This window comes from Pleurodeles waltl, chromosome 3_1 (assembly GCF_031143425.1).
Source record: "Pleurodeles waltl isolate 20211129_DDA chromosome 3_1, aPleWal1.hap1.20221129, whole genome shotgun sequence".
Classification (NCBI taxonomy): Eukaryota; Metazoa; Chordata; class Amphibia; order Caudata; family Salamandridae; genus Pleurodeles; species Pleurodeles waltl.
The window spans coordinates 892102850-892247028 of record NC_090440.1 but is presented as its reverse complement, the minus strand read 5'-3'; positions in this window follow the sequence as shown (position 1 = coordinate 892247028).

Sequence of the window (144179 nt, the reverse complement as noted above, 5' to 3'; positions counted from 1 at the left end):
TAATAGCCACACACGGTGCCTCTGGAGTTGCCCCATCACATAAGGGATGCTGCTATTCCTCAAAATGTAAGTGTCATGCACTGAGCCAGGAAACTTGGCATTCACATGGGAGATGTACTGGTCGGCCAAACACACCATCTGCGCATTCATTGAATGGTAACTCTTCTGGTTTCTGTACACCTGTTCACTCCTGCGGGGGGACCAAGGCCACATGTGTCCCATCAATGGCATCTATGATGTTGGGGATGTGTCCCAGGGCATAGAAGTCACCTTTCACTGTAGGCAAATCCTCCACCTGAGGGAAAACGATGTAGCTGCGCATGTGTTTCAGCAGGGCAGACAACACTCTGGACAACACGTTGGAAAAAATAGGCTGGGATATCCCTGATGCTATGGCCACTGTTGTTTGAAAAGACCCACTTGCCAGGAAATGGAGTACTGACAGCACCTTCACTAGAGGTGGGATTCCTGTGGGATGGCGGATTGCTGACATAGGTCTGGCTCCAACTGGGCACACAGCTCCAGGATTGTGGCACGATCAAGTCTTTAGGTGACAATTACATGTCGCTCTTCCATTGTCGACAGGTCCACCAGCGGTCTGTACACCGGAGGATGCCGCCACCTCCTCATCTGCCCCAGCGGACGTGCTCTATGGAGGAGAACAGTGAGCAGAGAGTCAACCAACACTGAGGTACATTAACACAACTTTATTCCTCAATTTTTTTAAACCGCTATGTGCCTGTACTAGTGTGTATGCAAGGCCTAGATACGTGTGACGCATTTAAAATTAATGCCATGTGGTCCCCTGAAATGGCTTTTGCCTGACTTGTAATGTGGGACAAGGGGATATGAAGTAACTGCACTGGCTTTGTACACCGTCGCAGTAGGCGGTAGAAGACCGCGGCGCAATCCTGCATTGGTTAACCTTGGACTATATGGGTCTGAGGAGCCAATGACGATGTACGCCGGCGGTGACGGTACGCACCGCCGCGGACGTGACCGCCATTTTCTCTCTCTTCAATCACTTGATACCTGATCTTCGACAGGAGAGGACCTACACTGCAAGTGCTGCTGTGACCTCAGTCTGGAAGAGACAATGGCTTATGCGTCTGGGGAAAGGGCCCCTGCCTTCAGCACGGAGGAGTTGGAGAAACTAGTGGATGGGGTCCTCCCCCAGTACACGCTACTCTACGGTCCTCCAGACAAACAGGTAAGTACACTGTGAGCATGCTGAATGGGCAAATCCTGTGTGGAGTGGTGTGGATGGAAGATAGGGTGGGGAGAATGAGGCGTGCATGAAACGACGGTGAGTGCATGTGCGTCATGGCAAGGGTAGGGATGCAGGCCAATGACTGTGACGGTGCAGACGGTTATATCTTCTCCTTTTCCCCTGTACTATTCCTGTAGGTCAGTGCCCACCAGAAGAAGGATATTTGGCATGCCATCGCCAAGGAAGTCCGGGCCCTGGGGGTCCACCACAGACGGAGCACCCACTGCCGTAAAAGATGGGAGGACATTCGCCGCTGGAGCAAGAAGACGGCGGAGGCCCAGCTGGGGATGGCCTCCAAATGTGGAAGGGCTGCCCGTCGCACCATGACCCCCTGATGTTTCAGATACTGGCGGTGGCGTATCTGGAGTTGGATGGGAGCTTGAGGGCATCACAGCAGCCACAAGGGGGTGAGTACACTCTCATTCAGCTGATTCTGCGTGCAGTGGAGGTGTCTGGGTGGGGGAGGTGGGCTGTGAGTTCCCCTAGACAAGGGCAGGTTTAGTAGGCAAGGTCCCGTTGTAAGGCAGGCCATGTGACACCCAACCCCACCTGTGTTCAGAGCCAACTACACCTAGTCAGGCTCCTGTGACTTCCATGTGTGCAGCAATCGGGCATAGGCCTTGTAACCCATGTCCCTGTGATTAATTAGGGAACTCAAAGTGAACGGCGTAGTGCAGGGGGCTTCTGTGTCTGTAGTGTCTGCCAACGGTAGCGGTATTGCATGCACTCAACATGTCTTTCTTCTGTCTCCACCCCCCCTTTTTGTGGACTCCCAGTTCTTGTGTGCATTAGCATCATCAGGGGGAGGAGCAGTGGCACCGGAGCAGGAGGGAGCTGCATCCCACATGGCGCTGGAGGGCGAGACAACGGAGTCTGAAGCCACCAGTGGGACGGAGGACGAGAGGAGCTCCACGGCAGGGAAAGAAGCTGAGACCAGCGACACGGACACCTCCTCTGATGGGAGCTCCCTTGCGGTGGCGGGCCCCTCTGTGCCCACCCCATCTACAGGTACAGCCGCCACCCCCCTGCCAGCACCGCCCTCCCAGCAGCCCCTAAGCGTGTGCCCCGTGGCTGCTCACCCAGGAGGGTGGGCATCTTCATCACCCCAGGCACCTCAGCCCCTGCCCCAGTCAGCCCTGCTGCCCTCAGTGAGGAGGCCATTGACCTCCTCAGGACCCTCACTGTTGGGCAGTCTACCATTTTGAATGCCATCCAGGGTGTAGAGAGGCAGTTGCAACAGACCAATGCATACCTGGAGGGCATTCATTCTGGTCAGGCAGCCCAACAGCGAGCTTTTCAGACTCTCGCCTCAGCACCGATGGCAGCCATTGTCCCTGTGTCCAGCCTCCCCCTCCAATTCCTCTACCCAGACCCAAACCCCTGTACCTCAGCCTATCCCAAGCACATCATCAGACCAGCATTCACACACCTCAACACACAAGGGAAGCTCTGGCAAACATAAGCACCACACATCCCACAGGCACTCACACAAGCATCATACCCATGCACACATACCAACATCCACTGCCTCCACTGTGTCCCCCTCCTCCACATCTCCCTCCTTCCTCCCTGTCTTGTCTCCACTCACACCTGCATGCACTACATCTTCATCCACTACGTCCATCACCAGCACACCCATCACCACGCCCAGCTCACTTGCACTCACCACCCCCACTACCATTCACTCATCCTCTGTGTCCTCTCCCAGTGTGTCTGTGAGCCCACCTCCCACGGTACACAAACGCAGCCACACACCCACCCAACAGCCATCCACCTCACAACAGCCTCCAGCCCATGCACCTCCACCCAAAGTCAGCAAACGTACACCTCCTACAACCACTACCTCTTCCTCCACTCCCAAACCCCCTCCATCTATCCATCCCAGTGTGTCCAAAAATCTTTTCCTGTCCAATCTTGACCTCTTCCCCTCACCTCCCCCGCCCCTTCAATCCCCTAGGGCCCGCCTTACTAGGTCCCAACCCAGCACCTCAGCCACCACATCGCTGGGCACAGTGGTGCCAGCAGTAACCGGCTTCTGGAGTGCGCCAAGCAGCAGGACAGCCAGTGTGCCAAGGAGCCAGACCACGGACAGTCCCCCACCTCAAAAGCATAAAACGTTGGCCAGTGCCCAGCTGGAGAAAGGCAAAACATCTACCACCAAGGCCTCTCCAAGAAGTACAGTTGGGAGTGGGAAGACAGCTGCTCCACCATCCAAGGAGGGGAAGGGGCACAGAAAGACAGGCAAGTGGCCGAAAACCTGCACGGCGGACAAGACCGCCACCAGCACCACTGCCAAGGACACCGCCGCCACAAGCACCGCTGCCAAGGAAACCGCCGCCACAAGCACCGCTACCAAGGACACAGCAGCCACCAGCACCACTTCACAGGTGTGCCGCCACAAGCACCGCTGCCAAGGACACCCACGCCACCAGCACCACTTCACAGGACACCGCTGCAACAAGCACCGCTGCCAAGGACACCGCCGCCACCAGCACCACTTCACAGGACACCGCCGCCACCAGCACCGCAGGCCAATGAGTGCCAAAAGCTCCGACGCTACTGAGGCCGCCACAAGCAGGATGAAGCAATGTGGGCACCAAGCCCCCTCCAGAACCAGTGGAGAAAGGCATCCACTACCTCAGTCCTTGGCAGGATGAACCACTCTGGGCACAAGGCCCCCTCCAGAACCAGTGGAGAAAGGCATCCACTACCTCAGTCCTTGGCAGGATGAAGCACTCTGGGCACCAAGCCCCCTCCAGAACCAGAGGAGAAAGGCATCCACTACCTCGGTCCTTGGCAGGATGAACCACTCTGGGCACAAAGCCCCCTCCAGAACCAGTGGAGAAAGGCATCCACTACGTCAGTTATTGGCAGGATGAAGCACTCTGGGCACAAAGCCCCCTCCAGAACCAGTGGAGAAAGACATCCACTACCTCGGTCCTTACTAGGATGAAGCACTCTGGGCACCAAGCCCCCTTTAGAACCAGTGGAGAAAGGCATCCACTACCTCAGTCCTTGGCAGGATGAAGCACTCTGGGCACAAAGCCCCCTCCAGAACCAGTGGAGAAAGAAATCCACTACCTCAGTCCTTGGCAGGATGAAGTACTCTGGGCACCAAGCCCCCTCCAGAACCAGTGGAGAAAGGCATCCACTACCTCAGTCCTTGGCAGGATGAAGCACTCTGGGCACAAAGCCCCCTCCAGAACCAGTGGAGACTGTTATCCACTTGAGAGACTGAGGCTTTGCACTCCCCAGGATAAAGCAGTGGGCAAACCACCCACTTGAGAGACTTGAGAGACTGTGGCTTTGCAATCCCCAGGATAAAGCAGTTGGCAAACCACCCACTGGAGAGACTTGTGAGAGTGTGGCTTTGCACTCCCCAGGATAAAGCAGTGGGCAAACCACCCACTTGAGAGACTTGAGAGACTGCGGCTTTGCACTCCCCAGGGTAAAGCAGTGGGCAAACCACCCACTTGAGAGACTTGTGAGACTGTGGTTTTGCACTCCCCAGGATAAAGCAGTGGACAAACCACCCACTTGAGAGACTTGTGAGACTGTGGCTTTGCACTCCCCAGGATACATCAATGGGCATGGAGCCCCCTCGTGGATCTGGCATCGTGCACTCATCCGGCTGAGGTGCACCCCCTTCCCTTCCCCCTGAGGTGCCTGTTGTATTTTTACTGATGCCCCAGCAGTGTTCTCTCCGTTTTGATTGGTATCTTGTGTGGGCCTCGCCCATGCATTTTGGGCCTAGTGGTCCACGGACTTTAATCGTGGAATACCTTGGACTTGTATTCTTGGTGTATATATTTGTTAATAGTGTATATATATTTTTTGAGTACTGAATTTTAATAGATTACAATTGTTCACCTCATTTCCTTTTGTCTTTGCATTCTTCCAGGGGGATTGGGGAGGTGTATCTGTAATGTATCATGATGTATTAGTGTGTGTGTGTTGTCGTGGGAGGGGGTGGGGGTGTTGCATGTTGCGTGTGTGTGTCACTCTCTTTTCCCTCTCCCCCTCCCCTGTGTCATAGGTGCAGTACTCACCATAGACTTCGCCGCCGGCGTTCGTGCTCCTGGTAGAGGAGCAGGGAGACAAAGGCAGGGAGTATCTGGAGTTCCGGTTCCATGGGGTCCTGGCTCCTCGTGGGGTGTGTAGAGGTGAGCGTTTTCCCTTCCAAGTCCTGCTTCCGCTGTGCTTTTGTTCGCGGTGAATCCGTACCGGAAAAGGTGACGGATTGGACTGTTGTAATACTGTGGGCGGTACATTGTGTTCCACCTGTCTGTTGGCGGTTACCGCTGCAGTGTTTGTTTGTACCGCTGTGGCGGTCGGAGTGTTAAAGTTGCTGTCTATATTGGCGGTTTCCACCACGGTCGTGATTCCATTTTTTTTACCGCCGGCCTGTTGGCGGTTCTACCGCCGCTTTATCACCGACCGCCAGGGTTGTAATGACCACCTTAGTTATTTATTGTCACCATGTCCCTGCAGTTGTAACCCCTCAAACACTATTTTCATAGTGGAAGGCCTTGTTCCTGCCCAACAGGAAAACAAGGGTACAGATCAAAATATTCATTCTTTATTTCAGATTTGTGATCAACTAGATAACTACTTTATCCACCTTAAAAGCCCTATTAAATAGTGATGGTGGATTTTTAATGAATATTTAGGAAAGGTAAATTTCTGAAATGTACCTTTCTCATTCTGGAGTCTATTTTACAAAAGCTGTAAATCACATACTTGGCTTTAATGAGGTGTGAAACTGTTCTCAAAGCAGGAATAACGACATGGAAGACAATTTAGAGTAGGTCAAGAATTTATTTAACTTTAAAGGGGATTGCTCTGTCACAATAGTCAGGCTGACACCAAACCTAGTGAGAGATAAGCTATCCTCAGATTGTTTGCAGAAGGCCAGGCAGGGATTTCTTGAAAGGCAGTAACGGTAACCTTTTCACCATTGGTTAGGAAAAGGCCAGGAGTTACCCCCACCCATTAGCTGGTGTCAAGCATAAATGTGGCACTCCAAGGCACCATCCTCAGAACACACCTGGGCCTGTAGAAGAGCAGAAGAAAGTGTGCACTTGCTATTTTAGACCTGTGAAGATACCTTAAGTGCTAGACCTGGTCTCACATGTTCCCAGGATAAAGAGGTGGACCCCAAGGGTCTGTTGGCTGACCTCCTGTGTGGCTACAGGTACACAACAAGCTTCAAGAGACCTCTTTTTTCCTGAAGTTCCCAGATCACCTGTGGCTACTCGACCTGCACTGGACTTTTCTGTTGGCCTAAGCCCGGCATCCGAGAGTCTCTAAGTTCTTTCTTCTGAGGTTCTGGGGTTACATAAGTGTACTCCTGTATTGTTCAGAGCACCAGATAAAAGTTAGGAAACTTTAACTCCATTTTCTACACATTCTGTGTGACCTGCTGGGGAAAGTATCTAACTGGCAATTTCAATGCGTCAGATTGAATTTAATATTCCTTCCATATGAAGCTCTCTGCATCTCCAAAAAAAGAGAAAACATCTGATTCCACATTGGGGCTTATAACATTTTTAGCAAGAAATCTCCAAAACGCTAGAGTGTTAGTGGGACCAACCTGCTTCAAATAGTCTTCCTTGAGTCCCATATCACTGACTATAATTTCAGCAACAGCCCACAAGGAGAGGATTTTTATTCTCAGAAAGTGAATTGGGACATAGAGGACATTTTTAAAAAAAGGGACAAAGTCTCTCTCTGAAGTCAGACTTAAACATTTTAAAAATCTTTTTGTCCTTCATACTTTCACCGGGATCAATCCACTTGGGGTATCTGGCCTGGGCTCCCTCATGACTGGAATGAAATTGTACGTTGGTCCCAGTTTGCCACAGCTGTGACTTACATTTGGTACTTTATTTTTCTGGATGCTTTTGTTCACATAAATATTCATATCTGTAGTTCCCCTTATTGATTTTGAGTTGTTTTGTGTCCTTTTGCTTATTAAATGTGTAACTATTTTTTATAAGTTGGAGTGGGATTTTTAATGCATTGTGTGTTTGACTTGTAAACATATTGTTACTTATAAATGCTTTATACATTTTCTTTAAGCTAAGCCTGTCATATATGTGCCATAGTTAGCAGGGGATGATCTCAGGTTTAAATTCCTGAAACAATTGACTAGTCCTACAAGGTTAATGACTTCATTAATTGTGGTCAGCTACTATGTACCCCAATTAATAATTCACTTTCTTACAACTCAAAGGCACATATCTTTTCCATATAAAATATGACGGTTTCTGCTTGTTATCTTCAACCAAAAGTAGATTGCAGCAACATGTTGGGACTTTCTTTCATCTAGGTGACATGTTTTGTACTTCTGCATCTATTTGGCATATCTCTATCTGGGCCCAATCTTATGACTCACTCCATTTTGCCAATTGATAATATTTCTATCTTGATAAAGTGTTTCTTGCCTTCTCTTACAAACGATCCCAAGATTGCTGTTTTACTATTTCTATCAAAGAACCCCAGTTATTAATAACCGCCTCTCTAAGCAGACAATTTGACCTAGCCCTCAAGCATTTAAGTGTGACTGAGAATGCTGAAAAGAGGCTAGCTACTTAAAATACGGGATGTTCAATGTAATCCTAATAACATACCAAAGTGTATCTGCTGCTTCAAATACCCTTAATTATACCTTTTTGAAAACATTTGGTGTACAAAACTTATACAAAAATATCCCTCCCACTAAGCACCCAAGGGATCTTTAATCATTGATTGAAGATATGTCTATTTGATGGCTGTTCTGGGTTAGATATTAACAGTAAGGAGTTTGATTAATTTAACTCAGCCCACCAGTACAATTGTAATCTGGTGCACTTAAACCACATTTGACTAATTTATTTCGTAATGTTTTCCAAGAGATTCTGATTCCTTTAAATGTCCATATGAAACTATTAATTCTCCTTGTAACTTAGCTTAGCTTATACTTTCTTATTAATGATAAAATCAATGTTATCATATAAGAAGGTGAACTTAGCTAGAACACACTTCTTAACCAAATGTACTTTCCAATAGAGTGTTAATGGAAGTCTATACCATATCTTCATCAGCATTAGTGGCTTTGTTAAGTGTCGATAAGTTTTATTTTTAGCACCTTTTAAAGGTTGTGTACTACTTTGTTTCCTAGTTATCCTATTTCCTCCTTTAGTGTTATTCTTTTCCAAGTCAAATTCCAAGTCATGATTTCCATCTAGGAGCCATTGACCAGAAATACTTATAACTGACTGAAGTTATGCATTGCTTTTTCTGGGTGCAGGAGAGACTTTTCTACTTGTATTGTATGTATAATCAATCTGTCTGCATACCAGGCTATTTTCCTTTCAAAACAATTACAAACAAATGGTACAAATGTACTTTTCTGTCTGAGATATTGGGCTAATGGGTCAATATACAGACCGAATAGCTATGGGGGAAAGAGGACATCTTGTCTAGTCCCTCAGTGTATACTAATGTGTGCAGTCAACCTCCTGTTTATTAACAATTTTTCTTTGGGAAACCTATATATCAACTATTGTGTTTTCCGAAAGCCTTCCCTAGCTCTTAGTGGGTTAACACCTCCATTAAATGTTTCCAGTTAACTGTCATGCACTTTTCTCCCTTTTATGAGAATTGCTAAAGTTGTGCTATGGGCTGCTGACAAACAAATCAAGCCTGTAAGAGTATGCTTTAGCTTGTGTAAGACATTTTTCTGCTCTTCGTGTGTCAGGCTACTTGCTACGTTGATTCATCTACTCTGTAAAATACTGGAGAATACTTCAGAATCACAATTTAGCAAGGAAATAGGCTGGGCTGTTTCACAATTGGTTTGTGATATATTTGTTTTTAAAATCACACTAATAGTAGCCTCATTCCAGGAAGGAGGCAACTAAACTCTAATTATTAAAATAGAAATGAATAACATGTTCCATTTTAGGATGATAGCTTCATTTAATGGCAAGTAAATCTCATTCAGTATACCATCAGATCCCGAGGCCTCAATGTTTCACATTGCTCCACCTATTTCTTATTTTTTTATCTCTTGACCTAGCACTATCTAATCTATCTGATGGTCTAAATTCAATCTCAGAAGCTGTCCCTTTCTTAGCCACCTATTCATATCAGCTACATTAGATGTATTATCTTCCACATATTATCTCTGAAGAAATCTGCTTTGCCTTTCCAGGCTAGTAGCTTACCACACTTCTCACCATAACCAAATTGCTCAATTCTACGGGTCTCCCATTTCTTCCACATTTGTTCCGCCAAACTGACTTTAAGGTGTCCTTGAAAGTCTTGTAATGCTTGGGTTAATATGTACTCCTCTTTATCTTCGGGACCCTGCCTTTTCAATTTGCTTTCAATACTAGCCCTTTTTTTAAAGGTGTTAATTTCTTTCTTCTGTGCTCCTCTACCAAATTATGCTACCAGTGTTATCTTTCAGAAATACTTTATATGAATCCAATACCACATTGAAGAGTGTCAATCATGTATTCAGCTAAAAAAGTCTCTCATACTTTTTTGTAGGCCTTGTATTACCTCTCTCTATCAAATAATCCTTCTATCTACTGCCCACCTCTGCTGACCTTTTTCTTTAGGCAAACTCAGCTCAATGAGTACTGCAAAATGCATAGAAATATGTGCTACTTATATAACTGTATCTTTTTCTTTTCTGTCTAGTAAAGGTAATAATGTATCCTAGAGTCATGTTTTTTTATTATCAAATGCATAGTCTCTGAAAGGGCTGGCACTCATACACTGAACACTGCACAGTCATATATCTTTTACACATGATCTCAGATATGGACATGTTTTAGATGAGTTTATATTTGTTTGTTGTGATGTTCTATCCAGTTTATTATCTAACAGGATGATGAAATCATCCCCTCATATAACAGAGGGGGGAGGATTGTACCCCAGTAGATTAGGCCCTCGGTTTACTAAAGGTTCTGGATTGTTGATATTCAGACCACATAAACCCACACATGTAAATATACTCGGATGAACCTTAAATCTTGCAATTAAGCACTGTCCTGCACAATCTGCTTCATACTTAAGTTCCTCCACCCTGGAATTTGTTCTGACCAGAAAAGCCACTTCATTTCCATAGCACAATTGATCTTTGCAACTAATTTGCTGAATCCATTTCTATCTTTTCATAAGTACTCGGCATTCATTTCTGAGTAAGTTTGCTATACGGTTAGCACTTATGCACTAATACCTTGTAAATGTGCTTCCTTGTAAATATGCTTCCTTATTACTCTTAGCACATTCCTATTCCAAGAAATGACCAAGAATGTCTGATCTTTAGAAGTGTTCAATACACTCATACTGGACTGCGGTAGTTTATTGTATTAATCACCATATGCCCAGTGATTTGCCGTATGATAAGAGGACTTATCTTTATTTTACTTTTTCTCCCAACCGCTTTTGAACCCCAACTCATATCTTCCACCCACCCTTGCCTAGCCCTCCCCTTTCATCCTCTAAGCATGATTCTAATGCCTTTTTCGGCTTCTCATCCAAGGTCCACCCTGTGTGTGCTCTACTCAATTGTTTGCTTCTATATAGAATCAGATTTTTTCTGTCTAACCAGATCTTCCACCTCATCAGGTTCAGTCAAGGTGTGAAGTTTATCACTCAACATCACCCTGAGCATTTTAGTAAGTTTTACCTGAATATTTGCTCATCCATAAGTTTTCCTAATTCCCAATTTCCATTGCTGCCTTGTGTGGAGCAAAATATAAATGACCTGATGCTAAAAAAGGGATCTTGTATTTATAAGGTTTTCATTCTAAAGGATGTGGTGAATATTTGTTACTGTGCAGGTGTATTTTACTAAAGTGTTCCATGGCTTCTTTTGGGTGGGATTTATTGTCAAAATGTGTCAATAAACTATCTAGATTTCTGACATAAGACGTATCGCGGTGTCAAGTACTAGTATTGCATATTTCAGAAAGTCAACCACAAAGAGCTTTAAATCTTACCATTCGATCCTTCTGCAATATCTAACTTTCTTATATTGCAACATCTTGCATTATTTACTGGTCTTTCCATCCTGTCATGTAAGCTCTCATTGTTCTAAATGAGACTACTGGATTTTAAGCAGAAGAATAGCCTGCGTTGTGGGAGACTGAGTCTAACCCACTGCAGGTGACACCTGTCGCTCCAAATCCGGATTTTGTTCCAGCCATCTAGCAGTGCCTCATCTCTACCAAAAGAAAGTGATGATTGGGCAGCCGAGCGCATGACATACTAGGCTTCTCAGGGAAGTTGTGGTCACTCAGGTCACATCCGGTTCTCTCATTTACAATTTAGTCTCATATATAAATGACAAACAGAGCAGTATATGTTTCAATAATGAGTTTAATAAAACAACTGCATCTTAGATAGCAAAGCGTGAGCTGCAATAACCAGGACAACACAACATGACAGTATTAAAATGGTGACAAGAAGAGTGAAGCATAGAAACAACGCTATCATATTGTCACTATAATTGATAGACTATTTCCTATCTAGGTTGTAATTTGAGCACAGCATGTTAAGCTCTAATTCTGCCCTTCAGGTTCCCCTGGGAAGACATCAACCCCCATACCTGAGCAAAGGCCTGTGGTCTGCATTTAGTGTCTGTAGTAAAGCATTCAGCAATCAGCATACAGTTGTGGTTCACTGGCTGGAATCTAACTCTAACTTGTTAGGGACAAGGAAGTGTTTATATAATAACACAGCTGATGTTCTGAGAAAATGTCCCTACGTAAGGACATGTATTTTCTACGAATGGTGGAGACAAAGCTTCTACCACGTTCACCGGCAATGTACTGAGCTGCAGCCTTGAATGAAGCACAGAGTGATCAAGAATGTCTTGTTTGAGAACAGAGTGCTGGCCTAGACAAAAACAGTTAGATAGAAGAAAATAAAACAAGACCGTAAAAATGGTTATTGTAATAATAATAAAGAAGCTGAATAAAATATATCTAGGTTAGAGTGCACAGCGGCCTAGTGTGTTAAAATAACGTGCATGGAGCTATAACTGAAATGTCTACACAGCACCCTCCCCTTGTCGGTTGAAAGTGGTTCAAAGCCAAAGCTAAAATGTTATCGCTAAAACAGCTCAACCTAAGATATATATAAAAGCAAAGTCAATTCGGACAAGTTGAAGGGACACACAAGCATCTTATATGACAATTTAAAAAATGAGCATGTGGCGTAAAACCAAATTTGAAGGGCAAGTCAGTTTGAAAAGTTCCAATCTATGTACGAGTCATGGATAATAGGAGATCTTCCACTTCGGCCGATGTTAAAATCGGAAAGTCCTCGCCAAGAAGGATCAAGGAGCAAGTGTGTTCCGTAGCCCAAGTGTCAACCAAGGCGGCATCCCGTGGTGTGCCCAGAGATGAGTCGTAAACAACTTCCTCCAGGAAGGGTAACTCATAAGTAGCTTCACGTAGCAAACGCAACCTCAATGCCCATGTCCGGTAATGAACCCTCAGTGAGAACATCAACAGATCAGTGTCCACTGCAGGCAAGTGCCGCTACAAAAGACAAATTTCTACTGCATGTTCGATAGAGCACCAGACGCACTGAAACACGGGCTGCACACAATGCAAAACCGGTCTAAATGACAAAGACCAGCCACACTCCAATTGCTCCAGGAGTGTTGCTCCAAAATACTGCATCATACGTTCAAGACACAGCTGCGCTGATGGGAGCGCCGTCACTTCTCCTCATTGTGGCGGGACAGCCATTGCGCATAAAAACCAGGAACAGCAGAACGCCAGTTAATAAAGCCAAAGTTATCGGAAACCCCCTGAAAATGCTAGAGAAAATCAAGTGGATAGCTGAAGGTATCAAACCGAATACGGAGGAGAAGGTGTGAATGAAACCAGAACCAACAGCCTTGAAAAAAAGTGCAATTCCAGTTGTACTGATGCATTAAATATTCGTTCCACAAGGTTACCAAAGTGTCTTGGAAAGTTTGTATTTAACAGGGACTGTATTTCTGCCGATGACCTTGCCACTTGAAGTGCGTAGGTCTCGCGCGCAGATGTAAGGGCCACAAGCTTTTGAAACAGTAAAGCCTTGATTCTGTTCAACTTGTCAAAATTCACGTTTGAAGTAGCAATGTGAGGCCAACTATCAGCTACCTCCTTAATTTTAGTGAAGAGTATGTTCCCACAGCATGTAATGACCTTAGAGACCAAAACAACGTAAATTATTCCGGCCCGCATGCCACAACAGTCCTCACCATTGAGGAGGACATAGCTGCTATTTGAAAGCACCTGGAACATAGGTCTAATCAGGAGAACTGGAACTCCCTTCAGATAACAAGCCAAGTTTGCAGCAGACGCGTTACACGCCCCATGCAAGGACAGCTGTTTACAAACCATTGAATGGCTGACTGAAGTCTCGCATTCTCTACCACTAAGAAAGACTTCTTTCATGCCATTGAAGCATTTGTATGAGAAGAGAAGCTCCCACACCTCATGGATGTAACTATCTCCCAGCTTTTCAAATCTGCCTACCGGAATGTGTTTTAAACAGGAGGTGAATTGAAATGTTGAAATAGGCAGATTAATGACCCCATGTATTAACCATTCAGCAGATGGTATTTCGGCCACAGTAAAAGGCAACTTTTCTCATTTATCGATGTTAAGCATGACATAAGTCGCTTCCTTCTTAGCCATTAGTTGTTGTTGTCATGTTAAATTAAAGGGAAAAAATATTTCCTTTGCACTGACATACTGCCAGGGAGCATGACCCACCTTCAATGTTTGAAGCATCCAGCCTAACTGCATAATGGATCTGATCTGACTCTGTCCATGATGTGAAGAAGACATATCTTATTTTATAATATCTACAGCAGAAGAGACGATATTATTTATGGTATATATCCGGTCGGACAAGGTGTTAATCCCATTATCTAAAACAGCTAATGCCTTTTTTAGATTTTGCTGATCTATTTGCAGCAGCATCCTGTTGGGAAAGCTTCCTAATGTCATTATATACTGCATATAAGAAACGCTTCCTACATAGTGTTCTGGGGCCTAATAGGAAGTCCTGTAAGTCAGTAGTGGTAGACAGGAGACTGAGGTGTTCTCTAACTGCATCTAGTGAGGATGATCTTAACCATTGTATGAGCAATTAATGGAGGTGTTAACACTATGGTGGTCATTATGAACACGGCGGTAACAACCGCTGTGTTCATGCTGGCGGTCGAAACACTGACTGCCAGCGACCCCGGAACACCGCCGACCAAATAAAGAACCTTTCTGTGGGCCGGCATGTGGAAACATTGTTTACGCCCACTGGCTCACAGAAAGGCCAGGCCGGGACATTGACGTGGAGTTGCCGTCAATGCCTCTGTGTGGCGGGTGCAGCTGCACCCATCGCGCAGATCACTGCCCGAAACTTTGGCAGTGACCTGCGCGATAGGGCACTGCACCGGGGCCCCTGCACTGCCCATGCAAAGTACATGGGCAGTGCAGGGGCACCCCCTCCGCCAGCCTTTCCCTGGCGGGATAACCCATCAGGGAAAGGTTGGCGGATATGGAAACATTATCCAAAGGGTAGCGCAGCTAACCTGTCGGATGGTGTTTCCGCTCACCGCCAGGCTGCCTGACGGTAGAAGCCTTGCGGTGAGTGGATTCGGGAGCTACTGGATGTTCCTCTTGGTCGGCTGTGCAGTATCGGCCACATGGTGTAGTTTGACATTGTCGATGGAGACAAAACAATTTTCTTTGGCACCTGCCAATGGTGGTAGAATTACAGTTCTGGTACCGTGTATCCCTAGTACTGGGACTGGTGCGCGATAAGAAGGGCCAAATTCCTTTTTCACAGCAACTTTCTCATGTACAAGATCCCCAACTTTGGGAATCCAGCTGGTAGATGTAACAGACACATCCTTGATTCCTGTGGAGGCGGCACTGTTAAAAGAATTATCATCATAGAACTGTTGCAATTCCTGTAAGACAGTGACACGTTCATTTCTGTCAAAGGGTGTTTCTGCTGCCTCCACGCCAGGACCATCAAGATCCAGAACATACAGTCGAGTTCCAAACAGGCACTCATATGAATTATGACCCCCCCAGGGACCTTCTAGGCAGATTATTTAGTGCTCTCTGAACTCCATTTAGGTGAATAAGCCAACTATGACCCGTACCTAAGACTCTGGCTGTTAAGGATTGCTTTAAATCATGGTTTAATTGCTCCACAACACTATTTCCCTCGGGATGAAATCAAGACGAGTACTGGAGTTGGACCCCCAATTAAGCCATGGTGTCCATGAATGCCATTGAGACGAAAGCAGGGCCCTGGTCCGAATGGAAAGCCGCAACTGCATATGTACCGACAAAGACTCTCAAATCTTTAATAACAGTCCGAGCGTCAGCCGAGCGTTTTGGCCACACCCATAAAAATCTGGAGCATGAATCAACAGCTACCAAAATATATTTGTATGCACTATCAAGTGTTAAGGGACCACAGTGATCCAAGTACACACACTGTAATGGCTTGTTAGAGATTCAAAGGGGTGTCTGCGGCGGGCGCTTGGCAGTGGAAACTTTAATTTGCTGACAGATGTCACAACAAAGGACATACTGCTTGGTCTCTTTGTAAAAACCTGGCCACCAATAACGGGCCTGCAGGATCGAAATTGTTGAAAAACCGGGACGTATTAGATCATATAACGGTTTTATGCGTGTAGCATAATCTGGAATGTAAGTTCTGCCAAAATTTAGGAAACCCAATAAAGATTGTAGTTTTTTAATCGTATTTGGTGGTTGTAATTGTGTGCATTTCTCTAAGAATTGTGGCGCAAGGCTCTTTCCTTCACTCGACAGCTCATAACCCAGGAACAGGACGCTGAGAAAGGCAATTTTAGTTTTTTTGAAGTTGAATTTATAACCAAATTCAGCAAATCCGATGACAATGCGGTCTACCTGTCTTAAATGTTGTAGCAATTCATCATCCGTAAGATAAATATCATCTCAAATGACAATTCTGTCAGCATCTACTGGACACTACTTTTATTTTCTAAGACATTTCCTTCTCTTTGAATATCAGCCTTGATATCTGATATTTGCTTAACATTGCTTTACTTTAAATTCCCTGTTAAGAGGTTTTTGATACAGTTCTCTGTTTTAGCCACAGTGGGGAAAAATATAATTTCTATTCCGTCTCTCCTCACAATATCTCCTTTGATTAATCTTTTCTTTGTATAACCAGGTTATCTTGGGATCTCTGTTAAGCTTTCCATTCCTCCTTGCAGTTGTGATGCTGTGCTCCTGAATTCTATTATTTGCAACCTTTATTCTTGTGTCCAACCTTATTACTAGTTTTTTCTCACTCTGCCATCCTACCTTGTTTGAGGTTTTTAATGACAAAGAGGTTAATTTAGAGTTTGGCACAGATTGTACTTTGTTCCAATTGTGACAGAGTGCCCTTCTCACCAAGCTGATGGTCCACTTGCCTGATTTACAGACGAGAGAAAGTTAAGTGTGTCAGTGATTGAGATTACTCTCTTTCTCTAATAGTCCTGTGGCAGCCCGAAAGAGTAAGGGCTGTCAGAGGTGTGGCTGTTTCACTGCCCTCCCAATTTAGAGTGGGCAGTTGAATGGCCAGTTGTTACTCTCCCTTACTGCAGCAAACAACATGTGGTAAGGAATGGTAAAAACATTTAAATGATCCCTACATCATCGAGAAACTCCCATGTTTTAGGGGCCATTGGGTATTGTTTTCTCAAAAACAAAACTTAACTTTGTGGTTTTGTTTTTGAAAATAAAAGAATATGCTAAAAAAGGATGGAAAGTACTGTCACTTGAAGAGTAGTGTCCATCAAATTTTTAAAACATTAACAGGAAGCACGGTGATGGTGGTTCCTGCCAATATTTGAAGTAAAGTGAACAGTATATTTAAACGTTTTGTTTTATATTTTTGTCTATTTTAGACTTCAATCCCAAACTGCCACTCAGGTGGGCTTTATTAGTTCTGCGGCTACCTCTATTATTTACAATAGAACTACTGCCTTCTGTTTAATATACTAATATTTTAGGAGATCTCAAGATGTATTGACACTTTTCTGACAATTTCAAAGCACATAGATTTTCTTCAAAGAATTCACTACTGAAGCTCCTCTTTTAACTATACATGTCTTCCCACTTGCTGGTTCGTTTGTCAACACTCCGCCCACTGCCATAAAGTGGTTTGTCTGTTATATTTCTAATATGATCCTCTTTCATCACCCATTGACATCTGCTCATATTTGCCCTCACCTCAATGCTCCGGCGGAGTGGAGAGGAATAGGCGTCTTCCTCCTCATGCAAGCAGCATCTTGTGCTAACTGCAGCCCAGAGGGTTATACGTTCAGCCACTTGCCGATCTCGTCTCATCCAGTACTGCCATGACCAGCTTTCCACAGCATACACTGAGATAATGAGGGTTTATTTATTTGTTTACATTTTTTTATCCTTTAAAATAATGTTCTGTATATTATTCCTGTGCCAAAAGATATCTCTTAGTGCATGAAGTAAGTGGGAAAATCGTGTTTTAATACCCTCTGGTGGCAAGCTCCCGATCGCCTATCATAAGTAGCTGCCAGGTTCCTGCCCTCCCTTCACACTTAGCCTTTGTTAGGGTATCAATATTGCAGATTTGCAAATATAAAAGTGTAATTATCTTTTGTCAATTAGGAGTGAACGAAATTGCTAAATGCTGTCCTTGTTTAATAATGTCTCTACATTTTGCAACCTTTATGCATATTACAAGAAATAAACTTCATCAGATGGCTTGAAAATTGTACACAAGCATATATCTCCCATACAAAACTCAACCGAGATATTGACGGGAGACGGTTCGGAGCAGAAAATGTCTTACCCCCTTCTGTACGCATCAATTTCAATGTTTTGTAGCCATGGTACATATCAGTTTCACAGCCGTTTCAATGTCTTGCAGCTGTGACATACATCAGTTTCACAATTCCGGCAATATATTTTCTGCTCAACCCAGTCTCTATGGGTAAAATGTATAAGAACAACCTTAACAAGAAGGAAAGCAAAATGTATGTGAAATATGTGAAAGCCAAGAATCAGGATGAAAGCCAAGAATCAGGAATTGTTTAATATTTCGCATGGTTGAAAAAACTATCTCCTGCCTTCTTGTACTCGTGTAGCCTTTAGAAATATATGCCACTTTGCAAACTTACCATGTCACCCATCGCGCAGATCACTGCCCGAAACTTGGGCAGTGACCTGCGCGATAGGGCACTGCACCGGGGCCCCTGCACTGCCCATGCAAAGTACATGGGCAGTGCAGGGGCACCCCCTCCGCCAGCCTTTCCCTGGCGGGATAACCCATCAGGGAAAGGTTGGCGGATATGGAAACATTATCCAAAGGGTAGCGCAGCTAACCTGTCGGATGGTGTTTCCACTCACCGCCAGGCTGCCTGACGGTAGAAGCCTTGCGGTGAGTGGATTCGGGAGCTACTGGATGTTCCTCTTGGTCGGCTGTGCAGTATCGGCCACATGGTGTAGTTTGACATTGTCGATGGAGACAAAACAATTTTCTTTGGCACCTGCCAATGGTGGTAGAATTACAGTTCTGGTACCGTGTATCCCTAGTACTGGGACTGGTGCGCGATAAGAAGGGCCAAATTCCTTTTTCACAGCAACTTTCTCATGTACAAGATCCCCAACTTTGGGAATCCAGCTGGTAGATGTAACAGACACATCCTTGATTCCTGTGGAGGCGGCACTGTTAAAAGAATTATCATCATAGAACTGTTGCAATTCCTGTAAGACAGTGACACGTTCATTTCTGTCAAAGGGTGTTTCTGCTGCCTCCACGCCAGGACCATCAAGATCCAGAACATACAGTCGAGTTCCAAACAGGCACTCATATGAATTATGACCCCCCCAGGGACCTTCTAGGCAGATTATTTAGTGCTCTCTGAACTCCATTTAGGTGAATAAGCCAACTATGACCCGTACCTAAGACTCTGGCTGTTAAGGTTTGCTTTAAATCATGGTTTAATTGCTCCACAACACTATTTCCCTCGGGATGAAATCAAGACGAGTACTGGAGTTGGACCCCCAATTAAGCCATGGTGTCCATGAATGCCATTGAGACGAAAGCAGGGCCCTGGTCCGAATGGAAAGCCGCAACTGCATATGTACCGACAAAGACTCTCAAATCTTTAATAACAGTCCGAGCGTCAGCCGAGCGTTTTGGCCACACCCATAAAAATCTGGAGCATGAATCAACAGCTACCAAAATATATTTGTATGCACTATCAAGTGTTAAGGGACCACAGTGATCCAAGTACACACACTGTAATGGCTTGTTAGAGATTCAAAGGGGTGTCTGCGGCGGGCGCTTGGCAGTGGAAACTTTAATTTGCTGACAGATGTCACAACAAAGGACATACTGCTTGGTCTCTTTGTAAAAACCTGGCCACCAATAACGGGCCTGCAGGATCGAAATTGTTGAAAAACCGGGACGTATTAGATCATATAACGGTTTTATGCGTGTAGCATAATCTGGAATGTAAGTTCTGCCAAAATTTAGGAAACCCAATAAAGATTGTAGTTTTTTAATCGTATTTGGTGGTTGTAATTGTGTGCATTTCTCTAAGAATTGTGGCGCAAGGCTCTTTCCTTCACTCGACAGCTCATAACCCAGGAACAGGACGCTGAGAAAGGCAATTTTAGTTTTTTTGAAGTTGAATTTATAACCAAATTCAGCAAATCCGATGACAATGCGGTCTACCTGTCTTAAATGTTGTAGCAATTCATCATCCGTAAGATAAATATCATCTCAAATGACAATTCTGTCAGCATCTACTGGACACTAATTTTATTTTCTAAGACATTTCCTTCTCTTTGAATATCAGCCTTGATATCTGATATTTGCTTAACATTGCTTTACTTTAAATTCCCTGTTAAGAGGTTTGTGATACAGTTCTCTGTTTTAGCCACAGTGGGGAAAAATATAATTTCTATTCCGTCTCTCCTCACAATATCTCCTTTGATTAATCTTTTCTTTGTATAACCAGGTTATCTTGGGATCTCTGTTAAGCTTTCCATTCCTCCTTGCAGTTGTGATGCTGTGCTCCTGAATTCTATTATTTGCAACCTTTATTCTTGTGTCCAACCTTATTACTAGTTTTTTCTCACTCTGCCATCCTACCTTGTTTGAGGTTTTTAATGACAAAGAGGTTAATTTAGAGTTTGGCACAGATTGTACTTTGTTCCAATTGTGACAGAGTGCCCTTCTCACCAAGCTGATGGTCCACTTGCCTGATTTACAGACGAGAGAAAGTTAAGTGTGTCAGTGATTGAGATTACTCTCTTTCTCTAATAGTCCTGTGGCAGCCCGAAAGAGTAAGGGCTGTCAGAGGTGTGGCTGTTTCACTGCCCTCCCAATTTAGAGTGGGCAGTTGAATGGCCAGTTGTTACTCTCCCTTACTGCAGCAAACAACATGTGGTAAGGAATGGTAAAAACATTTAAATGATCCCTACATCATCGAGAAACTCCCATGTTGTAGGGGCCATTGGGTATTGTTTTCTCAAAAACAAAACTTAACTTTGTGGTTTTGTTTTTGAAAATAAAAGAATATGTTAAAAAAGGATGGAAAGTACTGTCACTTGAAGAGTACTGTCCATCAAATTTTTAAAACATTAACAGGAAGCACGGTGATGGTGGTTCCTGCCAATATTTGAAGTAAAGTGAACAGTATATTTAAACGTTTTGTTTTATATTTTTGTCTATTTTAGACTTCAATCCCAAACTGCCACTCAGGTGGGCTTTATTAGTTCTGCGGCTACCTCTATTATTTACAATAGAACTACTGCCTTCTGTTTAATATACTAATATTTTAGGAGATCTCAAGATGTATTGACACTTTTCTGACAATTTCAAAGCACATAGATTTTCTTCAAAGAATTCACTACTGAAGCTCCTCTTTTAACTATACATGTCTTCCCACTTGCTGGTTCGTTTGTCAACACTCCGCCCACTGCCATAAAGTGGTTTGTCTGTTATATTTCTAATATGATCCTCTTTCATCACCCATTGACATCTGCTCATATTTGCCCTCACCTCAATGCTCCGGCGGAGTGGAGAGGAATAGGCGTCTTCCTCCTCATGCAAGCAGCATCTTGTGCTAACTGCAGCCCAGAGGGTTATACGTTCAGCCACTTGCCGATCTCGTCTCATCCAGTACTGCCATGACCAGCTTTCCACAGCATACACTGAGATAATGAGGGTTTATTTATTTGTTTACATTTTTTTATCCTTTAAAATAATGTTCTGTATATTATTCCTGTGCCAAAAGATATCTCTTAGTGCATGAAGTAAGTGGGAAAATCGTGTTTTAATACCCTCTGCTGGCAAGCTCCCGATCGCCTATCATAAGTAGCTGCCAGGTTCCTGCCCTCCCTTCACACTTAGCCTTTGTTAGGGTATCAATATTGCAGATTTGCAAATATAAAAGTGTAATTATCTTTTGTCAATTAGGAGTGAACGAAATTGCTAAATGCTGTCCTTGTTTAATAATGTCTCTACATTTTGCAACCTTTATGCATATTACAAGAAATAAACTTCATCAGATGGCTTGAAAATTGTACACAAGCATATATCTCCCATACAAAACTCAACCGAGATATTGACGGGAGACGGTTCGGAGCAGAAAATGTCTTACCCCCTTCTGTACGCATCAATTTCAATGTTTTGTAGCCATGGTACATATCAGTTTCACAGCCGTTTCAATGTCTTGCAGCTGTGACATACATCAGTTTCACAATTCCGGCAATATATTTTCTGCTCAACCCAGTCTCTATGGGTAAAATGTATAAGAACAACCTTAACAAGAAGGAAAGCAAAATGTATGTGAAATATGTGAAAGCCAAGAATCAGGATGAAAGCCAAGAATCAGGAATTGTTTAATATTTCGCATGGTTGAAAAAACTATCTCCTGCCTTCTTGTACTCGTGTAGCCTTTAGAAATATATGCCACTTTGCAAACTTACCATGTCACCCATCGCGCAGATCACTGCCCGAAACTTGGGCAGTGACCTGCGCGATAGGGCACTGCACCGGGGCCCCTGCACTGCCCATGCAAAGTACATGGGCAGTGCAGGGGCACCCCCTCTGCCAGCCTTTCCCTGGCGGGATAACCCATCAGGGAAAGGTTGGCGGATATGGAAACATTATCCAAAGGGTAGCGCAGCTAACCTGTCGGATGGTGTTTCCACTCACCGCCAGGCTGCCTGACGGTAGAAGCCTTGCGGTGAGTGGATTCGGGAGCTACTGGATGTTCCTCTTGGTCGGCTGTGCAGTATCGGCCACATGGTGTAGTTTGACATTGTCGATGGAGACAAAACAATTTTCTTTGGCACCTGCCAATGGTGGTAGAATTACAGTTCTGGTACCGTGTATCCCTAGTACTGGGACTGGTGCGCGATAAGAAGGGCCAAATTCCTTTTTCACAGCAACTTTCTCATGTACAAGATCCCCAACTTTGGGAATCCAGCTGGTAGATGTAACAGACACATCCTTGATTCCTGTGGAGGCGGCACTGTTAAAAGAATTATCATCATAGAACTGTTGCAATTCCTGTAAGACAGTGACACGTTCATTTCTGTCAAAGGGTGTTTCTGCTGCCTCCACGCCAGGACCATCAAGATCCAGAACATACAGTCGAGTTCCAAACAGGCACTCATATGAATTATGACCCCCCCAGGGACCTTCTAGGCAGATTATTTAGTGCTCTCTGAACTCCATTTAGGTGAATAAGCCAACTATGACCCGTACCTAAGACTCTGGCTGTTAAGGTTTGCTTTAAATCATGGTTTAATTGCTCCACAACACTATTTCCCTCGGGATGAAATCAAGACGAGTACTGGAGTTGGACCCCCAATTAAGCCATGGTGTCCATGAATGCCATTGAGACGAAAGCAGGGCCCTGGTCCGAATGGAAAGCCGCAACTGCATATGTACCGACAAAGACTCTCAAATCTTTAATAACAGTCCGAGCGTCAGCCGAGCGTTTTGGCCACACCCATAAAAATCTGGAGCATGAATCAACAGCTACCAAAATATATTTGTATGCACTATCAAGTGTTAAGGGACCACAGTGATCCAAGTACACACACTGTAATGGCTTGTTAGAGATTCAAAGGGGTGTCTGCGGCGGGCGCTTGGCAGTGGAAACTTTAATTTGCTGACAGATGTCACAACAAAGGACATACTGCTTGGTCTCTTTGTAAAAACCTGGCCACCAATAACGGGCCTGCAGGATCGAAATTGTTGAAAAACCGGGACGTATTAGATCATATAACGGTTTTATGCGTGTAGCATAATCTGGAATGTAAGTTCTGCCAAAATTTAGGAAACCCAATAAAGATTGTAGTTTTTTAATCGTATTTGGTGGTTGTAATTGTGTGCATTTCTCTAAGAATTGTGGCGCAAGGCTCTTTCCTTCACTCGACAGCTCATAACCCAGGAACAGGACGCTGAGAAAGGCAATTTTAGTTTTTTTGAAGTTGAATTTATAACCAAATTCAGCAAATCCGATGACAATGCGGTCTACCTGTCTTAAATGTTGTAGCAATTCATCATCCGTAAGATAAATATCATCTACATAGGACAATGCTTCAGGGTCAATCTCGTGCAAAATTGCAGTGACACGAACTGCGAACAGTCCTGGGCTGTTCTTATACCCCTGAGGTAAATGACAGAATTTTTTCTGGAAGCCTACTGCACTGAAACTTGTTAAGTGTCTTCTCTCAGGTGCTATATTCTGGCAGAAAAACCCATTGGAAATGTCCAGTGTTGATTTGTATTTTTTACGCACTATATTGTTCATTAGTGCTGTGTTATGTGAGTTTTGGATAGCATAAGTGCGTGTATGACTGTTTAAATGTCTGTAATCCAAGACTATTCTATATGAATGGTCTGGCTTAGCTACTGGGAATAATGGATTATTCATTGGTGAGACACAGGGTTCGATTACGCCCTGGTACTCTAACTGCGTGAGTATTTCTCTCACCTGTGCTTTTGCTTCATGTTTTATAGGATACTGCGGTTGCGGTTGAGGTTCACTTTTAATTGGAATTACACGGTAGGGGGATTCTTTATCCCATCCTACATGATTTCGGTACTATGCAGGTGCTTGTGCCAAAGCCCATTCTATGGAATAGGATTTGGCGAGTTCCTCCGGCACCAGGGGCGAGAAAGAAGGCTTAAGGTACGGACAAATTCAGGTAGCCAATCTTGTTCGGCCAACAAAACATCATATATGTTTACTACGCGATCCCAAAAGATTGCATCTATTATGCGTTAAATTTCTCCTTCTAACTGTAGCGTTACTTTATACACCCTATCAGGTGTGGAGACACGCATGTCCGCAGTTTCTACTTATATAAAGTCATCAGTTGCTTTCACCTCCAGATGCTCTAGAAGATTCTGGCGAACTATTGTGACCTCTGCCGCGGTGTCTAGCAGTGCTAGAGCCCATTTGTTGTTCTTCAGGAGGACCCTCTTCCTGAGTGGCATGTCAGACTGTGACTGCTGCCACTATTTTCTTTTTGAATTGTGGTTTTTGTTAGGAGGGTTTCTCTTCCTTTTAACAGAAACCTCAGAAGAGCGTTGTGATTCCTTTCTCGGTTTCACGTACTCTGTCCTTCACTCTGATCACCCACCTCTCTCATTACATTTTTCCGATGAGTCCTGAAAGGAACGATATTGGCATGTATCAGTATATTGATATCTATCAGGCGTTTTTATATTATCTCTGTTTCTGAGATTATATCTATTCTGCGGGGTCTCCGTACGTGGAAATTCTCCCCTCTCTTTTTTAGGAGTTTGTTGCTTTTTATCCCAGCATTTCTAATTACCCTCAGGTGCTTTCTTTAGGGGAATCTTTACTCGATTTACCCTGACAATTGTGGTTTAGATGGTCTGGCCCCTAAACTGTCTCTACTGATACTAGAATATGTTTCTGTGATAATTTTGGGCAGCTCTCGTTCCTGATCCTGTTGTGGAATGTCACGGAGCCGCATGCGCACTGCAAGCGCTACAGCTTCCCCTTTAAGATTACTTGAAATGATTGAGGATACCGTGGCAAAATTGCCCATCAATTGCATTCCCAAATCTAGGGCCGGGGCAGCCCTGTATTCATCTTGAATTTGTTTCAACACCTCCAGTAAATTGGCAAGTGTCGGTGTACTGTGTGCAGTTGTATAGAGGGCAGCAAATACCGTGCCCCAGGTATTACAGTTATCTACTGTAGGGACCATCCCAAAGGGCAAGCACATTGTTAATATTCTATGTTTATCCTGAGGTCCCGTATGGGGAAATACTTCCTCCAGCGCATTAATCTTTTGTGGTAACCAAAACGGAGTTTCCTCGCGTTTGGCGGGTACTTTACCCATAATCGAATGTACAGTTGCAGGATTTATACCTGGCGTTGCTGCGTGTGGATGTGCTGGAGCAGCAGGTGCTGGCTTTGTATTTAACGTTTGCATTACAAATTGTACTAATCGCCTATGTATCGCTATTAGTTCAGTATATAAACGGCGAACCTCAGCTACCGCTAAATTTGCAACCGCAGGATGTGGTGTATAAGTGGCCAATAAAGGACAGCTAGGACCATCATTACTTAGAGGACCTAACTTTACTGGTAATATTGTGTGGGGTAAGGCGCCATCAAGCCAATTATTATGTTCTTGATAAGATATAGGTATTTCTAAATATGCGTATGCTCTGTATTGTCCTGGCACGTTTGCAGGTGTATATTGGTGGAATATATTTGTGTTCCCATCAACTGCTGAAAATGTGACCCAAGAATAAAAAAGTTCTGTTCTATAAGCTGCATAGGCATCCACCACAAATGTGACTGGACACCCATGGGCCGTTAAGCCATTCGCTAATAAATGTGCAGTTAGAGGTTGTCTCATATTAACTTCTATTTGTACCTGCTGTGGATTCACCATTGTAGTGACACTATAAGTTCAGAGAAGGCACACCAAATAGGGCTTTCCTTTTAAAGTTCAAGCTTGAACATCCGTCAGCTGCAAATAGGATTGCCTACGCAGCTGGGGTGGAAATCCTCAGTACCATGGACGTATCCGTATACGGTATTGAGGTGTCATTCTATATAATGAGACAGATATACTCTGGAGGACCCGAAAATTAGAGCCTGACCAAACGTTGGTGGCACCATGTCACGTAGGCTCTCACTATTCTAAATGAGACTACTGGATTTGGAGCAGCAGAATTGCCTGCGGTGTGGGAGACTGAGTCTAACCCACTGCAGTTGACACCTGTCGCTCCAAATCGGGGTTTTGCTCCGGCCAACTAGCAGTGCCTCATCTCTACCAAAGGATAGCAATGATTGGGCAGCTGAGTGCATGACATACTAGGCTTCTCAGGGAAGTCGTGGCCACTTAGGTCGCATTCACGTTCTCTCATTTACAATTTAGGCTCATATATAAATGACAAACAGAAGCAGTATATGTTTCAATAATGAGTTTATTAAAACGACTGCATCTTAGATAGCAAAGCGTGAGCTGCAATAACCAGGATGACACAACATTACAGTATTAAAATTGTGACGAGAAGAGTGAAGCATAGAAACAACGCTATCATATTGTCACTATAATCGATAGATTATTTCCTATCTAGGTTGTAATTTGAGCACAGCATGTTAAGCTCTAATTCTGCCCTTCAGGTTCCCCTGGGAAGACATTGAGAGAGCATAGCTTATATAATCTATATTAATTTGAAATGTTTATGAACTAATGTGTGATAATGCCACTTAGAAATTGTATTAATGTATTTTGCTTAAACGTGCACCTGAAATGTGACCACGGGGAGTGGCCGCCAATGTATACGTGGACTAATAATGATGATTACAATGTTTATAAGATGTTATATTGAATAGGTTCTATACTAATTATTAATCATTGTGTTATTGAATTGTGTTGAAATCCTTGTAGGCCTTAAGTTAGCATGAGCTGAAGCCTAGCTGCTTGGCTCTCATATTAAATGTATTTTTCCTATCTTGCAGTGTGCTGATTTGCAAAAGGACATGACCTCTTGTTTTCTTCAAACTAGAAGCCGAATGTAACCATGCTAGATCCGTTCTCATGCATTCTTCATTGCTTGTAGGGTGATATTAAAACAAAATGCAACAGTGTAGATTAATGTAATGTACAAGGTCATTTAAACCAGTGAAGACAATGGAGCTACTGACCAAAAGATGTGCAAAGAATTACAGAAAGATTAAATCATACCGGACGTGCCACCTCTGAAGACATCGAACAGGAGAACCAATGAGAGACTTGTAAAATAATATGGGGTGAAAGATAGATGACTTAATGTGTTTTCTGATAGGTTAAAGATAGTGGGGCATAATCAACAACCAATTACATTTTAGGGGAAAGTAAATCTGAAAAGGGATAAAAACCCATGACACAGGGAGCCATTTAGGTGGGTTAAGGAATGCTATTGATTTTATCCAGAAACTTTGTCACTCTGTCCGGTGACTTATTGGTTCGCTTAGAACCACCCTCGTCCTTAGATTTGCCCATTTTACACTTTACCTCCTTATGAGGGAAGTGCCCATTTTTGCCCTGAAGCTGAATTCTGACTGATGGCGATTAGACTGATTTCCTGAAGACAAAGACTGAACCTGAGTGTTGACCTAAACTTTGGAGGGTAATTATGACAATGCATTTGTGATTTGTCTGTTTGCTTTTCCTTTCTAGGTACCAACTGCTTACTTTTGACAAGGACCATAGTTTGATGTTTTCCAATTTGGTGTTCTAAAATTGTTTTGCATGAAGCCCAACATGCTAATGCAAATCAGTGGTTAAGACAGGTGGTCACTAAGCTGACGCAAACAGACAAACGACCGAAACTATGCTTTGTTGAACTGACGCATTATTGACACTCTGCTAATTGATCTATGTTCACGCCGTGTTATGTTCTGATGTTTGTGATTCTCGCCTTAATGAAATCCTACCAAAGTTGCCATATCGTGACTATGCTATTATGTTTCTTGGTTTTGAGATTAACGCATCTGCTTTTAGAATTGTAATCAATAGGGAATAAAACTTCATAAAATTCTACTAAACTGGTGTGGTTATTCATGACTGCAAGGTCATGGTAGTGTCTTGAATTAATTGATGACTTTGACTAAAGTGAAATGTATTGTTGTGATAAATATTGATGACATTATTGATGTATTGATTGACAAATTGATTAGCTATTTCGTCCTAAGGTGTCTCTCAACTGAGTCAAAAGATTCATTGGCCTAAAACGAGTCCTGATGTGTAATAAATTATCATTAAAGGGACGCGTTGACAACATCAACCCCCATAACTGAGCAAAGGCCTGTGGTCTGCGTTTAGCGTCTGTAGTAAAGCATTCAGCAATCAACATACAGTTGTGGTTCCCTGGCTGGAATCTCCCTCTACCTTGTTAGGGACAAGGAAGTGTTTATATAATAACACAGCTGATGTTCTGAGAAAATGTCCCTAGGTAAGGATGTGTATTTTCTACGAATGTTGGAGACTAAACTTCTACCACGTTCACCGGCAATGTACCGAGCTGCAGCCTTGAATGAAGCACAGAGTGATCAAGAATGTCTTGTTTGAGAACAGAGTGCTGGCCTAGGCAAAAACAGTTAGATAGATGAAAATAAAACAAGACCGTAAAAATGGTTATTGTAATAATAATAAAGAAGCTGAATAAAATATATCTAAGTTAAAGTGCACAGCGGCCTAGTGTGTTAAAATAACGTGCATGGAGCTATAACTAAAATGGCTACACAACAATCCTATCTCACATCTTCTTATCTCTTTGTTTTAGTCTAGTTTAGTGTTTCTTCCCTGTTAAACTCTACGCTGTTACTGTGATCGTGAAGTGCTTTTTCCAGTGCTTTAGGGTGTCAAGCTAAACAGTCCAGCTTTTTTCCTAGGGTCAGACGTGTTTCAAGAATAGTTTTCTGGTTTGTTTTGGAACTTGTAAATCTGTTTTTGATCTCAAATGACAATTCTGTCAGCATCTACTGGACACTACTTTTATTTTCTAAGACATTTCCTTCTCTTTGAATATCAGCCTTGATATCTGATATTTGCTTAACATTGCTTTACTTTAAATTCCCTGTTAAGAGGTTTGTGATACAGTTCTCTGTTTTAGCCACAGTGGGGAAAAATATATTTTCTATTCCGTCTCTCCTCACAATATCTCCTTTGATAAATCTTTTCTTTGTATAACCAGGTTATCTTGGGATCTCTGTTAAGCTTTCCATTCCTCCTTGCAGTTGTGATGCTGTGCTCCTGAATTCTATTATTTGCAACCTTTATTCTTGTGTCCAACCTTATTACTAGTTTTTTCTCACTCTGCCATCCTACCTTGTTTGAGGTTTTTAATGACAAAGAGGTTAATTTAGAGTTTGGCACAGATTGTACTTTGTTCCAATTGTGACAGAGTGCCCTTCTCACCAAGCTGATGGTCCACTTGCCTGATTTACAGACGAGAGAAAGTTAAGTGTGTCAGTGATTGAGATTACTCTCTTTCTCTAATAGTCCTGTGGCAGCCCGAAAGAGTAAGGGCTGTCAGAGGTGTGGCTGTTTCACTGCCCTCCCAATTTAGAGTGGGCAGTTGAATGGCCAGTTGTTACTCTCCCTTACTGCAGCAAACAACATGTGGTAAGGAATGGTAAAAACATTTAAATGATCCCTACATCATCGAGAAACTCCCATGTTTTAGGGGCCATTGGGTATTGTTTTCTCAAAAACAAAACTTAACTTTGTGGTTTTGTTTTTGAAAATAAAAGAATATGTTAAAAAAGGATGGAAAGTACTGTCACTTGAAGAGTAGTGTCCATCAAATTTTTAAAACATTAACAGGAAGCACGGTGATGGTGGTTCCTGCCAATATTTGAAGTAAAGTGAACAGTATATTTAAACGTTTTGTTTTATATTTTTGTCTATTTTAGACTTCAATCCCAAACTGCCACTCAGGTGGGCTTTATTAGTTCTGCGGCTACCTCTATTATTTACAATAGAACTACTGCCTTCTGTTTAATATACTAATATTTTAGGAGATCTCAAGATGTATTGACACTTTTCTGACAATTTCAAAGCACATAGATTTTCTTCAAAGAATTCACTACTGAAGCTCCTCTTTTAACTATACATGTCTTCCCACTTGCTGGTTCGTTTGTCAACACTCCGCCCACTGCCATAAAGTGGTTTGTCTGTTATATTTCTAATATGATCCTCTTTCATCACCCATTGACATCTGCTCATATTTGCCCTCACCTCAATGCTCCGGCGGAGTGGAGAGGAATAGGCGTCTTCCTCCTCATGCAAGCAGCATCTTGTGCTAACTGCAGCCCAGAGGGTTATACGTTCAGCCACTTGCCGATCTCGTCTCATCCAGTACTGCCATGACCAGCTTTCCACAGCATACACTGAGATAATGAGGGTTTATTTATTTGTTTACATTTTTTTATCCTTTAAAATAATGTTCTGTATATTATTCCTGTGCCAAAAGATATCTCTTAGTGCATGAAGTAAGTGGGAAAATCGTGTTTTAATACCCTCTGGTGGCAAGCTCCCGATCGCCTATCATAAGTAGCTGCCAGGTTCCTGCCCTCCCTTCACACTTAGCCTTTGTTAGGGTATCAATATTGCAGATTTGCAAATATAAAAGTGTAATTATCTTTTGTCAATTAGGAGTGAACGAAATTGCTAAATGCTGTCCTTGTTTAATAATGTCTCTACATTTTGCAACCTTTATGCATATTACAAGAAATAAACTTCATCAGATGGCTTGAAAATTGTACACAAGCATATATCTCCCATACAAAACTCAACCGAGATATTGACGGGAGACGGTTCGGAGCAGAAAATGTCTTACCCCCTTCTGTACGCATCAATTTCAATGTTTTGTAGCCATGGTACATATCAGTTTCACAGCCGTTTCAATGTCTTGCATCTGTGACATACATCAGTTTCACAATTCCGGCAATATATTTTCTGCTCAACCCAGTCTCTATGGGTAAAATGTATAAGAACAACCTTAACAAGAAGGAAAGCAAAATGTATGTGAAATATGTGAAAGCCAAGAATCAGGATGAAAGCCAAGAATCAGGAATTGTTTAATATTTCGCATGGTTGAAAAAACTATCTCCTGCCTTCTTGTACTCGTGTAGCCTTTAGAAATATATGCCACTTTGCAAACTTACCATGTCACCCATCGCGCAGATCACTGCCCGAAACTTGGGCAGTGACCTGCGCGATAGGGCACTGCACCGGGGCCCCTGCACTGCCCATGCAAAGTACATGGGCAGTGCAGGGGCACCCCCTCCGCCAGCCTTTCCCTGGCGGGATAACCCATCAGGGAAAGGTTGGCGGATATGGAAACATTATCCAAAGGGTAGCGCAGCTAACCTGTTGGATGGTGTTTCCACTCACCGCCAGGCTGCCTGACGGTAGAAGCCTTGCGGTGAGTGGATTCGGGAGCTACTGGATGTTCCTCTTGGTCGGCTGTGCAGTATCGGCCACATGGTGTAGTTTGACATTGTCGATGGAGACAAAACAATTTTCTTTGGCACCTGCCAATGGTGGTAGAATTACAGTTCTGGTACCGTGTATCCCTAGTACTGGGACTGGTGCGCGATAAGAAGGGCCAAATTCCTTTTTCACAGCAACTTTCTCATGTACAAGATCCCCAACTTTGGGAATCCAGCTGGTAGATGTAACAGACACATCCTTGATTCCTGTGGAGGCGGCACTGTTAAAAGAATTATCATCATAGAACTGTTGCAATTCCTGTAAGACAGTGACACATTCATTTCTGTCAAAGGGTGTTTCTGCTGCCTCCACGCCAGGACCATCAAGATCCAGAACATACAGTCGAGTTCCAAACAGGCACTCATATGAATTATGACCCCCCAGGGACCTTCTAGGCAGATTATTTAGTGCTCTCTGAACTCCATTTAGGTGAATAAGCCAACTATGACCCGTACCTAAGACTCTGGCTGTTAAGGATTGCTTTAAATCATGGTTTAATCGCTCCACAACACTATTTCCCTTGGGATGAAATTAAGACGAGTACTGGAGTTGGACCCCCAATTAAGCCATGGTGTCCATGAATGCCATTGAGACGAAAGCAGGGCCCTGGTCCGAATGGAAAGCCGCAACTGCATATGTACCGACAAAGACTCTCAAATCTTTAATAACAGTCCGAGCGTCAGCCGAGCGTTTTGGCCACACCCATAAAAATCTGGAGCATGAATCAACAGCTACCAAAATATATTTGTATGCACTATCAAGTGTTAAGGGACCACAGTGATCCAAGTACACACACTGTAATGGCTTGTTAGAGATTCAAAGGGGTGTCTGCGGCGGGCGCTTGGCAGTGGAAACTTTAATTTGCTGACAGATGTCACAACAAAGGACATACTGCTTGGTCTCTTTGTAAAAACCTGGCCACCAATAACGGGCCTGCAGGATCGAAATTGTTGAAAAACCGGGACGTATTAGATCATATAACGGTTTTATGCGTGTAGCATAATCTGGAATGTAAGTTCTGCCAAAATTTAGGAAACCCAATAAAGATTGTAGTTTTTTTAATCGTATTTGGTGGTTGTAATTGTGTGCATTTCTCTAAGAATTGTGGCGCAAGGCTCTTTCCTTCACTCGACAGCTCATAACCCAGGAACAGGACGCTGAGAAAGGCAATTTTAGTTTTTTTGAAGTTGAATTTATAACCAAATTCAGCAAATCCGATGACAATGCGGTCTACCTGTCTTAAATGTTGTAGCAATTCATCATCCGTAAGATAAATATCATCTACATAGGACAATGCTTCAGGGTCAATCTCGTGCAAAATTGCAGTGACACGAACTGCGAACAGTCCTGGGCTGTTCTTATACCCCTGAGGTAAATGACAGAATTTTTTCTGGAAGCCTACTGCACTGAAACTTGTTAAGTCTCTACTCTCAGGTGCTATATTCTGGCAGAAAAACCCATTGGAAATGTCCAGAGTTGATTTGTATTTTTTAAGCACTATATTGTTCATTAGTGCTGTGTTATGTGAGTTTTGGATAGCATAAGTGCGTGTATGACTGTTTAAATGTCTGTAATCCAAGTCTATTCTATATGAATGGTCTGGCTTAGCTACTGGGAATAATGGATTATTCATTGGTGAGACACAGGGTTCGATTACGCCCTGGTACTCTAACTGCGTGAGTATTTCTCTCACCTGTGCTTTTGCTTCATGTTTTATAGGATACTACGGTTGCGGTTGAGGTTCACTTTTAATTGGAATTACACGGTAGGGGGATTCTTTATCCCATCCTACATGATTTCGGTACTATGCAGGTGCTTGTGCCAAAGCCCATTCTATGGAATAGGATTTGGCGAGTTCCTCCGGCACCAGGGGCGAGAAAGAAGGCTTAAGGTACGGACAAATTCAGGTAGCCAATCTTGTTCGGCCAACAAAACATCATATATGTTTACTACGCGATCCCAAAAGATTGCATCTATTATGCGTTCAATTTCTCCTTCTAACTGTAGCGTTACTTTATACACCCTATCAGGTGTGGAGACACGCATGTCCGCAGTTTCTACTTATATAAAGTCATCAGTTGCTTTCACCTCCAGATGCTCTAGAAGATTCTGGCGAACTATTGTGACCTCTGCCGCGGTGTCTAGCAGTGCTAGAGCCCATTTGTTGTTCTTCAGGAGGACCCTCTTCCTGAGTGGCATGGCAGACTGTGACTGCTGCCACTATTTTCTTTTTGAATTGTGGTTTTTGTTAGGAGGGTTTCTCTTCCTTTTAACAGAAACCTCAGAAGAGCGTTGTGATTCCTTTCTCGGTTTCACGTACTCTGTCCTTCACTCTGATCACCCACCTCTCTCATTACATTTTTCCGATGAGTCCTGAAAGGAACGATATTGGCATGTATCAGTATATTGATATCTATCAGGCGTTTTTATATTATCTCTGTTTCTGAGATTATATCTATTCTGCGGGGTCTCCGTACGTGGAAATTCTCCCCTCTCTTTTTTAGGAGTTTGTTGCTTTTTATCCCAGCATTTCTAATTACCCTCAGGTGCTTTCTTTAGGGGAATCTTTACTCGATTTACCCTGACAATTGTGGTTTAGATGGTCTGGCCCCTAAACTGTCTCTACTGATACTAGAATATGTTTCTGTGATAATTTTGGGCAGCTCTCGTTCCTGATCCTGTTGTGGAATGTCACGGAGCCGCATGTGCACTTCAAGCGCTACAGCTTCCCCTTTAAGATTACTTGAAATGATTGAGGATACCGTGGCAAAATTGCCCATCAATTGCATTCCCAAATCTAGGGCCGGGGCAGCCCTGTTTTCATCTTGAATTTGTTTCAACACCTCCAGTAAATTGGCAAGTGTCGGTGTACTGTGTGCAGTTGTATAGAGGGCAGCAAATACCGTCCCCAGGTATTACAGTTATCTACTGTAGGGACCATCCCAAAGGGCAAGCACATTGTTAATATTCTATGTTTATCCTGAGGTCCCGTAAAGGGAAATACTTCCTCCAGCGCATTAATCTTTTGTGGTAACCAAAACGGAGTTTCCTCGCGTTTGGCGGGTACTTTACCCATAATCGAATGTACAGTTGCAGGATTTATACCTGGCGTTGCTGCGTGTGGATGTGCTGGAGCAGCAGGTGCTGGCTTTGTATTTAACGTTTGCATTACAAATTGTACTAATCGCCTATGTATCGCTATTAGTTCAGTATATAAACGGCGAACCTCAGCTACCGCTAAATTTGCAACCGCAGGATGTGGTGTATAAGTGGCCAATAAAGGACAGCTAGGACCATCATTACTTAGAGGACCTAACTTTACTGGTAATATTGTGTGGGGTAAGGCGCCATCAAGCCAATTATTATGTTCTTGATAAGATATAGGTATTTCTAAATATGCGTATGCTCTGTATTGTCCTGGCACGTTTGCAGGTGTATATTGGTGGAATATATTCGTGTTCCCATCAACTGCTGAAAATGTGACCCAAGAATAAAAAAGTTCTGTTCTATAAGCTGCATAGGCATCCACCACAAATGTGACTGGACACCCATGGGCCGTTAAGCCATTCGCTAATAAATGTGCAGTTAGAGGTTGTCTCATATTAACTGCTATTTGTACCTGCTGTGGATTCACCATTGTAGTGACACTATAAGTTCAGAGAAGGCACACCAAATAGGGCTTTCCTTTTAAAGTTCAAGCTTGAACATCCGTCAGCTGCAAATAGGATTGCCTACGCAGCTGGGGTGGAAATCCTCAGTACCATGGACGTATCCGTATACGGTATTGAGGTGTCATTCTATATAATGAGACAGATATACTCTGGAGGACCCGAAAATTAGAGCCTGACCAAACGTTGGTGGCACCATGTCACGTAGGCTCTCACTATTCTAAATGAGACTACTGGATTTGAAGCAGCAGAATTGCCTGCGGTGTGGGAGACTGAGTCTAACCCACTGCAGTTGACACCTGTCGCTCCAAATCGGGGTTTTGCTCCGGCCAACTAGCAGTGCCTCATCTCTACCAAAGGATAGCAATGATTGGGCAGCTGAGTGCATGACATACTAGGCTTCTCAGGGAAGTCGTGGCCACTTAGGTCGCATTCACGTTCTCTCATTTACAATTTAGGCTCATATATAAATGACAAACAGAAGCAGTATATGTTTCAATAATGAGTTTATTAAAACGACTGCATCTTAGATAGCAAAGCGTGAGCTGCAATAACCAGGATGACACAACATTACAGTATTAAAATTGTGACGAGAAGAGTGAAGCATAGAAACAACGCTATCATATTGTCACTATAATCGATAGATTATTTCCTATCCAGGTTGTAATTTGAGCACAGCATGTTAAGCTCTAATTCTGCCCTTCTGGTTCCCCTGGGAAGACATTGAGAGAGCATAGCTTATATAATCTATATTAATTTGAAATGTTTATGAACTAATGTGTGATAATGCCACTTAGAAATTGTATTAATGTATTTTGCTTAAACGTGCACCTGAAATGTGACCACGGGGAGTGGCCGCCAATGTATACGTGGACTAATAATGATGATTACAATGTTTATAAGATGTTATATTGAATAGGTTCTATACTAATTATTAATCATTGTGTTATTGAATTGTGTTGAAATCCTTGTAGGCCTTAAGTTAGCATGAGCTGAAGCCTAGCTGCTTGGCTCTCATATTAAATGTATTTTTCCTATCTTGCAGTGTGCTGATTTGCAAAAGGACATGACCTCTTGTTTTCTTCAAACTAGAAGCCGAATGTAACCATGCTAGATCCGTTCTCATGCATTCTTCATTGCTTGTAGGGTGATATTAAAACAAAATGCAACAGTGTAGATTAATGTAATGTACAAGGTCATTTAAACCAGTGAAGACAATGGAGCTACTGACCAAAAGATGTGCAAAGAATTACAGAAAGATTAAATCATACCGGACGTGCCACCTCTGAAGACATCGAACAGGAGAACCAATGAGAGACTTGTAAAATAATATGGGGTGAAAGATAGATGACTTAATGTGTTTTCTGATAGGTTAAAGATAGTGGGGCATAATCAACAACCAATTACATTTTAGGGGAAAGTAAATCTGAAAAGGGATAAAAACCCATGACACAGGGAGCCATTTAGGTGGGTTAAGGAATGCTATTGATTTTATCCAGAAACTTTGTCACTCTGTCCGGTGACTTATTGGTTCGCTTAGAACCACCCTCGTCCTTAGATTTGCCCATTTTACACTTTACCTCCTTATGAGGGAAGTGCCCATTTTTGCCCTGAAGCTGAATTCTGACTGATGGCGATTAGACTGATGTCCTGAAGACAAAGACTGAACCTGAGTGTTGACCTAAACTTTGGAGGGTAATTATGACAATGCATTTGTGATTTGTCTGTTTGCTTTTCCTTTCTAGGTACCAACTGCTTACTTTTGACAAGGACCATAGTTTGATGTTTTCCAATTTGGTGTTCTAAAATTGTTTTGCATGAAGCCCAACATGCTAATGCAAATCAGTGGTTAAGACAGGTGGTCACTAAGCTGACGCAAACAGACAAACGACCGAAACTATGCTTTGTTGAACTGACGCATTATTGACACTCTGCTAATTGATCTATGTTCACGCCGTGTTATGTTCTGATGTTTGTGATTCTCGCCTTAATGAAATCCTACCAAAGTTGCCATATTGTGACTATGCTATTATGTTTCTTGGTTTTGAGATGAACGCATCTGCTTTTAGAATTGTAATCAATAGGGAATAAAACTTCATAAAATTCTACTAAACTGGTGTGGTTATTCATGACTGCAAGGTCATGGTAGTGTCTTGAATTAATTGATGACTTTGACTAAAGTGAAATGTATTGTTGTGATAAATATTGATGACATTATTGATGTATTGATTGACAAATTGATTAGCTATTTCGTCCTAAGGTGTCTCTCAACTGAGTCAAAAGATTCATTGGCCTAAAACGAGTCCTGGTGTGCAATAAATTATCATTAAAGGGACGCGTTGACAACATCAACCCCCATAACTGAGCAAAGGCCTGTGGTCTGCGTTTAGCGTCTGTAGTAAAGCATTCAGCAATCAACATACAGTTGTGGTTCCCTGGCTGGAATCTCCCTCTACCTTGTTAGGGACAAGGAAGTGTTTATATAATAACACAGCTGATGTTCTGAGAAAATGTCCCTAGGTAAGGATGTGTATTTTCTACGAATGTTGGAGACTAAACTTCTACCACGTTCACCGGCAATGTACCGAGCTGCAGCCTTGAATGAAGCACAGAGTGATCAAGAATGTCTTGTTTGAGAACAGAGTGCTGGCCTAGGCAAAAACAGTTAGATAGATGAAAATAAAACAAGACCGTAAAAATGGTTATTGTAATAATAATAAAGAAGCTGAATAAAATATATCTAAGTTAAAGTGCACAGCGGCCTAGTGTGTTAAAATAACGTGCATGGAGCTATAACTAAAATGGCTACACAACAATCCTATCTCACATCTTCTTATCTCTTTGTTTTAGTCTAGTTTAGTGTTTCTTCCCTGTTAAACTCTACGCTGTTACTGTGATCGTGAAGTGCTTTTTCCAGTGCTTTAGGGTGTCAAGCTAAACAGTCCAGCTTTTTTCCTAGGGTCAGACGTGTTTCAAAAATAGTTTTCTGGTTTGTTTTGGAACTTGTAAATCTGTTTTTGATCTCAAATGACAATTCTGTCAGCATCTACTGGACACTACTTTTATTTTCTAAGACATTTCCTTCTCTTTGAATATCAGCCTTGATATCTGATATTTTCTTAACATTGCTTTACTTTAAATTCCCTGTTAAGAGGTTTGTGATACAGTTCTCTGTTTTAGCCACAGTGGGGAAAAATATATTTTCTATTCCGTCTCTCCTCACAATATCTCCTTTGATAAATCTTTTCTTTGTATAACCAGGTTATCTTGGGATCTCTGTTAAGCTTTCCATTCCTCCTTGCAGTTGTGATGCTGTGCTCCTGAATTCTATTATTTGCAACCTTTATTCTTGTGTCCAGCCTTATTACTAGTTTTTTCTCACTCTGCCATCCTACCTTGTTTGAGGTTTTTAATGACAAAGAGGTTAATTTAGAGTTTGGCACAGATTGTACTTTGTTCCAATTGTGACAGAGTGCCCTTCTCACCAAGCTGATGGTCCACTTGCCTGATTTACAGACGAGAGAAAGTTAAGTGTGTCAGTGATTGAGATTACTCTCTTTCTCTAATAGTCCTGTGGCAGCCCGAAAGAGTAAGGGCTGTCAGAGGTGTGGCTGTTTCACTGCCCTCCCAATTTAGAGTGGGCAGTTGAATGGCCAGTTGTTACTCTCCCTTACTGCAGCAAACAACATGTGGTAAGGAATGGTAAAAACATTTAAATGATCCCTACATCATCGAGAAACTCCCATGTTTTAGGGGCCATTGGGTATTGTTTTCTCAAAAACAAAACTTAACTTTGTGGTTTTGTTTTTGAAAATAAAAGAATATGTTAAAAAAGGATGGAAAGTACTGTCACTTGAAGAGTACTGTCCATCAAATTTTTAAAACATTAACAGGAAGCACGGTGATGGTGGTTCCTGCCAATATTTGAAGTAAAGTGAACAGTATATTTAAACGTTTTGTTTTATATTTTTGTCTATTTTAGACTTCAATCCCAAACTGCCACTCAGGTGGGCTTTATTAGTTCTGCGGCTACCTCTATTATTTACAATAGAACTACTGCCTTCTGTTTAATATACTAATATTTTAGGAGATCTCAAGATGTATTGACACTTTTCTGACAATTTCAAAGCACATAGATTTTCTTCAAAGAATTCACTACTGAAGCTCCTCTTTTAACTATACATGTCTTCCCACTTGCTGGTTCGTTTGTCAACACTCCGCCCACTGCCATAAAGTGGTTTGTCTGTTATATTTCTAATATGATCCTCTTTCATCACCCATTGACATCTGCTCATATTTGCCCTCACCTCAATGCTCCGGCGGAGTGGAGAGGAATAGGCGTCTTCCTCCTCATGCAAGCAGCATCTTGTGCTAACTGCAGCCCAGAGGGTTATACGTTCAGCCACTTGCCGATCTCGTCTCATCCAGTACTGCCATGACCAGCTTTCCACAGCATACACTGAGATAATGAGGGTTTATTTATTTGTTTACATTTTTTTATCCTTTAAAATAATGTTCTGTATATTATTCCTGTGCCAAAAGATATCTCTTAGTGCATGAAGTAAGTGGGAAAATCGTGTTTTAATACCCTCTGGTGGCAAGCTCCCGATCGCCTATCATAAGTAGCTGCCAGGTTCCTGCCCTCCCTTCACACTTAGCCTTTGTTAGGGTATCAATATTGCAGATTTGCAAATATAAAAGTGTAATTATCTTTTGTCAATTAGGAGTGAACGAAATTGCTAAATGCTGTCCTTGTTTAATAATGTCTCTACATTTTGCAACCTTTATGCATATTACAAGAAATAAACTTCATCAGATGGCTTGAAAATTGTACACAAGCATATATCTCCCATACAAAACTCAACCGAGATATTGACGGGAGACGGTTCGGAGCAGAAAATGTCTTACCCCCTTCTGTACGCATCAATTTCAATGTTTTGTAGCCATGGTACATATCAGTTTCACAGCCGTTTCAATGTCTTGCAGCTGTGACATACATCAGTTTCACAATTCCGGCAATATATTTTCTGCTCAACCCAGTCTCTATGGGTAAAATGTATAAGAACAACCTTAACAAGAAGGAAAGCAAAATGTATGTGAAATATGTGAAAGCCAAGAATCAGGATGAAAGCCAAGAATCAGGAATTGTTTAATATTTCGCATGGTTGAAAAAACTATCTCCTGCTTTCTTGTACTCGTGTAGCCTTTAGAAATATATGCCACTTTGCAAACTTACCATGTCTCCTCTTGTGTATTTGATCATATGGACATGTAAACATATTAAATTAGGTTACATCTGCCTCATACCCCTTTCTTAGCATTCAGGAGCCTACATTTTCTTCTTACTGGGAACAAGGTATGTGTTAAATTCCCATAATATGCTTTCATGTAATTATACAAAAGTTCTGGCAATGCATATGAAATTACACAAAATTATGCAAAATGCGACTCGGTCACGCAGTACTATATTTCAGTGTGAATTGCCTCCTTGCGTCAACTTTTGACAAGAGGATGCATTTTGAAATAAAAAGATTGAGCAAAAAGCCCACGTGGTACTAGCAACAGCCGAATGCATTCTGGTTATTGACATTACTCCCATGGACTCGCTACAAAAATGTACCATAAACAGCATGCGACATAGCAGTATGGCTTAATAAAGTTGAACACGGTGAAGACAGAGTAGACTCCCCGTCGTAAAACTATTGTCCTACCGAATCAAAATCTGGCAGGCAGCGCCATTATGTTGGCCGAGAAGTTGTAAATCAGTTCGTTCTCAGCCAACATTTAAATCAACTACAATAAGAATTCCTAATTTTACAATTAATTTGCAATTAAGCAAAAATTTCAGATTCTGGTCATGGTTCAGTTGTCACCCAGTGTTCATGCATGTAATCAGAAGGCATATTCAATTCACAAGAAAAAACAAAGTCTAGGTTACTTTACAGACTTTTTGCATACATTCTGTACGCCCTCCATTAAATGCACCATATACTACTTCCAGTTGCAGTTAATATAATTTGTACTATATTTTGCATGTGTTGTTATTCGCTGTACCTATTCATCAGATTGCAAAGAGGAAGGGGATAATTTAACAAAAGCAGAAGTTTATTTCAGTAAAACAATCAAACTCAACGGCACGGGCGTACAAAGAGACTTCTACCAGCATGTGAAAGCCATTGTTAGTTTACATGTCCAGGGCCAATATCAATTCATGGTGTTCTCAAGTAGGGAAATCCAGCCATGGCTGCACGTGCCTAATGTAGGCAATGTGACAGTCACTGTGACCAGGCAGCATACTGGTACGCAGACTGATCGGTCAAGGAATTCTGGCCCTCATTCCGACTTCGGCGGAAACTGAACCTCCACACCGGTGGCAGTCTTTTGACCGCCGCCAGGGTGGCTTTCAGATTCTGGGCCTGGTTCAGTTGTCACCCAGAGTGTTATTGCATGTAATTAGAAGGCATATTCAATTCACAAGTAAAAACAAAGTCTAGTTTATATTACAGACTTTTTGCATACATTCTGCATCCCCTCTATTAAATGCACCATATACTACATCCAGTTGCAGTTAATATAATTTGTACTATATTTTGCCTGTTTTGTTATTCGCTCTACCTATCAATCATATTACAGGTCGTAATACCGCTGGCGGAGTCCTTTTGGTGGGGCAGAGCCGATGGTGGGCCCGCCTCTCCACCGTCAACCACCAGCACGAATACTGGAGGATTTCAGCCCAAATTGAGGTGGAAGTCCTTCAGTACTCGGAATGTGTATGCGACTTCGGCTGTCTCACCAGAAGACCGCCGAAGTCAGAATGAGGGCCTCTGACCGCATAAATAGCTGGTTCTACAATAGCAGGAAAGTTGTTTCTCCACTTCTAAATAGAGCGGGCAACCATTAGATTTGGGGGGCAGGAACCCCACCACTTATCACATATTCTGTGCAATATATATTGAATAATAACACCATACCGATATTATTTGGTAAAACACAACATATTCTATTTAGAACCATTTATAGCAGTGGTTCCCAACCTTTAGACTTCTGTGGACCCCCACTTTTTGATTAGTGGAACCTGGGGACACCCACTGAATCATTATTGGAATCCAGGAACCCCCCCCCACTGAGTCATGCTGAAAGCTGGGGACCTAATCTGTTAATAATATTTCATTTTCTATGCAGTCCTTGACCCCCTGGGGAGGCTTTGCGGACCCCCAGGGGTCCCCGGACCACAGGTTGGGAACCACTGATTTATTTCATTTTAGTGTTATGAATAATTAAACACCGCTTTGAAGTGCTTAAGAAAATGTGTTCTGCTTGTTATCCTTATATAATGGAAAGTTTGCTAACCTCAACAATTTGAAACAGAGTTGCTCATTGTTGGACTTGGCCCTTTCTTCAGCGTCAGCCCCAGACATTTTGCCTTCTTTCTTCATGTTTTGCAGAATTTATTTCTGTTTGTCTTAGGACTCTGTGCACTTTACTACTGCTCACTCCCTAAAGCATGGCAAAATTGCCTTACACCCAATTGGAATATTCTATTTACTTATAAGTCTGTATTAAATAGTATACCATCTACCCAGAACCGGTAAATTAAATTCTACTAATGGTCCTACAACACTTAGGGGCATATTTATACTTTTTTTGCGCCAAATTTGCATCATTTTTTTACGCAAATTCGGTGCAAAACTAACTCCATATTTATACTTTGGCGCTAGAGCTGTCTAGCGCCAAATTTATGGAGTTAAAGTCATTTTCTGGACGTGGAAACCTACTTTGCGTCGATGAGATGCAAAGTAGGCGTTCCCATGCAAAAAATGACTCTATGGCCTTAGTGGCATATTTATCCCCCAATCACTCATAGAAATGAGGAGGGGTCACCATTTTTTAATGCCTGGGTCAGGGCAGGTGTTAGGGGACCCGTGGGCCTATTCTCATGGTGGAACATAATGGAATAAGCCCACAGGTGCCATCCCCAGGCCCCAGGGACACCCCCACCCACAACAGAGAGACAGCAGAGGATGGGGGGGGCCCATCCCAGGTAAGTATAGGTAAGTACAGGTAAGAATTTGTTTTTTTAAGTGCCATTGGGGTCCCTGAAATGGGCCCCTCTACATGACACTGGGTGCAATGGCCATGCCCAGGAGGCTGTGATTCCTCTGCTGGCCATTGGGGTGGTGCGCATGAGGAGTCATGTGGTTTGGATGGTTTTGCATCAGAAAGTGACTCTAGGCAGGTTAGAGTCATTTTTTTTTGTTTTACTCTAACCTGCCTACCATCATTTTTTGGTGTAAAACCCCCTTCTTCCAGACCTCCAGCCCACCCGACTAACATAATTTTTTTTTACCCTAGTCTACCCTTTGCACCTGCTTGCACCATTCCATAAATATGGTGCCCAGCTGGTGCACAGAAGTTGTGCAAGCTGGTGCTAAACCTTTTGGTGCAAAACTGTGTTAGTGCAGTTTTGCACCAAAAAGTATAAATCAGGGCCTTAGTGTACCACCCACTTAAGTAGTTTGTATAAACATGTCTCAGGCTTGTATGCACGTTTAAAGTGCTAATTCGACTTGTCAAATAAATCCTTTTGGCAAGCCTCAAACTCCCTGTTTAATACATTTGTCAACCTTAGAGTAGGCTCTAAGTAGCCCATAGGGGAAGGTGCAGTGTACCTAAAAATTGGGCATGCACCTTTACTTTTTACTTGTCCTGGTAGTGAACAACTACCAAATTTGTTTTCTACTACTGTGAGGCTCACTCTCTGGATAACATTGGGTTACCTTATTAAATGTAATAAGTGATAACATTTATTTGGGAGCACATTGGACTTTTGTGTTTGGTTTCTAAGAAATTGTAACGTGAAATCCTCTTTAATGGTAAAATCTGATTTTAAGTCACATTTCTGAAAATGCCACTTTTAGAATGTTTGCATTTTCATGTCCTAGTGATTTGGTGCCTGCAGTCTGTTTCCTGAGTCACATGACTAAGTGCAGATTGCAGTTGGCCTTTATATTTTCCTTGCAGACAGGCACACAATAGAGAGACTAGGTGTTGGCTGGATAGGCCATCCAAGCAGGGTGGAGTGGGAAGAGCTGTGCACAGCCCCACTTGCACTTCAAAGACACTGCCTGAGCTCATGGAAAATTAACTTCACACTAGCCTATTGTGACTGCAGAACAGCCTGAGGACAGGATAGAGAGGTTGGAAATTCCAGATACTTCTGCGGGGAGAAAATTCCAGAAGTTTCCTCCACTTCAAACCTGTCAGCAGGAATAACACTAAGGGGCAGATTTAAGAAAAGTGGTGCTGCACCTAGTAGCAGAAGAACTCTAAGAGGGCTGCCCTGCTGCCAGTGGCCTGCTGTGTACTTCAAAGGACTGCCCTGCTTCACCAAGAGGACTGTTCTGCTGCCTGCAGTCTGCTTTGTACCCTCCCTGCTGCTTGAGATATGCTTGAACCCAAAACTTCCAAAGTGACTCCAAGGGCTAGTTGGCTGGCCTCCTAATCAGAGCCTCAGGGACAGAAATGGCTCTAACCATCTTGAACCCACACCTTGACCCATTGTGAATAAGTCCAGACCCTCCAAGTGGAGCCCCTCCAGTCCTGGACCCTGGTAAGTGGTGCTAACAGTATCCAAGAAACGTTTCTTATAAAATGGGCACTGAGAACTGAAAGGAGACTGGGATCTACTTGCTCGCCAATCCACCCAATGAACTTCACCTGTCAGCCTGACTTTGCGGCAACTCCTAATACTTTCTTCTCTGCAACAACAAAATCTTTTCAGCTGCTCCTCTTATACGGGGTATCCAACATCATAGAGCCTTTGTTGCCATCAGCCCGTAGTTTTGTCCCACTGGAGATTTTCAATTTTCATAAGAGGGACTAACTCCAAACATAGAAGTCTTCATTGCATCTTCGTCCCATGGTTCCCTGGTGGCAGCACCTCCTTCTCCTCCTTGCACACTACCGGCTGTCTTCTAAGTCCAAAGGTAAGCAGAGACTGTCCCAATTTACTTCATGTATCCGAACTGTGCTCTATAGTGTTCGATCATAACATTTGACTTTACCCCAGTCTTGCGTGATTGAGTGTTTAGCACTAGGTACTTTGATCTTCTAGGCACTATTTTTCACTTCAAACTTCAAAAGTTCATAAATCTGGTTTGACAGATTGGAATTTTATTATTTTGATGACAAATAATTTATTAAACTCTATCTTTCAAAATTAGTGTGGGATTATTCTTGTGATGTGTTTTTACTTTATTACTGTTTAGGTGTTGCATAAATACTGTACACTTTGCTGCTAAGTTAAGCCACACTACGTTTGTGCTAAGTTACCAGAGGGTTAAGCAGAGGTTAGTTTAGTGACTTTTTGTGGTTCAGTGCTTGTCCCTCTTAGGTGCAGAGCTCAGAATACATGATGGAGCCCTGCACAAAATGGCTTTCTTTTTCATTAAAAAAAAAAATCTCAAAACGGAATTTTGTTTTTGAAAATAAAAAATAAAATGCCCCTCATCTTCAGAGGTGTCATCTACTAATGCAACTGGGGGAGAGGGGGCATTATTCCTCTTTTACTCTCCCACTCTGCAAGTGTTTGCTTGTTGATGAAGGACAGTAAAAAAATGGCAATATCTCGCCCCATCAAAATCAGGTGAGTAAACCTTTATCTTTGTGGTATATATACTTTCTTGCCATTGCAACAGAGTATTCATACTGCCACGATATAAATCAGCTCCATAGTCTCTGAAATGGAAGTCAAGGTCCTGTAAAGGAGCAAGATTGCAGGCTATATTTGCCAAAGTCCTTTTAAAGCTGGAAAGTCCTCCAATGGGGCAAGCCTAAAGCTGTATCCAATGAAGTCTATTTGAAATCAAACACCTCTGCTGTGCGGTGCCGCTGATGCAATAGAAGGCTTTGAAGTCCTACATTATTTCAATGTTAATTTTTCATAGTTTTTGGAGCAGCTTCCCTTGGTCACATCTTAGGCTCCCAGGACTTCAGGGACAGCAGTCATGGGCCAGGTCTCACTCCAGCAAATGCCTCCAGGAAGGCCCAGTTGCTACTGGTCAGCTGGATAGTTCAGGAAAAAGGTTGCTTGATGTTTGTTGTGACCCTGTGCCCACAAAGGAAGTCAGCTAACTGTGCCATGGAGTCCTGTTCATATTCCCAGACGCAAAAGGGAGCAGGCCCAGCCCCTCAAATCTCCACATAGGTCTCAAACAGTCTTATTCTGCTCTTCCAAAGGTCTTGAGAGTGTTCTCATGGGCTGTGAGTGAGTTGCCACTTTTGTAGAATTTAGTAGCCAGTCTGTATGGGCGACGCCTTGACAGTCCCGAAGCAATGAGAAAAAGGTTCCCAGATGCAACCCTTCCCACTTTTTCAGAACATCCTGTTTGCCTTGCTGCAAACTATTCCACAGTACACTATTCTGAACAAAATTCAGATGGTACAACCTTTCTGCCCTTGGCAGTAATGTTAATATTGCATTGATCAATGTTGATACACGCAGCGATACATTTACAAACTAGAACAAAGTCACATCACCTCTATTAGATTTCCCCATCATGAAATCTCTATCAACTCTGGCATGTAAGTATGTGGTCAGGCAAGCTCTGAGACATAGGTCTGAGGTTAGTGACTGAGGTAACACTTAGCCAGCAGGAAAATGCACAAACAGGAACATTAAGATCAGAACAGATAGGCAGCAACACCACAATGGTCCCCGGAAATTGGCCCCAATAAGGCACACATGGACAGAGGGACATGTGCATTCCCAAACACACCATACAGTTAAATGCACATGTAGTTGGGAGCACATAGCAAATCAGAACACAGCACACACAGCACACTCAGTGACCAAGTGTCCCTCCGGCCAAACATCTGGACACATACTCGCTGACCCACATTGTGTCCACGCCACGTCAAGGTCCCACGTGTTCACTGTCTAGGATTGTTTTAATGACTCCGTGACAACAGTTTGCATTTTTTTTTACCAAGAAAAGAATGTCTTTTGTGGTTTTATGGCGCCAGGAGAAATGTATAAAAACCTGCATCAGTTCCATGTTCAAGGAGACACAGTCTTCAGACCCCAGTTCTCTAACTGCTCTCCCGGCTGTAATGTTTGATTAAATGAACCGTTCCTGTTTTGCCAGATGCCTCTTTGCTTTTTTGTTTTAGGTAAGTTCTCATTCGAGCAACAGCAGTATGTGTGCCAGCCAGGAAATAAGCACCCTCCTTTCTCCTTAACAACACCAAACTGGACTAATGCTAAACTGACTACAGAGAGCCCAGGGAAAAAAATAACCCTTTTCCCCAGGTCTACCTTCAAATTTACAGCTGTGGATGGGTAGGCCTCACTCTAGGCCCTTTCAGATTAATAAAGTTCCTAAGTTCTCCATAGCTGCCCTTCCTGAGCTGATATGAGTCACATACCTCACACCCAAGTCTTCTTAAAGGCCCAGGCCATTGTTTCTGCTTGCTGAGCAATTTTCACACCTCATTAAGGGGAAGGACTAACAGGCCTGCTGCTGACAGGCTAATGTTAATTAGACTGCTGAAGGGTCAGGCAGACAAACTCTAACATTTTAAAAGTCTCTTTTTGAAATATTAAGCAAAAATTGGACTTCACCACTAAATTGAATTATTCTAGTAACTTGTTCAAGGGCCAAAGATAGCACATTTATAATTTTATTTTGAACCTTATGGCCTCATTACAAGGCTGGCGGTCGTAGATCAGCCAGCCCCACTGTGGTAGTCAAAACGCTGTGGCTGTGATGGTAGTCAGGCTTGTAACCAGCCATGGTGGTGCTGAACTCAGTACCGCCTGGCCGATTACCACCCCACTTTCCCCCAGCCTTTTCATGGTGGGTAGCCCGCCATGAAAAGGATGGTGGAAAGCCAGTGCCAGGGCCACAGGGCATGGGCAGTGCAGGGGCTCCCCTTCTCAGCACCATCGAGATGCACACTGTCTGCAGACAGAAAGCATTCTGAGAGTGGTGGAGTGTTAGGATATTGGTCTCTGCTCCCTTAACACTGTTCTCCCTAGGCAGCCCGGTGGGAACGCTTATTGCAATGTCCCCGCTGGTCAGCCCGGTGGAACACAATATACATGTAGCACCAGCAATAAATGATTGTTCAGTGAAATACGTACTATTTTGACAAAATTAGAATTCATATAGGAACATAAAGTAAAATACAGCAATCACAAAAAAATACACACAGTCCCCTGAGGTTAGGGCTTTGGTACTTAAAGACAGTTCCCTGCATCCTGCTCCCCTATAACTAGCGGTAGTGGTAAGTCCCGATTCACTATAGGTGACATTCATGTTAAGCTGCACTAGCAGTCCCAATCTCAGACCTCCAACTCTAACTCTCAATTATGTTCAAAAGTGCTCCAGTGCTGCTGTGCTATCTGACAATCAAGCTCCCCTGGGGCCATCCTGTCCGAAAAACTGTCTTAACCAAACCAGTAGGATCCGAGCAAATTAAGACTCGGAGCATGCCTCCTTCATGGGTACTGAAGCTGAAGTGGCTACCTACAGTAAGTTTTACACATGCAGACCAGGAGGGCTGAGGTCATGTGTCACTGAGTTCCTCAAACACGGTCCTGCACTGGTAGAGGCCATGCGGTTCTGAATGCTCCTGCGATGCTTGGTGAGTTCCTCAGATCCCTTGCAAGGGATAGTGAGGGGTGTGATGATTCTGGTGCTGGTCCTCCGTCATGGTGTGGGCCCATTAGGATTACCATGGCTGCCTCCTTCCTCCATCGATTGGCTTGACCAAACTATGCTTCTTGTTTTGGTGTTCGACCCCCCCGAGAGTACAGGGTCACCGTTCCTTCTCTGTGCAAAGGTTACAGCCTGATCAGAATGGCAGCAATCTTCATGGTGGCGCCACCTGGCACAAGGAGTCACAAGCTTGTAACTGCACATGGGCTACAGCCTGATCGACATGGCACCAAACTTCACAGTGGCCCCATCTGGCATATGGGGTCTTTGAATTAATATCACATATGGGCTACAGCCTATTGGCAGAGCAACAATCTTCACTGTGGTCCCACCTGGCATACAGGGTCGCTGACCTGGGACTGCACATGGGTGATGATCCGTCTGGTGCAGCAGAGGTCATTGCGCACTTCACGGCAGCCGAGTTTTCCTTGAACACAGGCAATGACTCAATCAGTGATCCATCCCCTGGGCGTCGCTCCCACCAACACTCTCCTCTACCTCACAGAGGACACTGGTCTTGCCAAACAGGCAGGTGCAGGTACTCTAGGCTCCAAGGGCAGGTGGTCTTGGATTCCTCAGGTGATGTCTCCTCACCCAGCCGGAAGACTAGCAGGCCTCAGTCCCTAGTCCTAGTCACAGGCAAAATTCAAACAGAGCTTTACCTTCTCCATCCGCCGGACTGTGTTAGAAATGGCAGTCAGTTTGCACTCTGTCCAAGCAGGGACCCTCACTCTAGTCAGGGCAATGGACATACACACTTAGATAACCCATACTCACCCCCTTGGTAGCTTGGCACAGGCAGTCAGGCTTATATCAGAAACAATGTGGAAAGTATTTGTACCAACATACACAGTAATACAGTGAAAACACTACAAAATGGACACCACACCAGTTTAGAAAAATAGGTAATATTTATCTAAATCAAACAAGACAGAAACAACAAAAATACAACATACACAAGTTAAGATATGAATTTTCAAAGGAATAAGGCCCTCATTAAAACATTGGCGGTGACTGCCGCCTACTGCCACAGTGATGGCCGCCAACATACCATCGCCGTGACTACCAGCCACCAACCGCATTATGACCGTAGACGGAATACCGCCAGAAGGCTGGCGGTATTTTGTCAACAGTCATGGCGGCTGACAGCAGTAAGGTGGCGCTGCTGCCAGCAGCAGCGCCACACCAGCAAAACACTGCCTACTGTATCATGTTCCATGCCGGAGGACCCCCTGCAATCAGGTAAGTCGGGTTCTCCGACAGGAGACGGGGGTGGGGGGCGTATTGTGTGTGTGTGTGTGTGGTTGTGTGTGTCTGTTTTTGTATGCGTGCATACGGGTGTGAGTCGCGTGGAATGCGTGTGTGTATGAAGGAATGTGGCTGTACGTGTATGTTGTGTATTGTGCATGCGTGTGTGATGCAATATATGTTAGTGTGTGTTGCGGTGTGTGGGAATGTTTGTCTGCATGTGTGGGTGGATGTGGGTATGCGTGTGAGTATGAGTGTGGAAGTGTGCGCGTGTGGGTGTGTAAATTTGTGGGGGGCTCAGGTGGGGGAGGGGGCAGGGGAGACAAATACATCAGTACATGTCCCACCCTTAACATACACTGCACCATGCCCATGGGACTACCTAAGGCCTACCTTAGGGGTGCCGTACATGTATAAAAAGGGAAGGTTTGGGCCTAGCAAATGGGTACACCTGCCAAGTCGAATTAGCAGTTTAAAACTGCACACATAGACACTGAAGGGGCAGGTCTGAGCCATGTTTACTGGGCTACTCATGTGGGTTGCACAATCAGTGCTGTAGGCCCACTAGTAGCATTTGATTTACAGGCCCTGGGCACCTCTAGTGCACTCTACTGGGGACTTACTAGTAAATCAAATATGCCAATCATGGAAAAGCCAATTACACATATCATTTCACATAGGGAGCACTTGCACTTAAGCACTGGTCAGCAGTGGTAAAGTGCTCAGAGTAACCAAAACAGCAAAAATAGAGTCTAGCACACAGCAACAACCTGGGAAGTAGAGGCAAAAGGTTATCGGAGTCCACCGCAAGGATGCCAGATATAACAGCATGGCTGCTTGTTAATTTACCGTTTTTGGGGTCTTAAGCTCCCCTTCTTATAATCCATTTCCAGACACAAAATGTGGTTTAAAGTCTGGGTTTTTGAAGTTTATGATATGCGTCCCGTCCTTTTAAAGAACCCTCTCTTCTTTCTTCCTCAAGAAAGCAGTCTGTCACAACAGGTGTGACTGCAAATCTGGTAGCCCCTCATCCGTGGCCATGGGAGTGACTAGAGGTTCACACCGGGATGTCAGCCACAGTGGTATGTGTATCAAAAGATGAACCCACGCCTCAGCCCTAATCCTTATCATTATCCTATCAGCCCAATCTCCTTCTTGGGATGTGCCCAGACCTGTTCCAAGTGACCTCTCACTGAATCAAGGACCACCCCTTAAAGTGTACAATGATCCTTATTCTCCCTTCCTCCTGTGTGTCTCACCTAGCTTACAGGAAAGCAACAATACACTAATCTGCCTGAGGTATTCCTCTACCTCCTTTCTTTATGTTCCTCTGGTCAGCCTGGGTCTCCCAAAGTGGAACCCAGTATCTTCTATGTACTGTACTATTCACGGGGACACATGCAACCAAGCATAAGTATTGCTCAAACATGTGCTGCACAGCACTACATCCTTTACGTACTGTACCATTCTCAGGCACACATACATACATCACATGTATATAATAGGTGTGCACTGTACAGTGCTGCATTATCTTTTATTGTACTATTCACAGGCACACATACATTCAGCCCATATATGCCACACACACACCAAACCAATGCAGCACTACACACCAAACCAATGTAGGCCATGTGTGCGTTAAGCACAGAGGAGCCGAACTTTGCATGAATGAGCTTTTAAGTCTCACTTAAGTGACAAAGGTAAAAAAGACCTGTTCACCCCCACTGATCACTACATAGTATGCTGCCACCCCGGTGCTTATGCTGCTTACCTCCTGGCAAAGGCAGTAGATTTTCATGACTATTAGAGGAGTGATTTGAGCACCCAACCTGGTCCAAAAGGACTGCAGTCTGTGAGACAGGACTTAGTCCTGGTGCATTTGCATGAGTCATGATCGGCCATGACCTAAGCATTTTATACACATTCTTATTTTAAATGTAAATATATTGCATCAACAAAAGTATTACCACTCAAGCCAAAAAAATATAGAATTATATAGCTTGAATCATACCAATACAATTGCAAAAAAAATTACCATTAACTACAAATGTTTCAACAACAACATAAATATATACACATATATATAGTTATAGTTAGGACCTACTTTCCAAAGAAAAAGTGTTTTTTGACTTGCCTATATCTTTGGCATTGTTTGCCGAATCTTCAAAACATTTTCCACAAAAAGTGTCAAGTTAGGTCTTGTTGTGCATGGAATGTTTTGGGATGATTCATCAAGCTAGTGACGAGAAAAAGGGGGAGGTCAAAAAAGTGTTTTTTCCCAGTTAATTTCAATAGACTCTTTAGACACACCTGCAGCCCAAACCGCTGGAATTAATTACCCCAAATTTGGCAAAAAGGGGCATGAGTTATAATTGCCTTAGGGCACGAGTTATAGTTACTTGAAATAACTCAAACTATAATGTCTGAATTTGTGTGGATTTGTATGTGTAAAATGTGGGCCTAACTATAACGTCTTTGTAATAATTGTTTTTTAAGTGAAAATAAATAAATATATATATATACAAGCTAATTGAAAAAGCCATGAGCCTTCAGTTATCAGACTTTATTTTGGACAATCAGCTTTATGACTCTACTCAGTATGGCTTCAGAAGTGGCCATAGCACTGACACCATGCTGATTAGTGCATCAGGAGAAATCAGAACAGCTGTATACGGTTGTGGAAAAGCAACCTTCGTCTTACTTGACCTATTGGCAGTGTTTGACACGGTCAATCATGCTCTCTTGATTGACTGTCTCATTAAGATTGGAGTGAATGGAACAGCATTAACTTTGCTTCGTTCCTTCCTCTCAGAGTGTACAAGCAGAAGAACTTGATTCCTTTGTGTCCGAACTATTTCATTGCCATGTGGGGTTTCCCAAGGATCTTTGCTTTGTCCTACTTTATTCAATGTATATAAGTCATCATTAGCCCCGTTGATGCGATCTTTCGGCTTTTCACTCACATCTTATACAGATGACATGCAAAATGTTGTATCATTATCTAAGCATTATGAAGATATATGATTTAGATTCAGGAATGCATACAGGCCGTCAGTAATTGGATGGGAAAAATTGTTCAAAACTTAACTCAGACAAGAAGGAAGTCATCCTGTCTGGAAAAAGTCATGGTGGCCAGTTTAACTAGGTACCCCTCCAACACCAGTGCATAAGGCCAGACACCTAGGTGTCCAAATGGACAATAAGCTTACATTTGGTGACCAAGTAAACACAGTCACATCTACTACCTTTGGTACATTGAGAATGATAAAAAAAATCCTCCCTTATATTTCTCCAGATCTACAAAAAACAGTGGTTACATCAATGGTGCTTTCATGAATCGATTATTGTAAAGACCTGTACCTGAATAAACAACAGCAATGCCTAAACAATCTACAAACATTACAAAATGCAGCAGGCAGGTTATTAATGGGGGTTCCCAAGTTTAAATCAGTAACTACGGCCATTCAGAAGCTGCATTGGCATCCGGTCAGACAGCTCATTAAGTTCAAAGCACTGTTTACTGCTTCTAAAGCATTGCACAGCATTGGACCCCTTCACTTGAAGCAAAATGTTAACTGGTACAAGCCCAATAGAAATATACGCTCAGCGGGGGCCAAGACTCTGGCCTAGATTCAGGGAAGTTAACTGGGGTGAAGACATTTTTTGTAAATAAAGTGAAAGATTGGAATCAAATGCCTTTAGATCTGCTTCAAGCTTGTTTTCTTTTAGGAAAGAGTTCAAGAACCGACTCTTTAGAAATAAGGCTTCCGTCTTCTTCTGATTAATCTTAGAGTCTTAGCCATGACACCTATAGGGGCTTTGTAAGTACATTTAACATAATATAACAACATAACATAACATGACATTCCAAAATACGAGAACCAAATCCTTATAATGTTCACAGCAAATGTCTTACTAAAACTTAACCAGTTATAAATGTGGATGATGGATGGAACCTTCAAAATGTTTCCCAACCTATTCACTTGGATATATACCATACGTGGTGAATATCAAAATACAAATATCCCTTTATATGTGCTTAAACTAAGTAAATAAAGCAGCACTTACTTCAAACAATTAAAACACATTAAACATAAAACAAATAACTATAACCCCTAAAACAAAACCATAGATTTTGAACAAGCTGTGATTTAAACCATTTAAACATTTTTCCCCCAAACAGCCCTACAAAGCTGTTACTATCATTTCAAAAAAGCATATGGGGACACCTCCAAAAATCAGCACAAAGGGCCTCATTACAAGGTTGGTGAGCCAACCGCTGGCCCTCCAGCCCGGTGGAAAGGAGACCACTGCGGAGCTGGCGATCTCCCCCCCTGGCCCTATTACGATGTTTCCACTGGGCTGACTGGTGTAAATCTCCACTTGGAGGCGAGGCCAGTGCTGTCGCACAGAGGGTGCCTCGAGCACCCTTGGAATGGACACTGTCGTAGCAGACAGTGTGTATTTCAAGAGTGCTGGGCGGGGGGCCTGCACTGCCCACAGCATTGTCATGGGCATTGCAGGGCCCCCCTTGTATCCCTTAGCACTGCCTTTCCACCAGCCTTTTCATGGCTGTCAAGGGCTGACCATGACTCGAACTGCCTCTACCCCATTGAGAACCATGTTTGTGGCAGTGGCAGTGGTGGCGGTCCAACCTCTAGGGTCGTAATCTGGCGGTCGAACTGCCAGGAGTGTGGCAGTCTACTCCCACCACAAGTCATGCAGTCTTAAGGCTGCCAGACCCGTAATGAGGCCCAAAATGTAGAATATTCTTCAGCCAATTTACATTTGAAATAAACAAAATGATTGCACTAGCCAATGCCCCTGGCACAGAGGTAACCAACCACTACAATTTACTAAAATAAATCCCTTCCTACCAACAAGATGAAGATAAACTAAGCCCCCTAGCGGATCATTTTGAAAACACTTGGGTTGGCAGAATGCATCACTTCAGACACTGATGCCAACCCAATTCTGTATACCATGGTGGAATGTCTATGACAGCACCTTGGCAAAGAAAGACAAAACAAGCAATGGAGTGGGTGGATGGTACAATGCCTTCCAATCCACATGAGGTAGAACTCAACCTATACTCTATAAATTTACAGAAGCATTTCAAATATAGCAAAGCTACCAAGAACTATTAATGGGACAGTCTGTTAGCTCAATTGGCCATTTTCTGAGCAAACAAACCAACAGAATTCACAACATGCTATGGTATAAAGTCAAAATCTTCCTTAGTAACAATGGAGCAGATTACTTAGAAGTAATAATCAAAAGCATTTTATAAAATGAATAATAACCTACTAAAGTCCTAAACAACTAAGTCAAAATGTGAACCAAGATCACAAATCATTCTTTTATAAGTGATAAAGGCAACATTGTATTACATTGATCAAATTGAAATATAATTTCAAAATGAATAGCTACTCAGATAATAAAATATTATATAAATTATTTTAATAATATGCAAACATCACCCACCAAGAAACTAAAGACAAACTCAGTCCATCACATCAATTAATTACAACACATAAAATACACAATTCAAAGTAGCAATCACATAATATTTTCGTAAACAATATAATATCACATTACCCACCCAAAATAACTGTTCTGTACGTGCAGCTCTTCCTTTGTATCCACTTGGGAAAAACAGTAATTCACTAAAAATGGGACAAATATTGTGAAAAACACCCATAAAAATACAAAAATGAATAAAAAATCCAATCCAAATTCCTCAAAGCAATCCATAGTATATTGGAACCATAAAAAACCAAAACAAGTTTTGAAAAGAAATAACTTCTCCAGGAAACCAGAAAAAGCTGAAAAATAGGTAATCAAAGTAAGAAGAATTAGCTTATTATAAACCAAAACAGATTACCTTACAGGTTACCTTATAAGAAGGAAAGCTGCCAGTGCCCATAGGACATGTTCGAAGACAATAACCTGTACCTGCAAAGTAAATTACATTCCCCATATACATCACGCTTAACCATCAAAATATAAAAACATGATGTAATTTAACATAACAGAATGATACATTACTAAAAATGTAGGAAACTCCAAAACTACTAACTAGTGAAAAAGAATACTATAAATACTTCTAAATATACCACAAACACACACCCAAAACTATAACTAACATGTAGACCTCCTCCTTAAACCCTCTACCATTAAAACCTTTAAAATATCCCTACAAAAAGAATTACTTGTTCCGAAGAACAGCAGCACTTTACCGCGGCCAGGTTCCGGGAATATAGACTAAAAATAACACAAGTAGATCACAAAATAAAACCTAGTGGTAGAAATAAAATAGCTGCTAAATGAAACTAAAAACACTGTCTCCCTTAAAAATGATTAGGAAATTATGTACAAATTTTGAATAAAGATACTAAAAATGTAAAAAATATAAAAAATTAAAAAATGTTACACAATTTGTAAAGTAAAAATTAAATATTAATATTAAATATAGTAATTTATTTAACATAGAATGAAAAAACTTATGTTAAAAATGTGTGGAAAATATGTCCCTAAAAGAACGTAATAAATGTTAAAAAATCTGTTAAAAAAAATGAAAATAAAAGTTGAACATATGTAACATGCAATAATATAAATAAAGTTTGAAACCATAAATAAAATGAGTAAAATATTACATATTTTTATTCAATAAACAAATGTAATTAATTATGCTTTTACCTACAAACATGCAAATAACTATTTTAATTATATTTCTAAACACCCAAAATATTAATACGATGGCTCAAATTACTTCGGCTACATAGAAATCCGATTAAAATAAAACATTTCACATTAAAATTATGAAATAACATAATGACACTCCCACATAACCCATTTTGTTTTAAGTAAAATGGTGACATTTACTATTCCAACTCCCGTCTAACCATATTGGCAAAGTGTGCTGGACAGTATAAAGGGGTGACTTCCATTATTTCCGCTCCAATGTAACAATAATGAGAGCAAGTGCTGGACACTAATTATGTGAAATTTACTATTCCTACTCAAACCTAATCATATTTGGGGAAGGTGTTGGTTACTGAAGGGGTGACATTTACTACTTCCACTTCAATCTAACTATATTGAGAGAAGGTGTTAAACACTAAAGGGTTGGCAGTTACTATTTCAACTCCAGTCTAACTATATTGGGGTAGGTGTTGGACACTAAAGGGGTGCCATTTACAATTCTTACTTCATCTAACCTCATAGACAGAATGTTTTGGACACTAAAGGGGTGACATTTACAATTCCCACTCCAGCATAAACATATTTGGGGAAGGTGTTTTACAGTAAAGAGATGCCATTTACTGTTCCCTTTTCAGCCTTCTCATATTTGGGAACATGTTGGACACTAAAGAGATGACATGAACTATTCACACTCCAATCTCAAGCTTTTTGAAGAAGAAGACACGAAAGAGCAAAAATGTACTACATACAACACCATAGAAAGACCTTTAAAAATGCAAATATAAAATAAATATTTTATACACACAATCAATACTCCATACTCAAGCACAATTTCTTAACTATGAAATAAAATATTAAAACTTAAAACATATAATCCAAAACTACAGAACTATATATACATACTTAAACTTCAAACTAATAAAAAAATTAAATTACTGATTAATATAAAAACGTAAAATATACTACCGTTCTTACATTTTTTACCTTAAAAAATAAAATGAACACATAATCCTAAATTAAAAATCATAGATTAGAAATATAATTAAAGCCAATTTTTATTGTTAAAAACCTTGAAATAGAGCGTTCCCGCTAGTCAGTCCGGTGGGAACAGTGATACAAGATAACATTAAAGGCGCCGAGTGCTATCTCATAGCATAGAGGGGGCCGACCAGCACCCTCACAATTCACAGTGTCTGCAGAGCTCAACTCAGAGGTATGTCTGTCTACCTAGTACCATCTTGACCTGTTACCCCAAGATTAAACTAGTGTGAACAAGAATGACACCTTACCAAGTGTGTCCACTAAGTATTCCTAAGGCCTTAAGCTGCATCACCAGGTTGATAGTGGCAGAAAACAAATTGACACAGCATTCACACATGATGACTGCAGTTACGTATACAACAACGTTCTGGGTTTGTCTGTATCTCACTCAACTAGGCCTCCAAATGGTCAAAGGCATATGGTGCCTCTCTACCATGTTGGCTCCACTGTTGGTAAGATGTCATTGCCATTCCATCACCCAAAGTGCAGCTGATCTGCACATCTCATCAACTGCTTGAGTCTAATAGTTTAGATAAGCTTTACACATGTCATGTAAAATACTCCAATGCCATGGTAGCATGGCACAATAGGCTAACCTGCAACTTAAGAATGCCCAATGTCTCTACTTACTGTAACACAAAACCTTTGGAGGTACACTTCAACCAATAACAAAGTACTTCCCTCATCAACAGGTCGAGCTGCCACTGGGCACACAGAGTTCACCAAACAGACATGACTGCTCTCTGGATGAAGCCATGAAAGGAAGAGATTTATCAGACATTGTTCTGTAGAATAGGCAAACATTAAAATGGTTGATGTCATCAGCTAGAGCCTTATCACCTACCACACAAAAGTAATCTAACATCATGTACTGCAGGATTCAGACAGATGGCAGTACAATTCTTTCTGATCACAGGATCATTACAATCTAGTGCTTCTTCATGTGGTTGTATGACAGAAACAAATGTCGGTGATGTGCCACAGGCACTTTGGCCTACAATGATGAAACACATCAACAGATACACACAGTTCACATGAAAAGAGTGTTCAGCCAATGTGAAAGGAAAATAATGTGAATTTGGGCTCCACGCTGTGCCGAAAAAACCCTGCAGCGCTAGGCGGAGTTCTGCAAGCTTCAGAGTTTGGGTAAGTTGCACTATTTACACTGATTTTCAGTGCCAGGGATTTCTCCTACACTGTAAAATCAGCATGAATGACATCACGCAGAACACCAGAGGGCGCTAACTTCTTTCTGCTGCTCGAGTAGAGTTTCTACTTTAGCGGCAGCTTCCTCAACGTGAGCGGCAGCTTTCTTAACATGAGCGGTAGTAACCTGTTGTGACCGCCTGCATTCGGGAATCTTGCTTGCGCTCGCAAACTTACCAATTTCTCTCACTCATGTGCGCCAACTTAACATTGGCAAGCCGCACAAGAGAAACAACTCTGCTCTGCGTCACTTCGCTGAGTTTTTTTTAACTCTGCGCAGAGGGCGAGGCACTGAGTGGGGAAAACTCTGTTAACTCTGCCGACAGAGCGGAATTCTTCCTCCACCCCTAGCTAGGACTACATATTGTCTGACCACATGATGACACACATGATGCATAAGGGCCACCGCGCGACAGGGAACAAGTCCAATGGAGTCTTCTGCACTTTCATCCTATCACTGTGCAATCTGTCTTGGCACAGGTCTTCTACACCCAAAGTCTGTGACCTACATTCCCAGGAACAATCCATGTCCACTTCGTATGTCCAAACAGCATGACATTCCTGCCAATGTTACACCTCTGAAATGCCCACATGCAGATGTCATGGTGAAGGTACCTGAACAAAGACCAAATTAAGGAGAATAGGTATGAATCCATATATATGACACGTCACATAGCAAGCATCTGGAGAATAAAGTATATAACAATAAATCTGACACAAACAAAGAAACATCATCAAGATGTAGATGTGTCAAAAGCTACCTCAGCAAACACCTTTTGGCAGATTTTGCCTGAGCATTAGCTCCCTAACTATTATCAAGTATTAACTCCACACATTATCACAACTACAGTTCATTGTACACTCAAAGTCACAACATCTCATGACATGCATACACTCATGAGAATAAGCTGTCGATGATAATTTGTCACAAGTCAGCTCCTTCCTTTTCACCACTATCATCTTCATTTGTCAGTTCAGGATTCTCACCCAGTGGCACCACAGACTCCCCCTTCTCTGGGATGTAAGGGATATTCCTCCAAAGAGCGATGTTATGGAACTTGCAGCATGTCACAGTGATCTGACACACTTTCCCAGGTGAGAAGAGGAGGGCTCCCCCAATCTTGTCCAGACAGCAAAATCTAGCCTTCAGGAGCCCAAAAGCCCACTTCACTGCTTGCCGTGCTCTTCTATGGGCATAGTTGGATTTCTCAGAGGTGTCAATACCCAAGGATGGTTTGGATATGCTGAGTCTTCTGTTTACGAATGAGACTTAAGTGCAACAATGAGTCACTCACTTCATGACTGGTGCACCTGACATTGCACATACAAAATCAGGACAGATGTGACTTACCAAACAGCCATGCCCTCTTTGGTTGCAGTTGTGAAATTAGCTGGGGTATTGTGCTGTTACGCATTACAAAGGAATCATGGGCTGAACCTGGGAACTGCACCCAGATGTTTGAGATGTAGAGATCACACAGGTAGACAACTCACACTTTGATAGAATGGAAGTGCTTCCTGCTCGGATAGAGTTGTTCACTAGCCAGCAGTGGCACCAAGGCAACATATGTGCCATCAATTTCTCCCACCACATGTGGGAGGGAGCAAACCCATGGAAGTCAGTCTTCAAATTGGCTAAATCCTCACGTCTGGGGATACTGATATAGCTGTCAATGTGTTTCATCAATGCTGATAGCACATCTCTTATCATAACACTGAACATAAGTTGGGACATACCACCAGTTAGGGCCACTGTATATTGGAAGAACCCTGTGGCTAGGAGGTAAAATACTGCCATGAGTTGAACAATGGGTGGTATGCATGTTGGATTAGTGTTTTCAGGCATCGGGTCTGGCTCCGACTGACAACATAAATCCACAATTGTTTGCCTATTCAGACGGTGTTATTTTATGATGTGATGTTCTTCCATGTTTTGAAGGTCTGGCAATGGACGGTACACTGGAGGTTGTTGCACCTTCCTTCTCGCAGGATACCTCTTTGTGGCATCAAATGAGTTGGAGCATTAGGAAATGTGTACACACCAACATTTATCATGTATAGAACAAAAGTACATGAGACAAAGCAGGAATGACTGGAATAACATAACTTCCATTACACATCAAAGCTGTCTACTACTCAAGGGCCAAATATGACCCCAGTGGCTGATTACATGTGACAACATCATGGGTTTGGGACTCACCAAATTATCTACTCCTCATGTGCCCCTCAACATTTGCTGGTCCGTTCTGACCTCCTAAAATACTATCATTGGCGGTGAACCTGGAACCACATTTTAGGCCATCTGTGACCAGAAACACACTACACTGCTGATTATGTATTAGAATCCAACACAACAAGGATGCTTTAGGATGTAGCTGATGGTAATACACATATATTTGTTTTGTGACACATTTATCAGGGCCCAAAACTGTTTTTCTAACTGCCAAAATGACATAATTCACTGGATGTTAGGAACCGCTCACTACCGCCAGCGGAAGTGGTCCGCGTAGTGGGTGGTTTTAAACACAGCAGACACAGTCATAGTCTAACATTGTTGCCAGTTATGGTTGCGGGCCAATGGCTGTGTCCATCGGCAGTGATGACTGTGTACATGGCATACATGTAGATCACATTTTGCAAAATCACTCACTTGACTCCTGACATTGCTGCCATCAAAACCTCCACCACCTCCGCTGCTGTGGTGCTACCTCTGGGAGCAATCATGCCATGCCAAGCAGGTTGAAGGTACCCTGCCTTCTCTCCAGAGGAGCTGGAGAAGCACGTGGAGGAGGTCCTTTCCATCAATGACCAGCTCTATTGCTCACCAGAAGCACAGGTTAGAACCTCATAGGTATATTTGACCCTGTTCAACACCATCCTTTCTCTCCTCACAGGCTACAATGTGCCTATGTGTGCCAGTTAGACTTTTTGGGTGCCTGTTGTCACATTTTGTGTGGCATAAATGGGATGCACATGGTCCAAGTAATGGAGAAAAGTAATTTATGTATTGCACATTAACATTGTGTTGCGTGTTAAGGCCTAGATCATCCTTGTGTTGCATTCATATGTGTAGGCAAGGAGATTTTACAGCCATTTAATGACACATCTTTGAATACGATGTGCATGACAGCATGAGCTGTGTATGTACTCTGTTTGAGTCATTTGAGGATCTTGTAAGTAATGTGCAGAGTGACACAGATCATTCAGCCCACATCTGGCCTTGCTAAACTGTTGTATGAGAAGCATATAAAAACTAAGGCCCGTATTTATACTTTTTTAGCGCCGCATTTGCACCACTTTTTGATGCAAAAACGGCGCAAACTTACAAAATACAATTGTATTTTGCAAGTTTACGCCGCTTTAGCGTAAAAAAATTACGCAAATGCGGTGCTAAAAAAGTATAAATATGGGCCTAACTGTGCCATTTAGAGTGCCACACAAGCCACATTAGTGATGGCCACATGATGTACTGTCATGCATGGAAATGATGGAAATGTGAGTGTCATGTAGGTTCTATGTGCTCAGCCTGCAGAGACCATGGCCTATCAAATGTATCTCCCAGTACAGGACATAGTCCAGGCTGGGGTAGAGTTACTGTCGCTATGCAACTGTGGCTTGCAACTGTGGCTATGCAACTGTGGCACTGTGCCCACTCCCTGTAGACCTGCAAATCCTGACATGTGACCAAAATGAAGCACCAGTGGCAAGACTTGGTCTGAATGCCTTAGTCCATTGACTAGATTGGGAATGGGTACCGAGGTAAATCCCTGAACTAGTACCTATATGCATTTTGAATCATTAAACGTATTTAGAGACCCAACCCAAAGGGGAAAAACTTCCACAGAAAATACGTTTTTTGTTAGAAAAACCCTCACCCACCAGGGTTACCCCTTGATGGCATGCTTCATCATTGGGTTTCTTCCCATTCTGCTGCTGAACGAGGCGCGCTTGGACCGACGGAATACGTGGGAGCACTATTGGTATCAGCGATGCGGATGCTAGAAACGGATAGAAGTGGTGGGGTCTTGGTAAATTTAAAATACCCCCCTCTGTGTAATATTACTAGTCTGATATGTCTCACAGGGATGGTATGATAAAAAAGGTGGGTTATTATATACCCACCCTCCTGACACCCCTTTGGCAATACTTAAGTATTTAGCCCATCTATTATCCGGTGCCTCGATCTCTTCTGCCACCATTTTCAGTGACCTATCTTTTGCATGCATTAACTGATAATAGTATTTAAAGAAGATGATTTGCCATCTATGTCCTATCTAAGCAGACCGAATTTGAATCGTTTCTGGGAGCTTCGAGTGTACAGAGGCAATGAAGGATTTCTGTGTATGTCATGAATTGTAGATTGTTTAGTGCTGTAGCGTTTGAACTGGAAAGGCATAATGACTGTCTGAGATTGTGGGAATCAACTTTGCTTTCATAACCCTTAAAATAGTTTCTGCAGACGGGCTGTGTATGTTTGTATTTAAGCGGCAAAGGCTAAAAGTTACGTTGCTAGCTTGTGAGTGACCAGTTTTCTTGCATCCGCTAGCCAGACCCCCAAGTAGTCAAATGACATTGTTAAGCTATCTGATATGGATCTAGTTTCAAGGGTAACTTTGAATTAGGACCTGATTTAGAGTTTTGCAGGGGAGTTACTTTGTCACAACGGTGACAGATATACTGTCTGCTGAAATATAAATCCTATAGAATATAATGGGATTTATATTTTGGTGGAGGGGATACCCGTCACCAAGTAACCCATGTGCTAAACTCTAATTAGAACATTGGAATGTTCAGAGCGCCATTAAAATGGCCGGTAGAAGCCCAGAGCTCCAACATTCCAATGTTTGTTTTTCACAGCTGTTGCTGTGAACAAAGGTCTCATGGGGTCGAGGGAGTTTCAATCCCCTCGGGCTTTGTGAAGGTCTTGTTTTACTTATTAGAGCATTCTGCCCTCTAGTGGCAGATTGTTCTAATAACCTTATAGCCCTCCGTAGTTAGGCTATACTGGCATTAAAGTCCTGGTTGCTTGTTAAAGAGCCTCACATTCAGCTCATGCCTTTAACGGTGGAGCAGGCCTTTTTTATGGGTGAGAAAGCCCGCTATGGAGGGATATAAGGCTATAGTCAGGCCCTTATTCTTGTCCTTGTCAGCGGCCATCACTTTAGCTTTGTTTGTATTTGCCTCTATCTGATTGCTTGAATTGTATTTTTGTCATTCTTCCAGTCACTGCTAGATCCCTTTTTTGTTTGATCTGAAATGGCTAGGGTGGATCAATTTATGGTGGGAATGCCTTCACCTTTTTAATGCACATCCGAGATTAACAGTATACAGATTAAACAACACAGGGGTCAGAACACAGCCTTGTGAATGTTATCTGCAAACTTTGGGCCCAATTACAAGTTTGGTGGTCAGACCACCAGACAGCTGTGTTGGCGGTCCCAAGAAGACCACTGTGCCGGCGGTTTCCCACCCGCCAGATTGTGATGTATGCAAGTTGAACTGTCGACCATGTAGACATTTTGCTTCCCGGCAGTGGCATGGTGAGCTGTAATGTTGGCCATGCATATTCCTTTGCCATCATAGCCATGGCCAACAGGTGAGCCCATTACAAAAACACAGTTGACATGTTAGGCTTTTTGCAGCGGTTAGCTGGTGGCGGTCAGCCGTTACAATACGCTCACAGCAAAGCACCAGAAGAGTGGCCATTGGATGGATTAAAAAACAACACAGTTGACATCCATTGCCCAAGTGGACACACTATAAAAAAAACACCCCATCCCAGACCATGGTCCTTTGCCTCTCCATTGAACCACAACAAGACAGAGACCACACTACTTTTTGTAATTTTTGTCACATAAGGCGGCCCTTTTGTCCATCCCATTTTTGACCTTTCACACACTTCTATTTTTTCATTTATTGTCCCAAATATCATTTTTCTAGTTTAGTTTGTCACAGTCACCCAGATACTTTTCAGTCATGTCACACCCCAAAAATTCAGATTTTTCAGAGGATGATTTGAGAGTCAAGGTGGATGAAATCATAAGAGTAGAGCCACAATTGTTTTGATCCCAGTCCAACATACTTCTCTCAGTAGGAAAATGGAAATGTGGCAAAGGATAGTCAACAGAATGAATGCTGTAAGCAACAAATTGCGCACAAATGAGGAAATTAGGAAGAGGTGGAATTACCTGAGACGGAAGGTGCATTCCCTGGCCTCTGGGCAACACCAGGAGTCCCTGAAGGCTGTTAATGGTTCTCCCAGCACCCATTACAACTGTTTCTTTGGGAGGAGAAGGTCTTGGCCATTATGCATCCTGAGGACTTGGCAGGAATAGTTCGGGGAGCAGAGTCTGGTAAGTCACACCACAAAAACGTAAATGTTCTATATGCTCACATCTCAGCTTTTGCCATTGTGTTATTCATCTACTTTCATAACCTGTAATACCCAAAGTATCAAAGACAGTAGATTGTCAATCTGTATTGTTGTACATAACATCACATCTATCAATCTTCTTCACATGGCATATATTGGAATGGGGTCTGTAAATGTTTTCATCCCAGGTCCCATGGTGTGTGTCAACATTTAAATGTATGATCCAACCTAACTACTGTGTGGCAACAGGTATGTCAGACTAAACATTTGTCAAGTATTGGGAAGTAGAGAGAGTGACATGACTACAGCTACCATGAGGTCCTCTTTCCGTAACTCAAAACGAGAGGCCCTTGTGCATTTGCCCAAACACACTTGTTATCCATGTCACAACTGATGTTCCCTCTTCCTAGAGTTCACCATTCGTTTACTGTTGGGAGTCTGATAGTGTCATGACTACAACCATCATGAGACCCTCTTTCTGTAACTCAAACAAAGAGGCCCTTATTTGCCTAAAGACACTTGTTAGCCATGTCACAACTGCTGTTCAATCATCATGAAGTTCACCATTTGTCAAGTGTTCCCAAGTATTGGGAAGTAGAGATATTGACATGACAGCCCTCTTTCTGTAACTCAAAACAAGAGGCCCTTGTGCACTTGCCCAAAGACACCTGTTAGTCATGCCACCTCTGAAGTTCACTCATCATGGACTGAGCAATCAACATATCATGCTTAACTCTGAGACGTGTATGTCTATCGAGCTTGAAGTTGTCCTGGGAACCTCAAAAGACACTATTGACGCCATGAATGACACTTTACTAACTTTCACTTTACTAACTTTGTACATCAAGTAGTTGCAAGGCATTAAGTCGCTTCAGCTGATTGGTAGTGGCAGGTAACCCACTGACTCTACACTGCTCACATGCTTTCTACTACTACATACACAACCAAGTTCTGTGTTGACCTGTATCTTATACAACTAGGCCTTGCAATGGTCAGATACACATGAAACGTCTCCACTGTGTTGCCTTAACTGTTTATTAGATGTCATGTTTATTCCTTATTCCATATTGCAGCAGAGTTCCCCTGGCGTAGTTAGATTCTTCAGCGGTGTTAGCAATCAAGGACGGCTATATGATATGATGAGTTTCCTGCTTTGTAATGAGACACAAGAGCTGAAATGAGTCACACAATTCCTGATTATAGCATCTCACATTACACACACAAAGTTAGGAGATACGTTACTTACCAACAAGCCAGGCCCTCTCCGGTTGTAGTTCCGACATCAACTGGGGTATGGTACTGTTCCTCATTATAAAGGGATCATGGGCTGAACCTGGGAACCAGGCACAGATGCTTGAAATTTGCAGATCTGGCAAGCAGACAATTTGCACGTTGAATGAATGGAAGTGCTTCCTGTTTTGATAGTCTTGTTCACTTGCATGCAGTGGCACTATTGCAATATGGGTGTGTACGAGGATGGTTGTTATAAAGACCAGACTGCGCAAGTTTTTCCTTATATTAAAGGGTTTGATTTATTTGGTTGAATAGAAATCAGTCTTATATGAAAGGTTTTTGTGACTGATAGATCGTTGCGTCTTCTCCCTCTTGATGACAGCTCACGTCTTCTTCCTCTTTCTCTTCTCTCTCTCTCTCAGGACCTCACGGGAAGCGTGTGGGGGAAAAGAATATAGTACGGGTAAGTGTGGGATAGAGGTTTTGCTGGTTTCCTTCCCTCTCTTTCTTTCCCTAAGTATCTTTCTCTTGTCTTTTCCTTTTCTTTCTTTACCTTATTCTTCTCTGGTTCTCTTGTTCTGTTCCTGTCCTTGTTGTTCTTTCTTCCTTTCTTATCATTTTCTTATTTTTCCCTTTTCTCTGTTCCCTGCCTTCATATAAATCAGTATATCTATCCTTGCTGTCTTTTCTCTTCCTCGCTCTCCCGTCTGTCTTCCTTTCTTCTCAGTGTGCCCGTTTCATGCCCACCCCTTTAGTTTTTCCTTCCTCCCAGTGTTCCCCGTGTCGTTCCCTTTTGTTGCCCCTTTCCTCCCTCCTTTCCGCACCTCCCGCCTCCCGCCCGGTTTCCCTTGTCCCTCACCCCGTACCTGAAGAGGCCACGCTTCTCCTGAAGCGTGGCGGCTTTTCCGTTCGGCTTCCCGGGGTCAGCGGTCGTCTTCCAGGGTTTCTGCCGGTCCCGATCCCGGCCGCGTTTCGTTCCTCCACGAGGCAGCGTCTTCGTTGGTTGTCTCGGCGTCTTCTCTCTCTACAAGCTCCGGTGTCTCCCAGCTCCTATTCCCGGTGTCGCCCTCCTGAAGGGAAGGAAGCAGTCTTTTAAATCCCCTCAACTCCTGCGGTTGTGATCGGCAGCCAATTTCAGCGCTGTGATCCTGGGCTAGCTCTCGTGCAACAAAGGCAGAGTCAGCACAAGTCGGGGAAGTGTGTGGGTCGGAGTGAAAAGACCCATCACAAACACTCCCCCTAGAGAGCATCTGCCGATGACACTCAGGCACGGGATGACGAGAGAGAAAATCGGCATTGACCAGGGTCCGACCAGGGGAGTGAAGCACCTGGAAAGAGAAAGGTTGCAGAGAAAGGAACCATCGCAGGACTCTAGGGTTGGTATCTTTATGACGAGCGAGCCAGGTGAGAGGAGCATGATCGGTCACGAAAGTAAAGGAGCGGCCACTGAGATAATAACGGAGGGACTCAATGGCCCACTTAATAGCCAGACACTCTTTCTCAATAGTCGGATAGTGCAGTTCTCGGGGAAGTAGCTTTCTACTGATGTAGAGGACGGGACGGATAGAACCATCAGGCTGTGGCTGTGACAATACAGCCCCTAACCCCACTCCGGAAGCGTCAGTCTGTAAACAGAAGAGTTTAGTGAAGTCAGGACAACATAAAACGGGGTCCGTAGAAAGGGCATGTTTGAGTTGGAGAAAGCTACGCATACAGGCTCCTGACAAAGCAGTAAAGGTTTTCGGGAATGTATTTTTCAGGAGGTTAGTAAGGGGTGCAGCAATGGTAGAAAACAAGGGTATAAATCGTCGGTAGTACCCGATGAGGCCTAAAAAGGCACGAACGTCTCTTTTCGATGAGGGAACCAGTATATGTTGTATAGCCTCCACTTGATCCATTTGGGGAGGGTCCTGCCCCTGTCCTAAGATGTAACCCAGATATCGTATAGTCGTGCATCCCAGTTTGCCTTTCTCTGGATTGGCGGTCAGGTGGGCTTCTCGTAATGCCTGTAAGACCGCGGCTAGGTGTTGGCGGTGGTCAGACCATGTTTCACTAAATATGACAATGTCATCTAAGTATGCAGCTGCATACTGGAAATGGGGGCGTAAGACCACATCCATCAATCTCTGAAAGGTGGCGGGAGCTCCATGTAACCCGAAGGGTAGTACGGTAAATTGATATAACCCGGAAGGTGCTGCAAAGGCGGTTTTCTCTCGGTCTGTTTTGGCCAAAGGAATCTGCCAATACCCTATGGTTAGATCTAGGGTAGACATAAATTTGGCATGACCTATCCTCTCTAATAATTCGTCTATCTGTGGCATAGGATATGCATCAAAATAAGTGAGCTCGTTGACTCTTCGGTAGTCTACACAAAACCTGGTAGTCCCATCCGGTTTGGGTACCAATACCACCGGAGAGCACCAGGGACTATTGGAAGGTTCAATACTACCTGTTCGTAACATGTTTTGCACTTCTTGTTCCATAACTGCTTTCTTAGCCTCGTGGATTCTGTATGGCCTTTGTCTTGCAATTGCCTCACTTTTTGTACGGATGTTATGTTCAGTTAAAGTAGTGTGGCCAGGTTGTTGGGAAAAAACATCGGTATAGGATTGAACCATCTGAGTGAGGGTCTTTTTATACTTGTTTAATAGGTTGGCGTTGATCTGGGGTGAGTCTACTTTTGGGTTTCGGGAGGGACCAAAAGAGGGAAATGGAATGTCGTCCCTATGATCGGTTGTGATATACAGGAGTTTCTGTGTATCTTCTGTCTCCACCCTTTTTTTTAACAGATTGATGTGATAAATCTGATCTCTATGGGGTCTGTGTGGAAGGGCTAATCTATATGTTGTGGGATTGATCCATTCAAGTACTTCATAGGGTCCTTGCCATCAGGCCAGCAATTTATTTTTGCTGCTGGGGAGGAGGGCCAATGCCTTGTCCCCAACCTCAAGAGTACGAAGTACACTTCTAGAATCATGGTATTTCTTTTGTCTTTCCTGAGCTTCTCGTAGGTTATCATGTGCCCTATCCCAAACTGACTGGAAATTCTCTTTTAATTCTTTTGTGTATGTCAGAAGTTCCTTAGTTTCCTCCTCTGTCTCTTCCCACTGTTCTACTAACATGTCCAGGAGAGTACGAGGGGTTTGTCCAAACAATAGCTCATAGGGACTATGTCCAAGGGAGGATTGAGAGTGAGTACGAATTGCGTATAGCACAAGGGGCAACTTTTTCTCCCAATCCTTTCCGTCCTCCGCAACACTTTTCCTAAGCAATGACTTAATAGTTCGATTATAACGTTCCACCAGACCATCGGTTTCGGGGTGGTATACAGAGGTTCTAATTTGCTTTATTCCCAATACTTTACATACCTCACCCATAAGTCGGGACATGAATGGGGTACCTTGATCAGTCAAGATCTCTTTAGGGAACCCGACCCGTGAAAAGAACTCAATCATAGCCTGAGCAACTACCTTGGTATGCATACTTGGGAGGGGTATTGCCTCAGGGTATTGAGTGGCAGAGTCAACTAGGATATATTGCCTACCCGAGTGGAAGGAATGAGTGGACCAATAATGTCCATTCCCACCCGAGAAAATGGGGTTTCTATAATAGGGAGGGGTTGTAACGGGGCTGGGGGTTGAGAGACTGGATTATACAGTTGGCATTTTTGACAACTTTGACAGAACTTGCGTATTTCCCCATATCTACCAGGCCAGAAAAAACGTTTAAGGATCGCCTCCTCAGTCTTATCCCGTCCGAGATGTCCTTCTCCTGCTCCCCCATGTGCTACCTGCAGTACTTGTATTCGATGGCTGTGCGGGACTACCAATTGTCGTTGTGAGTTGTCACCAGCCTGGGATTTCCTATACAACAGATCGTTATGAATGAGAAATGAGGGTCCTGCTCCTGTACTCTCGTTACTAAGTGCTTTTTCCCACGCATTTTTCGGCGTAGGATCCTCTCTCTGACTTCGTCTAAAGTCACTCGCTACGGTATATACCTTTTGCGTGACTTCTGCTTCTTCTTTGTTCTCACAGTTCTCTTCCCAGTGTAAATGTCTCTGATTTCTTTTTTGTCTTCTACTCAAGTGAGATTTGAGGGGACGAGTGTCGGCCATCTCCGTATCTTGCGGTATTTCGTCCCACCATTTCCTCATGGTGTGTTCCTCCCCAGCTTTGTTTAATAATTATTTAAAGGCCGTGTAATCAGTCCCAATGATAATGTCTTCTTTGAGATGTGGTAACACCCCGACCCTGAGGGGTTCTTCCTCACCCCGCCACTGAAATGTAATCATAGCAACGGGGTAATATGATTGGTTTCCATGGACGCAGGCGATTAACACATGAGCTTGGGGCACGGTTTGTTTAGGGCTCACCAGATCTTGTCTTATCACACTCTGACTGCAACCCGAATCCACCAGAGCCACTCTCTCCTGCCCGTTCAAAAGGATAGGTAAAGTATATGTGGGTTTGGCCTCCCCAGCCCAGAAGACCCTTCCTTTAGTAACTCCGATTTCCATTGGTTCCTCTACATCCTTCTTTTGTGGACAGAACCGTGCAATATGACCCCATTCCGAGCAATTATAACATTGTGGTCCATTTGTGGGATATGAGGCCGGATTTGGATGAGGTATGCAGCTTCGTTCTGATTCGTGAGAAACCGGAGGGAGAGGCGGTAGTCCCTTTCCCGGTCCTGAGCGCAGAGCAGCTGGTATGGGGTTCCTGCTGGTAGTGGATTTAAATTCGGGGCTCCTGTGAAAAGCACATGCAAATTCAATGGCTGTTTCATTGTTTAGCCCGGGATGTTGGCGAACCCAGTTTCTTGTGGAAGAGGGCAGGGCATCCAGGAATTGTTCCAGTACTACGACATCGAACATCTCTTCCCTGGTTCTCTCTGTGGGTTGTAGCCATCGCCCTGCAGCGTGTTGAACGTGATAATACAAGGTACAAGGGTTTTCCAGTACCAGCCATTTCATGTGTCTAAACCTATGTCGGTAACTTTCACTATCCAGGCCCACTCTTTCCAGTATAGTCTTTTTTATGTCTTTATACAGTAAGTTACCTGTAGGGTTTATTGCCTGATAAGTCGCCTGTAATTGTCCGGTTGATAGGGGAGCAATATATTGACCCCATTTATCTTCGGGCCAATTGGCGGAGCTAGCTACCCTCTCACAATTCAGGAAGAAAGAGTCAGGCTCCTCCTGTTCCTGATATTTTTGAAGTTCACTGCTGGACACGTTAGGGTGTACCCTCGTGTGTGCGATGGTTTCTGTTAACTTACTTATGGCAGTTTCGTGGACAAGTTGATTGTTAGCCATAATTGTGGCCTGACTCTTAAGCGCGGTTTGCAGTGCATCTCTCTCCTCCTTGGCCTCCTTCATTTGTTGCTCCCACATCAACTGAAGATGCCGTTGCCCCTCTGCAAGTTGTGCGATAACATCAGCCATAGTTGGTTTGTCCTCCATATCCCACTTCTGACACCACTTTGTACGAGGATGGTTGTTATAAAGACCAGACTGCGCAGGTTTTTCCTTATACTAAAGGGTTTGATTTATTTGGTTGAATAGAAATCAGTCTTATATGAAATGTTTTTATGGCTGATAGATCGTTGCGTCTTCTTCCTCTTGATGACAGCTCGCGTCTTCTTTCTCTTCTCTCTCTCTCTCAGGACCTCGCGGGAAGCGTGTGGGGGAAAAGAATATAGTACGGGTAAGTGTGGGATAGAGGTTTTGCTGGTTTCCTTCCCTCTCTTTCTTTCCCTAAGTATCTTTCTCTTGTCTTTTCCTTTTCTTTCTTTCCCTTATTCTTCTCTGGTTCTCTTGTTCTGTTCCTGTCCTTGTTGTTCTTTCTTCCTTTCTTATCATTTTCTTCTTTTTCTCTTTTCTCTGTACTCTGCCTTCATATAAATCAGTATATCTATCCTTGCTGTCTTTTCTCTTCCTCGCTCTCCCGTCTGTCTTCCTTTCTTCTCAGTGTGCCCGTTTCGAGCCCACCCCTTTCGTTTTTCCTTCCTCCCAGTGTTCCCCGTGTCGTTCCCTTTTGTTGCCCCTTTCCTCCCTCCTTTCCACACCTCCCGCCCAGTTTCCCTTGTCCCTCACCCCGTACCTGGAGAGGCAACGCTTCTCCTGAAGCGTGGCGGCTTTTCCATTCGGCTTCCCGGGGTCAGTGGTCGTCTTCCAGGGTTTCTGCCGGTCCCGACCCCAGCAGCGTTTCGTTCCTTCACGAGGCAGCGTCTTCGTTGGTTGTCTCGGCGTCTTCTCTCTCTACAAGCTCCGGTGTCTCCCAGCTCCTATTCCCGGTGTCGCCCTCCTGAAGGGAAGGAAGCAGTCTTTTAAATCCCCTCAACTCCCGCGGTTGTGATCGGCAGCCAATGTCAGCGCTGTTATCCTGGGCTAGCTCCGGTGCAACAAAGGCAGAGTCAGCACAAGTCGGGGAAGTGTGTGGGTCGGAGTGAAAAGACCCATCACAGGGTGCCATCAATGGCTCCCACCACATGTGGGAGGTGACCAAATCCATAAAAGACAACCTTCACATTGGCTAAATCCTCACATCTGGGGAACCTGATAAAGGTATCAATGTGTTTCCTCATTGCTGATAGCACGTCTTTTAAAACACCACTGAACATAGATTGTGACATACCATCAGCTAAGGCCACTGTATACTGAAAGTACTGTGTGGTCAGAAAGTATAATGCTGCCATGAGTCTTACAATGGGTGGTATACATGTTGGATTAGTGTTTTGAGGCATGAGATCTGGCTCCAACTGATGACATAGGTCTTGTATAGTTTGTGTATTCAGACAAAACTGTTTATCACATCCCTTTCTTCCATGGTCTGAAGGTCTTAAAATGGATGGTACACTGTAGGTTGTTGTTTCCTCCCTCTCCCAGGGTACCTATGTGTGGAATCAAGTAAATAGGTGCATCAGTCACAATGTCCAGAGCTACATATTTGATGAGTAAGACAAAAGTGAAGTGACAAAGCGTTACTGGCTGAAAAACCATTACATCAATTTAACATTTCAATTGTCTACTCCCCAATATCCAGCTACTATTCTTATTGTTGTATCCACATATCTACAACATATAGGTGCACATCATACACTTATATAATCCTCATGTGCACCTTGTCACAGAAACATATGTTTTCACCTCCCAAACTACTGTCACTAACGGTGTACATTGCACGTTGGATATGTGGAATTTATGAACAGTAATGTACTACACAGATGATTGTATGTTAGAAAATACAGATCAATGGAATATCACATATGTGTACATATTACAATACATTTGTAGTGGTAGTGATGAATTTGCTAGTCAGCAATACTCTAGTTTCAGCTGCTAAAATGGTGGATGCCTGACCTCGTATATTGGACTTTTGAAAGCTTCCGCCGCCAGCAGAAGTTGGCCACACGGTGGGTGGTTTCATCCCCAGGGGTGCCAGCCATAGGCCTGCGTTGTTGACTGTGACCGTCATGCACCAATGTCTGTGCCCGTCTATGGTGATGACCGCGTATGCTGTGTGCTGCTTCTGGGGGCAATCATGCCGGGCTAAGTAGATGAAAGGGCCCCTGCCTTTTCTCCAGAGTAGCTGGAGAAACCTGTTGATGAGGTTCTTCCCCTGTAAAGTCAGCTGTATGGCTCAGCAGAGGAACAGGTAAGACTCTCACATACATATATGACTATATTCAACAAAATCATGTTTTCCCCACAGGCTACACTGTGCCCTTGAGTCCCAGAGTTTTGTTTGGATGAATGTAGTTACATTTTTGTGGTCCATACTTAGGATGTACATGTCAGGGATTGTGAATTTCAAATTCCCATTGTGTTCAGTGATAAGCCCTCAATCCTCCTTCTGTTGTATTCACATGTCTATGCAAGTAAATTTTCAGGGTAACAATGATATATATGATGACATATATGATGATCCTATAATGGTAAATGTATTTGCATTACATCATGAGCTGTGTATGTATGCTGTTAGAAACAGTTGAGGAGGATGTTAGCAATGTGTACAGTCCCAGATATCACTCAGCCCAGATCAGGCCTTGGTAAACTGTCTGAGAGCTAGCTAAACCTCACTGAACCCCTTCGGAGTGCCACACAATCTTGAGTTCACATATAGGATGGCCAAAAGATGTACTATTATGCAATGAAGCATAAATGTGAAATGGAATTGAAATGTGATGTTCATGTTGGTTCAGTATGCTCAGCCTGCAGAGAGCAAGGCCAGTCAAAACATTTCCTATTAGTAGCCACAGCCCGGGCTGGAGCAGAGTTACTGTGGCAATGCAACTGTTGTAGAGGGTAAATGCCCTGTACACCTGTGGATCCTTGGATGTTCCCATAATGAGTCCTCAGTACTATTAGTAGTCCTGAATGGTTTTACTTTGCCTACATTGAGATTGGTGACTGAGGTAAGCCAGCTACATCTTTCTGTTGACCCACATTGTCAATGTGTGACTTTTACTACTGACAGGCCCCCTAATCCAACAGGTCTGTTGTCACTTTCCCTATGTCATGTTTAAACTGTACAAGCTTCTTGCACAAGTGACAAACATACATTGCAGATAGTTGGTTAGTTCTGAAGAGATCTTTACATATGAATCACTAGCTTTGTTACATTAAACCAATCAGACCAAACATTTCTTGGTATACAGAATGTCATCACTGTAAGAGTGCCACATATTCTAAAAGGTGTGTCCTGTGATAGCAGTACATACCAAACAAACTCAATCAGATGTAGCATGAGATCCCATCAAGTAGTTCACAAGTAGTCCACAAGTCCTCAAGTAGTCCATTGAGTAGTCAACATCTCCACACATCAACAGAGAGAAAGCTCTCAGTGACACCCATGCATGCCCTTTCATTGTGATCTAAATCTTAGGGGGTAGTCTTGTCTATGGTAGTAGCCTGTATGGACCATATGCAACAAGTCAATGTGCATGGCTGTAAAGGTGTCTGTACAGTCATTCACAAGTAGTTTACCCCTCAGAAGGTCACAATGGGATGCTGTGTTTCATTGTGGCTCACATAACAATACATGTTGGTTGGCCCTTGGATATATGATGTTAGTGGGATTGGTAAGTCAGTTTAGGTCATTAGCAGGGTTGTGGATAGTAAGCAGATGTCTACAAAAGTGCATATGTATGTCCCTGTACATATCAGCAAGTGCAATTTTCATATGTAGTGTGTAAGCAAATCAGAAATGCTTATGTTAAGAGTCTACAAAATGTGTGCTAACCAAACAGATATCCTAAATTATTGAATTATGATGTCTTCATTCATCTATTTTATCCATACAGGTCAACGCACATCAGAAGCAAGCCATTGGGAGAGCCATAGCCCAGAAGGTGTGGACCCTGGATGTCTATCGCCGATGCAGCATCCATTGTCGGAAGAGGTGGGAGGACCTGAGGCGCTGGGCCTGGAAGATCACAGTGGTCCAGCTAGGGTTTTTCTCCCAATGTGGATGTGACGCGCACTGGACCCTGACCCGCCCTAATGGCCCGCATAATGGCGGTGGCCAACCCTGAGCTTGATGGGCGTTTGATGGAATCACAGCAGCTATAAGGGGGTGAGTCCGGGACAGATTCATATATGTTACATTGTCACCTTTATGTGTTAGAAGCAGTCATCGCCCCCTGAATATTGGAGGCGATCCATGTGCGACCCACAAGAAGAGTTGATGTTTGTGTAGGTCTGGTAGTAGGTGCATGGTGATGTTCTTTGCCTGCTGTCCAAAGGACCAGGTACACAACAGAGTCCAGCCCACTACTAATATGCTATATTGAGCAAACACATGGCTGAGTACAGTGATCAATCAGCTCATGTTGTTTGATGTTGTGGGTTACATTTGTACCCAACAGGCCGCTTGCCTTCAATGTGTCATGAGTGTCGATACCTCACTACTGTATCTCAGGTGATGGTGGCTCTCATTCATGTGACATGACATATAGTGCACTTTGGGTGTAGTCACTGAGTAATAATTCCCCTTTGTAAGTGGGGAATAAACAGTTACATGTTTTGGCTAACATCACTGTTGCCAACAGTATTTGTGCCTAGATTTTGGCATGTTTACTTTTCACCTTACTAGTATCATTTACACTATTGTTTTCCACATGAACAACCTGTCTTCAAGGAGTGATGTTTGATTCTATCACAGATGTGTGCATGCAAGTATTCATTGGAAAATAGTTGCATGTGCAGAGTATATAGTTCATGTGTTACCACAGACAGGAGTTTGTAAACATTGGTTGGTGGGTCACACATACCCTAATCCATCAATCAAAGTAATTTGTCATGTCTACTTGCTGAAGCAATGAAGGACATGACAGGTAGACCTACAGTACTGTGCTTAGTGATTTGCACATGTTTATTGGTGAAGGATCATTAAGTGACTGTTGACATGCATCAGGGAGTGACATGCAAAAATGTGTGAATCACATGTGAGTGTGTACACTCTGTAATACATTGGAATTTGTGTTTGCATGAAAATTAGGTACAGTGATGTGCCTTCCCATTGTGAAATACATTAAACCACTTGAGGTAATGGAGTTTCCCTGAGCCTCAGCTACATTCAATGGACTATTGGCTTTTAGTTATGGGGTGTTAGAATTGAGTTCAAACCAGTACCACTTGCAGCTGGTAATTTGCCTAGGCCTAGCTGATTCATTGTGCTGTGGATATTTGTAGGCAAATCTCTCAGACATTTTGAGCAGATTGTCTCCAGTGTCTTTTTCAGTGCAACATGTGTTATGTTGTGAAGCTACATTAATACTTAATTCATAAAACTATTTTGACAATGGACATATTAGGAAGATAAAATTGGGAGGTTCCTACAGTGTGATACACGTTTTTCCACGTCACCTTCTTCCAGCTACTGTACATCCGCTGCAACATAGCTGTATTAGTTAACCATCATTTCATCATGATGTGGTATGTGGTATATGAACATTTGCAGATTGCAGGCACTTGTGTGGAATCATTGGGAAGACATTTTGCATTGTCATTCTATTTGATGACAAAAGGTTACTGAGGCCCAAACCATTCAAGGTGACAAGGTATCCTACTTTATACACGGGTATTGTGAGTGCGCAAGTTCACTAATGCAATTGAAGGTGTCTATAATTCTGATTTTACAGTGGGCAACTGTTTATAGTTCATTTAGCATGCAGCATGTGGCCTTGCAAATGTTGAAGCCACTTTGGTGGATCTTGTAGCTGGGGTCTACTGTACATTATAGTAATGGTCTGTTATCCTTACTGTTGGTCAAGTGTATTCTGGCACATGCAATAAATCTACTTGTATTTGTAATTTCAGCATCATCCCCGGCAAGTGGAGTAGACAGAGCCTACATCTGTGGGGAAGCAGCTGACCATGGTACTTCCAGTCGGGACACCACAGACACAAAGGAACGCAGTGGCCCAGAGGGTGAGCGAGTGCCACGGAGGAGACCGATTCAACATCATCATTGTCTGACTCCAGCTCCATTGGACACTCCCTAGTGGTGGCATGGAATGCGGGATCAGTTCCTCACAATCTTTGTATCCTCCCCTACTACCATCTTCACCCTCCCTGTTGCTCCTCAGCCATTTGGCTTGGCCCGCTCATCCAAGCAGGGCGTCCTCTCCTTTGTTCCAGGCACCTCACTACCTGCCCCTGTTCCCCCTGCTGCCCTGATCTAGGAGGCTATTGACCTCCTGAGAAACATCTCTGTGGGTCAGATGGCACTACCGAATGCCATTCAGGTGCAGGGCAGCCAACTGCAACAGATGGTGGCCTACCTGGAAGGCATCCACAGTTCCATGTCTGTCTTATGGAGATCTTTTCAGTCTCTGGGCTCCTTCCTTATGGCAGCCTTCCACCCATCCCATACTTTCACCCCACCACCTGCCTCTTCCCCATCCAATTTCCCTATTCACATACCTGCCCCAAATACACTCAAACATAAGCACACACACACCTCAACTGCCCCAAGCAGCACACATAAACAAAAATACCACAAAACACACAAGCAAGCAACCATGAAACAGGCACTCACACCCCTCAAAACCACCACCACCCCACCATACCTCCAAACACCACTCCCACACACACAGGCCCATCCATCACCCTATCATTCCCCCAACACAACATCCACACCAACAGACACATCTGCCAATCCCACCATACCCCCAGACACCACACCCACACAAACAGACCCAGGCACCACTTCCACCATACCCCCAGACTCCACACCCACACCAACAGACACATCTACCACTCCCACCATACCCCAGCCACCACACCCACACCAACAGACACATCCCCTACTCCCAGCATATCCAGCACATTCACATCACACACTACAAAGAAGCACACATGCCCACACTCACCCACATAACAGACACTTACAAAACACAACCATCATTCATCAGAAACACAGACATCAGCAACAACACACATACATACATGTGACATTTCAACTTCTTCAACATCCCAACCCCTGATCCCTCCTGGACACCCTACCCATTTCTCTAAAGAAAGTTTGATGTTTGCCCTTACCCTTACCCCTGTCAAAACCAACCCTCTCCCAAAGCCAAGGGGACCGTGCCACCCCAATCCATCCCTTCCACATCCAAGTCCTCCCCTGTGACACCTGAATCCCCCAACTGAAGCCAGCCATACCCGTAAGATACCCCAAAAGTAGGACCCCTCTCCCAATCCCAGGCCCACCCCTCCCAAAATCAAACCCACCCTTCTCAAAGCTGACTCCCCTCCCCAAAGGACATCATTGAGCACACCATTAAGGTGCCTGGACTGTCCACTAGACGCCCCTTCCTGGTAAGGTTCCAAAGGCAGTGTTATGAGAGGCAGGTTAAGTGCCACAGCAGTGTGCTGGACAACCAATATTATGGTTGGACTGGCCATTGGCCTTACATACCTGTGTTTATTTGTTCAAGATCAAATAAAGGTTGTTTCTTACCCGTTAGCCCTGCCGTTACTTTTCTACATTTGGATGTTCATGTTCATGGATACTTTGGGATATATGACTACAGTTGTGTTTGTTTCACCCTGATTGATGATCCATTAGATGTGGTTGGTATGATCTGACCTTGGAGCCAGTGCTGGAGTCACCCAGGACGAGGGGAAATGTACAATGATGGATACATAGGATGTAATCTTACTGGCATTGCATTTGGTGGTATTTCATATGGTAAGTATTTCATTTTGACTTGGTCAATGTCATTATCAATTGGGTCACCTTCTCTATTTGATGTAGATTGGACATTTGTTTAGTGTGTATAAGCTAAAGGCTTGTTGGTTCACACATGTATGGTGTTCAATTGTCATACCTTTGTATACATTTTAATGGCCATGTGTCCATTTTCGTGTGTGTACCTTGCACCTATTTTAAATAGATATGTGACTCATGCTGTTACAGCTGTATTTGCTTTCATAACTTTCACTTACACTTTTCTCAATTATGTATTGCACTTGCTTATACTATTGGTTGTGCCTAATATGCATCAAGCCACAGTTCCTGTGCAAATAGTGATTTTGAGGGATGTGCAAAAAGATTTATGGACCAGGGCACCAGTCTTCAAGGGGTCCCCCCTGGTAGAGGCATCCCTATTCTGCAGGGATTCTTTGCATTGTGACCTTTGAATGTTTCTCACACTGATTATTTGGCATCCCATTAACCTTGCATATGTGGAAGTCCATAACAGAGGTTTATCAGAGAAGGTGGGATTCAGTTTCATGACAGATCCATACAAACATATCTTTTATATCACAACAGGCCATGGCATGTGACAAATGTAAGGGTCTCACTTAGATTTGTGGGTGTGATATCGATAATGAGTTGCTGTTGTGTGACACAATATTATGGACACATCACTTTCTCAGAATATTGGTTGTGCACATATTTAAAATTTAGAAGAGTGTGCCTGTGCAGTGTCAGTGACCTACCCAAAAGGAGCATCATAGGGCTGTGATTGGGTCATTCATTGTGTAGAACTTTGAACAGGGGCACACAAAATATGTTTGGCCCATGGTCCAGGTACCCCATGCCAGGTCCATGGTGGGGTATTGATTTGCTGTGGAGTTGTGGGTAACAGGTAAGTGTTTGGCTTACCGTCAGTTGTGTCTATGATGGCGTTGGTTTTGTGCGTCATCTAGCAGCACAAGCAGCAGCAGTGCATGTATGATCGACTCCATGGTGGCACCAGATGTGTGAAACTGAGTACAAGTTAGTTTTGACCCTATATGCCTCCCTTTCTGCCTGCTCAGGTGTGGTGATTGGACCGCCCTAGTCATGTCAGTGGAACGCCACATTGTAGTTGGTCCGGCGGTTGCACTGGCGGTCTGCCAGCCGACAGGCGCAATGGCCTACCTCGCCAACATCCCAGTTTATATTTTCTGGCAGTGTTGGCAGGACCGTTGCGGTCTTTTGTCTATGTAAATGCATGCATCGTAATATGGGGTCAGACCGCCAACACTGTAGTGGGGTGACCATCACCACCACCATGGCGGCCCCAAGACTGCCAAAGTCATAATCAGGCTGTTTGTCTCCATATCCCAGTTTAATTCTCACCCATGTGTCAGAGTAAAGTGATAGTGTTTGAGGATTTTATCCCATTGTTTTGTAAGATTTGCTTTGATGGCTTGAGTTATGGATCATTTGAGTTTGACAATGATTTTGGGCCACCTAACGCTGTGGGAGGTCTTAACCAGCTGGTGGTGAAAGCGGGGGACCAATATATTTTAACTTAGAATTTTTGGGGGGTTCAGTTCTTGAGAGCAGAATGGAGATACCATGTCCTTTTATAGGTCTCACAGATGCCTGCAGCGAAGAAATATTGAAATGAAGAGATGATATTGGACGAGAAGAAGACCTAGGGGAGGCAGCTGCAAGATGTTAAATCAAGAAATATATGTGGTGGTTTCTTCTTGATGTTTCTCTGGAAGAAGCTTTTTTGGAGCAGAGTGCTCACAAGCAGGTACTGAGCCCAAACTACCTTAAAACAACTTAATGGCATGGAATCACCTTTGAGGGTGTCCATAGAAAAGAACTGTGCAGATACCTTTTGAAAACAATTTCTTTTACTAGAGGGAGAAGGTTGCAGGGCTTTGGGATACTGTGTGACTTTGTTGTGACTTGGCAGATGCTCTCAGCTGGAACTTGAGGAGTCTGCTGTATAAATCTCAGGTCCCATCACAAATGGTAACATTGGTTCACACCCAATCGGCTTATTTAATCTACTTATAAGTCCCCAGGAAAGTGAACTACGTGTGCCAGGGCCTGTAGATTAAATACTACTAGTGGGCCTGCAGCACTGACTGTGCCACTCACATAAGTAGTCCCTTAACCATGCCTCAGGCCTGCCATTGTAAGGCCTGTGTGTGCAGTTCCACTGCCACTTCCACTTGGCATTTACAAATACCAAGCCTTAAAGTCTCCTTTTTCTACATATAAGACCCCCTTAAGTTATGCCCTGGGTAACCCTTAGGGCAGGGTGCTGTGTAGGCAAAAGGCAGGACATGTACCTGTGTAGTTTACATGTCCTGGTAGTGTAAACCTCCTAAATTTGTTTTTGCGCTATTGTGAGGCCTGCTCCTTTCATAGGCTAACATTAGGGCTACCCTCATATATTGTTTGAGTGGTAACTTCTGATCTAAAAGGAGTAGGAAGGTCATATTTAGTATGGCCAGAATGGTAGTACAAAATCCTGCTGACTGATGAAGTTGGATTTAATATTACTATTTTGGAAATGCCACTTTTAGAAAGTGGGCATTTCTCTGCACTTAAATTCTTCTGTGGCTTACAATCCACGTCTGGCTAGGTTTAGTGACAGCACACTTGTGCATTCACTCACACACACCCCAAACACAGGGTACTCAGCCTCATTTGCATACATCTGCATTTTGAATGGGTCTTCCTAGGCTGGCAGGTTGGAGGGCCTGACACTTGCATGTCAAAGGACAGTAGCCTGCCCTCACACAAAGGACTGCCACACCCCCTACTGGGACCCCGGCAGACAGGATTGAACTGAAAGGAGACCTTGTGCACTTCTAAGCCACTCTTTGAAGTCTCCCCCACTTCAAAGGCACATTAGGGTATTTAAACAGGGCCTCTGTCCCCACCAACTCAGACACTTCCTGGAGAAGAGAACCTGAACCAGAACCTACATCCTGCCAAGAAGACCTGCCTGGCTGCTCAAAGGACTCACCTGTCTGCTTTCTGTGAAGGACTTCTGTCTTGCTGTTGCCCTGCTGCCTTGCTGCTCTCTGGCTGTGGTGAAGAAGTGCTCTCCAAGAGCTTGCCTCCTGTTCCCTGAAGTCTCAGGACCAAAAAGACTTCATCTCTACAAGAAGGACCCCTTGTGCGGTGAAATTCAACTCACAGCCTGCCAGAAACAACGCACAGCCTGCACTGCGGTGAAGATTTCACTGCACGCCGAACCAGAACGACGCAGCCCAACTTTGCAATGAGAAGATCGACACAGCGCCAGCGTAGCGACCGGAAATTCGATGCACGGCCTCACGGGGTCGACGCACAGCCGAGCCAGAACAACGCAGCACGACTTCTAGAGAGGAATCGATGCAGCGCCTGCCGTGCAGTAGAAAATTCGACCCAACGCCCACCAGATCGACTCAGCTCCTGTGACTTCGTCCTGCCAGCGCCGGATATCCACGCATCATCCCCGGGGCATCTGAAAACCCTGCAACTCAAAGCGGATCCACGACCGAGTGCCGAAAATTGACGCAGAGCCGTCGCTGCATGAATACAAAATGATGCATCACCGTGTGCGGCCCGAGAAATCAACGCAAACCCCTTTGTTTCCACACTTCTCCTCCTCTGTGGTTCTTCGCAGAGATTTTTCACGTGAACCAGGTACTTTGTGCTTGAAAGAGACTTTGGTCCTCATTACGACCCTGGCGGTATAGAACCGCCAGGGCCGCGGCACGCGGGAGCACCGCCGACAGGCTGGCGGTGCCCCGCAGGGCATTCTGACCGCGGCGGTAACGCCGCGGTCAGAACAGGAAAACTGGCGGTCTCCCGCCAGTTTCCCGTGGCCCGTTTGAATCCTCCAAGGCGGCGCAGCTTGCTGTGCCGCCGAGGGGATTCTGACAAGCCATACCGCCATCCTGTTCCTGGCGGTTCGGCCGCCAGGAACAGGATGGCGGTATGGCTTGTCGTGGGGCCCCTGGGGGCCCCTGCAGTGCCCATGCCAATGGCATGGGCACTGCAGGGGCCCCCGTAAGAGGGCCCCACTTTGTATTTCAGTGTCTGCATTGCAGACAGTGAAATACGCGACGGGTGCCACTGCACCCGTCGCACCTTCCCACTCCGCCGGGTCGATTCCGAGCCGGCGTCCTCGTGGGAAGGTTGTTTCCCGCTGGGCTGGCGGGCGGCCTTAAGGCGGCCGCCCGCCCACCCAGCGGGAAACTCAGAATGCCGGCCGCGGTCTTCAGACCGTGGTGCGGTATTCCTGCGGCGCAACTTTGGCGGGCGGCCTCCGCCGCCCGTCAAAGTTGTAATGAGGGCCTTTGTTTGCTTTTAAAATACTTTAAACACTTTATACCCATTGCTTTTCAATCGTTTTGACCTGCATTTATCCAGATAAATATTATATATTTTTCTAAACACTGTGTGGTGTATTTTTGAGATGCTATACAGTGTTATTTTATGATTTAGTATACAAATACTTTACACATTGCCTTCTAAGTTAAGCCTGACTGCTCTGTGCCACGCTACCAGAGAGTGGGCACAGGATAATTTGGATTGTGTGTGACTTACCCTGACTAGAGTGAAGGTCCTTGCTTGGACAGGGGGTAACCAAAGACCCCATTTCTAGCAGCAGCCTATTAAAGGAGATGTCAAATGGATTATTGTTGTTCCGCAGTGTATCCCATCAAGTACTCTTTGTTACAATTATTTGGCCCTTTTAGGATTTGTGTCCCAATCACCCTTGTATTCTTTTTGTCTCAGTGCATTTGCTTGCCCTTTTCCTTCTAAGAATTCTGATCTTCATCTATCTCAGCGCTTGAGCATTTCATTGATCAGTCCTGGGAATCATCTCTGCGGATTCATTAGAGGAAATCTTCATATTGGAGTTTCTTTACAGTAAGGTTGTTTTATTTTTTGGGTCTCATTCCTGGAGGCACCTGTTTGCTTAGGACTAACTAATCTTTGGCAGCAACCTAGCTACTAGCGGAGTTGCCAAGAAGATACCTCAGTGCATGTTTGGTAGTTTTTGCAGAATTTGTCCAATTAATAATGATGCATTGATTCAGTTTTAGAATGTCAGCAAATACATCGGATGAAGGCCTATGAGGGACCAGAGACCTCCATCTCTGCATTCACATTTAGAGAATGTCAACATGTTAACCTTTGTCTCTTAAACGATTAACAGTTATAATGCGTTTAAAACAATGGTATAGTGCAAACACATATATGGAGAGCATGCAGTGGTCCCCTGGATCTCAGCCTGCTCACCATACACCAGCATGTGACATTCACATAGTGGTAGTTATCTGTGAAGGACAGCTTTTACTTGGTGGCTATCACCCTTCAAGATTTTGCTATTCATTCCATGATTAGTGACTTCAATTGCTTTTGCAAACTGTTGATATATTTAATTGCAATCCGAAAGAAACCCTTTCCACGCTCCCTCTTCATTCTGAGTGACAGAAAGTTGCAATTAATATGTTTCGGGGTTTACAGCTCCTTCTCAGTGCTTCGTAGTGCTTTAAGGAGGCAGATTCGGCATCATCCGCCAGAGATGAGACAAAGGAATTCCACTAATATGGTGACAGAACATGAAGATTGTAGCCCTAGTAATTTTGTATTAATGGACTCTTGACACACAAGACTCATGAAGGGCAAATGGAGCTATAAAAGGCCGAGCCTTCGTTTTTGCCAATGCTCTCTGGCACTTGTACACACACCACATGGCAGGGGGTTTCTATTAAAACAACTTTGTAAGTTTGCCTCAGATGTGCACACATGCTTCATGCCCACGTTAGGATAAATTAAAATTATCACTTTCAGCTGCCGAGCCTTTTTAAAATATAAATAAATAAATACAACTCAAAATGCATTCTAAATGGACAGTCAGATAAGGATAAAGACATGAAGCGGTTGAGGGGGGAGTGTATGAGGGGAGAAGGAATAGGAACAAGCAGGGTAGAGAGGAAACAGGCACTCCCAGAGAAAATAAAGTGAGTTATCAGTCTGCAGTGTAAGGATACTACTCCTTCAAAAAAAACTGTGAGAATATAATACTCCTGGGTGGGACAACCCCAAGAATAGGAAGAGACTGAATCAAGAGCCTACGGCTGAGATTGACAAGAACGCTACACAATTATGACCAACGAGCTTACCTAAAGCCCACTGTAAGTATATGCTATGTATTGGAAACAATATTTTCTGCCAACAGACAACTAAAATGTTGTTTGGCTGGGACCTAAGAATGGGGTTAGGCATGTGGGAGATAGATTCCCTATAGACTAATATATACTACCAGCAATGCATTACGCATGATCAAAGCACTAATGCTTGGTGTTTAAGGAATAGTATACTTCCCCTTCTCTAAGTGTTTCAATGCCTTGGTAGAAGGAGTAAGCACCATACCATACCATACCATGCACCATACCATACCGTTATCATACCATACTTAATTTCTAGTAAGAGATAAACAGACATAAATACAAAACTATTATTTCTCCAAAAGGCTTCCGGTGGACTGCTGCTTTAACTTGCCTTTATTGTTGTAAATTATGAATGATATTGGACCAAAGCAGCACTACACAAACAAGATAAATGAATAACTTAAATTGTGCAACGAGAATACAACACAATTAAACTGAATTCTAAGGTACTATCAGCTGATCCAAAAATAGGTAGAGGTATACCACATGCCCACTGATATTATGCCAATAAATCTTATCTTGATATGTGGGTACCAGCATTCAGCAGTGCAAGTGAATATAATGTACTCGCATCTCTAGTGCTTACGAAAAACATGATGAGGGGCTTGACAGTCAGAGTTTACGAAGCACTGCTGGAAGCTATCTGTGCCTTTTATCTTCTAATAGTTTTTGTCTTTCTGGCCTTTCTGATTTATGCTCTCCACGATGCCAGGCATGCGGGAGACAAACGATGGTGTTCAGCTGGCAGTTTATTATCTAGTTCTGTTTTTCTCCACATTGAGTGCTAAAAGTGTCAGCAGCTCAATAGCAGCACTCCATGCCTGGGTCCTTTTCAATTGGGCTTGCTAAAGCCATGCTACTATCTACATACTAGTCATAAGTGGAAACTGCATTGGCTAGATTCATCAACACTTTGGCCCATATTATGAAAAGTTAGTGCCGCTGTTGCACAATTTCTTATGCAAAAGCAGTGTTATCCAAGCACCATATTTATTAAGTAGAGCTAGAGAAATCTAGCACCACTTTCCTGTAGTTTGTGCCATTTTTAAATAGAGCCGCTATACCTTGCATCGTTTATCGACAATGATATGCAAGGTAAGCGTTCCATCCTTAAAAATGACACTAGCCCGCTAGTGCCATATATAAAAGCCGTCGGAAAAATGATGCACGACAAGGAGCACCTCGAAAAAAGGACACTAACCCTGATTAGCGTTAAAATTTTAATGCCTTGTCAGAGCAGGTTTAAAATGATGTACAGCCACAAGTATATAAGGAAAACCCACAGAAGGAACTCTGGCAAACATCTGGACAGTATGGACCTGTTACTGCAACAGTTTGGCACCCGGAGACAACGACAGTGATGATGCCAAGAGCCGCTAGCACCACTGCAGCACCCTCACCACCACAACAGCAGCCCCAAAGTCAGAACAGAAGGAAGGAGAGGATATTTCGCCACTGGACATCCATCCTTGGCCACAGGGAACAAGATGTCATCAGACTCCATCATCTCAAGCGGGAGTCCATTGTACGACAGCTCCACCACATTGCTCCTGGCGTCACGGTAAGAGTGGAAAGTCCTACAACCATACCACCCATGACCAAGCTCCTGGCCGTGCTCCACATGCTGGCCTGTGGCTCATTTCAGACCACTGCAGCACAAATGGGTGGTATCTCCCAACCATCATTTTCTGCCTTCGTCCCTATGGTAGTGGATGCCATCCTCTGGGTCACTCCCCACTGCATCGTGTTCCCCAACACTCAGCAACTGTAGCAGGAGACCAAACAAGGATTCTACCAAATCCCTGGGTTCCTGCACATGCTGAGTGCAATGAACTGCACACATGCCCAACTTGTCCCTCCTGCAGCAACGTAAGACCCTTTTAGGAACAGGAAACACACACACATTAAACATGCAGGCCATTGTGGACCATCGCTAGATATTTACCAACATCCTTGCTAAATATCTTGGCTGCGTGAATGATGCCTACATCGTCTGACACTCATATTAAACCAATGTTTCCAGGATGGGCAATATGGCAATGGCTTACTCGTAGGTAAGCAAGCATACACAACATAACACAAACAACATTCTAAACAAGTAGGACAAACAATACATACACCACACTTCACACACATGGACAGGGAAGCACAGATGATGGTTGAAGAACACATATGCAACATGCATCACTCCGTATATTCAATGCACACCACCCTCACTAGGGCCACATGTACAAGTCCCTTGCACCACCGGACTGTCACTTTTACTGGTGTTCTGGTGGAGCAATGCTCTCTCTGCATTTAAAAGGTGGTGTCAAGCCATTACTTGGGTTCTGACGCTGCATCGAAAATATGTCCCCATCACACATATCAGTTAGAGTGAAAGTAGTCAACAATGGCTTTTGCTTTGGGCATGGCACCTTCAAACACCTTGCATATTGGCACTGCCCCACATTTATTACAACCTTGAATCCTTAGGCAGCATCATCATATAATGCCACCCTACTGGTGCCATCACCATTGTTAAATCAAATACCTGATACTCTCATTATGTATACTTTTTCCATGTGTGGTGCATAGTGCAGCAAACATTGAACTAGGAAATTGCCATCATCGATTGATCATGTGCAGGAAAGGACACCTTACTGCACAGAAACAACCTAACCAGCAAAACTGCCATCTTTCTACCATGCAACAAGAGTGCTTACAGTGGACTTTGACAGCTGAAGTACTGCCAGTGCACTGGTAGAGATCAGAAATGTACCCTATCAAAGAAACTTGGCACATTGCTGGCCTTTACCAGTGATGCAGGGCAGTGTAGAAAAGCACCTCATGCCCTGTCCTGTGCCACAGGTGTTTTCTAACTTGTCATATGCATGGCAATACATCTCAAGCCACTATGCCACACTATGCTGGATCTCTACATAGACACATCCATGTTGCCCAGGAAATTGCGACAACAGCTCAGTGTGCAAGGGAGGTGTTCCATGTCTAAGGGGGGGGGGAGGTCACATGCAACACACAGTGCACAACACCCGTCTTATAGCATACAACACACAAAATAGATACAACCATACCCAACATGGCTCTATTGCAGGTCAAAAGTTATGGGAATAAGGGACAATGATTTTCAAATTCACACAAATTCCACATGTGCGAACTGTCATGCCAGACAATCCCACAATTACCATGCCCTTGAGGCATAACCCGTGACTGGAAAGTGCACCACCACACACCTTTACAACCATGCATGCAAACAGGAACATACACAATGCCAGATGCAAGTCAGAATCTTCACTCCAATGACAAATACTGTGCCAGGCTAGTTAGAAAGAAACACAAATGCAAGTCTGACACTGTTTCTCATCTTCCATTGCTGTAGACCAAGGTTACGGGATCCAGCCATGGGTCATGACCTCATATGGAAACCCACATACAGATGCCGAGAAGGCTTACAATGACTCACACTAAAGGACCAGAAATGTGGTCGAGAGGACATTTGGCATCCTGAAATCCAGGTTCAGGTGCCAGGATATATCTGGAGGAAGACTATTATATGTCCCACCCCTTGTGTGCAAAATAATACTAGTCTTTGCAATATTGCACAACATCTGTGTTCTCACCAATGTCCCTTGGGAAGAAAAGTCAAGATCCCAAGGGAGGAGGATGAGGACAACGATGCACCATTGGAGGATGGGGAAGAACAAAATTCTGCTGCTGGAGCATGCAGAAGGGACAATATTGTGCCGAACATCTTCTCTTAGAGACTGTACTTTATTCTTCACTAAGTACAAATTTGTAAATAAATCCCTTGAACACAGATTTGTCTTGGAGTACATCTTTTCATCTTCACAAACCTTATCAATTCACCCACATCTTGGAAAGCATGACTAGGCCACAACAGTCGGAAACCAAATAGGAACACACTTAGGAAAACAAACATCTACACACAATGCACTTATAAATGAATGTGTGGGTAATATGTATGCATAGCCTGTTGTACAAATATTTTACATTGCAGCACACATATCATACAAGTGTGTCTGGTTGACATTTGATAGCAGCCACACAGAAAAAGCATGTGCAGACTGCTGTTTAGATGTATGACCTAGGTAGTACAAGAGTTGTCAGTACCATTAACAGTAGGTCAGTGTCTGCTATGTATCAAATCAATGTCTGAATGTCACAATCACAGGTGACAAGTTACAACATACCCCTTAGTGGCACTCACATGTATGACTAATAGAGAGTTAAATACAGAGCACAAAACACCTGAATGTCTTGGTCTGTCAGACTCCATCCAGTTGCTATCTTGCATGCATGTTAAGCAATGTCAAAACAAGTCACAAACCCTTGACAAAGTGTACGGGTGAATAAGGGCACAGACATGTTAAGGCATGCATGTTCTACTCATAGCTGTCAGGAGTATTCACACAATTCAAACACACTTGTAATGCATGCAACAAAGAATGGTGAATAAAGCTGTGAGTGAGTGCTCATGTCAAACAAACAAATGTAGAAGGACAGCTGAGACACTCTTCTACTTAACTTTGCCAGCCAATATGTGGAGGTGACTCAGACACTAGACAAGTGCGATGGCTGGTGCTGAGAGATGTGTGAATGTCAGTCATCTCATCTTGAAAACAATGGAAATGGTATGCCAAATATTGCTTTGCCTGTAGAAGTAGAAATGTCTGTTAGTGAAGTTCGCAAGTATGAATTATTCTGACGTTCATGAAGGATGGGTCAGTGAGGATAAGGAAGATGAGTAACAAAGAAAATCAGCAGAAATTGTGTCAGCAATGTTGACCTAGAAGCCTACACCCCACAATCTAGCTTCAACGTGTGTGAGTGATCACACATTGGCAAATATTCAATGTACAAAACAACTTTTTCACACACATTGTGTAGGACAGTAAATACCCCAGTCACATTGTCATCAACTACACCTGTGTGCTTGTCCAGCACAAAGAAGTGGCACCAATGAAAGTGACAACTGACACTATCTGTACCCTGGGTCTGTAGACCTGACCCTGTTCCACTATCTACCAATGACCTAGCAATGGATAAGAGGAGCAAATATCAATTAATAAAACATAGTCATGTCAATCCCTCGAAAATGATAAGATAGGTCTAACACAACCAAACTGTAAGTCCCTAGTACATAATAGAGCAAGGCTGACATCAACAACCTGTAGGTCTCTAGTTCATAATAGGACAAGGCCAACATCAACAACCTGTAAGTCCCTAGTACATAATAGGGCAAGGCTGACATCAACAACCTATCAGTCTCCAGTACATAATCTAGCAGGCGACATTAGTTGTGCAGTTGGATTTCTGCATTTGGCTGTGCACTGCAGTGCCAAAATTAAACTTGAGGATGCCACCTCCCCACCCCCAAAATCCCCAAAGGTGGCTCCATCCTTTCTGTACAGTCAGGGGTTTGCCGCCCTTGCACATTGAACTGTGCTGAAGGGGCCACCTTGATCTCGGGCCCAAAGCAGCACCAATAGGGCTGTGGGGGCATGTAAAATGCCACTGGTACACTGATGAGTGGCCTGCCATCACTGTCTGTTAGCAGCCCTGCCATGCAGATTGTGTGCTAAAACAGGAAGTCCTTGCAAAACTACATGGTGAGTAAGTGTGCAGTCAAAGTGTATGTGTGCTAACAAATTTGACAATAAATTAATTCCCACATGTCCCTCCGAGGAGGCCCAGACTTGGTGTGGCCTGTAACTCTGCACATGGACAAAGGAGATCATTCAACATATGTCATGGGGTTTGAGAAAAAACTATTTTGAACATTTAGGAAAAGTACGCTTGTATCTACATAGGAGAGCATGTCAAACAGTGATATAAGAGTTTTGCTACAATGGTTCGCAATTACCCATGAAGGATTCCAAAGTATGTAAAAGTTACAACCCTAAAAACACCACTGTAGTGGTGTTTATCATTAATGATCACACATGAAGAACACATTCAACTAATTAGCATTTCACATAAATACTGACCATGACACATGTCAGACTACAATTTCCAAAAACTTGTATGCATGGGGAACTGTCATTTGCATGTGTTGTATTACCTCATGATGTCAGGCCCTTGGTACACACCATACATTGTCACACACATGCACTTAGATAGTTATGGGTTAGAGGATAATATACCAGACAAAGTCACCAGCATCCCTCGATATACAGTTGTCAAGGGTATCATGTGCATGAACCTGTCTCACACAAAGGCCAGCTATCAGACGCTGTGTGGTGAAACAAATAGTGGAAATGTAAAAACTGTGTTGTGTAAGACCAACAATGCAAGTTTACTCATATATGTACACTTACATTACACACATTGTACACATGTAAAAACATGCATGTAGGAAATTGCATCATACACATCTACACTTGCAACTAATATCACTCCTCCGATGCATCCCACAGACCAACATATATAAAGTAACACATTTTACCATTTGCATTAAAAAAAACACATGCAGTCATTTTCACCCATTGTGTATTCCAAAAATGATGCATCGCACCCGTGCGTCAAAATATAAATGTTCTACTCTGTCAGCCATCCTTCAAAGAAACCCTCAGGGCTGTCCTGCATTAAAAAAAACAACGCATACCATCAAAACATGAATCCTATCCCGAGAAAGTGATGCAATTAAACTTCCTTGCTGCACACATGGAAACGTGAAGTTACTTTTGCATTCACTTTGTAGTCTTTTTGTCTGTGCTTGGGAGAGGTTTGGTGGTGCTGCTGTGAGGAGTGGTCCTTTATGAGCCATTTGTGCTGTCTACTGTCTATGTTGTTTCCCTAAAGTCTTTTTGTAGTGTATTTTGTCATGTTGTGCTGACATTTACTGTGTATTGTCTGGTGTTTGTTTTTTGGGGAGATACATTGGTTGGGGTAGTTGAGGGTAGTGAGGGGTTTTGTTTGGGTTTTTTGTTTCCACTGGAGTTTGGGTGCAACATGTCAGGGAAGGGAAGGGCAAGGAGAATGACTGCTAATGAGCTGGGAAGGTTAATTTGGCTGATCTGCCACTACCTTCACAATATGGCGGCCATGGGTTGGTGTATCATCCTGGGATATAAGACAGAGGCACCAAATGTGCGGTGGGGCAAGTTGCTATCTCAGTTGACACACATCTTTGGTGTAGAGCGCACAGACCACCAGTTGAAACACCGGTGGGCAGACCTAATTTTCCAGGAACAGGACCTCCTGGATCACCTGGAAGTAGAGGCCGGCTGAACTGTCGGTAAGTACACCTTATAAGTTGCTAATTCCTAGTTTACAATTGCATGACTGGAGACCATAGGGGTTACTTTATCATGTCATGACAAACGTCAGGACTGCTGATACTATGTCTGCACCCACCTGCATCCATGAGAAGGGCAGTAGTGTACCGTCAGTGAGACAAATGGCAGGTTCCTGTCTTTGTTCCCTATGCTTAGCGAATTTTGAAGTGCACCAAAGCCAACACACGTGTCATGGTGCAAGGGCAAGTGGTTACCAGGCACAACTGTCCATGTCCATAAAGGCCTGGCCAGTGCGGTATGTTGCTCGGCCAAGTACATGTGTTGACATACAAGACGCAGGAGTATAGGTAGCCATAGATGAGTATGTTCCATGAGTCATACATGTTCAGTGTGACACAAGAATGTGCTATGCTTGTGAAAATTGTCAGTGGACCGTCCTCTGCAAAACGTTACCAATATAGCTGAGACATGTAGGTATGGTTCATGCACATATTTGTATATGTTAGCCTGGCCTACCAATGACTGTCAAACATGTTATAGGGCTCACTTGAATATTCCCTAAACTAACTCTTCTATGTCCATCCACAAAACATGTGTAATGTGAAACATTTGTCCATGGTGTTCATTGTTCAACATTCACAATGCTATGCCTCATGTTATGTCTTGCAGGTGGACCTGCCCCTAAACCATTGATGAGGTTGCAAGGTTTGTGGACCCCGATGCTACTAGTAAGTGTCATTGTGTATGTCTAATGTGTAGCGCAAGAGTTGTGTGTGATGTTGTATGATGTGTTCAATGCCATGTAAAAATTGCATTTGTGGCAGTTTGGACAACATTATCCATCCTTGGATATTAACAGTATGTTAGATGTTATGTGGAGGATGTGGAGTACAACAAAGTAATGCACAGGTGGCAGCGTGTGCTGTAAGGGTCTTGTGATTGTTGGGAAATGTATATATGCGGAAAAACCCAGTTAGGACAGTCAAGGCATATGCCAGAAGTGCTGGGTTGAAAACCTGTATGGAGTGTGCCAATATGTGGGTAACAGTAGATGTTACTGCTCTTTGTGCCACATGTAGCACACAGTAACTCAGGTCATGTTCGGATTAAGGACCATGTGAATAGGTCACTAAGGGGCTTATCCTTGAGCCCCTTGAGCTGCCAGCCCTTCCCTTTTCCCCTCCAAAAAGTGACACCCTGGTGGTGCCAGTGGATCATAAATAAACCACCTCAGATAGTCAAGACAAAGCTCATCATCCACACATACCACACATGAACATTGAAATTGATTTGCACACACATTGGTTATACCCCATACTCTATGTTGGATGTGGCAACATTGACAACCTATGTCATCCTCATAGATCTTGACATGTGCGTATGACATGAGAGATGTCCATACAACATTGTCATATGACATGACATTACTCAGTACATTCCCAGAAAGTTCAGGTCCTGAGAATGTCAAATGATGTTATACAAAAAGCACCACAAAATGAACAGCTTCAGCCAGTGCTGTTGCTAGATCACTGTGCAGATTAGATGTGGGGAATGCATGCACCCACATATAAAATGGCAGTGCTGAGTGTTGTAGTGCAAATGCTGACCTAAACTTATTGACACACATACAGGCATTGGGCAGCATGGTGTGATATATTGAGTTGCATTAGGACTCTGCATGTTGTCTTGGCACAGACCATCATATAGTGAGCTGAGTGGATATTGGAGTAGATTCATACATCTCTGTATCACATGAGTGAGTAATCAACCCTACATTCCCACATACAATACATGTTGCATGGAGATTCAATGTAGCAGTCTGTCCAGATATTTGTCCTTGCCATATCAAGCACACAGGGGCATAGTTAGAAGCCCCTTGCACAACTGGTTTGTCACTTTTCATTTGTAAAAAAGTGATGATCTGGTGGTGCAAGGGTCTTGTAGAGAAGCTCCATAGTTTGTTGAGTCCACATTTAAGTTGCAGGCCTTGTACAGATGAGTGTGGTACATGTCAACTGATCTCAGTTAAATGATGTATGCAGAGGGACATTCATCAGCTATCCAGCATGATGAGTGTGACCACCCACGGTCACATAACTGCTGTATAGGATGAGTATGGTGAATGTTTACCTGGTAAGTAGGAGAAGCTACAAGCTTGTGCACTGATAGTGTGCAGCATTGGTTAACTTTGACATTTTGGACATGAACAATATGTAGATGATGGTTGTGATGCAGATGTGTTTCGACCTTGGCCTTGATGATGGTATTGTGAGTTGTGGTGGCCAAATTGTGTGATCTGAAGATGCTGCTACTATTGGATGCTTGCTCTTCCTCTGCCCAACCCATCATTTGATCACGTTTCCTTCACGTTTTGTCAGACACCATGAATTCAGCACAGAAGCGTGCTTTCAAGAAGCATGCTGAAAGGTATTGGGATATCTGTGCTGTTGCAAAAGGATACTGGAGGATGAGCTGGCGTTACAACGGTGAGAAAGCATCGGGGTCCTGGCGGGCATTTACCCATGGAGGACCTCCCAAACAGCCAGCACTCACACACCAGGAAAGTCAACACCAAAGAACAGGGGTGGCTCTGTAGGTTCCGCACCCTCTACCTCAAGAGGCCCTACTCTAGCACCATCACGTCCCCAGCCAGGACCTCCACTCACAGCATAATCATTTAAGCAGGAAATGCGGTAGAATATGGCAGACCTCAAGTTGACAATGGACAACTTGAAGGAAAAAACTGAACAAATTTACTAAATGCTCTGCTTCATTAAGAGGAAAGTAAAGAGGTGCTGAATTTGGACCCTCCTTGCTATTGTTACCTTCCCTTCCCCTTGTTTTAAAGGTTATGATAAAATAGTATAGATTAGGTTATTGAAGGTTAGTCTGCAGCATAGGATTTTTTTGCTAGAAAGTTTTTGGTATCATCAAATCTTGTTGTTTACTACAATATGGTCTCCATCATGATTTACGATCTGAGTGGTATCATACCTGCACAGGTCAGGTTAGACAAATGCCTTTGGGTTTGCATCCAGTAGTAATTTACATGTGGGACTATGTGTATCCCCTATGGCCAAGTATCTGTCAGGTTAGCAACAGCATTAAATCAGCCAATCAAGACATTCTTCAGAACTGTACGTGACACTCTGATTGTGTATGGATATACATCCCAAAACAGGTTATACTACACCAATCATTTGTGTTTGTAAGTAAAGAGACTTTCCTTATCTGGAAGTTGTAGTCACTGCACTTCCCCTAAATTGTGAAAGTGATACTGGCACTGTCTACTTTTGTTGGTACATCAATGTTTTACTCGCGCTACCATCCTAGCTTCTCTCAGATACTTGTTTTGTATATCATACAAGCCATCGCAAAATTTGCATGCTACCTGTAGCATGGCTTGATTGGGAGAGTCAGAAATTACTTGCCAGTCCACATTGCTATCATGATTCAGTCATAGTGTGTGGCTTGTTGTCTGACACAAAGCCACACATTTCCTTTTGTTTAGTACTCATTTTACTGTCTTCACACATTGCATACAGTTCAAACAGATACTGTGTCACAGACAAAATCAACACAAGTGTTAATTTAGTAACTGTATTTACATGTGCATGTTTTGCTTCTGATGATGAAATGGGGTCTTTGGTTGGCAGTCAGGTTGCCCCCTGTCCAAGCAAGGACCCTGACTCTAGTCAGGGCAAAGGAGAAACACAGCTTGTTAACCCCCACTCACCCCCTTGGTAGCTTTGCACAAGCAGGAAGGCTTAACCCATGACAAATGTGTAAAGTATTTGTACCAACACACACAGTAATCCAGTGAAAACACTACAAAATGGACACCACACCAGTTTAGAAAAATAGGCAATATTTAGTTAAATCAAACAAGACCAAAATTACAAAAATAACACATACACAAGTTAAAATATGAATTTTCAATAGAATAAGAGTCTTACTCCATGGAAAACATTGGAAACAATGATTTAGCACAAAGTACCTGGTTAGCTTCGAAAATAAAGCCGCATGGACGAACGTGCATCGGAAAAGGCAGTGATGCGTTGATTCCTTTCTCGCAAGGGAGGTTATGCGATGTTTTCTTCTCTGGTCGGGTCGGCAATGTGTCTCCCTTGCAAGAGAGCAATGCATCGATTTCCGGAAGGGGCACCTGAGATCTCCACAGAGTCAGGTTTACTTTGACGCCTAGGGACGATGTGTAGAAAATCCTATTACACTGTGTTAGAAAACCATGCTGTGTGGGGTTTGCGTCGCTATCAGCAGCCATATGTGGGTGTTGCACGTCATTTCTCCAGCGGCAATGTGCCAATCTCCCAGCCACAATGCAGGTGGAGCATCGATTTTAGCTGCGAGGCCGGCGGCCTGTGGTTAATCAGCCTCGTTGTGGATGGGGAATCAAAAACTTCCCTGCACGCGTTCTGTGTGTGGATTTTCAGCTCTTGTCTGCCAACTTCACCTTTCAAGGGCCCAGGGACTTGGAAGGACACCATTTGGCAGGGCAGGAGTCTCAACAGAGAGTTCAGATGTTAGCAGAGGAAGTCTTTGAAGGCCCTAAGGCTTCAAAATAGGAGGCAAGCTCAGTTCAAGCCCTTGGAGATTCATCACAAGCAGGAATATACCACAAAGTCCAGTGTTTGTCCCCGTTCACAGGCAGAAGCAGTAACTGCAGGTTAGCCCAACAAAGCACAGTCACAGGCAGTGTTCAAATTGCCAATAGGTGGGATTTGCCACAATGACAGTCCATGCGTGATGTCAACAGTGGGCAAGTGAAGAGAGGATGTTTCCAATTGTTACAAAACGGGCATGATCTTAAGCACAGGACAGATACTGTCCACGTGCCACAGACTGTAGCTACGGGGTGTTTTCTGGTGAATGATGTTCCTTCCACATCTTCATCATCTGATGTGTTTGAGGTGCCTCCTGTTCCATGGGTGGTGCTGTTGTTGAAGTTGAGGGGCACACACACACACACGTCAGGTGCTGCAGACGTGGTTTCAAAGGTCCTGGCAGCTGTCAGCTGGAAAGGGGAAAGAAGATGAAAGGCATCACTGCAGCAAGGAGGAACCTCTGATTTCACAACACAGAAGCAACATCACAGTGGTAGGTAGCCAGGTTGTCAGTAAGGGAACCCATCATACACTGCATGGACTCCAGGACTGTTAGGATGCCCCCTAGGCTGTTGTCAATCACACTGGTGCAACTTTGGGAGTGGATTTGTTCGACCCTCTGCCTCAGGATACCAGCTATGTCAGCCACGGACTGCTGGAGTCCACATTGCAGATCGTGGGTGCCTCTGATGGCAGCAGAAAAGTCCTTTATCAAACTGAGGCACCTATTGATTCCCTTTAGTCTAACTGCTATGGTCTCCCCACTCACACCTGCTGTGCCAGCTCCTTCTGTACTCCTACAGCTGTTTTTTGGAAGATAATGTCTGGGTGCTGTGAGTGCAGGGCTGTGGGTGAGCTGGCCGGTGAAGTGTGTTGGGTGTTTGGTAGGTCATGTGGAGACATGCTGTGTGTTCTCCCTACGACTGGAGATGGTGTCCGATGGCACCCAGGACATCCTGGAGAGTGTCGGCATTGATGGTCTGCAGCTGGTCATCCAAATCATTAGAGAAATCCAGGACAGGCAGCTCGTCAGGAGGTAAGGCATCATCGTCTGCAATGGGATAGTGAAATGTCAATTGTGGACTGTAGAGCTGTTGACAAAATTCATCAGGTTCTAGATCCTGGTAACTTAGTGACATGGTGGAAAGCCACACATCAAGGCCCCTAGTGCACACTATGCCACAAGAGCATCCAATCTGCTGGTCCCAATTCCCAGACTGTTACACCAACCTTGCATGCCTTCTCATGGCCTGGTAATTATGTGCCCCTCTCACACCTGACACTGCATGTAGTTGGCATTCCATGTGTCCTTACATTGCAATTGTGCCAGGATTGCAAAGTTTTTTTGTTTTTCAACTCCTGGTCATTTTGTAAGTATAGAAAGATCTGCAAACATCTGGCCCCACATCAACGTAAAGCAGGCCTTATGTAATTTACGTGTGATTGTGTTTACTTGAGTCATAAGTAGTCACAGGCAAATGAGAAAAAAAGACTACAGCAGTGCGCACTAAGAGTGTATCACTAAACCGTTTGCCTTTTAGGAGGACGTTCACTAGCACAGAGTTGCTGTTAAAGATCGCGTCCTCTGTTAAAAGATTCCATGTGACTCTCCAAAAGCAGATTTATCATCACCTGCAGAGATAGTCACTGTGCAACATGAGCAGCACAGTCAGTTTCTTTGCAGGTGTACCCTTCAACCCAGTTACTGAGCATGGCATTCAATGCCCCCATGAGAATGTTGCAATGTCTATACTATTATCACTTTCAGTGGGCATCCACAAGATCCTCTCAATTTTTTTAGGACGTTTTGTTTTAGTCAAAAGGCTTGTAACCATGGCTCATCTGCCTTATTTAGAGATCCCTGCCCACCTCTGTGGTGTGAAGGCAGCCATTGTTCCTGTGACTCCCATCAAAGTGTCACCTCCCCAAACCTTTTGGACAGATACTGATGGCTACTGACTCTTGACTGTGCCCTAGGTACTGCTAAGCAGTCCAAGGGCCAATGCTCTGTGTAAAATGGATTATGCAAATTAGGCTAATTATAATTGGCTGTATCAACCTACCTATAAGTCCCTAGTATATGGTAGGGCATGTAGGTGTAGGGGCCCCAGCATAGGTAGTGCACCCATAGGTGCATTGCTGAGGTGCCCAGTGTGATTTTAAAGGCAGGCCTGCCTTGCTGGCTGCTTTTAAGTTAAAGTTAACCCCAAATTCGACTTTGGAATTAAAAGTACTTCCAAAGTCTTAAGCTAACTTACTTGTACATATAAGTGACCCCTAATTTGTGCCCTATCTGCCTCCAGGGTGGGTGCAATGTAACTATAAGCAGCAACCTTATAGAAGATGTTTTATAATCCCTGGTGAGGGAAAAATAGCTAAATTTGTTTTCCCCATTGTAGAGATTGGGCTCCATAGGCTAACATAGGGAGACTTTTTTTTAAAATAGTAAAGTCTTATTTTCCATAAGAAGGAGCAAAATATGACGTGTTTAGTATAAAATTAAACATTATAATAAATCCATCAACTTACCACTGTTGAATGTAATATAGCGTGCACCTAGAAAGGGTTTTAGAACTCTTTCTAAAAGTTATTAGTTTAAGCTCTGTAGTGCCCTTCTCTGATTGGCCAGCCTCTGGCAGCCTGGCCATGCTACCTTGATGAGGTGTGGAGTGGCCTGGGCTGAACATAATTGGAAGTGCCTGTGGGAGGAGAACTGCCTCAGCAGATAGTGAAACAGGTTGGGGGAGAACAGCCAAACTGTACTTCAAAGGAGGGAAGGATATTTAGGCCAGCAAGTGGATCTCCCCCATTTAAAATTCCTGCAAAACCAGACAGCCAGGTACCCTCTAATTAGATGAAGAGAGGGCTGGAAAGGGGTCTGTCATGGAAAACTTAGCCACAACAGTGGGTGGGCTCAGCCAGACCTATCCTCTGAGATTGAATTTTTGCCCTCTTGGATTTTTGCTGAATGTTGCTCCTGGGAATGGTTTTTGCCACACTTCCCAGGAAGTGGCAGCCTACACGTGATTGGAATGAGCCCCCCTACCTTCCACCCCCAGGAGCAAGGATAAAACTGGTAGAGCTGCACACCACCTCAGATCCCAACAAGGAACAAGACAAAAAGAAGAAGGACTGTCCTGCTGGACCCCTGACCTGCACATGGACACTGGACTATGAAGGACTGCACCAGCTGCACACTTTGGCTTCACCACTAATAGGACTTTTCTTGTCTTCAACTGCTTCAAGAAAGGACTCCCAGTTTGCTACAGGTAGAAAACAGTTGACCAGAGTACCCTGCATTTTGCCCTGAAGAAAATGACTAGCTGACCAGTGACCAGTGGTCATTTATGGATTTGAACCAGGTTCATGCTAGGAGGTGTAGTCCTAACCCTCAAGGAGCACCTCAGAGCTTCTGGAACCTTGGGGTGAGCTCTGGACTCCAAATAGACCTTCAAAGACCTTCGGGAAGAAGATCCAGAAGTTTGGAGAAGTTTGGAGAAACTTTAAAAAGAAACTCCATAAGCTGGCTTACATCAACCGTGACCCGGCCTGACTTGCAGGTTCGTCCCGCCGAAAAGCTCTGGAGCCCCAGACTTGTAGGAATCCATCGGGGGCTCGTGGAAAAGGAATCCAACAATGTCGACTCAAAATTGGCTTGCTGTGGAGGGCCGTCCGACATCAGAGAGAAAAACCTCCCAAAAAGTCTTGAACATCAAATGTTGACCGAGACTTCCCGTGCAGCGTATCTGAATAGGGCTCCAGGGAGGTTGGCTTCAATTTCAAGTTTAAACTCTAGGGGGGGGTTATGTAAACCAAGTGAATGGCGCTCCTGCCTCCATAATAATATTTCCTAATCAACTAGTAATGCACGGTGCCTTATACTGAGGTTAAGCCCTCCACTACCCTCAACTATTAACCCAATGTTACCTAAAACATAAAACAAAGTATAAGCACACGTGATTATGTCAATTGAAATTAAGCATTTTATAAGTAATCAATTCAATATAAGTAATCAATTCAAATGTACTGTAATCCAAAAAGTATCAATATTTAAAACAGAAAAATCAACAAGGTACATAGAATCTATATTACAGAATTCCAATTGCAGGTTGATTGATCAATAGTCCATAATCCAATATGAAAGTCCTAACATTTCCTCAATTCCAAAGGAATTCGAGGAGGTCCTGATGAAATCCAGGGGTACCCCCCGGATGAAACACGTGTTGACTACAGGACGGACATACCAACAGTGGACCGTTTTGAATTGGACTGGATCGTGTTTGGAAACCTTAAATTTATTTTGGATCCTTATTTGGAATTGAGGAAATGTTAGGACTTTCACATTGGATTATGGACTATTGATCAATCAACCTGCAATTGGAATTCTGTAATATAGATTCTATGTACCTTGTTGATTTTTCTGATTTAAATATTGATACTTTTTGGATTGCATTACATTTGAATTGATTACTTATATTGAATTGATTACTTATAAAATGCATAATTTCAATTGACATAATCACGTGTGCTTATACTTTGTTTTATGTTTCAATTTCAAGTTTGTCCAAGAAGTAAATTTCCAACATGAAAAATCATTTAAGTCCGAACATAGAATTCTTCACCGAGGTCTCCCGCGACGCATATCCAAAGAGGGCTCCACGGAGGTCAGATCTGACTAGTGACTTTATCCTGGTGAGAAAAATCTTCAAGAAATCTTCAAGTAAAAGACTAATTTTGAAGGTCAAACTATGACCAAGGCCACCCGCTCACTGTAGCCCAGCAAGGCTTCATCTCAGTTGGTGGCAAATTTTGACTTTGCCTGGTCGAGTGCGACTAGATGGCACTTTCATTTTCTATGTGTTAAAAACATTTATTCTTTAAAAATTCACATCTCCTGATTCCCTGATTCACTTTATTGGATTTTTGTAATTTTATTGGTCATTCTAATGATAAAAATATAATCACATAATCTATTTTTATGAATTGGTGTTGGATTTTTATTGCGTTTTGGGTTTTACTTATCTACTGTTTTGTGATTTTAATGCTTTACATACCTGTCTTCTAAATTAAGCCTAACTGTTCATTACCATGCTACCAAGGCTTGAGCTGAGATTATTTATTGAGACATAACTGGACCTAGTGGGGGGGTAGTGATCGTTTGCTAAGAGTAGGTTCTTACCTGCCGTTACCAATAATACAGTTTCCAACCCCAAGCAGGTGTCACATGCAGCTGCAAATACTTCCCAAATAGGCTACACCGCAAGCAGGTGGCTGTCCAATCAAGCACACCTCATGAAAATTGTGCTATCAATCTGACAAAACACATAACACTTGACAGAGGAATGGAGCTCTACCTAAATGCAAACAAATACAATGTTTATTAGGGATAAAACATATTTTGTTAATAGTTCCTATATTCACAACTCCAGTCTGATTTGTGAATTTTTATTTCATAGTAATGAGAAAACTCAATAAAGAATTGAAACAGAGAAACAAGCCATAATTGGACTACCAAGCGAACAATGAAAGCTGAAACGAAATCATAAAAACATTACTCAGAATTGGTGATACCACCTACACACCTATTCTTTGGTTAACCTTTTAACCTTAAGATAAATCATTTTGATGTTTGAGACTGTCAGAGTTATTTTTTTTGTGAGATTCTGAATTATGTGGGGTAGCATCACTAAGGAAAAAAATGCAATGACCTGTTAGGAAAACAGAGTTTCAAGAAGAAGACCTGGGCAAAATCCTAGTACAAAGCAAACTGTTTTTCCTCAGAAAAAGTGAAGTAAAATAATTAAGCAACACCAAAATAATACTGACATCAACAAAACATTCAATAAGTTCCCAAATCAATTTTGGAAAAGGGAGAAAAATGTGATATGTGACTTGACAAAAAATTGATACAATCAGAATAAAGGAACTGGAGATAAACATTTCTGAGAATTTGCCAAGAAAGCATAAAATGTAAATGTAGATCAGTCAGAGCTGGTTACCAGGTTCATCAAGGCTTTGCAAGATAACAGCAATGGAAAATGAGATACAGTCAAGCAGTTCACCCAGGTCAACAATTTTTTCTTTGATGAAATTATGGAAATCTGAATGTTCCAGTGGGCAAAGGCAGGAGACTATGGCCCTCATTTCGACCTCGACGATCTTTTTTAAAGACCGCTGCGGTACCGTTGTGCTGAAGACCGCCAGTGCAGGTGGTTTTCCGCGCAGGGTATTATGACTGCTGGCAGCCCTCCGTCCTTTTTCAGATGGAGAGCCACCAGCAGCCATACTGGCAGTCGGCGGGGAAGTGAAGGCTGCTCCACCTCCACCGCCTGTCATCAGAACACCGCCCACCGATTCACGTCCCATGATTCGGTGTGACGGTGTTCTGGTGACGGGAGGCTGGCGGTGGAGCAGCCCCCATGGATCCCGTCCCCTCCTGGAGGATCAACAGACAAGGTAAGTTGATCATCCGTTAGGGGAGGGGGCGGGGGGGTGTTGTGTGCGTGCATGGGGGTGTGCGTGTGAGTATGTAGAGGAGGTGTGTCAGTACGTGTATGCATGCGGGGGTGTGTTGTGTGTATGGGAAATGTGTGCGGGTCGGTCTGCGTGCATGTCTGTTTGTATGTGTGCATGTTGGGGGTGGGGGTGGGGAAGGGGTGTGTGTATGTGCCTGTTGGGGGTGGGTGTAGGGAGGGGGTGTGTGTATGTGCATGTTGGGGGTGGGGAGGGGGTCCTGCCACCTTTGGAGGGTGGCAGGGGGTGCAGGGTGTGGGGGGAGGACTCGGGTTGGGTAAGAGGGTGGGGGAGACCCCTATCAGTGCCAGGGAAGGAATTCCCTGGCACTGATAGTGCCTACTGCCATGGATTTCGTGGCAGTTTCAAACCACCCGAAATCCATGGCAGTCTGCAGGGTCCTGATACCGCCGGTGGTCTGGTGACGGCTGCTGGGCTGGACACCGAAGTCTTGAGCCCAGCATTCATTACCGCCCTGACGGTCGGAGTGGAGAAGTGGCGGATGACCATGGCGGTAGCCGCCATGGATGCGGAGTCACCTGAAGCCCTGAGTCTGCAGCCTAAAGCTCAAAGTGGAACAAACCTGAAAAAGGAGTCACCAAGGTTGCTTTATACTGGTATCACTTTGCTGCCTTCTTTTTCTTGAGGTTGAATGTTCTACTTAGAAGAAATTTTGGAGCTCAACATTGTATACTGGGGAGAGGTGGAAACGCTTCCAGTGCATATCACTTGATGCCCTTACATAAGTATGTAAGGGTGCCAAGGGTTATGCCATGCTGTTCCTTCATGGTTAAAAACCAGTGCAGGTTAAAGTTTGTGTGCAGTGGTTTTCAAACACAGAGGGACTGCTCCCTCTTTCAGCCCTGTTAAATTAAAAAAAAAAAACAATGCAGATTAAATCTGCTGTCAGAGTGGTGGAATGTAATCAGTAGTTCTGTGTTACAAGAGTAGTGCGGAATTACCACATTTCTCCAATTCCACCTGCGGAATTAAAAATGCCACCCACCCCTAGCAACAATCAATCCATTAAATGGGAGGTAAGCAAAATGTAATGCATGGGGACACATTTTTATGGAAAACCAGAAAATATCACAGTATACATTAATAGGAAGAAAGTATTACAGTAAAATCAATGGGAAATAAAAAATAAGAAAACATGCATCAATACAAAGAAATGCTTAGGTATGCTGCATTGAAAATCAATGGAAAATTAAAAATAGGGACATATAATATACATTTTGTCCTGTCTCAACTTTATTGGAAAAGCCATTCCCCTATTGTCTTCTCTGCAAGTTCATCATGTTGAATAAAAGGTAAAGGGTTCTGGGGTGATGGCATGTATTCAGAGGGAGCATGTGTTCAATGGTGGTTGTACAATTTATCGAGTACAAAATATCATGTGAAGAAAATATCATGTCAAGAATATGAAGAGAAGAATCTCGTGAAGGTAAGGCTCTAAGGGTATGCAAAGTTTTACTACTTAACTCCACATATATGTGCCTTGACAATACATATATATATATATCTTGTCAAGGTATGTAGATGAGGAGTTAAGAGTAGTAAATCTCCACTTACCTATTTGCACTTACCTTCTCAATATTTTGATACTTGATATTTTTGACTCAATATTCTTTCCAAACAATATTTTTGTCCTCCAGTTTCTGTCAGTGATCCTGGTCAACACGTCTCAAAGTCAGGGTGACTTGTAAGAACTTGTGGGTGGTAACAAGTTTCAGGTTTCCCTAGGCCTGCTCAAATTTATTTGTAAAAAATGAAATTGAAAACTTAGCACAGGTCAGCAGATTCCTATGGCGTTACAGCAATCTATGATCCCACCAGTAAAGTAGACCAGCAATAGAAGATACGCACGTCAATATCCCCGGAGACAAAGTTCAGAATTTTGACCCTTCAAAGCCCTGAAGCAAGGTCATTCTAGCAGAAGAATTCAGCTCAAAGGTCAAAGGTTTGAGTAATATCACAGGCATTTTCTCAAGGGTGTAATAGGATACTCTTCAACTGTGGTTTTCTTCATTAAAACTTAGGAAGACAAAAACACGTGGATTTGGAAGACCATTTATCAAAAAATCCTACTATGTCATGCAAATCAAACAAACCTGAAAATGTGCAAATCTTAACAAACCTCTTCGCTGTAAAATTATGAAGAATTCATCCAGTGGGAAAAGTGTTCAGCCTATCTAAATCCCCTATACACCTACTTCTGTGAAAATTAAAATGTTTAAAAGTGTCGTCCCTGGAATGGCTCATGCTTCAAGGAATTCACCCACCAATGAAAAACAACTGTTCAATCTAAATGTTCAAATACATTGTTGTTGTGCTTTTAAAACATTAACAAACTCTCCAGTAGATTTCAATAGCCACCATGTCTGCAGCAAGAGCTATGGTTAAACAAGCATTTCCAATTGAATAGGTCTCACGAGAGTTAGAGCTACTGGCATTGTAAATGCCTAATTAGACTTTTCTTGCCACATAACTTGGTCAACCCTACCTCATGCTTTGGTCCTTTCCTGCCACATAATTCCAGTGTCCCTGCATATAACTAAAGCACTTCAATTTACCTTTGTCCTCTATTTGCAACTTGCAATACAGACTCATCAATCTGAGATTTTGTAAAAGTTGACACTGTCTGATCATCTTAAATGCAAGTAAAGTTTCAATGTGACTGATTGTACTGAAATGACTGCTATTTTAACAACAGAGTATGTTGAAATATTCCACTATCAGTGACGAGGAGCCTTGTGTGTGTCTGGTAGAAATGGAAAGTATAGCACACTATGGAATTAAAGAGTATGCATGGTTAAGGTCATCCCCCGTGGAAGCTTGCAGTGACGTCATACTTCAATTACTTATTGCAAAGCTGTTTACACAACACACCAATGACCTGAATGGAGAATAATAGCAAACATTGTTGTGACCTAGCTGGCAGATGAGTGAATACATTTTAAAAAAACTGGTTACCAGGTTCATCATGCCTTTGCAAGATAACAGCAGGTAAAGTGAGAAACTCAATCCATAAATGGTAGCATGTCCTCTGATTAAACTTCTGCGTTCAAAATAGGAATGTGCCTTTCAAAACCATGCTCAGTCTTTCATCAGCAGAGGGAAGGGGTGGCTGCCTTCAGTGCCTGGGAGGCGGAGTCTGGGTCCTTGGAGGGGTTTCCGGGTAAGGAGGGCCAAGGGAGGGAGGTGGAATCCATGAATGGGAAAATGTGACATTGCAGCCCTGGAGAGGAAGCAAAACGCTAACTGGAGCCATGCACCGCTGTGCAGCTCCAGCAGTCGCACTAATACTAGCCTGATTGAAGACAGGCACCTGTGAGAGCAGGGAGTGTCTGCAAACCACCACCTCCCAGGGAACTGTCCTCTCCACGCTCTGCCACTTGTGAACATTGAGGGATGAAAGCAGAGTCTGCAGAACAGCTGCGGGGCGTGAGGGGTCCGAATTCCAAAGCGGGGGCATTTGTTTATCCAAATGCAGCAGGGCAGCCAGGCCAATGAAGGGGGGGAGGGACAAGCTGATGTGGGCACACTAAGGCCCTCATTACAACCTTGGCAATAAATCCTGCTTACCACCGTGCTGACAGCCGTCAAGATACCGTGGCCGCAGCGGAAATCGGCTACAGGTATTACAACCCACATCTTGTAATCCGCCACAATAAAGACACCCACACAAGTCCGCCACACCAAAGGTCAGTGCTAAACTGGCGATAGCAAAACCTACACCGTCAAGCGATCAGGACTATCAGCCCACACTATCACGACCCATGAATCAACACAGCGGTCATTCAACCGCGGTAATCCAGTGGCGGTACACACCACTGCGCTCAAAATACACACACACTTACAAAACACAACCACATTGGATAATTCCAAATACACACACCTGATACACATATACACACATCACACCCACACACACACCACTATAAAACACACACCCACATTACCCACAACCCCTTACAACTAATTTTTTTGGAAGAAACAGAGAGAGAGAGAGAATAGCAAACAGAACACCAGCATCCACAGGCACAAAACACCACTGAACCTCCTCCCTCAGGAAACACCACCACAGCACCCACTCAGCGGGCCCATGCCACTGTCCCCAGGACACGTCAATCAGCAGTGTGTCCACCACTACAGGGACCCCAGGCAAACCCAGTAACCCAAGACAATCAGGGACCTGGGGTCAGTGGGCACACGGTTCAGGGCACGGAGGCACAGGATAACAGGGAAGCTGGGAGGACTGCTGTGTGACAGGGGGAGGACAGGCCCAGGGAACCCACTCTCCACGAGGCACTCTCCAAGATCATGGGAGCATACCACCATTCCCAGGAGACCATGGGCACGGTACTGGCCAAGTTTCAGGAGACCCAGCAGCTGCAGGAGGAACAGTACCTGGGGATCAGGGAAGCCTTGAAGTCCATTAACACCACCCTGGTCACCATTTCAGGGGTGCTGGCAGACATGGCCAACACCATGAGGGACACAGTGGCACACCAACGGACCCCTGACACTAGCCTGAACGATGAACAGCCCTCCACCTCTGTCGGCGCTAGTGGACAGTGGGTCCCGCCACAGGACCAACTTGCCACCAACACCCCACCCCCTGCAGAAGGAGAACCACCCGCAAACGGTCCCTGCGATCCAGACACAAGACAGAGAATATTGCCAAGACCCCCGCCAGGAAATAAGACTCTCCTGATTGTCACCCTTCTGTCCTACTATGTCACCCTGGCAACCTTGAACTGCCATTACTCCATTTCCTATGCCCCCTTGGACAATGCACTTGTGATACCAATAGACTGGACTCCACCATGGACATTCCTCCACCATCACCCCAGGCCATTGCACAGCCCCTCCACTTATTAGCACAGAAATAAACACCCTTGAATCACAAATCAATCTGGAGTCAGTCTGTACTTTCACAAATGTGTTATTGCAACCTCTCTGAAAAATAGCAATGTCAATGTTCATTTTCACATACCAATGTTCGACAGTTGTTGGGCAGCAGTAAGCATAGCAGAAGGCAGAAAGTGGTACCCAGATCTGTGAAATGGAAAGTCAAAGTGAACTGTCAGGGTCCATACACAGAGGTAAAAAGGCAGAATCATGCAATGTCCTACTGTAGTCCGATATGAGAGGAGCAGTGCCTGTCTCTTACCTGTGTCTCACTGGAAGTATTGCATAATGATGTTGTTTCGGTTGTCTATATCTTCTTCTTCTGCCTCCTCTTTCTCACTGTCCACAGGCTCCACAGCTGCCACAAGACCAACACCAGGCCCATCCTCCTGCAGAAAAGGCACCTGGCGTCGCAAAGCCAGGTTGTGCAACATACAGCATGCCATGATGATCTGGCACACCTTCTTCGGTGAGTAGTACAGGGAGCCACCTGTCAGATGGAGGCACCAGAACCTGGCCTTCAGGAGGCCGAAAGTGCACTCTATTATCCTCCTAGTTCGCCCATGTGCCTCATTGTAGCTTTCCTCTGCCCTTGTCCTGGGATTCCTCACTGAGGTCAGTAGCCATGACAGGTTGGGGTAACCAGAGTCATCTGCATGGAGCTCCCATCAGAGGAGGAGTCGCTGTTGCTGGTGTCTCCTCCTGTCCCCGTCGTGGAGCTCCCCTCGCCCCCTGTCCCACTGGTGCCTTCAGACTCCGTAAATTCACCCTCCTGGGCCATGTGGGTTGCAGCTCCCTCCTGCTCCGGTGCTAATGCTCCTCCACCAGATGATGCTAATGCACACAAGGACAGAGTGACAAAACAAAAAGGGTAGGAAAGACAGAGGAGACACATGGTCAATGCCTGCAACAACACCACAGTTGGCGTACACAACACACAGGGAGCAGCCCTATGCACTAGGCCATGCACTAACAGCTCAGGGGAAAATCACATGCCCATGGGGGACTGTGCCAAGACCCACTTGATGCACACCTGGAACCCACAGGAGCCTGACTAGTTGTAAATGGCCACTACCACTTTTGGGGTTGGAGTGCCACTGAGCCTGCCTAACAATGGACCTACCCTGGCACATTTGCCCTGGCCTAGGGGAACCCACAGCCCACTTCCCCCACCCAGACACCTCATTAAGCATGCAGAGTCAGCTGAATGAGACTGTACTCACCCCCCCCTGTGATGCCCTCACCTGCCCATCCAACCCAGGATATGCCACCGCCAGGATCCAGTACATCAGGGGGGTCATGGTGCGATGGGCACCCATTCCACGTTGGGAGGCCATCCCCAGCTGGGCCTCCGCCATCTTCTTGGTCCAGCGGCGCAGGTCCTCCCATCTTTTGCGGCAGTGGGTGCTCTGTTTATGGTAGACCCCTAGGGTCTGCACTTCCTTGGCAATGGCACGCCAAATACCCTTCTTCTGGTGGGTGCTGAACTAGAGGAAAAGTGAGGTAAGGATGGATATTACTCCCCCGTCAGGTTCTTCTTAATCATTGACCACAACTTCCCACCCTGGCCCAGAAACACTGACACTGACCATCCTCACATGCTGGCCTCTGCCCACCCCCCCCCCCCGGATCTTCCATCCACGCCACTCCATACATTCATGTCCTATCCATCATGCTCACAGTGTACTCACCTGTTTGTCTAGAGAACCGTAGAGTAGCGTGTACTGGGGGAGGAACCCAGCCACTACGTTGTCCAACTCATCCACAGTGAAAGCAGGGGCCCTTTCCCCAGACACTGTAGCCATTGTCTCTTCCAGACTCAGGTCACAGCAGTACTTGCAGTGTAGGTCCTCTCCTGTTGAAGATCAGATATCAAGTGAGTGAAGAGATAGAAAATGGCGATCACATCCATGGCGGTGCGTACAGTCACCGCCGCCGTACATCGTCATTGGCTCCTGGAACCCATAGGTGTCACGGTTTACTCTGGGCTTACCGTCAAAGTTGATGAGAGGTGGGGAATGACCCCGGTTCTGGCAGGTTCTGCTTTGGCCGAGGTAGGGGCGACCCCTTCCGGTAGCCACGGTGCTGTTTGACAAGAGCAAGCCATTACAGTCCGTGCCCTCCAGAAGGATTCCCAGAGAAAAAAAAAAACAAAAGGGTAAAAAACCTCCAACAGGAACTCCCTGAAACAGAAGGAGGACACAAGGACGTTAGAACTGAAGATCCAGGAGTACAGGAATACTGGAGACGGAAGATAGGTCAAGAATAACTGGCTCCACAAGAGGAAATCAGCCGGAGCGTGACTACTGCCAAAGGAGTGTTGCAACGCATTGAACAAGAAGCTGAATTCCCCTTATATACCCCTAGACAGGAAGTAGAAAACAGGAAGTAGAAACACCACCATCTTGGATTGGGGAAGAGGTTGTAACAATGAATAAAGAACATGCGTCTAAACAAAGAAAAACAATGCATGCTGGGAAGAGAGGAAGTGAGCAGCATGCTGGGAAAAAGAAGGGCGTGCATAAAAGAGAATCATGTGCAAAAATCCGGCTTTTGCTTGTGTGGCCGGTAAGTGGTGAAAAGGAGGGGTACTGGGAATCCCACTGTAAAAAATAGCACTAGCGTGCTAAGCGCGGCAAGCGTGGCAAGGACCGAGACCCGATTCGGGTCTTCTGATCCTGCCGCGTCCTCCCAGGAATCCGCGGCCGAAGAAAAGGGAAGTGGCGACTGCCGCAACCCTTGACCTGAACCGCGGCTTCCCCTGCGGCCCGCCCACGGGCCGCCGCGGCTTCAGAATGTTGCGCCGCCACGGCCCGTGCTTGCAGCAGTGGCGCAACAATAGGGCCCAATGATAACCAATGCAGAATTGCGCCACGGTCTGCATCCCCTTCCGCGACGCTGCACAATGCCAGCGCAGTTACCTCATTTACCTTTGTCCTCCTTAGAGGTCAGGCAGCTGCCATTTCAGGGGGCCACATGGCAGGCCAACTAACTGCGTCACATCACTTTTGTGCAGGAATACGGACAGACAGCGCCACACACCGATTACATCACAATTGTTCTAAACACCCTTGTGAAACCTATGTGGTGTATTACCCTCTGCTCACCCTTCTCCTCCATAGGGCACGTCTGCCGGGGCAGCTGATGAGATGGCGTCATCCTCCGGTGTACAGACCCCTGGTGGACCTGTCGACAAAGGAAGACAGACACATCATAATCACCTACAGACTTGATCGTGCCACAATCCATGAACTGTGTGCCCAGTTGGAGCCAGATCTGATGTCAGCTATCCGCCATTCCACAGGAATCCCCCGTCTAGTGCAGGTCCTGTCAGCACTCCATTTCCTGGCCAGTGGTTCCTTTCAAACAACAGTGGCCATGGCATCAGGGATGTCACAGACAATGTTCTCTAACGTGTTGTCCAAAGTGTTGTCTGCCCTGCTGAAACACATGCACAGTTACATCGTTTTCCCCCAGGTGGAGGATTTGCCCACAGTGAAAGGTGACTTTTATGCCCTGGGACATATCCCCAACATCATTGGTGCCATTGATGGTACACATGTGGCATTTGTCCCACCCCGCAGAAATGAACAGGTGTACAGAAACCGTAAAATATACCATTCTATTAATGTGCAGATGGTGTGTTTGGCAGACCAGTACATCTCCAATGTGAATGCCAAGTATCCTGGTTCTGTGCATGATGCTTACATTTTGAGGAATAGCAGCATCCCTTATGTGATGGGCCAACTCCAGAGGCACCGTGTGTGGCTAATAGGTGAGCCCAAGGTCCCCACACAGTTTGAATAGGTGTCTGGGTATGGGAGAGTCACTAAGGGTTGGTGTGTGTCTAACAGATACCCCACGATATTTGCAGATGCATGCACGCCGCATCAACAGGTACAGCCGCCACCACCCCTACCAGCATTGCCCTCCCAGCAGCCCCTCAGCGTGTTTCCCGTGCCCACTCACCCAGGAGGGTGGGCATCTCCTTTGCGCCAGGCACCTCAGGCCCTGCCCCAGTCAGCCCTGCTGCCAACAGTGAGGAGGCTATTGACCTCCTGAGATCCCTCACTGTTGGGCAATCAACCATTTTGAATGCCGTCCAGGGTGTCGAGAGGCATTTGCAGCAAACAAATGCATACCTGGAGGGCATTCATTCTGGCGTGGCAGCCCAACTGAGAGCATTTCAGGCTCTGGTCTCAGCACTGATGGCAGCCATTGTCTCTGTGTCCAGCCTCCCCCTCCAACTTCCACTACCCAGACCCAATCCCCTCTACCTCAGCCTATCCCAAGCACACCGTCAGACCAGCATGCACACTCATCAACACACAAGAGTGGACATGGCAAACATAAGCAGCACACATCCCACAGGCATTCACACAAGCACCATCCCCATGCAGACACACCAACATCCACTGCCTCCATTGTGTCCCCCTCCTCCACGTCCTCCTCCTCCCTCCCAGTCTCGTCTCCAGTCAAACCTGCATGCACTACTTCCCCAGCAACTACCTCCATCACCAGCACACCCATCACCACACACCACCCACATGCAATCACCACCCCCACTACCATGCACACGTCCCCTGTGTCCTCTCCCAGTGTGTCTGTGAGCCCTCCTCCCAAAGTACACAAACGCAGGTACACACCCACTCAACAGCCATCCACCTCACAACATCCTCCAGCCCATACACCTTCACACAAATTCAGCAGACGTACACCTCCAACAACCACTACCTCTTCCTCCACTCCCAAACCCCCTCCATCTTCCCGTCCCTATGTGTCTAAAAAACTTTTCCTTGCTAACCTTGACCTCTTCCCTACTCCTCCGCCCCGTCCTTGCCTTAGGGCCAGGATGTCCAGATCCCAGCCCAGCACCTCAGCCACTAAATCATTGAGCACTGTGTTCCCTGCATGTCCAGGAAAATCACGGGCGGCACACATCAGGGATGCCAGTGTGTCACCTAGTGAGGCCAAGGATCACCCTATTCCACCACCTGCCAAGGTGAAGAAGGGGCCCACATACTGTAGGGAAAAGCCACACCAACCACCCAGGAAGGCCTCCTCCAAGACAGAAGAGGACAGTGCCAAGGTCCCAGCAGCGACTTCCAAGGTGGGGAAGGGACACAAGGCTAAAGGGATGTCACCTCAGGGCACGGAGCCTCCGGGTGAGGGACTGGTGTCACCCCTTCTGCAAGACAGAGCAGCAACCTGTACGGTGGTGGCCACTGCCGCAACCACCGCCACCTGCACTGCCACCTGCACTGCCACCTGCACGTCTGCTGCCTCTGCTACAGTCCCCAGCATACTCCCCAGTGGGCAGCCAACTGAGGCTGCAGGAGACATCCTGCTGTCTCCCTCCACAGGTGCTGACACATGCACCGCCGGCAGCATTTCAGCCGCGGACACCACCGCACCCACCGCCACCTCCCCCGCGAGGTGCTCAGACAGTGGTACCACAGCCAAGATCAACATCATCCCCAGTGTGCAGTCGTCCAAAGCTGCAGGAGACGTCCTGGCCCCTGCACACACTACATGAGGCACCACAACCAGCACTGGCAGTACCAGCAGTTGGCAGGCAAAGTCGCCGCAGGGTGGAGTATGTCTCTGCCCCCATGGAGTATCACGCTACCTGTTCCCAGAAAATATTGTGGCTCTGACTCCCAGGTGAGGGAATGGGAACTGCCACACACCATGTGCAGCACTCTGGCCATCATGGCCCCTCCAGAACCAGTGGAGAAAGACATCTACTACCCCAGTCCTTGGCAGGATAAAGCACTCTAGGCAATAAGCCCCCTCCAGAACCAGTGGAGAAAGACATCCACTACCCCAGTCCTTGGCAGGATGAAGCACTCTGGGCACTAAGCCCCCCCCCCCAGAAACAGTGGAGAACGACATCCACTACCCCAGTCCTTGGCAGGATGAAGCACTCTGGGCACTAAGCCCCCTCCAGAACCAGTGGAGAAAGACATGCACTACCCCAGTCCTTGGCAGGATGAAGCACTCTGGCCACCATGGCCCCTCCAGAACCAGTGGAGAAAGAGATCCACTACCCCAGTCCTTGGCAGGATGAAGCACTCTGGCCACCATGGCCCCTCCAGACCCAGTGGAGAAAGACATCCACTACCCCAGTCCTTGGCAGGATGAAGCACTCTGGGCACTAAGCCTCCTCCAGAAACAGTGGAACATGTCACCCACTTGAGGGACTGTGGCCTTGCACTCCCCAGGAGTAAGCAGTGGGCAAACCACCCACTTGAGAGACTGTAGCATTGTACTCCCCAGGACCAAGCAGTGGGCAAACCACCCACTAGAGAGACTGTGGCCTTGCACTCCCCAGGACCAAGCAGTAGGCAATCCACGCACTTGAGAGACTTTAGAGACTGTGGCTTTGCACTCCCCAGGACCAAGCAGTGGGCAACCCACCCACTTGAGAGACTTGAGAGACTGTGGCTTTGCACACCCCAGGAGCAAGCAGTGGGCATGAAGCCCCCTCGTGGAGCAGTGGCGTTGTCCCATCATCCGGCTGAGGTGCCCCCCTCCCCTTCCCCCTGAGATGCCTGTTTCTTTAAAACCTGATGCCCCAGCAGTGTTCTCTCCGTTTTGAGGCAGGTATCATGTGTAGGCTTCGCCCATGCATTTTGGGACCACTGGTCCACGGACATTGAATGGAACACTTTCCGGACTTGTGTAGTTTTGGAAGGTTTCCCTGGATGGCTGGTAAGCCAAGGACCAAAAATGCAGGTGCCCCCACGCAAAAACAGATAGTTTTATATTTGATAATTTTGATGTGTCCAGATAGTGTTTTGGGGCACTTCGTGTCGCAAGCACTAGGCCTACCCATACAAGTGAGGTACCATTTTTATGTTTCCTTTGAGAAAATGTGATGTGCCCATGTTGTGTTTTGGGGCATTTCCTGTTGCGAACGCTAGGCCTACCCACGCAAGTGATGTACCATTTTTATCAGGAGACTTGGGGGAACGCTGGGTGGAAGCAAATTTGTGGTTCCTCTTAGATTACAGAACTTTCTGTCACCGAAATGAGAGGAAAAAGTGTTTTGTTTGCCAAATTTTGAGGTTTGCAAAGGATTCTGGGTAACAGAATCTAGTAAGAGCCCCACAAGTCACCCCATCTTTGATACCCCTAGGTGTCTAATTTTCAAAAATGTGCAGGTTTAGTAGGTTTACCTAGGTGCTGGCTGAGCTAGGGGCCAAAATCTACAGCTAGAACTTTGCAAAAAACAAGTCAGATTTTAATGCAAAAATGTGATGTGTCCTTGTTGCGTTTCCTGTCGCGAGCATCAGGCCTACCCACACAAGTGATGTACCATTTTTATCAGGAGACTTGGGGGAACACAGAATAGCAAAACAAGTGTCTAGATTTTTTCCTTCCAAATGTAAGACTGTGTAAAAAAGACGTCTATTTGAGAAATGGCCTGTAATTCACATGCTAGTATGGGACCTTGGAATTCAGAGATGTACAAATAACCACTGTTTCTCAACACCTTATCTTCTGCCCATTTTGGAAATACAAAGGTTTTCTTGATACCTATTTTTCAGTCTTTATATTTCAGCAAATGAATTGCTGTATGCCTGGTATAGAATGAAAACCCATTGCAAGGTGCAGCTCATTTATTGGCACTGGGTACCTAGGATTCCTAATGAAACTACAAGCCCTATATATCTCCGCAACCAGAAGAGGTCAGCAGATGTAACGGCACATTGCTTTCAATAATCTGACGTTGCAGGAAAAAGTTACAGAGTAAAATGTGGAGAAAAATGGCTGTTTATAAACCTCAATTTCAATAATGTTTTTATTGCAGCTGTTATTTTGTGTAGGAAACCCGTGTAAGATCTACACAAATTACCCTTGCTAAATTCAGAATTCTGTCTACTTTTTAGAAATGTTTAGCTTTCTGGGATCCAGCATTGGTTTCATACCCATTTCTGTCACTAACTGGAAGGAGGCTGAAAGCACAGAAAATAGTGAAAATGGGGTATGTCCAAGTAAAATGCCAAAATTGTTTTGAAAAATTGCGTTTTCTGATTCAAGTCTGCCTGTTCCCTGAAAGCTAGGAAGATGGTGATTTTAGCACCACAAGCCCTTTGTTGATGCCAGTTTCAGGGAAAATACCTCAAGCCTTTTCTGCAGCCTTTATTCCAATTTGTTTGAAAAAAAAAGATATTTTTGCTGTATTTTGGACAATTTCTTGGTCTCCTTCAGGGGAACCCACAAAGTCTGGGTACCACTAGAATCCCTAGGATGTTGGTAAAAAGGATGCAAATTTGGCATATGCAGCTTATGTGGACAAAAAGTTAAGAGGTCGTAAGCGAGGACTGCCCAAACAGCCCCAAAAAAAATTGGCACCTGAGGGGGAAATGCCTAGCAGCAGAGGGGTTAAAACGCAACAGTTGTCTCTTGTTTGCACAAAGTACCTGGTTTGCATCAAGATTATCATGCATGGAGACCGCAGAGGAGGAGATGCGTGGAAAAATAAGGTGTGTGTTGGATTTTCTGATGCGGCACAGACAATGCATCATTTCTTTCCATGCTGGAAGGGGCTGTACATTGATTTTCCAGCATGCAGTCTTGGTTCCTCACTGCGATGCGGGGATCTTTTGACGCCCAGGGATGATGCATGAAAATCCTGGGTGTGCGGGACAAAGTCACAGGCATTGCACCGATCCAGTAGGCGATGTGCAGAATTTTCTGTCGCACCGCAGGTGCTGCATCGATTCTTCATTCAGGAAGTTGGACTGCCTCGTTCCGGCTTGGTTGTGCGTCAATCCGGTAGGGCGGTGTGTCAAGTTTCTGGTCTCATCGCAGAGGATGAATCGATCTTCACTCGGGAAGGCAGGCTGTGTAGTTCTGGTTCGGCTGTGCGACGATTTTCTCATCACAAGGCAGGCTGTGCGTTGTTTCCGGCAGGCTGTGCGTTGACTTTTGGCACACAAGCAATTTCCTTGAAGGGATGGTTTTTTTGGCCCTGACACTTCTGAAAACAGGAGGCAAGCTCAATCCAAGCCCTTGGAGAGCACTTCACAGCAAAGTCAGAGGCCAGCAAGGCAGCAGGGCAACAGCAAGTCAACAGTCCTTCACAGCAAAGCAGTCCAGGTGGGTCCTTTGGGCAGCCAGGCAGTTCCTCTTGACAGGTTGCAAGTTCAGAAGTGTCTGATTAGATGGGGTTAGAGACCCAGTTTATATACCCCAAAAAATCCTTTGACGTGGGGGAGACTTCAAAGAGTGGTTTTTAAGTGCACAAGGTCCCCTTTCAGTACATGTCTGTTTGCCGGGGTCCCAGTAGGTGGTTTGGCAGACCATTGTGTGAGGGCATGTCACTAGCCTTTGAAATGTAAGTGTCAAGTCCCTCCAGCCTTCCAGCCCAGGAAGCCCCATTCAGCATGCAGATGAGTGCAAGTGTGACTGAGTATCCTGTGTTTGTGGTTGTCTGGGTGAAATGCACAAGGAACATGTCAACCAGCCCAGATGTTGATTGGAGACAGACTGTAAGGCACATATGGATTGTAAGTGCAGAGAAATGCTCACTTTCTAAAAGTGTCATTTCTAAGATAGTAATATAAAATCCAACCTCACCAATAAACAGGATTTTTTATTACCATTCTGACCATACTAAATGTAGGAAGTTGGCTCTGTATGTGCTATTTCAAAGTAAGGAATAGCATGCACAGAGTCCAAGGGTTCCCCTTAGAGGTAAGATAGTGGCAAAAAGAGATAATACTAATGCTCTATTTTGTGGTAGTGTGGTCGAGCAGTAGGCTTATCCAAGGAGTAGTGTTAAGCATTTGTTGTACATACACATAGACAATAAATGAGGTACACACACTCAGAGACAAATCCAGCCAATAGGTTTTTGTATAGAAAAATATCTTTTCTTAGTTTATTTTAGGAACCACAGGTTCAAATTCTACATGTAATATCTCATTCGAAAGGTATTGCAGGTAAGTACTCTAGGAACTTCAAATCATCAAAATTGCATGTATACTTTTCAAGTTATTCACAATTAGCTGTTTTAAAAGTGGACACTTAGTGCAATTTTCACAGTTCCTAGGGGAGGTAAGTATTTGTTAGGTTAACCAGGTAAGTAAGACACTTACAGGGCTTAGTTCTTGGTCCAAGGTAGCCCACCGTTGGGGGTTCAGAGCAACCCCAAAGTCACCACACCAGCAGCTCAGGGCCGGTCAGGTGCAGAGTTCAAAGTGGTGCCCAAAACACATAGGCTAGAATGGAGAGAAGGGGGTGCCCCGGTTCCGGTCTGCTTGCAGGTAAGTACCCGCGTCTTCGGAGGGCAGACCAGGGGGGTTTTGTAGGGCACCGGGGGGGACACAAGTCCACACAGAAATTTCACCCTCAGCGGCGCGGGGGCGGCCGGGTGCAGTGTAGAAACAAGCGTCGGGTTCGCAATGTTAGTCTATGAGAGATCTTGGGATCTCTTCAGCGCTGCAGGCAGGCAAGGGGGGAATTCCTCGGGGAAACCTCCACTTGGGCAAGGGAGAGGGACTCCTGGGGGTCACTTCTCCAGTGAAAGTCCGGTCCTTCAGGTCCTGGGGGCTGCGGGTGCAGGGTCTCTCCCAGGCGTCGGGACTTTAGGTTCAAAGAGTCGCGGTCAGGGGAAGCCTCGGGATTCCCTCTGCAGGCGGCGCTGTGGGGGCTCAGGGGGGACAGGTTTTTGTACTCAAAGTCTTAGAGTAGTCCTGGGGTCCCTCCTGAGGTGTTGGATCGCCACCAGCCGAGTCGGGGTCGCCGGGTGCAGTGTTGCAAGTCTCACGCTTATTGCGGGGAGCTTGCAGGGTTCTTTCAAAGCTGCTGGAAACAAAGTTGCAGCCTTTCTTGGAGCAGGTCCGCTGTCCTCGGGAGTTTCTTGTCTTTTCGAAGCAGGGGCAGTCCTCAGAGGATGTCGAGGTCGCTGGTCCCTTTGGAAGGCGTCGCTGGGGCAGGATCTTTGGAAGGCAGGAGACAGGCCGGTGAGTTTCTGGAGCCAAGGTAGTTGTCGTCTTCTGGTCTTCCGCTGCAGGGGTTTTCAGCTGGGCAGTCCTTCTTCTTGTAGTTGCAGGAATCTAATTTTCTAGGGTTCAGGGTAGCCCTTAAATACTAAATTTAAGGGCGTGTTTAGGTCTGGGGGGTTAGTAGCCAATGGCTACTAGCCCTGAGGGTGGGTACACCCTCTTTGTGCCTCCTCCCAAGGGGAGGGGGTCACAATCCTAACCCTATTGGGGGAATCCTCCATCTGCAAGATGGAGGATTTCTAAAAGTTAGAGTCACCTCAGCTCAGGACACCTTAGGGGCTGTCCTGACTGGTCAGTGACTCCTCCTTGTTTTTCTCATTATCTTCTCCGGCCTTGCCGCCAAAAGTGGGGCCTGGCCGGAGGGGGCGGGCGACTCCACTAGCTGGAGTGTCCTGCTGGGTTGGCACAAAGGAGGTGAGCCTTTGAGGCTCACCGCCAGGTGTGACAATTCCTGCCTGGGGGAGGTGTTAGCATCTCCACCCAGTGCAGGCTTTGTTACTGGCCTCAGAGTGACAAAGGCACTCTCCCCATGGGGCCAGCAACATGTCTCGGTTTGTGGCAGGCTGCTAAAACTAGTCAGCCTACACAGATAGTCGGTTAAGTTTCAGGGGGCACCTCTAAGGTGCCCTCTGTGGTGTATTTTACAATAAAATGTACACTGGCATCAGTGTGCATTTATTGTGCTGAGAAGTTTGATACCAAACTTCCCAGTTTTCAGTGTAGCCATTATGGTGCTGTGGGGTTCGTGTTTGACAAACTCCCAGACCATGTACTCTTATGGCTACCCTGCACTTACAATGTCTAAGGTTTTGTTTAGACACTGTAGGGGTACCATGCTCATGCACTGGTACCCTCACCTATGGTATAGTGCACCCTGCCTTAGGGCTGTAAGGCCTGCTAGAGGGGTGACTGACCTATACTTGCATAGGCAGTGAGAGGCTGGCATGGCACCCTGAGGGGAGTGCCATGTCGACTTACTCGTTTTGTTCTCACTAGCACACACAAGCTGGCAAGCAGGGTGTCTGTGCTGAGTGAGAGGTCTCCAGGGTGGCATAAGACATGCTGCAGCCCTTAGAGACCTTCCTTGGCATCGGGGCCCTTGGTACTAGAAGTACCAGTTACAAGGGACTTATCTGGATGCCAGGGTCTGCCAATTGTGGATACAAAAGTACAGGTTAGGGAAAGAACACTGGTGCTGGGGCCTGGTTAGCAGGCCTCAGCACACTTTCAATTGTAAACATAGCATCAACAAAGGCAAAAAGTCAGGGGGCAACCATGCCAAGGAGGCATTTCCTTACACAACCCCCCCCCAAACGAAAGAGGATGAGACTAACCTTTCCCAAGAGAGTCTTCATTTTCTAAGTGGAAGAACCTGGAAAGGCCATCTGCATTGGCATGGGCAGTCCCAGGTCTGTGTTCCACTATAAAGTCCATTCCCTGTAGGGAGATGGACCACCTCAACAGTTTAGGATTTTCACCCTTCATTTGCATCAGCCATTTGAGAGGTCTGTGGTCAGTTTGAACTAGGAAGTGAGTCCCAAAGAGGTATGGTCTCAGCTTCTTCAGGGACCAAACCACAGCAAAGGCCTCCCTCTCAATGGCACTCCAACGCTGCTCCCTGGGGAGTAACCTCCTGCTAATGAAAGCAACAGGCTGGTCAAGGCCATCATCATTTGTTTGGGACAAAACTGCCCCTATCCCATGTTCAGAGGCATCTGTCTGCACAATGAACTGCTTAGAATAATCTGGAGCTTTTAGAACTGGTGCTGAGCACATTGCTTGTTTCAGGGTGTCAAAGGCCTGTTGGCATTCCACAGTCCAGTTCACTTTCTTGGGCATTTTCTTGGAGGTGAGTTCAGTGAGGGCTGTCACAATGGATCCATATCCCTTCACAAACCTCCTGTAATACCCAGTCAAGCCAAGGAATGCCCTGACTTGAGTCTGGGTTTTTGGAGCTACCCAGTCCAGAATAGTCTGGATCTTGGGTTGGAGTGGCTGAACTTGGCCTCCACCTACAAGGTGGCCCAAGTAAACCACAGTTCCCTGCCCTATCTGGCATTTGGATGCCTTGATAGAGAGGCCTGCAGATTGCAGAGCCTTCAAAACCTTCTTCAGGTGGACCAGGTGATCCTGCCAGGTGGAGCTAAAGACAGCAATATCATCAAGATAAGCTGTGCTAAAGGACTCCAAGCCAGCAAGGACTTGATTCACCAACCTTTGGAAGGTGGCAGGGGCATTCTTTAAACCAAAGGGCATAACAGTAAACTGATAATGCCCATCAGGTGTGGAGAATGCTGTTTTCTCTTTGGCTCCAGGTGCCATTTTTATTTGCCAGTACCCTGCTGTCAAGTCAAAGGTACTTAAGAATTTGGCAGCACCTAATTTGTCTATGAGCTCATCAGCTCTTGGGATTGGATGAGCATCTGTCTTGGTGACAGAATTGAGCCCTCTGTAGTCCACACAAAACCTCATCTCTTTCTTTCCATCTTTGGTGTGAGGTTTGGGGACTAAGACCACTGGGCTAGCCCAGGGGCTGTCAGAGCGCTCAATTACTCCCAATTCCAGCATCTTGTGGACTTCCACCTTGATGCTTTCCTTAACATGGTCAGATTGTCTAAAGATTTTGTTCTTGACAGGCATGCTGTCTCCTGTGTCCACATCATGGGTACACAGGTGTGTCTGACCAGGGGTTAAGGAGAAGAGTTCAGGAAACTGTTGTAGGACTCTCCTACAATCAGCTTGCTGTTGGCCAGAGAGGGTGTCTGAGTAGATCACTCCATCTACTGTGCCATCTTTTGGGTCTGATGACAGAAGATCAGGGAGAGGTTCACTCTCTGCCTCCTGATCCTCATCTGTTACCATCAACAGATTGACATCAGCCCTGTCGTGGAAGAGCTTAAGGCGGTTTACATGGATCACCCTCTTGGGGCTCCTGCTTGTGCCCAGGTCCACCAGGTAGGTGACCTGACTCTTCCTTTCTAGTACTGGGTAAGGGCCACTCCATTTGTCCTGGAGTGCCCTGGGAGCCACAGGCTCCAGAACCCAGACTTTCTGCCCTGGTTGGAACTCAACCAGTGCAGCCTTTTGGTCATACCAAAACTTCTGGAGCTGTTGGCTGGCCTCAAGGTTTTTGGTTGCCTTTTCCATGTACTCTGCCATTCTAGAGCGAAGGCCAAGTACATAGTCCACTATGTCCTGTTTAGGCTCATGGAGAGGTCTCTCCCAGCCTTCTTTAACAAGGGCAAGTGGTCCCCTTACAGGATGACCAAACAGAAGTTCAAAGGGTGAGAATCCTACTCCCTTCTGTGGCACCTCTCTGTAAGCGAAAAACAGACATGGCAAGAGGACATCCCATCTCCTTTTGAGCTTTTCTGGGAGCCCCATGATCATGCCTTTTAATGTCTTGTTGAATCTCTCAACCAAGCCATTAGTTTGTGGATGGTATGGTGTAGTGAATTTATAAGTCACTCCACACTCATTCCACATGTGCTTTAGGTATGCTGACATGAAGTTGGTACCTCTGTCAGACACCACCTCCTTAGGGAAACCCACTCTGGTAAAGATACCAATGAGGGCCTTGGCTACTGCAGGGTAGTAGTCGACCTAAGGGGAATAGCTTCAGGATACCTGGTAGCATGATCCACTACTACCAGGATATACATATTTCCTGAGGCTGTGGGAGGTTCCAGTGGACCAACTATGTCCACACCCACTCTTTCAAAGGGAACCCCCACCACTGGAAGTGGAATGAGTGGGGCCTTTGGATGCCCACCTGTCTTACCACTGGCTTGACAGGTGGGGCAGGAGAGGCAAAACTCCTTAACCATGTTGGACATATTGGGCCAGTAGAAGTGGTTGACTAACCTCTCCCACGTCTTGGTTTGTCCCAAATGTCCAGCAAGGGGAATGTCATGGGCCAATGTTAGGATGAACTTCCTGAACAGCTGAGGCACTACCACTCTCCTAGTGGCACCAGGTTTGGGGTCTCTGGCCTCAGTGTACAGGAGTCCATCTTCCCAATAGACCCTATGCGTTCCATTTTTCTTGCCTTTGGACTCTTCAGCAGCTTGCTGCCTAAGGCCTTCAAGAGAGGGACAGGTTTCTTGTCCCTTACACAGCTCCTCCCTTGAGGGTCCCCCTGGGCCTAAGAGCTCAACCTGATAAGGTTCAAGCTCCAAAGGCTCAGTTCCCTCAGAGGGCAGAACTTCTTCCTGAGAAGAGAGGTTCCCTTTCTTTTGCTGTGTTGCAGTTGGTTTCCCAGCTGACTTTCCTGTTCTCTTGGTAGGCTGGGCCATTCTTCCAGACTCCAGCTCTACTTGTTCACCCTGTGCCTTGCACTGTGCTCTTGTTTTCACACACACCAGTTCAGGGATACCCAGCATTGCTGCATGGGTTTTTAGTTCTACCTCAGCCCATGCTGAGGACTCCAGGTCATTTCCAAGCAGACAGTCCACTGGGATATTTGAGGAGACCACCACCTGTTTCAGGCCATTGACCCCTCCCCATTCTAAAGTAACCATTGCCATGGGATGTACTTTTCTCTGATTGTCAGCGTTGGTGACTGTGTAAGTTTTTCCAGTCAGGTATTGGCCAGGGGAAACCAGTTTCTCTGTCACCATGGTGACACTGGCACCTGTATCCCTCAGGCCCTCTATTCTAGTCCCATTAATTAAGAGTTGCTGTCTGTATTTTTGCATGTTAGGCGGCCAGACAGCTAGTGTGGCTAAATCCACCCCACCCTCAGAAACTAGAGTAGCTTCAGTGTGGACCCTGATTTGCTCTGGGCACACTGTTGATCCCACTTGGAGACTAGCCATACCAGTGTTACCTGGATGGGAGTTTGGAGTGGAACCTTTCTTGGGACAGGCCTTGTCTCCAGTTTGGTGTCCATGCTGTTTACAGCTATGACACCAGGCCTTTTTGGGATCAAAGTTTTTACCCTTGTACCCATTGTTTTGTGAAGAGGCTCTGGGCCCACCCTCCTGTGCAGGTTTTTGGGGGCCTGTAGAAGACTCTTTACTATTTTTAGTTTTGGTTGTCTCATCACCCTTCCCCTGGGGAGGCTTTGTGACCCCTTTCTTTTGGTCACCCCCTGTTGAAGTCTTGGACACCCTTGTCTTGACCCAATGGTCCGCCTTCTTTCCCAATTCTTGGGGAGAAATTGGTCCTAGGTCTACCAGATGCTGATGCAGTTTATCATTGAAACAATTACTTAACAGGTGTTCTTTCACAAATAAATTGTACAGCCCATCATAATTATTTACACCACTGCCTTGAATCCAACCATCTAGTGTTTTCACTGAGTAGTCAACAAAGTCAACCCAGGTCTGGCTCGAGGATTTTTGAGCCCCCCTGAACCTAATCCTGTACTCCTCAGTGGAGAATCCAAAGCCCTCAATCAGGGTACCCTTCATGAGGTCATAAGATTCTGCATCTTTTCCAGAGAGTGTGAGGAGTCTATCCCTACACTTTCCAGTGAACATTTCCCAAAGGAGAGCACCCCAGTGAGATCTGTTCACTTTTCTGGTTACACAAGCCCTCTCAAAAGCTGTGAACCACTTGGTGATGTCATCACCATCTTCATATTTTGTCACAATCCCTTTGGGGATTTTTAACATGTCAGGAGAATCTCTGACCCTATTTATATTGCTGCCACCATTGATGGGTCCTAGGCCCATCTCTTGTCTTTCCCTTTCTATGGCTAGGAGCTGTCTCTCTAAAGCCAATCTTCTGGCCATCCTGGCTAACAGGAGGTCATCTTCACTGAGAGCATCCTCAGTGATTTCAGAAATGTGGGACCCTCCTGTGAGGGACTCACTATTTCTGACTAACACAGTTGGAGACAGGACTTGAGGGGTCCTGTTCTCCCTATTTAGGACTGGAGGAGGGACATTGGCCTCCAAGTCACTAATTTCTTCCTCTGTGATGTCATCATCAGAGGGGTTGGCTTTTTCAAACTCTGCCAACAGCTCCTGGAGCTGAATTTTGGTAGGTCTGGAGCCAATGGTTATTTTCTTTATATTACAGAGAGACCTTAGCTCCCTCATCTTAAGATGGAGGTAAGGTGTGGTGTCGAGTTCCACCACCTGCATCTCTGTATCAGACATTATTCTGCTAAGAGTTGGAATACTTTTTAAAGAATCTAAAACTGTTTCTAGAATCTAATTTCAAACTTTTAACAAACTTTTAAACTCTAAAAGACAATGCTAAACAGGGACTTAACACACAAGGCCCTAGCAGGACTTTTAAGAATTTAGAAAAATTTCAAATTGCAAAAATGAATTTCTAATGACAATTTTGGAATTTGTCGTGTGATCAGGTATTGGCTGAGTAGTCCAGCAAATGCAAAGTCTTGTACCCCACCGCTGATCCACCAATGTAGGAAGTTGGCTCTGTATGTGCTATTTCAAAGTAAGGAATAGCATGCACAGAGTCCAAGGGTTCCCCTTAGAGGTAAGATAGTGGCAAAAAGAGATAATACTAATGCTCTATTTTGTGGTAGTGTGGTCGAGCAGTAGGCTTATCCAAGGAGTAGTGTTAAGCATTTGTTGTACATACACATAGACAATAAATGAGGTACACACACTCAGAGACAAATCCAGCCAATAGGTTTTTGTATAGAAAAATATCTTTTCTTAGTTTATTTTAGGAACCACAGGTTCAAATTCTACATGTAATATCTCATTCGAAAGGTATTGCAGGTAAGTACTCTAGGAACTTCAAATCATCAAAATTGCATGTATACTTTTCAAGTTATTCACAATTAGCTGTTTTAAAAGTGGACACAGTGCAATTTTCACAGTTCCTAGGGGAGGTAAGTATTTGTTAGGTTAACCAGGTAAGTAAGACACTTACAGGGCTTAGTTCTTGGTCCAAGGTAGCCCACCGTTGGGGGTTCAGAGCAACCCCAAAGTCACCACACCAGCAGCTCAGGGCCGGTCAGGTGCAGAGTTCAAAGTGGTGCCCAAAACACATAGGCTAGAATGGAGAGAAGGGGGTGCCCCGGTTCCGGTCTGCTTGCAGGTAAGTACCCGCGTCTTCGGAGGGCAGACCAGGGGGGTTTTGTAGGGCACCGGGGGGGACACAAGTCCACACAGAAATTTCACCCTCAGCGGCGCGGGGGCGGCCGGGTGCAGTGTAGAAACAAGCGTCGGGTTCGCAATGTTAGTCTATGAGAGATCTTGGGATCTCTTCAGCGCTGCAGGCAGGCAAGGGGGGAATTCCTCGGGGAAACCTCCACTTGGGCAAGGGAGAGGGACTCCTGGGGGTCACTTCTCCAGTGAAAGTCCGGTCCTTCAGGTCCTGGGGGCTGCGGGTGCAGGGTCTCTCCCAGGCGTCGGGACTTTAGGTTCAAAGAGTCGCGGTCAGGGGAAGCCTCGGGATTCCCTCTGCAGGCGGCGCTGTGGGGGCTCAGGGGGGACAGGTTTTTGTACTCAAAGTCTTAGAGTAGTCCTGGGGTCCCTCCTGAGGTGTTGGATCGCCACCAGCCGAGTCGGGGTCGCCGGGTGCAGTGTTGCAAGTCTCACGCTTATTGCGGGGAGCTTGCAGGGTTCTTTCAAAGCTGCTGGAAACAAAGTTGCAGCCTTTCTTGGAGCAGGTCCGCTGTCCTCGGGAGTTTCTTGTCTTTTCGAAGCAGGGGCAGTCCTCAGAGGATGTCGAGGTCGCTGGTCCCTTTGGAAGGCGTCGCTGGGGCAGGATCTTTGGAAGGCAGGAGACAGGCCGGTGAGTTTCTGGAGCCAAGGTAGTTGTCGTCTTCTGGTCTTCCGCTGCAGGGGTTTTCAGCTGGGCAGTCCTTCTTCTTGTAGTTGCAGGAATCTAATTTTCTAGGGTTCAGGGTAGCCCTTAAATACTAAATTTAAGGGCGTGTTTAGGTCTGGGGGGTTAGTAGCCAATGGCTACTAGCCCTGAGGGTGGGTACACCCTCTTTGTGCCTCCTCCCAAGGGGAGGGGGTCACAATCCTAACCCTATTGGGGGAATCCTCCATCTGCAAGATGGAGGATTTCTAAAAGTTAGAGTCACCTCAGCTCAGGACACCTTAGGGGCTGTCCTGACTGGTCAGTGACTCCTCCTTGTTTTTCTCATTATCTTCTCCGGCCTTGCCGCCAAAAGTGGGGCCTGGCCGGAGGGGGCGGGCGACTCCACTAGCTGGAGTGTCCTGCTGGGTTGGCACAAAGGAGGTGAGCCTTTGAGGCTCACCGCCAGGTGTGACAATTCCTGCCTGGGGGAGGTGTTAGCATCTCCACCCAGTGCAGGCTTTGTTACTGGCCTCAGAGTGACAAAGGCACTCTCCCCATGGGGCCAGCAACATGTCTCGGTTTGTGGCAGGCTGCTAAAACTAGTCAGCCTACACAGATAGTCGGTTAAGTTTCAGGGGGCACCTCTAAGGTGCCCTCTGTGGTGTATTTTACAATAAAATGTACACTGGCATCAGTGTGCATTTATTGTGCTGAGAAGTTTGATACCAAACTTCCCAGTTTTCAGTGTAGCCATTATGGTGCTGTGGGGTTCGTGTTTGACAAACTCCCAGACCATGTACTCTTATGGCTACCCTGCACTTACAATGTCTAAGGTTTTGTTTAGACACTGTAGGGGTACCATGCTCATGCACTGGTACCCTCACCTATGGTATAGTGCACCCTGCCTTAGGGCTGTAAGGCCTGCTAGAGGGGTGACTGACCTATACTTGCATAGGCAGTGAGAGGCTGGCATGGCACCCTGAGGGGAGTGCCATGTCGACTTACTCGTTTTGTTCTCACTAGCACACACAAGCTGGCAAGCAGGGTGTCTGTGCTGAGTGAGAGGTCTCCAGGGTGGCATAAGACATGCTGCAGCCCTTAGAGACCTTCCTTGGCATCGGGGCCCTTGGTACTAGAAGTACCAGTTACAAGGGACTTATCTGGATGCCAGGGTCTGCCAATTGTGGATACAAAAGTACAGGTTAGGGAAAGAACACTGGTGCTGGGGCCTGGTTAGCAGGCCTCAGCACACTTTCAATTGTAAACATAGCATCAACAAAGGCAAAAAGTCAGGGGGCAACCATGCCAAGGAGGCATTTCCTTACACAACCCCCCCCCAAACGAAAGAGGATGAGACTAACCTTTCCCAAGAGAGTCTTCATTTTCTAAGTGGAAGAACCTGGAAAGGCCATCTGCATTGGCATGGGCAGTCCCAGGTCTGTGTTCCACTATAAAGTCCATTCCCTGTAGGGAGATGGACCACCTCAACAGTTTAGGATTTTCACCCTTCATTTGCATCAGCCATTTGAGAGGTCTGTGGTCAGTTTGAACTAGGAAGTGAGTCCCAAAGAGGTATGGTCTCAGCTTCTTCAGGGACCAAACCACAGCAAAGGCCTCCCTCTCAATGGCACTCCAACGCTGCTCCCTGGGGAGTAACCTCCTGCTAATGAAAGCAACAGGCTGGTCAAGGCCATCATCATTTGTTTGGGACAAAACTGCCCCTATCCCATGTTCAGAGGCATCTGTCTGCACAATGAACTGCTTAGAATAATCTGGAGCTTTTAGAACTGGTGCTGAGCACATTGCTTGTTTCAGGGTGTCAAAGGCCTGTTGGCATTCCACAGTCCAGTTCACTTTCTTGGGCATTTTCTTGGAGGTGAGTTCAGTGAGGGCTGTCACAATGGATCCATATCCCTTCACAAACCTCCTGTAATACCCAGTCAAGCCAAGGAATGCCCTGACTTGAGTCTGGGTTTTTGGAGCTACCCAGTCCAGAATAGTCTGGATCTTGGGTTGGAGTGGCTGAACTTGGCCTCCACCTACAAGGTGGCCCAAGTAAACCACAGTTCCCTGCCCTATCTGGCATTTGGATGCCTTGATAGAGAGGCCTGCAGATTGCAGAGCCTTCAAAACCTTCTTCAGGTGGACCAGGTGATCCTGCCAGGTGGAGCTAAAGACAGCAATATCATCAAGATAAGCTGTGCTAAAGGACTCCAAGCCAGCAAGGACTTGATTCACCAACCTTTGGAAGGTGGCAGGGGCATTCTTTAAACCAAAGGGCATAACAGTAAACTGATAATGCCCATCAGGTGTGGAGAATGCTGTTTTCTCTTTGGCTCCAGGTGCCATTTTTATTTGCCAGTACCCTGCTGTCAAGTCAAAGGTACTTAAGAATTTGGCAGCACCTAATTTGTCTATGAGCTCATCAGCTCTTGGGATTGGATGAGCATCTGTCTTGGTGACAGAATTGAGCCCTCTGTAGTCCACACAAAACCTCATCTCTTTCTTTCCATCTTTGGTGTGAGGTTTGGGGACTAAGACCACTGGGCTAGCCCAGGGGCTGTCAGAGCGCTCAATTACTCCCAATTCCAGCATCTTGTGGACTTCCACCTTGATGCTTTCCTTAACATGGTCAGATTGTCTAAAGATTTTGTTCTTGACAGGCATGCTGTCTCCTGTGTCCACATCATGGGTACACAGGTGTGTCTGACCAGGGGTTAAGGAGAAGAGTTCAGGAAACTGTTGTAGGACTCTCCTACAATCAGCTTGCTGTTGGCCAGAGAGGGTGTCTGAGTAGATCACTCCATCTACTGTGCCATCTTTTGGGTCTGATGACAGAAGATCAGGGAGAGGTTCACTCTCTGCCTCCTGATCCTCATCTGTTACCATCAACAGATTGACATCAGCCCTGTCGTGGAAGAGCTTAAGGCGGTTTACATGGATCACCCTCTTGGGGCTCCTGCTTGTGCCCAGGTCCACCAGGTAGGTGACCTGACTCTTCCTTTCTAGTACTGGGTAAGGGCCACTCCATTTGTCCTGGAGTGCCCTGGGAGCCACAGGCTCCAGAACCCAGACTTTCTGCCCTGGTTGGAACTCAACCAGTGCAGCCTTTTGGTCATACCAAAACTTCTGGAGCTGTTGGCTGGCCTCAAGGTTTTTGGTTGCCTTTTCCATGTACTCTGCCATTCTAGAGCGAAGGCCAAGTGCATAGTCCACTATGTCCTGTTTAGGCTCATGGAGAGGTCTCTCCCAGCCTTCTTTAACAAGGGCAAGTGGTCCCCTTACAGGATGACCAAACAGAAGTTCAAAGGGTGAGAATCCTACTCCCTTCTGTGGCACCTCTCTGTAAGCGAAAAACAGACATGGCAAGAGGACATCCCATCTCCTTTTGAGCTTTTCTGGGAGCCCCATGATCATGCCTTTTAATGTCTTGTTGAATCTCTCAACCAAGCCATTAGTTTGTGGATGGTATGGTGTAGTGAATTTATAAGTCACTCCACACTCATTCCACATGTGCTTTAGGTATGCTGACATGAAGTTGGTACCTCTGTCAGACACCACCTCCTTAGGGAAACCCACTCTGGTAAAGATACCAATGAGGGCCTTGGCTACTGCAGGGGCAGTAGTCGACCTAAGGGGAATAGCTTCAGGATACCTGGTAGCATGATCCACTACTACCAGGATATACATATTTCCTGAGGCTGTGGGAGGTTCCAGTGGACCAACTATGTCCACACCCACTCTTTCAAAGGGAACCCCCACCACTGGAAGTGGAATGAGTGGGGCCTTTGGATGCCCACCTGTCTTACCACTGGCTTGACAGGTGGGGCAGGAGAGGCAAAACTCCTTAACCATGTTGGACATATTGGGCCAGTAGAAGTGGTTGACTAACCTCTCCCACGTCTTGGTTTGTCCCAAATGTCCAGCAAGGGGAATGTCATGGGCCAATGTTAGGATGAACTTCCTGAACAGCTGAGGCACTACCACTCTCCTAGTGGCACCAGGTTTGGGGTCTCTGGCCTCAGTGTACAGGAGTCCATCTTCCCAATAGACCCTATGCGTTCCATTTTTCTTGCCTTTGGACTCTTCAGCAGCTTGCTGCCTAAGGCCTTCAAGAGAGGGACAGGTTTCTTGTCCCTTACACAGCTCCTCCCTTGAGGGTCCCCCTGGGCCTAAGAGCTCAACCTGATAAGGTTCAAGCTCCAAAGGCTCAGTTCCCTCAGAGGGCAGAACTTCTTCCTGAGAAGAGAGGTTCCCTTTCTTTTGCTGTGTTGCAGTTGGTTTCCCAGCTGACTTTCCTGTTCTCTTGGTAGGCTGGGCCATTCTTCCAGACTCCAGCTCTACTTGTTCACCCTGTGCCTTGCACTGTGCTCTTGTTTTCACACACACCAGTTCAGGGATACCCAGCATTGCTGCATGGGTTTTTAGTTCTACCTCAGCCCATGCTGAGGACTCCAGGTCATTTCCAAGCAGACAGTCCACTGGGATATTTGAGGAGACCACCACCTGTTTCAGGCCATTGACCCCTCCCCATTCTAAAGTAACCATTGCCATGGGATGTACTTTTCTCTGATTGTCAGCGTTGGTGACTGTGTAAGTTTTTCCAGTCAGGTATTGGCCAGGGGAAACCAGTTTCTCTGTCACCATGGTGACACTGGCACCTGTATCCCTCAGGCCCTCTATTCTAGTCCCATTAATTAAGAGTTGCTGTCTGTATTTTTGCATGTTAGGCGGCCAGACAGCTAGTGTGGCTAAATCCACCCCACCCTCAGAAACTAGAGTAGCTTCAGTGTGGACCCTGATTTGCTCTGGGCACACTGTTGATCCCACTTGGAGACTAGCCATACCAGTGTTACCTGGATGGGAGTTTGGAGTGGAACCTTTCTTGGGACAGGCCTTGTCTCCAGTTTGGTGTCCATGCTGTTTACAGCTATGACACCAGGCCTTTTTGGGATCAAAGTTTTTACCCTTGTACCCATTGTTTTGTGAAGAGGCTCTGGGCCCACCCTCCTGTGCAGGTTTTTGGGGGCCTGTAGAAGACTCTTTACTATTTTTAGTTTTGGTTGTCTCATCACCCTTCCCCTGGGGAGGCTTTGTGACCCCTTTCTTTTGGTCACCCCCTGTTGAAGTCTTGGACACCCTTGTCTTGACCCAATGGTCCGCCTTCTTTCCCAATTCTTGGGGAGAAATTGGTCCTAGGTCTACCAGATGCTGATGCAGTTTATCATTGAAACAATTACTTAACAGGTGTTCTTTCACAAATAAATTGTACAGCCCATCATAATTATTTACACCACTGCCTTGAATCCAACCATCTAGTGTTTTCACTGAGTAGTCAACAAAGTCAACCCAGGTCTGGCTCGAGGATTTTTGAGCCCCCCTGAACCTAATCCTGTACTCCTCAGTGGAGAATCCAAAGCCCTCAATCAGGGTACCCTTCATGAGGTCATAAGATTCTGCATCTTTTCCAGAGAGTGTGAGGAGTCTATCCCTATACTTTCCAGTGAACATTTCCCAAAGGAGAGCACCCCAGTGAGATCTGTTCACTTTTCTGGTTACACAAGCCCTCTCAAAAGCTGTGAACCACTTGGTGATGTCATCACCATCTTCATATTTTGTCACAATCCCTTTGGGGATTTTTAACATGTCAGGAGAATCTCTGACCCTATTTATATTGCTGCCACCATTGATGGGTCCTAGGCCCATCTCTTGTCTTTCCCTTTCTATGGCTAGGAGCTGTCTCTCTAAAGCCAATCTTCTGGCCATCCTGGCTAACAGGAGGTCATCTTCACTGAGAGCATCCTCAGTGATTTCAGAAATGTGGGACCCTCCTGTGAGGGACTCACTATTTCTGACTAACACAGTTGGAGACAGGACTTGAGGGGTCCTGTTCTCCCTATTTAGGACTGGAGGAGGGACATTGGCCTCCAAGTCACTAATTTCTTCCTCTGTGATGTCATCATCAGAGGGGTTGGCTTTTTCAAACTCTGCCAACAGCTCCTGGAGCTGAATTTTGGTAGGTCTGGAGCCAATGGTTATTTTCTTTATATTACAGAGAGACCTTAGCTCCCTCATCTTAAGATGGAGGTAAGGTGTGGTGTCGAGTTCCACCACCTGCATCTCTGTATCAGACATTATTCTGCTAAGAGTTGGAATACTTTTTAAAGAATCTAAAACTGTTTCTAGAATCTAATTTCAAACTTTTAACAAACTTTTAAACTCTAAAAGACAATGCTAAACAGGGACTTAACACACAAGGCCCTAGCAGGACTTTTAAGAATTTAGAAAAATTTCAAATTGCAAAAATGAATTTCTAATGACAATTTTGGAATTTGTCGTGTGATCAGGTATTGGCTGAGTAGTCCAGCAAATGCAAAGTCTTGTACCCCACCGCTGATCCACCAATGTAGGAAGTTGGCTCTGTATGTGCTATTTCAAAGTAAGGAATAGCATGCACAGAGTCCAAGGGTTCCCCTTAGAGGTAAGATAGTGGCAAAAAGAGATAATACTAATGCTCTATTTTGTGGTAGTGTGGTCGAGCAGTAGGCTTATCCAAGGAGTAGTGTTAAGCATTTGTTGTACATACACATAGACAATAAATGAGGTACACACACTCAGAGACAAATCCAGCCAATAGGTTTTTGTATAGAAAAATATCTTTTCTTAGTTTATTTTAGGAACCACAGGTTCAAATTCTACATGTAATATCTCATTCGAAAGGTATTGCAGGTAAGTACTCTAGGAACTTCAAATCATCAAAATTGCATGTATACTTTTCAAGTTATTCACAATTAGCTGTTTTAAAAGTGGACACTTAGTGCAATTTTCACAGTTCCTAGGGGAGGTAAGTATTTGTTAGGTTAACCAGGTAAGTAAGACACTTACAGGGCTTAGTTCTTGGTCCAAGGTAGCCCACCGTTGGGGGTTCAGAGCAGCCCCAAAGTCACCACACCAGCAGCTCAGGGCCGGTCAGGTGCAGAGTTCAAAGTGGTGCCCAAAACACATAGGCTAGAATGGAGAGAAGGGGGTGCCCCGGTTCCGGTCTGCTTGCAGGTAAGTACCCGCGTCTTCGGAGGGCAGACCAGGGGGGTTTTGTAGGGCACCGGGGGGGACACAAGTCCACACAGAAATTTCACCCTCAGCGGCGCGGGGGCGGCCGGGTGCAGTGTAGAAACAAGCGTCGGGTTCGCAATGTTAGTCTATGAGAGATCTCGGGATCTCTTCAGCGCTGCAGGCAGGCAAGGGGGGAATTCCTCGGGGAAACCTCCACTTGGGCAAGGGAGAGGGACTCCTGGGGGTCACTTCTCCAGTGAAAGTCCGGTCCTTCAGGTCCTGGGGGCTGCGGGTGCAGGGTCTCTCCCAGGCGTCGGGACTTTAGGTTCAAAGAGTCGCGGTCAGGGGAAGCCTCGGGATTCCCTCTGCAGGCGGCGCTGTGGGGGCTCAGGGGGGACAGGTTTTTGTACTCACAGTCTTAGAGTAGTCCTGGGGTCCCTCCTGAGGTGTTGGATCGCCACCAGCCGAGTCGGGGTCGCCGGGTGCAGTGTTGCAAGTCTCACGCTTATTGCGGGGAGCTTGCAGGGTTCTTTCAAAGCTGCTGGAAACAAAGTTGCAGCCTTTCTTGGAGCAGGTCCGCTGTCCTTGGGAGTTTCTTGTCTTTTCGAAGCAGGGGCAGTCCTCAGAGGATGTCGAGGTCGCTGGTCCCTTTGGAAGGCGTCGCTGGGGCAGGATCTTTGGAAGGCAGGAGACAGGCCGGTGAGTTTCTGGAGCCAAGGCAGTTGTCGTCTTCTGGTCTTCCGCTGCAGGGGTTTTCAGCTGGGCAGTCCTTCTTCTTGTAGTTGCAGGAATCTAATTTTCTAGGGTTCAGGGTAGCCCTTAAATACTAAATTTAAGGGCGTGTTTAGGTCTGGGGGGTTAGTAGCCAATGGCTACTAGCCCTGAGGGTGGGTACACCCTCTTTGTGCCTCCTCCCAAGGGGAGGGGGTCACAATCCTAACCCTATTGGGGGAATCCTCCATCTGCAAGATGGAGGATTTCTAAAAGTTAGAGTCACCTCAGCTCAGGACACCTTAGGGGCTGTCCTGACTGGTCAGTGACTCCTCCTTGTTTTTCTCATTATCTTCTCCGGCCTTGCCGCCAAAAGTGGGGCCTGGCCGGAGGGGGCGGGCAACTCCACTAGCTGGAGTGTCCTGCTGGGTTGGCACAAAGGAGGTGAGCCTTTGAGGCTCACCGCCAGGTGTGACAATTCCTGCCTGGGGGAGGTGTTAGCATCTCCACCCAGTGCAGGCTTTGTTACTGGCCTCAGAGTGACAAAGGCACTCTCCCCATGGGGCCAGCAACATGTCTCGGTTTGTGGCAGGCTGCTAAAACTAGTCAGCCTACACAGATAGTCGGTTAAGTTTCAGGGGGCACCTCTAAGGTGCCCTCTGTGGTGTATTTTACAATAAAATGTACACTGGCATCAGTGTGCATTTATTGTGCTGAGAAGTTTGATACCAAACTTCCCAGTTTTCAGTGTAGCCATTATGGTGCTGTGGGGTTCGTGTTTGACAAACTCCCAGACCATGTACTCTTATGGCTACCCTGCACTTACAATGTCTAAGGTTTTGTTTAGACACTGTAGGGGTACCATGCTCATGCACTGGTACCCTCACCTATGGTATAGTGCACCCTGCCTTAGGGCTGTAAGGCCTGCTAGAGGGGTGACTGACCTATACTTGCATAGGCAGTGAGAGGCTGGCATGGCACCCTGAGGGGAGTGCCATGTCGACTTACTCGTTTTGTTCTCACTAGCACACACAAGCTGGCAAGCAGGGTGTCTGTGCTGAGTGAGAGGTCTCCAGGGTGGCATAAGACATGCTGCAGCCCTTAGAGACCTTCCTTGGCATCAGGGCCCTTGGTACTAGAAGTACCAGTTACAAGGGACTTATCTGGATGCCAGGGTCTGCCAATTGTGGATACAAAAGTACAGGTTAGGGAAAGAACACTGGTGCTGGGGCCTGGTTAGCAGGCCTCAGCACACTTTCAATTGTAAACATAGCATCAGCAAAGGCAAAAAGTCAGGGGGCAACCATGCCAAGGAGGCATTTCCTTACACTAAACATGACCTGTTTACCCCTTTCTGATCAGAATCTACCACTCAAGCAGTATATGAGGGTAGCCCTAATGCTATTCTATGAAAGGAGCATTTTTCACAGTAGTGGAAAATGAATTTAGGAGTTTTCCTCATCCAGTACATATAAAACACACAGGTGTATGTCCTGCCTTTTACCTACGTAGCACCATGCCCTATGGGTTACCTAGGGCCTACCTCAGAGGTGACTTATACATAGAAAAAAGGGAGTTTAAGACTTGGCAAGCACTTTTAAATGCCAAATCGAAGTGGCAGTGGAACTGCACACTTAGGCTTTGCAATGGCAGGCCTGAGACATGGATAAGGGGCTACTTATGTGGAAGGCACAATCAGTGCTGCAGGCCCACTAGTAGCATTTCATTTACAGGCCTTGGGCACATGTAGTGCACTTTACTAGGGACTTACAAATACATTAGATATGCCAATTGGGTATGAGCCAATGTTACCATGTTTAAGAGAGAGAGAATATGCACTTTAGCACTGATTAGCAGTTGTAAAGTGGGCAGAGTCCTTAAACCAGCAAAAACAGTGTCAGAAAAGTGGAGGGAGGAAGGCAAAAGGTTGGGGGATGACCACCCTAATGTTGTCAGGACTAACAAACACAAATTACTCAGGAACAACAAAAAAGTAGAAAAGTAATGGTGGGGAAATTGTGTACCCAAAAAACAACAACTTGGGTTTATTGATTGGAAATGATGAAGAACAATGGCCATTGACCAGTCCATATGGTAGTTCATGCAAAGTATTGTTCTCCCGCTTGACTCTGATCACTGCCATAGACCCGCCACAGGAAGGGGCATCAAGTGGGCATGCAGGCACCTCAGGGATCATTCTTGGGTAGGGTCAGATTTGGGATGGGTGGTTATGGATTTGGGAGGGATGGGCTTTTTCTTAGGAGGGGTGGGCTTCTTCTTTGGGGTGGGAGGGGTATGGGGGTTTGCAGGAGGCAGGTAAGACAAGGAAGGACTTGGATGTATAAGGGATGGGTTGGGATGTGTGAGGTGTCATCTTGGGTTTGAGTGGGGGTAGAGGTCACAGAGGAAAGAGTAAGTGCAAAAAGGAAACTTTCTTTGGGAAAATGGGTATGGTCTTTAGAAGGCATTGTGGTTTGGGAGTTTGAGGGAGTGGTTGTCTTGCCTGTGGGTGTTGGTGCTGCTGGTGTGTGCATGTCTGAGGTACGCTTGGGTGGTGTCTTTTGCTTGTGTGATTGTGGATGTTTGTCTTCCTTGGGGGGCTGTGAGGTGGAGGGGCTAGATGATGTGGGAGTGGTGTCTGTGCTAGTGGGTGTTGGGGTGGTATTTGGAGGTATGGTGGATGTGGTGTCTGTGTTCATAAGTATTGGGGTGGTGTCTTGGGGTATGGTGGATGTGGTAGCTATGTCTGTGTGTGTTGGGGTGGTATTTGGGGTATGGTGTCTGGGATGCGTGGGTCTGTGTGTGTTGAATTGGTATCTGGGTATATGGAGGAAGTGGTGGGTGTGTCACTGGGTGTTGTGGTGGTGTCTATGAGTATGGTGGTTGTGATCTGTGGGTCAGTGTGGGTGGTGTCTATGAGAATGGTGATTGTTGTGGTCTGTGTGAGTGACTGTTGAGTGCTTGTCTGAGTGTGTGTCATGGTACTTGTGTTTATGTGTGATGCTTGTATGTACTGAGGTGAATGCGTGCAGATGTGTCTGTGTTCTTGGGATAGGAAGGGCAATAGGGAATTTGGAATAGGAAGACATAGGTAGTAGTGAGGAAGGATTGTGGGGGGTGAATGGCTGTCATCAGTGAGGAGGCCAGAGCCTGAAAAAATCATTTTAGGCCAGACATGGCACTATGAATGCCTTTCAGGTACACAATCATCTGCTGGAGCTGGATGCTCTGCACCTGGATGGAATTCAGAATGGAAGTCTGACCCACAGAGATACTCCTCAGGAGGTCAGAAGCCTCCTTACTCAGGGCAGCAGGGCTAACTGGGGCAGGAAATTAGGTGCCTGGGGAAAAGGAGACGCCCATCCTCTTGGATGAGCGGGTATGGCCATCCAGACAGGGAGAAACATGAAGGATGGAGATGGAACAGGACCAGGTCCTGATCAGTCCACCACCAATAGGGAGTGGCCAGTGGAGGAAGAATCCAAGGATGATGAGGTTGATCCTGTGACCTCCATGGTATTCCCCTCACCCTCTGGGCCACTGGGTCCCTCTGTTTTGGTTGTCTTATGGCTGGAGGTAGAATGGCCAGCTGCTTCCCCATTTGGTTCTGCCCTGCCTCCTCTGCTTGCCTCGGAAGATCCTGAATGGACAAAGACAAAAAGGGTCACTACATGTTACTGATCACACTTGAATAACAGTTGTGATTAGCAAGCATTACCATGATGTACAGTAGTCCTCAGCCGCAAACTACAGCAAAGGGGCTCCAACACTTTTCACACCTTATGCATGCATGCTGCATGAACTGTCAACAGTTACCTAAAGGAAATTCTGAATCACAGACAACTTCAATTGCACAGGTGAAGTTGTGCAATCACAGTGCCTATTGAACAGATAGGAGACCTTCTCACCTTCAAAGGTAGCATTCCTTAGTTACCTGTTGTCATACAATAGCAGGGCAATGTCAAGTTCATTAACACAGATTCCACAGGGTCATGCAACCCGCTAAGCTTCATATGCCCAATGCCACATAATGAAGAAATGAGGGCCAGATAATCTAGCCATATTACCGACAGAAGTACAGTAGCCTGAAGAAGGTGACATGGAAACACCCATGCCACACTGGAAACAAATCAACAATGGTCTCTTCACTATATGTACAGTGTCTAAATGGATTCATGGAGGTTGTACTAATTTTGCTCAGATAGTAACACATCTTGCACAGAAATTTACACTGGAGAAAAGTTGGGCAAAATGTCAGGCAGCTATGTCTACAAAATCCACACCACAATGATTCAGCTAGCCCCAGCGATAACACCTTTTTTGATTGGTACTCCTACCCAGTGGCAGCTGGTGGAATTTGAAAATGGTAGGGCGCAAGAGCAATGGAAATATAGCTCAAGACAGTGAAGCGAGCGAACCAGATGGCATATTTTGGTGCAATGTTTGCACTATTTCTGTGATACATGGGCCAAAAACACAGATCTTATACTGGATTCAACCTGCCACCCTTCCTCTACCCAGGATAGAACAGCCAAAACAGCTGACATTGGAACTCGGTAACTGAGTTCAGTAGTCTGCGTTGGATAAACATCCTGTGGTTCTGGACAAATTACTTAGGTCCTTGTTGTGACCCTGGCAGCCCGAAAACATTTTGAGTGCGGCGGTTTGGCCCCTGCCAAACTGCCACATCCGCACTTGCACCATCAAGGCGGTTGGACAGCTGGGCCGGAGATCAGCATCTCCGTCCCGGCGGTCCACTGAAGACCCCTGGCGGTATCATAAGTCAGCTCTCTGCCATGGTTTCCACAGTGGGAGCGCAGCAACCCTGGTGAAAAGGCTACTGGTTACAGGAAATTTCTTTCCTGTCACCGGCAGACAACCCCCCTGCAATTTCTATACCCCTCAGCCCCTTCCATACCAGCACCCTCCTCCCCCCACTCCCTTCCATAACAGCACCCCCACCCCGTATACACGCACACACACCCATACGCACCCTGCATACACTCATTCACCATCACTTACATACACGCATTCACACAAACATTCCAAAACACACTCACTTCAACAATCATACACGCATTCGCACACCTATACACACATGCATACACACATGCATTCACACACCCATACACACATGCATACACACATGCATGCACACTTACATGAACACATGCAGACAACATCCACTCACACACACACACAACACCCTCCCATCCCCTCCCCTGTTGGACAATCAACTTACCTTGTCAGGCCAGGAGGTCGTCTTGCAGGAAATGGGAACAGGCACTTCCACCGCCGGCTGTGCCCAGCCATCAGGACACCGCTAGGCCATAATACAAGTCATAATACATCTGGCAGAGTCCTTTTGGAAGTGCAGGGCTGGTGGTGAAACTGCCCCTGCATCTCCAACTGCCAGCATGACTACTGGACGGTTTCCACCAAAATTGTGGTGGAAATCCTTCAGTACTTGTAATATGGTCTTTGGAAGACCTCCAGCACTGGTGGTCTTCTGGGACATGTGGCTTCGGCGGACTTGAGAAAAGACCCCCGAAGTCATAATGAGGGCCTTAATCTCCCATGTGTCTACAAACAAATGAATGTTACCTTGTGTAATGTAATTGTTGCTCATGTGAAGTGCTTCAATACCTTCAAGACAAGTTTGTACTATATAAAAGATGCACACCAAGGGTAAACCACAAAGCTTTAACATAATGAAAGACAGATAGATACCAGTTTGGTGACTGATTTGCACAAAGTGAAACAAAACTTCTGTATAAATCACAGCTTTGCCACTTAAACTGTGTGATCTTAGACAAATATTTTATTTAATAAAAACTCAATTTTCTAAAAGCGCTTTCAAATATGTGAGTTCAGAATTCTAGTTGTGCGAACACCTATTTGTTTTGATTTATTAGACTATTTGTCTCTGTTTGTTGAGCGCTCTGGAGATCAGGCTGTAGGAAGTGCACGTTTTTCACAGGGCCAGTCAGTAGGTCAAAAAGATGTGCGAATCCACTGCCATAGAGCCCTTGGCCTCTCAGTACAGCGCACAAAGCTTCTGATCGAGAAAGCAAGTTGTCTAATTACATTAGAAACATGCATTCCAAAATATAAGACATATGCCTGGTATAAATTACTAAAAAAAATGCTACGTTCTATGTCTAGAAGGGAAGTTGTCCAATTTTATTTAATTTGGTAACTTGTTTTGTCGGCACAAAATACACGAAGAAACATTGTCGGAGACTGGAAAAACAAGGACAGTGCGGCAAAGGAAAGGGAAAGTATAGGGAAAGTACGGTACCATGAAGGAGCAACACGAGAATTCAGGATTACTTACAGCAACAGTCTCGATGTCCGATTAGTGTAGAACTGCACTGGAGGTACTGCACACCGTTACCAACAATCTGCAGTGCTTCCTCTCCATCAGGCTAAGCAGGCAGCTCCTCAAATCGTCCCTATGGCCTGCTCTAAACAGATACACGAAACGCAGAAGCATACGCTGTGCATCTGTTTTCTGCACGTTACTCGTCAGGCCTTCTTGCAAATGCTGCAACCCTTCCCTTCCCAACTCGTCACCCTGTGACAACTTGGAAAGGGAGGGGAAGAGAGAGGAAGCTGAAAATTGACAAGCAGACCCGGGAATACAGGGTCGATGCTTTACACACCCTGGGCTGCTTGAGAAGGTGACAGTTTATCATGACATTTGAGGGTGGTCCCAGAGGACCACAAGAATTGCAGAACTGGACTGTCAGCATGTCAGCCCGGACTCTGCTTTAACATTCACTGGTGCCAATGGACTGGGAAAATCAAGGCAGTGAATGCTTCAAGCATAATGTAAATTAGATGGTAATTGCTTTTTGCAATCACCATCCACTTTGCAAATATTTGGGCGTGGCCCCTCTGCCCACCCCCAGAAACCACCGTTGCTCCTGACAATGCCATACTCTGATTGCTTCAGTAGAAGCCAATAGTCCCTTGAATGTTGTAGAGGCTCAGGGATTCCCAAGTATTTGTAGAAGGCACTTAACATGTAGCCCAATGAGAAGCCATATCACTGTCGCTTTTTGTCATGCAAATACAGATTCCCTTGAATGAATGGTTGTGCAAAATCACATATGATTCCCACATAACTGCAAGTCACTGCATGATGCACGTCAACACTTAGGTAACAAACCTTCCTCATTTCACATGTGCAAGGCACTTTACTACATGATTCTACATCAATGGCATCAAAATGAATACTGTGGGTAAAAACTGGTGTCCTACCTGACATGTCCTTCATTGCAACGTCAGTTGTACCTGCCAAATTACATGCAGTAATGGGTGAGGGTATGTGTGAGCCACTAATCAATGGTGACACACTCCTGTCTATCACACCACATGAACTGTAGCCCTATGACACATGTAAAATTCCAATACATGTTGGTATGCACACATATGTGAGGGAATTCAGACATTATCCAATGAAGACAGGTAGACCATGCATGAAACAGCAGTGAACATGATTTGGCAAAAGTGAAAGAAACACATGCTCGCATGTAGGCACAAGGAATGATGGTAACAGTGATGTTACCAAAATAATGTAAATGGAAGGTGCACTGGAGGCTGTCGGCCCCTCCCTCACCCTGTGCACCTTCCACTGCCAGACTTTCAAAGCTTGGAAAAACACCACATCATCAAACACTACAGCCTGAATAGGCAAATAATTGTGGATTTATGTAGTCAGTTGGAGCCAGATTTCATGCCTGAAAACAATAATCCAACCTGCACACCACCCATTGTTCAACTCATGGCAGTATAACTGTTAGAAATGGGGTTTTTAGTTGGCAGTCAGGTTACCCTCTGTCCAAGCAAAAGCCCTCACTCTAGTC